Below are 140004 nucleotides of genomic sequence, written 5' to 3'. Positions count from 1 at the left end.
CAAGTAGAAAAAATAGGGACCACCTTTGGTGGGAAGGTAACAGTGTTCCGTGCACCTTTGGTGTTGAGTCATGCCGGCCACATGACCACAGAGACGTCTTCGGACAGTGCTGGCTCTTTGGCTTTGAAACGGAGATGAGCACCGCCCCCCCCTAGAGTTGGGAACGACTAGCATGTATGTGCGAGGGGAACCTTTACCTTTTTTTTAAGTTGGTTTCAGTATTGAAAACTTACAGAAATATTTAACTTGTTCACTTTAAAACCAAGAGACTGTAATAACATTTAGTTTTGACTGGATTGGGCCTGATAAATTAGACTGGAAAATTATGGCAAAGTATTTTAAAAATCCATATTGCACAGTACTTTATAATTATCAAAGAATATGCATATAGCTGTTAATAATAAATCTCCTTTTGGTAGAATTAGATTATTGCTAAGATTTCCAAACTGGTATGAAGTAAAACCCCAGTCCGTTCTGTAAATGCTGGCAAAGCAAAGCTGGCTGAGGAATTCTGGGAGTTGAAGTCCACAAGTCTTAAATTTGCCAAGGTTGGAGACCTCTGGTCCAGAGCATTTCATCACTGTGTAAGGAAAAAAAAGGGGGAGTGGTTACCTTTTGTTCAGTAAATGTATTACAACACATTGTATGAAGCAATAGGGTGATATAATTATGTATATTTTGCTGTCTGATATAGCCTTTATCAGATTATAAGATGGAAGGATACAGGTTTTCCTCATTTAGTGATAGCCTAATTTAGCAACCATTTGCAGTTTACAATGGTGATGAAAAAGTAACTTTGTAATCAGGTCTGTAAAGCAAAGGAAAGCTGAAGTAAAATAATAAGCACAATTACAGTTTCACTTAGCAACCAGTACACGTAACCAAGCTGTCCCAAATGTAGTCACTATATGAGGACTTTTATTTTATTTTTGCTTCACTGACTTGACAAAGCCAGTGCAGCAGACACAAAAGCATCTTAAATTCATTCTAATCATTCTCAGAAGCTCACTCTCCCCTGAACTGACAAACTACATTGCCTCTTAAAACCCACTCCAATTCATGCCAGGCTCGGTTAATACATGGATGAAGACCCCTAGTGAATTCCAAAACTGTAGGCTTAACTAGGAAATCACAAAAATTGTGCAGAAGAAATTATCAAAACACTTGTACTATTCCCAAGAAAATACTGCATGGACATGTCCACAAAGTCATCAAGAGCTGAGCTTACTTGAACAAGAGCTCAAGTGTTTTAATCACTCCCATAAAAATCTTATCCTCCGCTCTCACCTCTCTGCTCAACTCTCAATTAGCAGCTTGTCTGGTTTGGTGTCACAACGTTGCTTCATTTGGAAGATATTACAGTGTCCAGTTGTGCTATGTTTATGGACAGAAGAACCCTAAAAAATGTGAACGTGCTTGGTCAGTTAGTTGGCATACTCCTATAACTGACTCCATAGGCAGTCCTGCCAGTTACAATATTATGGATGGATGGACAAACAAATGATTTGATTACAACTCGCCAAGCTTATCAAAATAAAAGTACTGTATTTTTCAGAGTATAAGTCGCTCTGGTCTATAAGACACACTTACCTTTTTGGGGGCGGAAAACAAGAAAAAAAATCTGCCTCTGCCTCCCAGCAATTTGCCTCCTTGCAGCAAACAACCCATTCAGCAGAGTCTGATTAGCACAAGCAGCTGATCGTTGGTTGGATCCCGAAGATCAGTTGTTTCAGGCTGCAGGGATTGCCATGGCCAATTGCCTCTGCACGTCCCATTTTCCGATGGATGGGCAGGGCTAAATTTGGTGTATAAGATGCACCCAAATTTTCACCCTCTTACAAAGGAAAAAGTGGGTCTTATACTCTGAAAAATACAGTAGTAAGATAAAATACAGCACAGTAAAAAAGAAATAATGTAATAATATGAGAGCTATATAAGGCTCTAATATCTTGTCCAATACACCAGTGATCAATCCTCAATTTGACACTAGCAAAGCACAAGTTCTGCAGTCTATTAATGCAGATTTTGTGAGTTAGCATTTTAGGGTGTCTTCTTGAAGGAGTTTCTCATAAAATTTATCTAGTCTGGGGAAAGCCTAATGAGGGGTGTTAGAACCTAAGTATGAGTATCTTTATGCAGCAAAAGTTACCATGGAGTAACACAGTGAAAATATTCCATATGAAACAAAAAAAGGAATTATATTAAAAATTCTTCAATCCTTTCTGACACTCAGAGTGCAGCAATAAAATATGTTAACAACTGTATGGGGAAAAAATATGTCCTCTCTCCTGAAAGCTGGTAAAACATTAGAAATGGTATTATGTGGATTTCTAGGGGAATAGATGGCCTTTCCCTCAATATCCCAATATGAGTGGATTGGGTAAGTTGGTTCTATCTGAAAGAGATGGGCATTGAAGATACCTGGGCACCAAACTACCAAGCAACCAGCATTTTGATTTGTACTCAGAAGCTCTTAGATACCAATGCAATGGCTGCAAAATTGTTATGCTTATAGTAGCTGTCACCTACAGTAGGTGGGGGCTGCTTCATTTTGTACTAGTTTCAAAGACAGCCCCATCATGGGCCTCTTTCACCACTACACAAGGTATTATCTGAGTTAGAAATATGATCCAATGGAAATTATAACCAAGTCAGAAGGCATTAAAAGGAAAAAGGTATACGAAGTTGAAGCTGCCTAATCGAGAATAATAATTCATCCAACAGGTTTCCAGGGACGATTAACGCACTGATGAGCTAATTTGTGCATGTAAAATAATACAAAGTCTTTCTACGTGTTCAAAGTCCAGATGCTAGACTGGGGTTTCATGTTCCATTATAGCTCAGTTCTGTTCGTGTCAGATTTGACTGGGTAGTTATTTTGTCCCCAAACAGACGCTTCAGTGACACATCATTCTACAAAGCTCAAATGTTTTCCCTTGCTGTTAGCTTTGTTTTTCATACTGATTTTCATAACATCAAAAAGATCCATTGTTTTGTATGTACTAATTCAGCTGTTTGCATACTGCGGAGTGTCTGGGCTGTCTTAGACTAAGTTCTTACATGCTGGGTGAGGCCTAGGAGAGAGAGGAGTAGATCAGCCAATGTTATCAAGAGAGCGGAAAGTCAAGATTCATCAGGATCTCTAATGACCAGCATCCACCCTGCTTCTTGAATAATTTTTTCTGAATTGGTTCAAGTTTGATCAAACAGAAAGCCATATAGATGATATTAACTAATCAAAAGAAGGATGTTTAACGGCAAGAAGTATTGTGAAGGTCCAAATAGCAATAGCAATAGCACTAAGACTTATATACCGCTTTACAGTGCTTTACAGCCGTCTCTAGTGGTTTAAAGAGTCAGCTATTGCCCCCAACAATCTGTGTCCTCATTTTACCCACCTCGGAAGGATGGAAGGCTGAGTCAACCTTGAGCCTGGTGAGATATGAACTGCCAAATTGCAGGCAGCAAATAGCCAACAGAAGTAGCTTGCAGTACTGCACTCTAACCACTGCACCACTGTTGCTATAAACTTTGTGCCTACAGCTTCAGGTGGCATTAACAGATGCTTGGTGGTGTTGCAGTACACATTTTAGCACTGATATGACCCTAACATAATTCATCCTTCCATTCCAAATAATTTAAAAAATCTGTAAACTGAGGGCAATGAAAGGAAATACTTTGCCATCTTAATGTCATGTTTGAGATTCCTTGGCAATAGTATATTGTTTTTTAAGTGAGGATTTACTGTTAACATTATTTATTTTTTATTTCATTAAATTTATTATGACTGCCAATCCAGCATAGCTAAAACAATTAAAAACCTAAACAAGAGGCACCCTGAATTAAAAATAGCCACATTAATAGAAATCAATCTCTCTCTCTCCCTCTCTCCTCTCTCTCTCTCTCTCTCTCTCACTCTCTCTCCCTCACACACACACACACTAACCCTAGGTCTGGGAACAAAGGAAGGTTTAAGGGCTTGTCAAAACTCCAGAAGAGTAGATGCCAACCATAACTCTGTGGGGGGCAGTGTTCCAGAGGGTGAGGTCATGACAAAAAAAAGGCACTCTTTCTTGGTCCCATGAGATGGATTGTTTAATACTGGATTAGACTAGGAGCACACCTACTCTGCTTGAACATATCAGGCAGGCAGAAATAATTGGAGATAGTAATCAGGCCCTAAACCATTATGAGCTTTAAAGGTGATGATCAGAACCTTGAATTGCACCTGCAAGCCAGCTAGTTTTCTAACCAATGCAGCTTTTGTAGCCACAGTGACACATGGGCACAGTGAGAACTGCCCATTACTGCTTGTGCTGCTACATTTTAAACCAGCTGTAGCTTCCAGTTGGTCTTCAAGGCAGGTCCACCAGAGACTTAGGAGGGTTTTTGTCCCTGATCACAGAATCATAGGATGTAGATCCACCAGAGACTTAGGAGGGTTTTTTTCCCTGATCACAGAATCATAGGATGTAGAGATTTTAAGGAGCCTTCAAAATTATTTGGTCCAACTGCATTCAGTGCAGAAGTACCAAACTTTTGCATTTCTGAGACATTAGGTAAAGGCAAAGGTTCCTCTTGCACATACGTGCTAGTCATTCCCGACTCTAGGGGGCAGTGCTCATCTCCGTTTCAAAGCCGAAGAGCCAGCGCTGTCCGAAGACGTCTCTGTGGTCATGTGGTCATGAATCAACGCCAAAGGCACATGGAACACTGTTACCTTCTCACCAAAGATGGTCCCTATTTTTTCTACTTGCATTTTTACGTGCTTTCGAAACTGCTAGGTTGGCAGAAGCTGGGACAAGTAACGGGAGCTCACCCTGTTACACAGCAGCACTAGGGATTCGAACCGTGAGCTGCCGACCTTTCGATTGACAAGCTCAACATCCTAGCCCCTGAGCCATCTCTCTGAGATATTAGCCTCCAGTGAAAAGAGGCACTACCTCCCAAAACAATTTGCTCCACTGTTGAAAAATTCTTGCTGTCAGGATGTTTTTTTCTCTGATATCCAATTAAAATTTATTCTCTTGTAATTTAATCCCATTGTCTTTTGATCAGTCTTCTGAAATAAGTGAACAATTCTGCTTTATTTTTTCTATGTAGCAACCATTCAGATACTCAAATACTGATTAGATCTCTGCAATCTTCCCCAGCTTAAACAGAGTGCCTCAAATCATTCTTTTTTTCCCCCTTCCAAGTCATATGTTGATTGCTCTCCTCTCAGCATGCTCCAATGTCCTTCCTAAAATACAGTGCCAAAAACTAGCAGTAAAGTAGAAAGAAAATGACTTTTGATCTAAACATCACAGTTTTGTTGATACAATTTACAATTGCATTTCCTTTTTGGCAGTTGAGCACAACCTATTTCTGAGGTGCAGATATTAATTCTGTTTCAATCTAAACATGTGCCAGTATGTGGTTTTGGTGGGGCAATGTAAGCTAGAAAGTCTGTGGGAGGTGGGTGCTGGCCTAGAAACCAGGAAACTATGACTTCTGAGCCTTCCTTAGGCATGAAAAACAGCTGGATGACTCTGGGCCAGTCATTCACTGTCAGCTCAACCTACCTCACAGAGTTGCTGTTGTTGGGACCATACAAGGCAGGAGCATTATGTGTGTTCAATGCCTACACACACATACACACAACTTTTCTTTTCTGATAAATTGCAAGTATTATTAGAATATATATAAATTATGTACACACACACAAACACACACACATATAGAGAAGAATAGATTGGAATATTCTATATTGGCCAAATGTGATTGGACACACAAGGAATTTGTCTCTGGCGCATAAGCTCTCAGTGTATATGCAAATAATGAAGTGATAAATCATAAGATAGCAATAGAAGAAGGTAGTAGGAAAGATGAGAAGGATAGTAGCAATACAACTACATGAGTAAATATCATTAGGCATACATAACAAGTTAGTGCTGTGGGAATTGGAGAGTAATGGCATGGGGAAAAACTGTCTTTGTGTCTAGTTGTTTCAGCATGCAATGTCCTATAGCAGCATTCTGAGGGGAGGAGTTTAAAGAGTTTATATCCAAGATGTGAGGGGGTTTGTAGCAGGGGTGAAATACTACCAGTTCGGATTGGTTTGCCCGAACCGGTAGTGATAAATGCTAGTAAAAAAAATGCTGCCGGTTCAGATGAACCGGTAATTTCCAACGATCAGCTGTGCCGCGCGATTTATATTTGCTACAAAGCAGGAAATCCTGCTTTCTAGCAAATCTAAATCACAAGGCACAGCTGTTTCCCCCCCCCATTGTTCTACTTACCTTTGCAGATTCACAAAAGGGTTCTTAATCCTCCTTTTTCAGCGCTGTGGTGCGCATGCACGTGAAGCGCACATTTGGTGCGCACCTTGCATGTGTGCACGAAGCGAGCTGCTAGCGAAGCGAACTGTAGCAGACTTCAGAGCATTTCACCCCTGGTCTGTAGGTATTTTCTCAGCCCTTTTCCTGATTTGTGCAGTAGAGGTAGACCACAACTTACAACAGTTCATTGAATGACCATTTGAAGTTACAATGGCACTGAAAAAAGACATGACCATTTTTCACACAACCATTTCAGCATCCCCATGGCCATGTGATCAAATTCAGACAGTTGGCAACTGACTCCTATTTATGATGGCTGCAGTGTCCTAAGGTCATGTGATCCCCTTTTGCAACCTTCTGACAAGCAAATTCAATGGGAAAGCTAGATTCACTTAACAACCGTGTTGCTAACTTAACACCTGCAGAGGTTTACTTATCAACTGTGGCAAGAAAATCCGTAAAATGGAGCAAAACTCACTTAACAAATGTCTCACTTAGCAACAGAAAAATTGGGCTCAATTGTGGTCGTAAGTAGAGGACTACCTGTATACAGGTTTTCAATAGCAGATGTCTATGGAGATTCTCAGTCATCCAGGTCATGATTGTCGCAAAGATGCTTTTTCAATAGGCAACTGGACTTTCTGGTTTTTCTTTGAAGACGTTTCACTTCTCATCCAAGAAGTTTCTTCAGAGCTAAAGAAGCTTCTTGGGTGAGAAGCGAAACATCTTCAAGGAAAAAAACAGAAAGTCCAGTTGTCTCTTGAAAAAGCTCCTTTGGGACTTCAATGGAAGACTTTATATTAAAATATAATATTTATAATTTGCCACAAAAGAAAACATGTTTTTGCCAACAACAAAGACAGGCCAATTATATATTTACTTATTTTATTTGAGGCTGGTTTCCAGGTGCCAAGGCTTCTGTTCTCTCTTCCTTTTCTCCCCCTCCCTTTTGCAGCTGTACACTTATTCATACTTAATCTTCAAGGCTTCTCCCCTCTTGATAATTCTTTCTTTAGGAACGAGATGCTCTCAAGGGAAGTCAAAGTTTTGGCTTTACTAAATAAAGTACCTTATGCCAGGGAAAGGCAATTATAATCAAAATGAACTTTTAAAAAGGCTAAGAAACTGGTCATATGTTACTCCGTGTGTGTGTGTGTGTGTGTGTGTGTGTGTGTGTGTGTGTACATAGATGCTCCAACCCCCATTTTTTTTGCTCCCACCATTTTATTGTGATCAAGAGTATTTCTTACATGGATTGTTTGCACTTGGCCTGTTTGGCCTAGTAGTAAATTGTGGGTCTGCGGCTCCCCATTTATCACTTTGCCAGTTCCATGTTAGCATTCGATCTAGATTAGTGTTTTTCAACCTTAGCAACTTTAAGATCCGCACATGTTAAAGTTAAAGTTAAAGCTGAAAAAACACTGGTCTAGATAAAGGAATGGCTTTTATTTATTCCAAGAGTAGCCCACTGGAGTTCTAGTTAGAGAGTTAGATAAATAAAATCCTAATTGGGATAAATACAATCCTAGTAATTTAGGTAGGAAGTAAAGAATGATTGGCTGACTTTTGTGCCCTTTTGCTTTTCATCATCTCCATCTTACTTTTCAGTGATAGTACTAATAAAAATTTATTCTACCAAAATACTTGAATGTTAGTGTATCTTATAGCATGTAAGAAGAATTTTGCCTTACAGGGGATGCTTATGGCAGGGCATGAAGCCACTCAGCAACCTGACAGCTTTTGCTCCATGTACAATTAGCACAGGGCCCCCCCCCCAAGGCTGTGTGCTCTCCCCATTTCTCTTCTCTCTGTATACCAATGACTGCATCTTTAACAATCCATCTGTTAAACTACTGAAGTTCACAGATGACACAACAGGGATCGGTTTCATTCAAGACAATGATGAATCTGCATACAGACAGGAGGTTGAACGACTAGCCTCATGGTGCGACTAGAACAATCTGGAACTGAATACACTCAAAACCGTAGAAATGGTGGTAGACTTTAGGAGAAACCCTTCCATTATTCCACCTCTCACAATACTAGACAACCCAGTATCAACAGTAGAAACCTTTAAATTTCTAGGTTCTACCATATCGCAAGATCTAAAATGGACAGCTAACATAAAAAACATCATCAAAAAAGGACAACAAAGAATGTTCTTTCTGCGCCAACTCAGAAAGCTTAAACTGCTCAAGCAGCTGCTGATCCAGTTCTACAGAGGAATTATTGAGTCTGTCATCTGCACCTCTATAACTATCTGGTTTGGTTCTGCAACCCAACAAGACAGACACAGACTTCAGAGGTTAATTAGAACTGCAGAAAAAATAATTGCTACCAACCTGCCTTCCATTGAGGACCTGTATACTGCATGAATCAAAAAGAGGGCTGTGAAAATACTTACAGATCTCTCACATCCTGGACATAAAACTGTTTCAACTCCTACCCTCAAAAAGAGGCTGTAGAGCACTGCACACCAGAACAACTAGACACAAGAACAGTTTTTTCCCAAACACCATCACTCTGCTAAACAAATAATTCCCTCAACATTGTCACCCATCTCCTTCCACTTATGATTGTAACTCTGTTCTTGTATCCTTACGATTTATACTGATATTGTTCCTGATTGCTTATTTGTACCCTATGACTATCATTAAGTGTTGTAAGTGTTGTACCTTGATGAAGGTATCTTTTCTTTTATGTACACTGAGAGCATATGCACAAGACAAATTCCTTGTGTGTCCAATCACACTTGGCCAATAAAAATTCTATTCTATTTTATTCTATTCTATTCTATTCTATTCTATTCTATTCTATAAGTGGACTGCATTTCAATCTATTTCATGAATCGGAGTCAATTTTTTCCTGACATAAGCAGGGATTTCTAACAATGCTACGGAAATGAAAGTAAGCCACTCCAGACTGCCCTACATTTTGCCAGTGTACAGTTCAAACAGTTTAACAAAAATTGAGGTCTTTCTAATCAGCCTCTAACAAAATACATCTGTACTCACTGTCTTTGCTATGAAGAATAGAACCAGTTAGGTTCAGTAATCTGTCTTTTCAAAGATACTATAAAATTTGTATAGGTGACTGGTAAATTACCATCCTGGACTTTGTCAGAACAGTCTGAAATCTTCTTTAACATAAGCTCCTTATACAAACCCCAGGATTTAGATTTACATCTAACAGTGGTCTCAGGCAGTCTTTACCAAGTTCTCCTAAGAATGGCTGTCAGCCTTCAACCCAGGAAATCAGCTCGGGGAGGTTAATTCCAGGACCTTCTAAATCTTTCTGAGACACATCTTATCTCTCGGGTCTTCAGCTTTTGTCAGCATGACCAATACTGAGTCAAGATTACAATATCTAGAAACCACAATTATCAACATGCCACGGCTATTTCTTCTGAATGTATTAAAATAAACCGGAATATATTCATCGTTTAAAAAGGTACTTTGGGGAGGAATAAACAGACTATATAATACATATGGATTAAGCTAGATAAATCAGGCTATTTTTCCCCACTGGGCTGAGAATGAAAGACGCTTACAAATATATGATAATCTCTGCAATGCCATCTGAGAAAGTAAACAAATTGGAGAACTTTACAATCATATCCATGCCAGATCAGAAAAGTGACAGTAAGTAAATAAGTGGCATTCTACTTCTTGACTATATATCAACTGATAATAATCTAAAAATATACATAGAAATTGATAAGATGACACAGTTGCAAAAATATTAGTCTGGCACTCAAAAGGGGAGAAAGGAGATTGAAGAGATCAGAAATGCAGCTCTGAGTCCCCTGAATGGTTTTGATTTAATCACTCTGTCTCAAACCCAATTTACCTCACAAGATTGGTCTTATGATAAAAAGTGGGAATAGGGAAGGCCATGTACTGTATATCACTTAGAGGTTCTAAATGTGATATAACTGAAAGATGAACTATCAGGAAAACTTCAAAATATGCCCAAAGGAAAAAAAATGCCTCTGGATCAGGGGTGAAATGCAGCAGGTTCTGACAGGTTTTGGAGAACCGGTAGCAAAAATGTTGAGCAGTTCGGAGAACCAGCAAATACCACCTCTGGCTGGCCCCAGAGTGGGATGGGAATGGAGATTTTGCAATAGCCTTCCCCTGCCATGCCCACTAAGCCACATCCACCAAGCAACACTATGCCCCCCAAGCTACGCCCACAGAATCAGAAGCAAAAAAAATTGGATTTCAACACTGCTCTGGCTATCTTAGTTTTCTACCTAAAAGAACAAGAGCTGCTATTCCAAAGCAGCAGACTAAGGCATCTTTGATTTGGAAAACAAATCCAAATATTTTAAGATCTACCTCTAAGAATGTTTTAAGAAAGAAAAGAATTTGCATTTCTAACAGCTGTTTTAAGAGTCAAACAATGAAGATATAGGTGGAGAAATCTATTTGCACCAGAATTCTTCCTGGAAATTAAAAAGAGATAATTACAAAGAGAGCCTCAGAAACTTTCTATTTCTACAGAGAATGAACTATTAAGAATACTGTCAAAAGAAACAGCAGAAGGAGCTATTTAAATGTTAAGCCATTTAGATGTTAAGTTTATTAAAGCTCAGGATGTAACAGGGATAAGAAAAACAAACTTCTGTACTGCAAAAAATAATCATTCTTCCAGTTTATGTTGATGAGAATCCCAAAAGGTGATAGCATTCTGAGCATCTAGCAAGGCGAGTGTGGGGATGTGTGCACATACTATAAAAGCATTCCTCGCCAACTTCATGCTCTGCTAAATATGGATACTCCTTGATTTATGACCACAATTGAGCCCAAAATTATTGTTGCTAAGTGAGACACTTGTTAAATAAGTTTTGCCCTATTTTACAGTCTTTCTTGCCACAGTTGTTAAGTGAATCATTGCTTTTCCATTAATTTTATTTGTTAAAGGTAAAGGTAAAGGTTCCCCTCGCACATACGTGCTAGTCGTTCCCAACTGTAGGGGGTGGTGCTCATCTCCATTTCAAAGCCAAAGAGCCAGTGCTGTCCAAAGACATCTCCGTAGTCATGTGGCCGGCATGACTCAACGCCAAAGGCGCACAGAACACTGTTACCTTCCCACCAAAGGTGGTCCCTATTTTTTCTACTTGCATTTTTACGTACTTTCGAAACTGCTAGGTTGGCAGAAGCTGGGACAAGTAACGGCAGCACTAGGGATTTTATTTTATTTTATTTGTTATTTGTTATTTGTTATTTTTATTTATTTTTATTTTATTTATTTTATTTTATTTGTTTGAAGGTCCCAAAAGGTGACTACATAACCCTAGGACACCATCGTAAACATGAGTCAATTGCCAAGCATCTGAATTTAGATCACATGATCATGGGGATACTGCAACAGACATAAGTATAAAAAATGATCATGTCATATTTTCACTACTGTTGTAACTTCAAAGGGTCACTAAATGAACCGTTGCAAGTTGAGGACTATATGTATAAATCCTATGATCTACAGAAAGCAAAGTCTTTGAAGAGTTCCAGTCTGATGCAAGTAATGAAAGATTTTTCTAGAACAATAATGTAGAAAACTTTAGTAGTAACATCAGGGGAGCGGAGCATGCATAATGCAGGCGACAGCACTGCATGTTGGAGACTGAAGTATTCTAGAGAATAGGATTCATCTCCATTGAGTTAGTTCTTGAAGTGTAACATGCCTTACAAATTGGAATGGGTTTGGGGTAGATAGGAGGGACTAAACAGAATAAATGTTCATTTGGATACTGGCTTTTTGAATAATTTACTGGCAACCGGTTGCAACATTACTCTTAAGCCTGAAACTGCACTATAACAACAACAGTGATAACTCAAGTCCTAAGTGTTCCTGGCTACTTAATGACATGGCAAAAAGCATTTTCAGACATATTGAGAATGTCTTCTCTGCCTCTGTTTTGGCACAGCATAACTTTTTTTTGTACCTTTTCATGATTACCAACTTGCATTCACTTCTCATTCATTCATCTATCCTAGTAAAAATTCATTCTGAATATAGCAGATTTTCCCCCCCCCACAACTCCATTATCACCATTCATTGGATTGTAACAAGCTACTATCATCAGCCTGTGAATTCCTAGTTTCATATTATTATTATTATTATTATTATTATTATTATTATTATTATTATTATTATTATTATTATTATTATTATTATTTGAATTTTTATACCGCCCTTCTCCCGAAGGACTCAGGGCGGTGTACAGCCGGGGATAAAATACAAAATATGTACAATTAAAACAAATTAAAACATAGCAAAATTACAAAAACGGCTAATAATTAAAATTAAATTTAAAATATTTAAGAATATTAATAAAACCCCAATTTAAAATCAAACTATTATGCCAGTCCCGCTTGAATAAATAAGTATGTTTTTAGCTCACGACGGAAGGTCCGAAGATCAGGCACTTGATGTAGGCCAGGGGGGAGTTCATTCCAGAGCGTCTATGTTCCCACAGAGAAGGCCCTACCCCTGGGGGCCACCAGCCGACACTGTTTGGCGGACGGCACCCTGAGGAGACCCTCTCTATGAGAGCGTACGGGTTGGTGGGAGGCATAGGGTAACAGCAAGCGGTCTCGTAAGTACCCGGGTCCTAAGCCATGGAGCGCTTTAAAGGTGGTAACCAAAATCTTGAAGCGCACCCGAAAGACCACAGGAAGCCAGTGCAGACTACGGAGCAGTGGTGTTACGTGGGAGCCACGAGCGGCTCCCATTACTACTCACGCAGCCGCATTCTGGACTAACTGCAGCCTCCGGGTGTACCTCAAGGGCAGCCCCATGTAGAGAGCATTGCAGTAATCCAACCGAGACATAACCAGAGCATGAGTGACTGTGCATAAGGCATCCCGGTCAAGGAAGGGACGCAACTGGCGGACCAAACGGACTTGGTAAAAGGCCCTCCTGGAGACAGCCGCCAGATGTTCATCAAAGGACAGCCGTCCATCAAAGGACAGCCGTCCATCCAGGAGGACGCCCAAGTTGCAAACCACCTCCTTTGGGGCCACTAACTCGCCCCCAGGGTGCCGGCATCCACAGCCACTCCGTCTTGGAGGGATTGAGCTTGAGTCTGTTTCTCCTCATCCAGACCTGTACAGCTTCCAGGCACCGGGACAGCACTTCGACCGCTTCGTTGGGGTGGTCCGGGGTGGAAAAGTACAGCTGAGTATCATCAGCGTACAGATGATAACTCACCCCGAAACCACTGATGACCTCACCCAGCGGCTTCATATAGATGTTGAACAGGGTAGGCGAGAGAATCGACCCCTGAGGCACCCCACAAGTGAGGCGCCTCGCGGACGACCTCTGCCCCCCTGTCAACACCGTCTGCGACCGGTTGGAGAGATAGGAGAAGAACCACCGATAAACGGTGCCTCCCACTCCCAATCCCTCCAACCGGCGCAGCAAGATACCATGGTCGATGGTATCAAAAGCCACTGAGAGATCTAATAGGACCAAGGCAGAGGAACAACCCCTGTCCCTGGCCCTCCAGAGGTCATCCACCAACGCGACCAAAGCCGTCTCCGTGCTGTAACCGGGTCGGAAGCCGGACTGGAACGGGTCTAGATAGACAACTTCCTCCAGGTGCCGGGGGAGCTGCCACGCAACCACACTCTCACAACAATCTAGATATCATCAATTCATATTTTAATACACATTTTAGTCATTTCATTCATAATTAAACATACACTTTCATTTTCCCTCATGAATTAATCCATTCTATAAGAGCAGACCAGCTTCATTCAGACCTATTATAGCATCCTTCTCTGCCTCTTATTTTCCTAAACATGCAAAATATCAGTTTTTCTTTCATTCATTTCATTCTGGCTAATTTACACTCTTTATTTCTTCCATGTCAGGTTGCAGTCTTCCATATACTATGGTCATTACCAGATGAGCCCATAGATATTAACCTTCAGTGCCAATCTTGGTTTTGACCAATTGAGTTTCAACATTGTGCTTTTAAGTAAGTCACCGAAATGGACTGAGGTTGCCAACCTTAGCTGTACCTGTTAAGTTTGGGCAATGACGAGGCAGGAGACCATACGAGTGACAACAGCTCTTTAGTTTATTGTGACCCAGCGAAAGACCAACAGGCAAAACCCCTCTTTAAATACTATATTGGCTGAGGCAACAGCCAATCAGCAATGTGCTTGTTCCCGCCCAAACTTCCCTCCTAAAGTTTAAATACATAACAGTACCCACACTACATGTGACTTCCACACCATTGTTTTGGTCAGTATTAGTCAGTTCTGGCAGATTTTTGGCCAGTGGGCTACAAATGCAACCAAAGCCCCATTTTGCACCATGCTACAAATACTGGCCTAAAGACTACCTTGGAAACCAAATTAGTATTCCTCACATCCCATCAACTCCAAATATATGCCGTGTATTACGTAGGAAACAACAAAGATCTGTTCAGTAAAAGACTAGCCATATGAATTTTAATTTCTTTTTATGGAACTAAAAGAAAGCAGTTGCCTGTATGATGAATATTACATAAACTAAGTTGCCCTCATGAAGACTGTTAAAAAAAACAACTGCCCAGCTTTGTCTTAAAATCTTATGTCAGTTTCTTGGAATGCCAGTTGGATGTGTTAGAATAAATGACTTGTATTTTTCTAGTAACATGCATCTGATTTGGCAGTTCTTGTTGGCCCGAAGTTGCAGAAGCCAAAAAGAACAAGACACCTTGTACAGACCTTTGCTGGCTGGAGTCTATATTGCCTCAAGTTTGCTACTGATGACAGCTGAAATGGTATAAATTGCAACTCACTCAATTTGCTTGCTGGAGCAGAATAAAGTTGGCCATCCAAATATCACTTTTAGTTCACCAACAGAACACCTTATTAATTGCTGGTTTCATGATATGGAAGCTGTTTCATTTCCAGAGCAATGTATGTTCCTTACTCTCTGTTCTTTTCTGACCAAGTTAAAAGGCATTAAAATCAAATAGAACAGGGGTAGTCAACCTTTTTATACCTACCGCCCACCTTTTTTATCTCTGTTAGTAGTAAAATTTTCTAACCACTCACCGGTTCCACAGTAATGCGCCGTGTATCATCATCTGCGCATGCCTCTCGCGCATTGTGGATTGGGGTTGAGGGGGGCGCCGGCTACCAGCTCTGCTTGTCTGTTACAGCTGGGTGGTGTGGGGGAGATGCGCGAGCTATTCTGGGATGAGGCTCTTTTTTTTGCGGTTGCACTATAGTGCCATTTAGTTTCAGTTATGTAACATGAACTAAACTTATCTGCGGGTGATACAAATAGTATATTTTCAAAAATTTAAATTGTCACGGGGAATTTTATGAAAACCTAATGAAAATGTTTTTAAATAATGCTATGAAAATTTTTTAAAAAGTCAAATTAAAAAAAAGGAAAGTGCTTCAGTATCGGCCAAAACCCCTACCGCCCACCATGAAAGCTGGAATGCCCACTAGACTACCACTGGAATAGAATAAAAAAATATATACTGTTAAAATTGTTAGTACAACAGTTAGAACATGGGGAAAGTTTCACCAGGTTTCTGCATCTACAAGAGTATCTTCATCCCCTGGAAGGAATTTTTACCATGTTCAATTTAACCATTTCAGTTCCATGTGAAATTAGAATAGCCATAGCAACCACAAACAACATTTAACATCCTGGTGTTTGTTAGATGTAATTGTTTTCAGTCTCACTGTTCTCATTCGCCATTGTGATGGGGGAAGGATATCAAAAATGCAAAGGATTTCAGTACTCATTTGCCACTATGCCCATTACAAAACTTGGGCTACTAAGCTCTCAAAGTGCAGGCTTGCTACCATGACAACCACAAAGGGTTTTAAATGTATCTATTTACATATTCTACCAACAATCTTCCCTCACTACTGCACAACAGGGCAACCTTTCGGAAATAGTATTTTACCCATCCCTGAAAAAATGTAGACATTACACGCAGAATATGACATGGATGAGTCAGCAACAGTGATGGGAATTTAATTTAATTTATTTATTTATTTATAAATAAATGCAATATATATAAGTATCATACAAAAAGATTATATAGTATATAAACATATATATGAGTAAATATTAGGAGGTATAAGCATATATATATATATATATATATATATATATATATATATATATATATATATATATGTCTTTGGTTGTTCGGGTATATATATATATATATATATGAAGAAGAAAAAGAAAAACAATAGGACAGGAACGGTAGGCACATTTGTGCTCTTATGCACGCCCCTTATGGTCCTCTTAGGAATGGGGTGAGGTCAATATTAGGAAGTTTTTGGTTAAAGCTTTTGGGATTATGGAAAGAGACCACAGAGTCAGGTAAAGTGTTCCAAGCACTGATGATTCTGTTGCAGAAGTCATATTTTCTGCAATCTAGATTAAAGCGGTTAACATTAAGTTTAAATCTATTGGTTGCTCTTGTGTTTTTGCAATTAAAGCTGAAATAGTCATTAACAGGAAAGACATTACAATAGATGATTCTATAAGTTAAGCTTAGGTTTAACTCATAGAATCTTTTCCTTTTCTTTTGATAGTGTGAGTGAAAGTAGTTGTGTTGATTGATAGTCTCTGGAAGCTCATAGGGGGAGCACAGTTGTTAGCCAGATCGGAAGCAATGGAGATAGGTGCAGACTGGTTGACATTTTCTGCAAAAAATGGAGACTACCATTTTAGCAGGGGTGAAATCCAAAATTTTTCCCTTTCGGTTTTGTGGGCGTGGCTTGGTGGGGAAGGATATTGCAAAATCTCCATTCCCATCCCCCTCTGGGGCCAGCCAGAACTGGTATTTGCCAGTTCTCTGAACTACTCAAAATTTCTGCTACCAATTCTCCAGAACCGGTTAAAACCTGCTGGATTTCACCCCTGCATTATAACATTTGAAAAATGAAAGATAATTCAGAAGTTTTGCTCCTAAAGTCTAGAGAAAGAGGTTGGTAGTCAGAAAGGGTTTACTGAGACACTCTTAGATGTATGTATCCCCATTCTTACCACTCCTCATTTACTATATATTTTAGCGGTCAGTCAGTGACTCATGCTAAAGGTCCTTGAGTTAATCCTTGAGAGGAAGGAGATGGAAAGTAGTTGTCTCAGGAATATTTTTGTGGGTTTGTCTGTTATGCTAAGTTCTTGTTGCTGAATTCTTGTTTGCCAGAACAAATAAAAACAGTTGTTCCCACATAGTTAGTTGTTTAAACAAGTATAGAAGGCAACTCAGACTTCCAAACTGGAATCTCGGTTTTTCTGAAGTCTGAAATCAAATCATAATCTAAAAGAAGATCATATGAACCATCTCATGGTTCCTGGGTATGTGTGATGTTTTCAGATGATGAAATCACAGGGATGCAGAACTCATTGTTATATTACTAGATGCTACTCTAGGAAAAGACACAGAGAGAAAAGGATGTGTGTATTTTCTCCCCTCCCCTCTTGCTAAAAGCTGTCTCCTTCTGGCACAACATCTGCTTTCCATAGTGCTAACACCTAAACTGTGGACAGCAAGGAGACTGATTGCGTGTTCCCTTGACCCATGCTCCCTTCCAGCCTGTTTTTTTTTCCTCCTTTCCCCCTGGCAGTGGTTTAGATTCTGTCAACTTTGCCTGCTGTTGTGAGAGCAGCTAAACGAACCCTGGGAATTGGCTGACAACCACTCTCTCCTTCTCCAACTTCACAGATCCGTTAGTTTTGGAACAAGGAATAAATAGCATTCACAAGAATATACAGTACTTGTCCAGCCAGAACCTAGTAAAATTGTTTAAACTAATAATGAATAAAACCAAGAAGTGTATCATAAGAAAAAGGATCGCTTTGAGCTGGCACATTAGGAATTTGTCAGCATGCATGTAAAGTAGCTATTAGATTAGGCTTGCCTGCTCATAAAATGTTTACTAATGGAACACATTGCAAGTTACAAAGCATTGGTTTCCCATAGCCTCTAGCCCAGTGCTTCTCAAATGTTCTGTGATCATATTTACAACTATTAAGAAAATGACTGGAGAATGTGGGGACCATCCAGTTTAATACCTTCTATATGCTTGTATTTAAGAGCATGAGAATTTGTATTTTTCAGGAATAAGATTATGACTACTGTGCCTTTATGCATTCTACCCAATGGCGTGTTGGTTTAAGAATCAGCTCTCACAGCTCCATTGCCGGCAATATGCAACACAGCTAGAGATGGGTAAACCATGCAAACCAGCTCCAGCAGACCACTGGAATTATCTTTTTTTAAATAAAATTTTATATCAGAAAAAGTTGATTTCATATTAGATGCTTATTTGCTATTTCTTTTCTTTTATGCACCCCACTTCCCACTCCATAATGTGGAGAGACATGGAGATGGCCTTGAAGAGAATATTCAAAAGTTGTTACAGAAACAAGGGCAGATCATTTCTTAAAATCTGGGAATATGGCTTTGATCCTTGAATTACTTTTATCTTAAGTGGGTAAGAGCACACAGATCTGTAAGGGTTGCCAAATGTCTCATATATCTATCGGTCTCATCACCACTTGTATTGCATGAATTGTGGAATACGCTTGACTCTATTCCAAAGATTTGCCTTTGAGGTGACAGGAAAGGTTGACCTCAAAAAGCCCATTTACATATGCACATAATTGCTTGCTCCTATCATAGCATTTAGAAATGGGCCTAATGCTTCTTGAGAAAGCAGTCCTATCCATAAATATTCAACTTCTAGCTCATTTTTCTCCACAGAACAGTGGCCATTTTCTGTTTTGTAACAGCCATGACAGACAAAAGCTCAGTACTAGCTTCATGGCTAAGTAGAGATCTGAACTGAAGTGTAAATGTTTAATAATTATTCATAAAAATGGTTATTCTAATTTCTGAGTGTCTTTTAAAAAGCAGCAGTATATTCTCCTCCAGACAAAGCTCTTTCATTGAAACTAAACCAATCTGCTTCTGTTCAACATTCAAACTACTGAAACTGGATCAAGGTTCATAGAAAATAGTTGTGGCACAGCTGCCTTTTCTGCTCCTCAGAAATAACATAGCCTTCAAAATCCTCACTCGTGCCTTATATTTGTGAAAAAATACTGATTATTTGGACACAATCACTTTCTGAAATTCCATTGCCGCTGTGTGGAGGTCATGAAGACCTGGATAAGCATTTGCCACATATCAACAGAAAGAGATTGCAAGGTTTTTCAGCAGAATGCCCTTGTCTCCTATATAGCCAACAACACTTTCTGATTTTGCAATTCTGTTCCTCTGTGTTAGTTACAGATACAAATGCATGTTGTAAATATTAAAACCAAAGCTTAAACTCTGTTATTTATATTTCACTTTTAGCAAAGCTTAGTTTGTCCATCAAGCATTATCACTGGAGTGAAGCTTTGTGATCCTTTCTGCTTCCAATAGAAGACATTTCTTAAGAGTTGAAATTGTATACAAGACACACAGTTAGTTATCTCCAGAATGAAATATTTCTTAATGTTTACATTTCTCTTAATATAAAATGACATTCTGTTGCTCTAAGATTTGGTTTTCCTTGCCAAAGATTTTCCACCCCCTCCCAAGACCATTTGGTTTTATCTGGGGGCAGATTCCAGTGGAAATTTAAGAAAGAGGACTAAAGGGGAAATCGAGTATAAGTCCAGGATGGGTGTTCTCATTACAAGTTGATCATAATGCACGTTCTGAATATTTGCAGTCCCATACAATAGGAAATAGTGAGTGGGACAAAGTCAACAATTAAAAAAAAGCATGTCCAATGCAGAGAGGGAAAATGTGATAGAGGCAAAGAGACTTGTAAAGCACGATGACCTATGTTCCAAATCACGGAGAACAAAAACACAAAGCACATTTAAAAACAGCTTGCATTCAGAAGCTTTAACTTTCTCCAACTTGGCATTCTCTAGGCGTGCTGAGATTACAGTTCCAAGAATTCAGACTCAGGAAGCCTGGTACTGAGTTTGAAAGGATAGCTAAATTTAGCCCAAAGATGAAGAAGTCATCCCTCTAACAATGAAATTCAGGGAAATGGGTGTTAAATATCCGTTTGGACATTACATATTAAACAATGGGAATCGGAAACATCTGCCAGATTATATGTTGCATTCTTTAGCAATAGTGTAACTAGGATAAGGCAACAGAGGCACAATACCGCTGATATACATATGTGCATGTACACACATATACCTGCACAGAACTATATAGATACATATATATGTATTGTGTATATACACGTAGGACTGAAACTGATGAATGATATGAGTTAGAATTTTAATAGAATAGAATAGAATTTTTTTATTGGCCAAGTGTGATTGGACACACAAGGAATTTGTCTTGGTGCATATGCTCTCAGTGTACATAAAAGAAAAGATACGTTCATCAAGGTACAACATTTACAACACAATTGATGGTCAATATATCAATATAAATCATAAGGATTGCCAGCAACAAGTTATAGTCATACAGTCATAAATGGAAAGAGATTGGTGATGGGAACTATGAGAAGATTAATAGTAGTGCAAATTCAGTAAATAGTTTGACAGTGTTGAGGGAATTATTTGTTTAGCAGTGATGGCCTTCGGGGAAAAACTGTTCTTGTGTCTAGTTGTTCTGGTGTGCAGTGCTCTATAGCGTCGTTTTGAGGGTAGGAGTTGAAACAGTTTATGTCCAGGATGTGAGGGATCTGTAAATATTTTCATGGCCCTCTTCTTGATTCGTGCAGTATACAGGTCCTCAATGGAAGGCAGGTTGGTAGCAATTATTTTTTCTGCAGTTCTAATTATCCTCTGAAGTCTGTGTTTTTCTTGTTGGGTTGCAGAACCGAACCAGACAGTTATAGAGGTGCAAATGACAGACTCAATAATTCCTCTGTAGAACTGAATCAGCAGCTCCTTGGGCAGTTTGAGCTTACTGAGTTGGCGCAGAAAGAACATTCTTTGCTGTCCTTTTTTAATGATGTTTTTGATGTTAGCTGTCCATTTTAGATCTTGCGATATGATAGAACCTAGAAATTTGAAGGTTTCTACTGTTGATACTGTGTTGTCTAGTATTGTGAGAGGTGGAAGTATGGAAGGGTTTCTCCTAAAGTCTACCACCATTTCTACGGTTTTGAGTGTGTTCAGTTCCAGATTGTTTTGGTTGCACCACAAGGCTAGTCGTTTGACCTCTCGTCTATATGCAGATTCGTCATTGTCTCGAATGAGACCAATCACTGTTGTGTCATCTGCGAACTTCAGTAGCTTAACAGATGGATCATTGGAGATGCAGTCATTGGTATACAGAGAGAAGAGAAGTGGGGAGAGCACACAGCCTTGGGGGGCCCCTGTGCTAATTGTACAGGTATTTGATGTGATCTTGCTTAGCTTCACCTGCTGCTTCCTGTTTGTTAGGAAGCTTGTGATCCACTTACAAGTCTGTTCCGGTACCTGTAGCTGGTTTAGCTTAGTTAGAAGAATGTCTGGAATGATGGTATTGAATGCTGAACTAAAGTCTACAAAAAGGACCCTTGCATAGGTCTTTGGAGACTCAAGATGCTGTAGGATGTAGTGCAGAGCCATATTAACAGCATCATCTGTTGATCTGTTTGCTCGGTATGCAAATTGCAAGGGGTCTAACAGCGGATCGGTATGGTTTTCAAGTAGGAAAGCACTAGCCTTTCAAAGGTTTTCATGACTACAGATGTTAGAGCAACTGGTCTGTAGTCATTCAGTTCCTTGATGGAATAAACATCTATTTGTTTATTGTTTACTGCACTTACTTGTTTACTGCACTGGCTACCTGTTGTTTTCCGGGTGCGCTTCAAGGTATTGGTTACCACCTTTAAAGCGCTCCATGGCCTAGGACCGGGCTATCTACGGGACCGTCTACTGCCGGCCTCTATCTCCCATCGTCCGGTACGCTCCCACAGAGAGGGACTCCTCAGGGTGCCGTCAGCCAAACAGTGTCGACTGGCGGCCCCCAGGGAGAGGGCCTTCTCTGTGGGGGCTCCGACCCTGTGGAACGAACTTCCCCTCGGACTTCGACAACTACCTGACCTTAGGACCTTTCGCCGCGAACTTAAAACTTATTTATTTCGTATGGATGGACTAGCTTGATTTTTATCTTTAAATTTTAAGTGAATTTGATGGGTTTTTAAAGTTTTGTAATTTTATGGGGGAGTGTGTTATTTTAACATTTGGGCAAATTTAATTTAGTTTTTTAAGGGATGTTTTTAACTATTGTGTGTATCTGTATTTTATCTGCCTGTTCACCGCCCTGAGTCCTTCGGGAGAAGGGCGGTATACAAATTAAAATATTCATATTCATATTCATTCATATTTATTCAAGATATGAAGCAGACAAGCTTTGCATTGATCTGCAGATTAATGTAGCAAAGCCTTAGGTTGAGAAGAAATCTCATTTTTATTATACTTACCAGTAGCAAATGGGGACCACTCTAGGACTTGGTGGTTTTAAAAGAACTGCCTTCCCTGAGGGAAGGCAGCTATCAATCAAGCTATTAAAAATGGGGTGGGGGGTGTTTCACAGTCACTATCTATATAGAAAACACCTAGAAGATGTGATTATCTTATAACTTTACCAATCCCTTCCAAAGGCGTAATTTGTGAGCGATACTTCCTTGATGATAGTGCCTGCCAAAGTTATTTGCTTGATTGACGTAGGCCAAATGAGGTCTAAGAACTCATCTCCAGCTAGGCCAACAGTTGAAAAGCCTTAAATAATTTAAGCAGCAATTCTTGCCATTGTCTATCCTCTCCTTTCTTCACTTGCAGTGCTGCTTCAGAATGGTTGCTTCTCTATGTTGCATGGCAGGGTTGGATCTATGGCACTGTCCAGAATTAGGAGAAGCCAAAGTAAATCAGAGCCTTTTGGAAATGCCAGTACTTTCCAGTGGAATGGTCAGAGAGGTAGCTTCTTTATCTTTGAAAGTTAGGGTTAGGGCAGATTTTGGAATTTTAGTAACACAAATGACTTATTTGATCAACTTAAAAGAAATTGTGTCTTCTTTGTTGATGATATAAATTGTTTAATACTACAGAAAATTCACTTATTTTGCAAAATGACATTGACTATTCTTTTGGATGGTCATCTATTTGGTAAAGTTGTTTAAGAAATGCTTATTTTTACATATTGGTAAGCAAAACAAGAATTTAAAGTATAAATTAGAAGGTGTTGATCTAGCAGATGACCTTTATTTTGCTAAGGACCTAGACGTACTCATCTTCAATGACTTATGTTCTAATGTTCATTGCAACAGCATTGGTAAAAAGCACTAACAGTTGTAAATTTAATTTTATGAAGTTTCTTTTCTGGAAACATTGTATTGCTCACTAGAGCTTACAAAACATATCCTAGACTATTGTTTCACTATTTGAAATCCTTACCATATATTGGACATTAATATAATCAAGTGAGTTCAGAAGTACTTTACGAGAAAAGTTTTGCACTCTTCTGTCCAATACTCTATGCTATTAAGTTTGAAATTCTTGGCTCTTAGCTTAGAACTATGATGCTTGTAGTTGGACTTCAGTGTTGCATGCAAAATTGTACATAGTAATGTTTTGCGTGTAAATGACTTTTTTAGTATTAATTGTAAGGTAACACATGCAAATAATTGCTTTAATGTAAACCATTTTAAACTTGATTGTAAAAAATTGTTTTTGTAATAGTGTTGTCGAAGTTTGGAATATCCTACCTGATTCAGTTATCTTACTTTCTTGGTTTTAACTCCAATTTCTGTGGACCTCACCCCATATTTAAGAGATCCTTAAGGGGGCATGTGTAAGTGCACTAATGTGCCTATCATCCCTTCACAATTAAATTTTATTCATTTTGCTTATTTGAATTTGTAATTTTCCTTTGATGAATAAACATGAAACATTATTCTGACAAGACAGACAATTGCTCACTCCTGATACTGACACTGCTTACTTCATTTATTTTTAAACATAAAATAAAAAATACCTCATCAAATCAATTCCATTACGTGCTGTAAGGGTGTTAACATATCTTCCTGTGCATTCACAAAATAATTATCTCTTCCATACATATATCTTATACTCATTTTTCCTAACATATCTTTCCATTTAACCAATTATAGAATAAATCCCATATTTTATAATATTGTTTATTTCTTGTTCTCTAATTTCAAATGTTAATTTACTCATCTCTGCACATTCCAACATTTTTCTAATTATTTCATCTTGCAAAGGTAACTTTTCATTTTTCCAATTTTTTGCAAATACAATCCTAACTGCTGTAATAATATTCGAAATCAAATATTTTATATCTCTAGTATATATCTCCGGTATAATTTCCAACAGAAAGATTTCTGGCTTAAAGTCAATATGCTTTTTAATAATTTTTTCCAACCATGTGTGTATTTTAGTCCAATATCTTTCAGCTTCAATCCACCACATGTGGTAATATGATCCAGGTATCTGATGACATTTCCAACATTTTTCAGATTTGTCCTTAAACATTCTAGCAATTCTTGTCGGGGGTAGATGCCACCTGTAAAACATCTTATACAAATTCTCTTTAAATGCTGTCGACATCGTCATTTTATAATTATACATCTACAATTTCTGCCAGTTATCTAGATCTATCCCATGACCAAAATTCCTCCCCCAAGCAATCATTGTCTCTTTAACCTGTTCTTCCTCTAACGTCACCTCTAGTAAGTATCAGTAGTGGGTTGCTACCGGTTCTCCCCAGTTCGCAAGAACCGGTAGTAAACATTTTGAGTAGTTCGGAGAACCGGTAATAAAAATTCTGCCTGGCCCCACCCCCAATCTCTTGCTGCCTCCCGACTCCCAGCTGATCGACTAGAAGGAAAAAATCAAGACTCACATCCCTTTAAATTGAGAAGCCAAGAAGCCTCCCAACTGACTGGCTCGCTTCTCAGCCAGGAGATCGCTTGGCAAAGAAGAAGGTGGGGAGAAACGCTGTCGTTTTAAATTGACAGAGCGGCTAGAAGCTCCTTTCTGGGTCAGCTGAACAACAAATTGGATAAGAGGAGGAATTCTTATATGGTTCAATGTTTTTGAAGTTTTGAGGTTTGTGCAACATGGGCTTTGTGTTTCTAAAAAGGTTTGGGCGATTTCCATTATGAAGTATCCTGTCTTGAATGAGTTTTCTGCCTGCTTGCAAATGGAGCCGAACTTCCGGCTTCCACTTTCTATGATCTCTGCTTACAAAGTTTCCTTTATGCAGCTGGCAGGAATGTGGAATTCCAGGCAGGTTCCTTGCTAGCAGCTTGATTATTCCTTAATTATCTGGGATATTTTATTTGGGAAATGAATAGGGGGGAGTTTGATTCCTTCCCAGAACAGATTAGTGCGACCCGTGCACTCTCACAGGGAGGGACTCCTTGGGGTGCCGTCGGCCAGACAGTGCCGGCTGGTGACACCCAGGGAAAGGGCCTTCTCTGTGGGGGGCCCCACCCTCTGGAACGAGCTTCCCCCAGGACTCCGCCAACTTCCTGACCTTCGAACCTTTCGCCGCGAGCTTAAGACACATCTATTTATTTGCGCAGGACTGGACTAGATTTTAAATTCGAATTGGTTTTAATGGGGATTTTATTATTTATATTGTCATTTTTAATTATTCGGCCATTTGTAATAAGTTTTTTAATGGATGTTTTATGCTGTATTTATATGTATATTTTTATCTGGCTGTGAACCGCCCTGAGTCCTTAGGGAGATAGGGCAGTATAAAAATACGAAAAATAAATAAATAAATAAATAGTGGGGTGGGGAGGAAATGGGGATTTTGAAGTAACCTTCCCCTGGAGTGGGGAGGGAATGGGGATTTTAGGCTTGCTGTCAAACATCAGCCATAATACTAATGATTGTTTTGAACAATATGCAGGTTGTATTACATGAATGGCTATTTTGTATGTGAAATTATGACAGAAACCTATATAGGTTCACAATGTCAGAAAGTTTGTCCTTAATTTTAGGTTGCTTCTCTCTTTGTTGAATTTCCACTCATTGCTTCTTGTTTTGCCTTCTGGTGCTTTGGAAAATACTTTTCCCCACCCCCCTCTTTCTAGCAGCCCCTTAAAAGACTGTTGCCTATCACACTCTTGGGCAAAGCATGTGAGCCATTTCCTCCTTTCAGTGGTCCATGAAAGTGCATCTATAACAGAGGTCTCTAACCTTGGCCATTTTAAGATTTTAAGACAGCAAAGCTGGCTGAGGAATTCTGGGAGTTGAAGTCCATAAGTCTTAAAGTGACCAAGTTTGGAGACCCCTGATCTATAGTATGTAGATAATAAAGTTGAAAAAAGGTGAACAACATTTTTGCAGAACTATAGATACGTTGAGGCTGGGTATGACAAGGAATGGCTGGGAGGGGAGGGGCCAGGCGAGGTACCCCTTGACATGAGAGACATTGAGTTTGCCACGCCTACCCAGTCATATGACTACCAAGCCACACCCACTGTCATATGACCATCAAGCCACGCCCACAAAATAAGCCATGCCCACAGAACCGGCAGTAAAAAAAATGTAGAACCCACCCCTGGTAAGTATCCATACAGTTTCTTTATCAGGTTGTCATCTGAACCTGTTAAAATCTCATCAAAACTCGTTAGGTTATTATAAAAGCCTTCTGTTTTAACATCATTATCATATCTGGATCGTATTTGTAAGTTTGCAAACCAATTCATTGTTATACCCTCTGCCTCTAATTCTAATTTGGATTTTAACTCACCCTTTTCATTCAACAATTCATTATAACTAACAATATGTTCCTTTTAAAATATTATTGAGTAAGAGAATGCCTCAGTGGGTGAAACCCACATTGGAATTTTTAAGAAGTGACTTTTCTTAATCTTTTCCCAATTTAATAACGTTTCTCTGACTATATGTCTTCTAAAATAGCCCTGTGATTTAGCATGTCCATACCATAAAAAAGTGTGCCATCCCAACAACAAATCATGGCCTTCCAGAGTTAATATTCTATTATTTTTTAGGGTTATCCATTCTTTTTTTTTTAATTGAAAAAAATTTTACAAAAATTTTCACACCCCTCTTTCCCCCATCCCCCCTCCTCCCTCCCCCCCCAACTTCCCAAAGCAAACACAAGGTATAATTCAAAAGAAAAAAACAATCATATGCTAAATTTTCCCTAACACAAATTACTGGGATGCCAACTGTGGATACAGCATCCCAGTACAGCCAGCTGCAGCCGCGGCTGATTGTCAGGGGCGAATCATTGGCCCCAATGGAGAGGGTGCGCAACTTGGGCGTTCTCCTGGATGGGCGGTTGTCGTTTGAAGAACATCTGACGACTGTCTCCAGGAGAGCTTTTCATCAGGTACGCCTGATTCGCCAGTTGCGCCCCTTTCTAGACCGGGATTCCCTATGCACAGTCACTCATGCTCTCGTCACTTCTCACCTGGACTACTGCAATGCTCTCTACATCGGGCTCCCCTTGAAGAGCACCCGCAGGCTTCAGTTGGTCCAGAATGTGGCTGCGCGGGTGATTGAGGGAGCCACTCGTGGCTCCCATATAACACCTATCCTGCGCAAGCTGCACTGGCTGCCTGTGGTCTTCCGGGTGCACTTCAAGGTGTTGGTTACCACCTTTAAAGCGCTCCATGGCTTAGGACCGGATTATCTACGTGATCGCCTTCTGCCACCGTTTGCCTCCCACCGACCCGTGTGCTCCCATAGGGAGGGCCTCCTCAGGGTGCTGTCAGCCAGACAATGTTGGCTGGGGACCCCCAGGGGGAGGGCCTTCTCTGTGGGGGCCCCTACCCTCTGGAACGAGCTTCCCCCAGGACTTCATCAACTTCCTGATCTCCGGACCTTTCACCGCGAGCTGAAGACGTATTTATTCTTCTGCGCAGGACTGGCATAGAATTAGTATTTATATTTGTAATTTTAAATGGGGTTTTATGGTTTATGTATTTTAATTTAGGGGCCAAATTTAATAAGTTTTTTAGCGTTGTTTTTATTTGTACTGTATCCATGCATTGTTGATTTTATCTGGCTGTGCACTGCCCTGAGTCCTTCGGGAGAAGAGCGGTATAAAAATTAAATTATTATTATTATTATTATTATTATTATTATTATTATTATTATTATTATTATTATTATTATTATTATTATAGTCCTACCCTTCTTCTCATATCCTAACTTCCCCCATACAAATCAGAGATAAGTACATCCTAATCATTCAAAGGCAATCTGATATCTCTTGATCTGATATCTATTTTGCGTATATTCAATCCATTTTTTCCATTCAGTTAGATATTTTTCTTGCGTAGTGTCTTTTTCTTGTGTAGATTTTAGCCACCTCAGCCAAATTAGCAACTTTCAATATCCATTCTTCTATTGTAGGTAACTCTTTTTTCTTCCAGTATTGTCCAATCTATAGTCTTGCCGCTGTTATTAAGTTTAGAATCAGCTTAGTCTCAATTACTGTACAGTCCGTGATAATTCCCAATAAAAAAAATTGTGGTAGGAACTTTATCTTCTTTTTCAAGACATTTTCTATAATCCACCAGATCCTTATCCAGAAAGCCTTAATCTTCTTACAAGTCCACCATATATGAAAATATGTAGCATCATCACTATTACATCTCCAACATTTCGCTTGCATATCTAGATACATACATGATAATTTCTTAGGGTCTAAGTGCCACCTATAAAACATTTTATAAAAATTTCCCCTTAACTTCTGTGCTTGCGTAAATTTAACATTTCTAACCCAATTTTTTTCCCAAGTTTCCAAAAATATTGGTTCCTGAATATTTTGTGCCCATTTTATCATACAATCCTTTATTAAATCCCTTTCAGAATCTATTTCTATCAACACATTATACAATCTCTTTATATGCTCCTGGATTTGATTTATAATTTGTTTTACCAAGTTTTTTTCATTCTGTATGATACCAATCTTCTGATCTTCTTTCCACCTAGCTCGTAATTGCCCATATTGAAACCAAGTATGATTTCTCCCTTCTTCTTTTAATGTATGAAATTCTTTAATCCACATCATATTCACTGCTCGATAATATAGTTCCCAATTGGGTAGCCCAAAACCTCCTCTAACTCTCTTATCTTGTACTAATTTTATTTTTATCCTTGCTTTTAATACAGAATTCTAGGTAATATATTCATTTTTAATTGTTGATATTCTTCCCAACAAAGACAATTGTAGATGTTCCCACTTAGTCAAATCCACCACAATCTGCTGTTTGAGTTTACCATAGTTATTTTCTTTTAAAGTGCTACACCTTGGAGTAAGATATATCCCCAAATATTTAACTTTATTTGCAATCTGCATCCCAGAATATTCTACCAACTCATTTTTTTGCTTCATCAACATATTTTTGTCAAAATTTTTGTTTTATCTCTATTAATTTTCAAGCCTGCAACTTTTGCCAACTTCATTTATCTCCACTTGATCTTCATTTACCTGAAGCACGTATTTCCAAATCCTACTTTACAGGTAGTCCTTGATATACACCACAATTGTTCCCAAAATTTCCATGACTAAGCAAGACAGTTAAGTGAATTTTGCCCCATTTTACAACCTTTCTTGTCACAGTTATCAAGTAGATCGCTGCAGTTGTTAAGTTAGTAACATGGTTTTTAAGTGAATCTGGTTTCTCCATCAACTTTGCTTAACAACAGAAGGTTGCAAAAGGTGATCACATGTTCCTGGGACAGTGCAACTGTTACAAATACATGCCAGTAGCCAAATTACAATTGGCAACTGGCATGTATTTATGCTAAAATGGTGATTAAGTGTGAAAAATGATCGTAAATCACCTTTTTCAGAAATGTTATAACTTTCAACAGTCACTAAACAAATAGTTGTAAGTTGTGGGCTATATGTATTTATGGTCAGAGCTAGCTGTTAATTATACATTATGCCATCAAGAGAATAATAACAATTCTTAGAAATATAACCAGTAATGCTTGTAAAAGTCTTAGATCTTTGTAACTATAAAACTATGAGTTGTAGATCTGTGAGCAAATGTCTGATTAGTTTAACCTTAAAATTATTTATATAGGCATGAACTTAATGACTGCTTCTCCTAATATCAGAACGCAGAACAACATCAGAAATCTTGTGGGCCTGGTTAATAACAGATCTTGTAATTTGTTCCTTCTAACCAGCAAAAAATTGAACGGTAACTCCCAAATATCTGAATGCCTTAGTTTGCACCATGCAAGTGCCTTTAATCTTTCAGTGATTTCTGTACTTGAATCTGACCAATTTGACTTTGGGTTTTAATGACCTCAGATATCTGCTTTTTCAAGGAAAGAATGTGATACTTTAGAACATGGGTATCCAACCTTTTGACTTGCCTGGGCCACACTGAGAAAAGAAGAATTGTCTTGAGCTGCATATAAAATCATCAACACAGTTAATTTATATAAATCACATAATATAATGTTAATGGCTTACGATCTTATCTGGCTGCAATATTAGCTATCTAGTGTTACATGTGGTCCTTGGGCTGTGGCTCGGATTGCCTGCTTTAGAATAACTATCGAAGAGGTTTGTATAATGCAGGCAACCTTCCAACATTTGAATGGTTCTGCTTGTGATTCTCACTTTGTGAAGAGAGATTGCTTGGAGGAACACTGATCAACAGATACCATGTGCTCTCACACTTCAAGGCAAACTGACAGAATGTCTGAAGTTATAATATCAGAAACAAGCACCAGTAAACCAGCACAATTCTGTCCCCAATAAATATGAGGTTATGTAGTACTTGGAATATGCATACATGTTTCACATATTTGGCCTACTTCTCAGTTTTAATTAATAGCAAAAATATAAAAATACATATACATTTGGTTTTCATTTTTATACAATTTCCCCTATAATTTTATAACTTGTGAATTAAATGCCTCAATGGACTTTTTCTAACAAACTGATTGGCAAAATAATTACTTGATTCAGAAATTATTCTAAAAATAATTGCAGCATAGTCCAGTATAAACAGTAGCAAATAGTGATTCTTGTGTTTTGTGATATTTTAAAGGAATAAATTGGGTTTAATCATGACTTTGCAATGAATTATGATAACTATATATATGCATAATAAAAGCTTGGTTTCACTATATATATATTTACAGATACTGATGCAATTAAAATGTAAAAAAAAACCTAGTCGAGGATGATAAAAATATAACATTTTCCTTCCGAAAATTAACTTTAAATTGATTAAATAACATTCGTGATAATATTATTTGAACTTAATGAATAAATAAATACTGAACAATACCCTACTTTAAAAAAAAATACTCCCCCCAATTTTTACCAGAATAGCCTGCAAGGTGCTGTGTATTTCTCTTAAGGACCCTCATACAACATTACCATAAATAATTATATTAAATCATGGGCTTTTAATATCTTTAATGTCTTTTAAGGCTTCTAATAAAATAATCTACTTAATAAAGTGAAATTACTACTTATTGATTAAAGTTAAAATAAAACAAACCATAATAATTTATGGAACAGTTTCAAAACTGAAAAACAAATAATATTCCTAAAATAGTCTGTTTTAATTTAGAAAATATTGAGATCAGAAAAAAAATATCTAAACAAAGACTTTTTAACATTTATACTCCCAGAATGCTACACAAGAAACCTCTATCTTTTCATAATTTCTGATAGTTCGCAATTTCATTCTACAATTATATCAATATTTATTTCAGCAATACATAAAAATCTTCCAGAATATTTAGCTGGCTGTTCAACTTTACTAGAAGGAATGAAGTAATTTAAAACATATGCAAGCAAACCCAAACCCCAGAAAAATCACTGTTTGTTTTCTAATTTTAAACGTCCTTGACTGAATTATTGTATAAATGTTGTGCTGCCATGCAGTACAAAATATTGTAGGTCTGGGTTGGGTTTGCATGCGAAAGACAGAAAATTGAGAAAATTTGGTTGAAACTCTGCCAGCGACTACAGAACAGTGTTGGGCAATGCTTGTTCTCTAAATCTGAACTGTTCTCAGAAGTTCCAAGCAGCCTGACCATCTACAGGGAAACGTGGTTCAGCAACATTTGAAGGACATACAGATAGTCCTTGATTTACGACCACAAATGAGCCCCAAATATTTGTTGTTAAGTGAGACAATTATTAAGGAAACTTGTCCATTTTATGATCTTTCTTGTCACAGTTAAGTGAATTACTGCAGTTGTTCAGTTAACAACACGGGTGAATCTGGCTTGTCAGAAGGTCACAAAAGGTGTTCATATGATCCCGAGACATTGCATCCATCAAAAATACGAGTCAGTTGAATTTTGATCACATGACCACAGGAAAGAGTGAAATGGTCATAAATCATTTTTCTTAGTGCCGTTGCAACTTCAGGCACTAAATGAACCATTGTAAGACAAGGATTATCTATTATGTTCTTTGCCTTAGTGTAAAGTAGCTTTCTCAATATCATTTCCCCATACTTTTTTGACTCTCAGCCTAAAGTTATAATAAGGTAAAGGTGCCATCAATTACACTTATTTGGTGCCAGCTTTTAATCTGTGCTACCAGCGCTAATGGAAGACATTTTGCTGTCTCAGGTAAGTAATGCCTAGCATCTTAGGTCAGGAACTTATATGCACAAGGCACACAATCGTCTTTGAGAACCAGTCAACTCTAGTGGTTAAGGCATCAGGCTAGAAAGCAGGAGACTGTGGGTTCTAGTCCCATTTTAGACATGAAAACCAGCTAGGTGACCTTGGGCCAGTCACTTTCTCTCATCCCTTTACAACAGGGTTGTTGTTATTGTGGGAAAAATAGGAGGAGGAAGTTGTGTTTTATGTATTTGTCACTTTTAGTTATCTGTAAAATTAATAAAGATGGGATACAAATAAATAAATCTCCAATTTTCCTTTTGGTAGGCTACAAGGACCATCTTTCGTTGAAAGGGTAGTGAAGACCTTCCCTTTGCCCCCAGTGAAAACACTCTAAATCACTGAAGCAATGCTGAAAGTTTCATCTGTTTCACTGGAAGGAAAATGAAAGCCACATATACTGTATGCCTCTTTCTTCCAAATGAAAGAGGATGTGAGTTTGTGAGAGGAGACCATGTGTGGGTCTCCAGAGAGAAGCAATAATAAATGTAGACATTGTGCTTGTCTTTCTCTGTGCATTCTGATTTCCAAAGGTAAAATCTTTAAGCTAATTGACTGATGATTTAACTCCATGTAGTGTCTCTACACAGTACGGAAGTGATACAGTGCATGTATGTCATTTCTTTCCTGTAGGAATAAGAGGAATGATGAGAAAGCAAAGAAGGGGATGTGGGAACATTGGTCTAGATATTTTAAATACAGCAAAATGCTTGTGATTGTGATTCCGTTGATCTTATTGCCTAAAGCAGAAGCATCTAAATTTAGTTGGCTAAAAGTCTTAAAGGGGTTTTCTGTCCATTATTTAATCAATTTTAGAGGTTGCATTAAACTGATTTTAATATTTATTGAACATAAATTATTTTTCTTCTACTGCTGATAAAAATAATCTTAACCAAGACTTTTGATACAAAATTTTAGAATGGTGGGGGAACAGTATTAAAGGAATTTGTCAATAATAACTGTTAATGGAATTTGTCAACAGTTTCTTACTAAAACAATTTGGAAAGGAAATTATAAATATGGGTGGAACTCAATGTCTTGCCTGGTCTTCTAATATCATTCTTCGGGTATAAAAGAAAAACAATACCTAAGGAGTAAGTTATCTCCATCATTCCACCCAGGATCATAACTGATACAAAGCTGTACAGAATTACATGTTATGGGGATTTTCATTACATAAGAATAACAGCACAATCTGTATATAAAAAGAAATATTTTTTTTATTTCCAGCTAAGTATTAGATGTTACACATCATCATACAAAAGGAGACCCTCAAGTTGAACTTCTCCCTTGGTGATTGCACCAATGTGTTTTTGGGTTTTTTGCCATTGTTAAAGCAATAGTTAGCTTTCATCCAGCTCCCCAATGTACCTTAAAGGGCTAACATCATTAATTATAGAAATGTATTAAGTGAATGTTTATGCCCAGAAATCTAATCTTCATTGTCACAGACTGGCGTAAAAAGTTACAAGGTTCAAATTAAAAATTATAAACTTTTCTAGTATCAGTAAAAGGAAATTGTTCATTACAATGCAATTATAAAATTATAAAATACAAACTTAAGGACTCATTGATAAAACCTCCTTAAAAGTAAAGGTAAGAGCAGCGGTTAGAGTGCAGTACTGCAGGCTACCTCCATTGATCACTTTGGTAGATTGAATCTCACCAGGCTCAGGGTTGACTCAACCTTCCATCCTGTCGAGGTAGAAGATCCAGATTGTTAGGGGCAATATGCTGACTCTGTAAACTGCTTAGAGAAGGCTATAAAGCACTGTGAAGTGGTATATAAGTCTAAGTGCTATTGCTAAACAATGGAAACAAGGATTTTAAAATAACTTTTAGTAAGTTACTAAAAAGATTACTTAGTAACTTATTAAATGTTATGTCTAAGTAAGTATGAACACACAGTTATATGCTGTGTGTGTGTGTAGGAATCAACAATAGGTGTGGTATAAATTGAATTATAAAATGGTGGGATCCTAAGGGTTAAATTTTCTGCATAAATTTTTAGGCCTAAATTTTCTGTATAAAGCATTATGTTGAAAGAAATTTTCTAACTCTCTTAGAGAAGTCCAGTCCATCCACAGAAACATTAGGTAGTGAATGAAGTTGTCTTTGGAAGAAGTGATTAGCAAGCAGAGGTATGATAGGATACAGCCTCTGCTGGGGAAAGGAAGAAAACATGAACTGGAGTTTTCTAATTTCCATTAATTACAGTATTTCTCCAAAAATACGACCCTGTCTTGTGTTGTTGTTTTTTGAACCCTGAGATAAACGCTTGGCCTTGTTGCAATGCACTAAAAAACCCAATTGGGCTTATTATCAGGGGATGTCTTATTTGGGGGGAAACAGGTAATTCTATTAAGTTCAAAAAGTATTAACTAAAAATTTATTTATGAAACTTGCATGCTAATGACTCACATTGTAAATAAAAACAATTAAAAGGAAAAAAAAGACAAAGGATAAGAAGAATTGGAGAATAAATGGAAAAGAAGTAAGAGGTCTCATTTTCCCTCACCAAAGGCCTGGATGAAGAGGCAAATCTTCACAACTCTTCTGACCAACAGCAGAGTGGGGCATCTCACAGGGAATCTCATTCCAGAGAGGCACTATTACAGAGATACCATGCTTTTGGCATTCCGATAGATGACTTTGCTTAACTGAAGGAATCTGGACTGTGTCTACTCTGTGTGATTGAACTGCCAAGCAAATACTACTGGAGACAGGTGGTCCCTCAAATAATCAGACCTCACGCCACATAGGGCTTTATAGATAATGGCCAGCATTTTGAATCACAACCAGAAGCAAACTGGCAATCAGTGCAGTTCATGAAGCATTGTACACTGGCATACCAAGACATGCCTATCACTATTCATATCATGGTTTTCTGGTCCGTTTAAGAACTTCTGATTAGTCTTCAAAAACAGCCCCATTTAAAGTGCATTGCCGTAATGGAGCCACAAGGTGACCAGACCATGAATGAATGTCTAAAGGACCCATCTAATCTAAGAAATGGCACAACTGATGCACCAGATAAAGTTGTGCAAAAGCTTTCAGGGCCACAACTTCCATCCGCTCTTTCATTCACTAATTTTGATGTATTTGCTGTAAAAATTATATCCATGTTGTTCTCTAAACTGCCGAATATTCAACAGAATCATTACTTCAGAAACATGTTCTTCACAAACTAATTTTCTTACTAAATGGTCATCAATCCCATAAAGCCATATTAAATCAATAAAGTCCACTATAATTTCCATTCTAAAATTTTAATCACAAAACCTTATTTAGTTCAACCATCAGCAGGTACAGACAATATTTGAATACTTGAAAAAATGAGAAAATTTAATTAAAGATTCTGAGTTCAAAAACTGCATTTCTCAAACATGAAAAAAAATTGACTCCAGAGACAGAAAAGTTCTCTCAATTGCCAAGGAGAAATGTTTTTCTTTTACTCTCTGTTTCTCTCTTCCTCCAAAACCCTTGGTGATGGCTGGGACTACCATAGCAGGGATGTAGAGAGGAACTGGGCTGAGCAATGAAATAATAATAACAACAATAACAACAACAACAGAGTTGGAAGGTACCTTGGAGGCCTTCTAGTCCAACCCCCTGCCCAGGCAGGAAACCCTACACCATCTCAAACAGATGGTTATCCAACATTTTCTTAAAAATTTCCAGTGTTGGAGCATTCACAGCTTCTGCAGGCAAGTTGTTCCACTTATTAATTGTTCTAACTGTCAGGAAAAAACACTAAAAAAAACACTCAAAAAACAACAACACTCAAAAGCCTATCAATTTTGTCAGCAGATCTGAATCTGAAAACTCAAGTCACATGCACTATGGGCTCCTCTGCACATCCTGTCCTCCTTGTTCCTTCTTGAGGATAGCTCATTAGAGTAGATGTTTCTTGATGACAAGAATGCACAACACCTCAGCCTGCTCTGCAATTATTGTAAAGGCATCTTCCTATAGTCTTTTCTTGATCTGCATCAAAGGTAGCATTTTCCATCTTTTGTCAGCAAGAATGGGGCTAGGATCTGTCTGTTGGCTTCACTGTTCCAACTAAGGCATGCTTTTTTCCTTTCTCCCTCTTTTAAACCAAGTGAAATATTGACAATAATTCTAGTTTTTGCCCTCCAAGTCCATGTGACAGAAGGAATAGGAAAACTTTTTCTCCTCACTGTCTACTAGTGGATGAAGATGATGTCAAATAACAGAGGGAGTCAACAGAAAGGGATTTATACAAAATCATAAAAACCACAGGTCTTCAAAGATTTTTCGGTGGAAAAAAGTGATGCTTCTATGGGGCAGCAGCGAGGAAAGCAATAAAGAATAGAATAGAATAGAATAGAATAGAATAGAATAGAATAGAATAGAATAGAATAGAATAGAATAGAATAGAATAGAATAGAATTTTTTATTGGCCAAGTGTGATTGGACACACAAGGAATTTGTCTTGGTGCATATGCTCTCAGTGTACATAAAAGAAAAGATACTTTCATCAAAGTACAACATTTACAACACAATTGATGGTCAACGTATCAATATAAATCATAAGAAGCAACCTTGGGGGCACAGATAAACCCCCAAGTGGCTTCAACGGCTCCAAGAGACTGCTAAGAACCAGATGACTGCAAAAAATATAATCGTTCCATTTCCCTCTCCCGACTGCCCTCCCCCCCTCCCCCCCGTCAGAATTAATCCTTCAATTCCTCCCACCATCCACTCAGAACTGATGAAGCTTCTTGGGTGAGAAGTGAAATGACTTCTTCCACAATGCAAAAACATAGTCCAGTTGCCTTTTGGGGGAAAAAAACACACCACTTTTGATACAGTATTTACTAATAGGAAGTCTTGCTATTTTTAATTAGTTATACGCTGAATGACCATAGATTTTTTAAAAAACCACAAAATAGAAGTGAGACTGACATAAAGGTGGCAAGCTTTGTATCACAAGCAAACTCTGCTGAATATAAATCAAGGCCACCAAGTACAGGGAATGCCACAGCAAACAGGTTCTGCACGTACATTCATGGTTTACAAAAGCTGAGGAATAGTTTGAAACCCACACAACAATTTCTCAAGCTGGATTGCTTTCCAGGTCATTTCAGCAGAAGTAACTGAAGGTTGTTGTGTGGGACCCTATTTGGACCCTCAGCCATGAAAACTAAGGGCAGATATTCTGAAACCTCTCAACTGCTTATCATTCTTTTACAATTACATGTTAAAAACAAAACCCCTGCACTTTTGTTTTCTTGGGCTTTATCTTTCTTAACCATGGGAGCCGTCAGTCTTACCAGGTAGACCACACAGGCAACACAAGCAGATAAACCAATTATACTTTATTGTAAAGCAACACTAACAGAATCTTACAAATCTGAAAGTACAAGCCTCCCACCATCTCTTTTACAGTCTGAGAAACCACTGTAGGGACGGTCCTTTCTGAGCCTCTTGCTCTGCCCACCATCCAGTTGCAGGCTAGGTGCCCTCTCTTATTTGAAAGTTCCCTAGGCAGCATTCCCCCCACTTCACCCCCCATCTTTTCCATATGTCATAACAGACACTTGCCATCCTTTCTTTAGACTAATATTTTTCAGTCTCAGCAATTTTAAACACGTGCAGGTTTCAACTCCCAGAATTCCTTAGCCAGCATGCTGACAAGGGAATTCTGGGAGCTGAAATGCGCGTATCTTAAAAGGTATTGATAAACACTGCAAAAATCAAATGCAAAGCTTCCACCTCTGCTCACCTTTCTGAACCACAGTAATATTCTGATTATATATATCTCTCTCACTTATACCCTAAATAAAACAGACTGAGAAGGGCTTAATCCATAACACAGCTCGTTACAATAAATCGTTTAAAGCAAAGGTCTCCAACCTGGGCAACTTTCAGCCTGGCGAACTTCAACTCCCAGAATTCCCCAGCCAGCTTTGGCTGGGGAATTCTGGGAGTTGAAGTCCGCCAGGCTGAAAGTTGCCCAGGTTGGAGACCCCTGGTTTAAAGGGACTAAGGCTTTACTACTCCCGACGAATAAAAATGCGTCCAATTCGAGCGTTTATTTTATTTGCTGATTTTGGCTTGGCTAGCCCTAAAGCATTCCCAAGACCGATTCAGCAAATAAAGCAAAACACTGGGTACCAGCGGTCGGCAGGACAAGAAAGAAGCCAACGTTTCCTCGCCTCCTTCCCCGGCTCCCCCCCCCACCTCGCGCAGCTGGACTCGAGCCGCCGAACTAGCAATTCTTGGCAACATGGCGGCGCAGGAGGGGCGCAGAGAACCTTCTGCCGGGCCCCTCTTCTCCGGCTCTCCCGCAACTCCACAGGAAAGGCCTCGAGCGACGGCCCAGAGATTCGGCCGGCTGAGGGGGTCGGTCTAGCACGGCCAGGAGAGCCGTCTCTATGCTCGAGGCATCCAGAGGCTGCGTCGACCGGCGCGCGAAGGATCGGAGGGGTCCCGGGAAGGAAGGAAGGAAAGGAAGAAGGGCGAGTTCGAGCTCGGCAGACGGGTGGAGCGAAGGAGCAGCAGCAGGCTAGGGCGGGGCGGGGCTTCGCGGCGCCCACGGGCCAGGCGTTCAGACTGGCAGTTTAGCAGCTACTCCCCTTTGTGTCTGGACTGAGAAAAGGGGAGCCGCTGCCTGCCAGCCAGCCAGCCAGCCAAGCCAGCCAAGCCCAGCTGCCGGAGGCGGGGAGGCGACGCGACGTTGAGAATCCCCCTGCACGGAGCCTTCGTGGGCAGCCGACTGCCCGGTGGGGTGGAGGAAACAGGGCAGGGTCGTGAGTTGAGTGAAGGTGCATGAGGGCGAAAGGGTTTGGCCTCCGCGGGAGCGCTTGTCACGGGGTCCCTCCCGGCTTCGGGCAGTTGGCGAACCGGCCTCTTGCGAGGGAAGGGAAGAGGGTGGAAGAAGTGGCTCTCCTCTTCCCGCTGGGGCCCAGAAAGGAGGGAGGGGGCAGACGGGAAGAAAGTGCATTTTTCCAAGGGCTGCCTAAGAGGGAAAGGCCTTTTTGCCGCCGGGGCTGCTCGGAGTCAGGAACTGCGAAGCCCTGATTTGCTGCTGCTGCTTTTTCATAGACTTCCAGCCCTTTTCCTTGGTTGGAGTTATTTCCTTTTCCGCGGACTTGCGTGCGTGTGGGTGCGCGTGTAAAGCAAAGTGGACGCCGAGTGTGTTAAATTTAATTCGAGGCTGATGACACGTAATGGGGCAATGGGCCCTTAAAATTCCCTGTAAAGAGGATGACTTATTTCTAACTGACAGCAAATAGCCCTTAAGAAAGATACAGCACAAAAGATTTGGATCCTGTTTTCCGTATCTTAAATCTTGGCCTTTAAATCCGTCTACATCTGCCCTTTGGTGGTGACAATCGATTATTTGTGTGTGTGTGTGTGTCCTTTTCACCTCTGGATATGATTCATTTGAAACCTGAGTAGTGTGGTGACCCTCTGAAGAGACATGGGAATTAATTTCAATATTACAATAATGACCATCATCTTAAGAAAAAGAACATGCATGTCGGTTTGAGAAAAGCTCATCTTCTGAGGCCAAGCCTTGAACCATGAAGGCAGATTTGTTTAATGGAGTAAAAGCTCAAACAGCTCATCTTATTTACCAATTGCCCTTTCAGACTGGATTGTAAACTGAGAAATTAAGACTCTTGGAAGACAAGATTTCCTCCTGTCAGCATTTTTTTAAACTATACACAGCTGGATTCCTCCAAATATGACTGACTTGCTGCAGCACCTTTTACTGGTGCTCTTGTTCTCCAGTACCACCTTACAACTCAGCATTGCGGCTGGTAAGTAGCCAGTGGGTGTAACATGACAGCATGTTCTGGAAACAGATTAAATTGGATTACTTGGATTTAAACCAGTGGATTTCTGATAAAGTCCATAGGAATAACTGGTGGATTTGAATAATTTGATTCAGTTCTGTGGATCACATCCACATTCTGTTTTTTTGGCTAAAGGAATGGTGTATGGCTCAGGGCTTTCAAAAATGCCTTGGAAATTGTGTTCAAAGGTGTGTACTTGTCTTGCAGTATTTTAGATGAGCAGCCTGTATTCATTAAAAATATTTTTTTTAAAAATATTTATCAAGATACATATTTTCAAACAATGTTTCTAAACAAACAATGTGATTAAAAATAGATTAGTTGTGCATAAATCTTTGTTCATAGCCATTGGACATGATCAGTGATTTTTCAGGATATAAAAATGTAACAATATATACTCTAAGCATATTAAGTGAATCTGTCAATGTCTAGAATGAAATATCAAGAATGAATCTATGTTCTTATAGAAAAAAATATGTGCATTTTGGCCAATTTTTGTTGGCATGTGTTTTATTAATTGCTAATCATATTTTGGGCATTTTAAAAGAAATGGAAATTCTCTTCATATATACTTCAGGTGTAATTTTGATTTTGGCATAGGCTGGTCTAGGAGTGAGGATTTATACTCCAAAGTATTGTGTCTTCACTTTTTTTTATTTCAAGATTTCATTCCAGCTATTAAGATGCATTACATTATTACAAATATACATGTTTTTCATTACTAGAAATGACAGCCTCTTTTTATTTTCCCCTTACTATTTTAATGGCTATACAATTCTTGTATAGGACAAGAGATACTTCTTGGAAAATTTTGCAACAATATTAGAAGGATAATCTTAATTAACTGAAAATCAGGGACTTAGTAAAAATCATATTTTTAAAAATATTTTAATTCTATGTAAATATAAAATAAATATAGACAATTCTTAGCTATGCTCGGTATTGTAATATTAATTGTAATATTAAGCACAGTTGAAGTTCTACTTTCACTAGGTTTTTAAAAATTCTCTTTTTGAAATATATTGAGCTAAAATGATATGGAATATTTGCTTATGTCGAATGTTTTGTGTCATTGGCATTTAAAGTTGATGCCCACTACTCCTATCTCTTGCTAATTCTATACGCTTTTTCTGTAAAAACCAGATTTTCAAAACTTACATTTTTATTGAAGTGATATAAATAAAATACTTAACGTGGGAAAAATAGGTTTTTCCTGTCAAATTTGCACAGAATCAGCAAAATGGTAAGATTTGTTTTTGTGATTTCTGTAGTAAATGAACAGTTACAATATCCTTGATCTGTTACATATAATGGAGAACGGGGTATATCAACTTAGTTAATTGTTTATTGCCACCATCTACAGACATATATTATTAAGCTCAGAGTTGGGAAATTTCCAAGCAATTCTTACACAGATACAAGTACTTTCTTTTGAAACTCAGCCAAAACCACCATTCAGAATAATTATTGACTTTCTACAGAGTAGTTTTAATATATGTAACTTCACAATTTCTAATAGTGAATAATCAAAATCAAAATAATCAAAATCTGAAAATATTTACAGAAGCAATGTAAGCAAATTAATTTTTAATTTCAGAATATATTTTTAAAATCCTTCTGTGTTCTTTTTACTGTCAGATTGTTTCTAATTCTCAAATTTACCATATGATAAAAAAAGGAAAAAGGGATTGAGGATTTAAACAGATGTAAAGTTTAGGCAAAAGTTCTTAATTTTCTCAGATTTTTAATGTTCTAAGATGCTTAGAATGTTCAAATGTAATGCAGCCTGATGCTGGAATTTTGATAATCAACTGGAGTAGAAATAGGTCAAAAATACTGATCTTTCAGACAGCTAATTGAATGCTCACACTTCCTATCCTTTCTTTTTACTGCTTTGTTGAAATTCATAGAAGGAAAAGCCTGATGAAGTGGCCTTGTGATTTGACTAAACAATCTATTAAAAAAAAAACCTTTTAAAGTGAATGTGCTTTCATATATATTTACATGAATAACATCTGCTTTCCTCTGGCCTTACTCTCTTTTACCTGATGCATTTAATGGAAGGTTTTAGTTCTTTTGTTGAAATTTAGCTTTCTGTCTTATTGAATCACATAAATCAATGCAGTATGTTCTATATCAATCTTATTTAAGAAAAATGTATGTATTTAGACATTTAGGGTTAGATTTATAACCTATCTTCACAAATATTTCTACTTAGGATAACATAACATAAATGGATATTTTTAATTTGTTAATATATTTGCCAAATATAGATGGTTATATATTTTACGTTTGAGGAGCTAGAAAGAAAAAAACTAAAAAGTTATTAATTGAATTAAATCTTCAAACTAGAATTCTTACTTGCAAACTATTATTATTTCTCAACTCCTGGAAATCAGGGCAACTATAAACATGTACAGTACTATGTATTTCCTGCACTAGAGGGACATATTTTCATATTAATACATTTTGCATTTAAAGAATAACACTGGTTATTATTTTTTAAAATTGGGAATATGTACTGTCAAGAACATTTGTGGTTTATGTGGCATCTCTGATTTAGAAAAAAAGTGAAAAAGTATTTTTTTTTCCAACTCTGAAGTTGGAAACCAAGAAGTAGCTTTTGTATGAATACTAATTTAGCAATTTTTTCGTAATACGTACATTTAAAGTGATGTAACCTTTGTTTCTGATAGCTTATATTTTGAGTGGATGATATATATATTACAATGTAATGTATCCAGTGACCGAGTAAAATTTAAATTTCAGGTACTTCTCTAAGTATTTGAAAAAAGAAAAACCTTAAGTTTATATATTGAAATGAAAATCAGTGTGGGTCTGGAACATTCAGAATGGGTTTTATGTAGGGGGAGAGCAAATCAGATCTCTGAGTATTTTTTTCCCCAGAACAAATTTTGAAGTTTTGAATATTACGGTTACAGGACAAGAGTCAGGTTTTAAATACAGGTAGTTCTTGATATACGACTGGTCACTTAGTGATTGAAGTTATGACAGATTTCCCCAGAGGCTACTTTTGACTTGGTTTCAAAGTTACACACACACACACACACACACACACACACACACACACACACACTCAAGTACTGTGTCCACATTTTGGGTGATTGGCAACTGGACTGCATTTGCAGCTATTTGCAGGATCTCATGATCACATGACTACAATTTTCAGCATTTTTTGCCAGTTTCTGGTCTTCTATTTTTTGGCAAAAACGCAGATTGGTTGTAGTCGGCTCATTAACAACAGTCGCATTTGCTTAATGAATGCTGCTAAAATGGTTATAAAATCAGACAAAGTCACTTGGTAAACTACTTAACAACTGTCATCTTATTCCGAGCTCAATTGCAGTCACTAGTCGAGGACTACCTTGAAATGAAAGACCCATTGATTCTTCACTAAATTTGTATAGACACCATATATTTGATGCATATGCAAGTTTATCAAATATATGTAATTCTTCATGGATCTTGGGATCTTTAGACTGAGAGAGTAATTGGTCCAAGGACACTAAGCAGGATTGCCTATGATGGGACTAGAACCCACTATATCCCAGTTTCTAGCCTGACCCACACTGTACCAAAATGGCTCTCATATGATACATACCAATGGTTTATGGCAGTTCATTTTAGTTTTAAAATTTTATAATTATTTTCATAGTCATTGAATAGAATAGAATAGAATAGAATTTTTTATTGGCCAAGTGTGATTGGACACACAAGGAATTTGTCTTGGTGCATATGCTCTCAGTGTACATAAAAGAAAAGATACATTCATCAAGGTACAACATTTACAACACAATTGATGGTCAATATATCAATATAAATCATAAGGATAGCCAGCAACAAAGTTACAGTCATACAGTCATAAGTGGAAAGAGATTGGTGATGGGAACGATGAGAAGATTAATAGTAGTGCAGATTTAGTAAATAGTTTGACAGTGTTGATGGAATTATTTGTTTAGCAGAGTGATGGCCTTCGGGAAAAAACTGTTCTTGTGTCTAGTTGTTCTGGTGTGCAGTGCTCTATAGCGTCGTTTTGAGGGTAGGAGTTGAAACAGTTTATGTCCTGGATGTGAGGGATCTGTAAATATTTTCACAGCCCTCTTCTTGATTCGTGCAGTATACAGGTCCTCAATGGAAGGCAGGTTGGTAGCAATTATTTTTTCTGTAGTTCTAATTGGCTGACATTATGTAAATAACAAACCTAAGTGAGTTCACACCTCATTTAGATGTTGCTTAGGAAGCTTTGGTTTCTATTTCTGACTGCAGTTGTTTCATCTGAACTCTTTCATCTGAACATTAGCCAACTTCAAATGGTAGTCTATAATCTGTTTTGATTAGCCATAGTTAAGGTTAATCACAGCTGAGATGGATGTAGAAGCTTCTGGTTTCCTTGTGACTGCAATGTGGAAAACTGCTTCTTAATAATGGATTCTTCAAATGAAAGACCTGCATTGCTGCCATAATGAACTTTTTAGGGCATAGGAATAAAGCAGAATACAGGTAAATGAATTTACACATTTTGTATCCTATAAATTATATTGTGTATATTACCATAAATATAACTATATATTCCAATTCAGTTGTTAGTCTGCTGGAATTATTTGTATTTTAGTTGAGAATGGTTTTAATTACCATTTGATAAAGCATTTGTTAAGATTGTATAGCAAGAGTTGTTTTATCACATGCATCTAATCCTTAAAAATTCCATGTTATGTTTACTAAGTTGACAGTTTGAAGGGATCTTTCACTGTTTCCTAACGTCATTTCTCAGTGCTATGCACTGCTACTAGAAAGGCTGTTATTTTAATTTTTCTGAACCTTGTTGTCATAGAAATGACTAAGTTGTTATTGCCTTCCTGGGTATGATGAATTTCCTCTTTAATTTTTTAGCACATTGCCCATCTTTATCTGTACTTGAACTCAAGAAAATAGACTGATCATCACTTAATTTCTTACCATCACTTGTTAGTTCACTTCACTTAGTTGACATTAACATTATCTTTTCAAACTTTTAATATTAACTTAGAGTTTTCATTTCTGATCCTTCTTGCATAATGCATAATAAGCTTTCTTTACTTTCAGCTAATGAAATGTTACCTGAGTGTCTTAAATTATTACTGTTTCAGCCTCCTGTTTTGTTTCTATTATCTATTCTGTTATAAACAGTCTTATAACATTTGCTCTGTAAATTGAACAGATACACTACTGTTGTGTCTGCGCCCCCCGAGGCGGGCCCCCTGCCAGAAAGTGACTTGGAAAGTGAGGGGGAAGGGCCATCAGGACAACCAAGGGAGCACCGGCTTCCCTGGCTCAGCTCCAGGAGCCAGAGGCAGGCCAGATGGAAGAGATAACCAGGCCTCCATCCCCTGACACTTCCCCCCCAGGCCACACCTCTAGACCCAGCTGATGGCAATCACGCCTGGCTGGACCCTAGGTTTCGTAGGCAGGAGAGGCGGGAACAACAGAAGCAGGGGTGGGGCAGGCCTAGGAAGTGCTGAGTCATGGAGCCACACCCCACAGGATATAAAAGCAGCGAGGGCTGCTATGCCTCTTCGTAGCAGGTAAATCAACTGCTTGACTAGAGCTGAAGTACTGTTTGTTGACTCATCGGGATCAAGGGAGATAACAGAGACACTTGGCAGATGATCGCTAGTTTGCTACCAGAGCTGATAGTGCTGGCTAATTAAGTCATCGCTCGAACTGAGGCGAGGGGGATAGAACAACTACAATATAAATGGTCTCATTCCTTTTCTCTTTCTGAACCAGTCCATTTCCCCAAATTTGATTATTCTAGAGCTGTAATGGTTAACTTTTTCAGCACTGAGAGTGTGCACACCGGAGCACTGGAACCCGGAAGAGAGCAGCTGGCTGGTGTGCATGCCAGCTGGTCTTCTGGGTTACGTCGTATGCATGTGTGGCAGCCAGCTGGTCTTCCGGGTTGCGGTGCGCACATGCGTGCTGACCAGCGTGCCAGAACCTGGAAGAACAGCTGGCAACGGCACGCATGCCCACAGAGAGGGCTCTGCATGTCACCTTTGGCACATGTGCCATAGGTTCACCATCACAGCTCTAGAGCCTTATTCATTATAAATGTTAATTAGAAGAATATTCTGATATTCTAACAAACCCATTAGCTTTAATATAGTCTGCATTTAACATGGTAAATGTGAACTCTCCTCCTTATAATCTTTTGTTTTTTATTTCTGTCTTCTGTTAGTTATTTGATTCAATTTCCTTTGATTTTTTCCAAAAACTTCCCTATTCATTTGGAACTGTTATACCCTGTTTCCCCCAAAATAAAACATCCCTTGATAATAAGACCAATCAGGCTTTTAAGCAAATGGCAATAAGGCCAAGTGCTTATTTCAGGATTCAAAAAAATATAAGACAGGGACTTATTTCTGGGGAAACATGGTATATAAAATCTTACACAAAATGTGTGAGGAATCGAAATAGGGGTTCAGTAATTTGCAGATTCTCTTCAATCTCCCTTCTGTATCTGTCTACTGCTTTTTTTGAATTCATAGGTCACACAGTCTTCCATGTATGATGATACAGAACTGTGATGGTGAACCTATGGCACATGTGGCCAGAGTGGTATGCAAAGCCATGTCTCCTGGCACGCGTGGCATTGCCTGTTTGTCTTCAGGATTCCTGGAGTGCATGCAACAATCAGCTGTCCGTGCGCACGGCAATGCCAAAAACTGGTGTGTGCATGTGTGCCAGCCAGCTGATTGTCGGGCATTCATACGCACTAGAACCCAGAAGTTTGGCTTTTCCGGAGTGGAGCCCCAATGAGGGTGGGCATGCGCGACTTTTCCATGGTTCGCCATCACTGATATAGAACTTTAGCTTTTTAAATGCTTCTTCTGCAGTGTTAATGCTGTATGTAACACTTTTTTATTTGACAATAGTCTGTAATCTGTTGTAATGCAGTTCATTTCAAAGTATGTCTCTCTGTACAAATATTTCTCTTCTTTCCTAAAATTAAAGGCAGATTATACTGGTGGTTCTCTGATTATTATTTAGGAACCCTTCAAAATTAAAATGGTACTGAATGAGGGTGACTTATGATTGGTCCTTGAAGTTGCATCCACTGCAGCATCCCCGAGGTTACATGATCATTTGGGCATCTGGTTCATAGTTACAATGGTTACAGCATCCCATAGGCACGTGGTCACAATTTACAATCTTATTTACTGACTTTGCACAGAGTTAGTGGAGAATCCAAAAGGTGGTTGTATGTCATTCCTGCAAGTTGCTCCTGCCACTTTTTCTTTTGAGGATCCCCAAATATATGGGGATATTCATAGCATCCATCCATCTGCCTGTATTCTTTAGCACTTGCCTGCTGTTACTCCATTGCATTCGCTTGTGTGCTAGCCTGCTTATTTGGGACACTTTTCAGTGATGTGCTTCTGGATTCCTGCCATTTCCCATGTCTCAGTCATGTAGGTCCTCCTCGTTAATGATGGTACTCCTCATACACTCCTCGTTAATGATGGTAACAGAGACTGCTGGGTTTGCTGTTGCTAAGTCATCATGCTGTATGACTGCATTGCTTAACAATGGAAATTCCAGTAGCTGTCCTAACTTGAGGACTACTGCCATAAAAACTCCATTTGTAAAATGTTTCATATATTTTTTCCATTCTCCTTTATCTTAATTTGTAGATTTGGTTACTATAGCAATGAACACACAGTTGAGAGATCAAATGATAAAGTTGGGGATGGATCATCATGGAGAAAATCTGGAGAAAACCTATGTCACTTTTGTCAGCATTTTTCCCTGTTCATATATAGTTTTAAGCCAAATGCTCTAGTCTAGTATAACTTACTTATCCAGATAATATTTAGAGTAATTGTAGATATTCTAACATTGGTATTTTTGCTGCAAGCTAAGTAATATATATCTTGGAAGAGTTTGAAAGAATGTAATTTAGTATGCTTTTCATTTGAGTAGGCCTACTTTCTCATCTAATTAGAATTTTGTCTCTCCAACTAGATAATTTCTTTTAAACTCATAGAATTAAATAGTGACTTTCTTGTTTTTCCCCCTATTTTGTTGCCAGAAGAGCAAACAATAATAAACAACTATTGTTTCAGCCAAAAGCATAACTGGAATTACAGAACCTGCAAGGTAAAATAATATCACAGATTAGTTTCAATCAGTTGATTCTCTAGATTACTAGAGAGGTTGAAGTTGGAGTTGATTCTGTTTTGCCAGTTAAGAATATTAAATGGATCCTGAATTTTCGTTGTATTATTATGATCACCTCCTTCTCCTATTGCTGTACTATTCAGCATTTCTATTGCTTTAGATTACTCTTAAATGTATAATATTTGTGCTGATCAGTTCTGTCTTGCTCTGTTCCCATAATACAGTCATAGTAGTAGAGTCGGGTTTTAGCTGCTGGCCTGATTAACTCCTGACCAGAAATAAACATTGCAAGACAGTTCTGTAGCATTGACATTGGAGCTACAAAGTGGTATATTTCCCATGAGCAAAAATTCTCAGCTGGCCTCACTCCTATTTGAAATCAAGTCACCATGGTGTTTTAGCCATCAGTAGAGTGTGGTTTTTGAATTAAGTTGCCATTTCCCCCTGCCAATGTGAAAGCAAAGTAACAATGAGGGGGAGCAATTAGGCATTAACCACCGTGCAGAGAAAGGGCATTCAGGTAGGACCAATGGCCCCTCAGCTGTTGATTAGCTGGATGGAATGCTGGTTAGTTTGTTTCTGAATAGTACAAAAATAGGGCAGGGAGATGATCAAAATAAACAATGAAAATTCAGAATCCTTTTAGTAGTTCCTACCTGGCAAAACAGAGAAAAAAAATAGTAAATTTTATATTAAATAGAGATATCATAATAGGAATCAATAAGGAAGTTAATACAATGAAGATTAGTGAGCTGTATGAGATGAAACCAGTGAGAAAACTTGCAAGACAGCACAAAAATGTGTCAGAGGGTGGTTAGACAAAGTCAGTGGCTGTATGGAAATGCTTCGCAATTTAATTTTAAATGGATTCCCACAGTTGGGATACATTTTAAGGCCATATCCTCAATTCACACTTGAAAAGACCTCATTTTATCCATCTAGCAAAACCTGTGTTTTTATTACTTTGTACTTCTAAAATTCAACATTACTTTTAAAAATAGTGTGATATTAATATAGTTGGTGACAGATAACAAAAAAACTGAATAACCAAACAAATGAATAAATGCCGATAACTGGAAATACAGATGCATTCAAATACAGAATATTTAATCAATCTTTTCCAGTCTGTAAATTTGCCGTGTAATATTCATTTAAAATTATGAGAAATAACTTGGTAAATAGTTTTAATATGTGTCTTTGGATTGTAATCTCGCCGTATTTTTCTTCCTATGTTCAGGTTCCCATTCTCAGACTTTTGTATTAACTTCCTTATTGATTCCTATTATGATATCTCTATTTAATATAAAATTTACTATTTTTTTTCTCTGTTTTGCCAGGTAGGAACTACTAAAAGGATTCTGAATTTTCATTGTTTATTTTGATCATCTCCCTGCCCTATTTTTGTACTATTCAGAAACAAACACCGTATTTGTAAAGTATACCCATTCACTATTAATGATTATATTCACATTAAGTACAGGTAGTCCTAAACTTATGACCAGAATCGGGACTGGAACTTTCATTGCTATTCAGTGTGGTTGCTCAATGAGTCTCACTGATTTTACAATCTTTTTGCTGTGGTTGTTAAACAAATTATGTGGTCATTAAGTGAATCTACTTCCCCATTGACTTGGAAGTCCCCTGGGAAAGTCGCAAATGGAGATAGTGTGTCCCTGGAACAGTGCAACCATCATAAATACATGTCAGTTGCCAAGCACCTGAATTTTTATCACGTGATCACAAGGACGCTGTGACAATTATAAGTATGAGGACCTGCTGTAAATCACTTTTTCAGTACCATCCTAACTTCAATCAGTTGCTAAATAAATGATAATGAGTCTGTGCTTGACATTTACAGTATCAGAGATACATTGACAATAGATTTACATTGAGCATGCATACAGTACTAACGCTGATTAATTCTTTCAATGGAATTCCAAACAGGTGATCCAGAATACATTACGGGGTAGGGCTGAATAGCTGCCATTTTTAAAGCAAACACAGCTTTTTTCTTGAATCATGTGGCTGCCCTTTCCTCCTTTATATTCCCAGATACCTTTTCCAAATTATTTTTTCAATTTTGTGCCACTACTTAGTATCTTAGACATCCTTCTAAATCAGATATAGACAACATGACCCAATCGGATATTTTGAATAGCACTTCCTACAATATAAGCCTCAATGAATCTAGAAAATAACCTTAACTGCAGTTATAAAATTGTAAAAAGTGAAATGTAAATTGAAAGTTAAATTTCATATCTCAAATGTGATTTTTTTTTTAAGCATTGGACTAAACTGAAATCCTACAGAATGTTTCTGTTTTGATTTTTGCACTGGGATCATATACGAATCTGAAATAGATTTTTATTCAAAAATGTGTTATAATAGTTAATGAATAAAATAATTGAAACTAGTTGCTAGTACTTCTGGAACAACTTTTCTATTTCTAAAATAGAAAACTGTAAATATATTTAAACTTTACTTAATGCACACACACACACACACACATAATTGTTGAAAATGGCATAAGTGCATTCTAATTTAAATTGAATTTATGGAAATAAGTTTGATACCATGTTCTCAGTATTTACCTCTTGATACCAGGAAAGGATATGTTTACTGGAATTCTAAGAACAAAATATTGTTGCCAGAATCTTAAACTTTGCATCATCTTCTCTCTTCATGTTTCATTTTTGGCTGTTATTCATGCACTCTGTGCCCTTTTCTTATTTGTTACCAGAACGAAAACATCATTCGAAAACAATCATTTTGTTTTTTTTAATGTCAATATCAACAAAACCAGAAATAAGTAATTTACATTTATGCAGTGATAATCACTATTTCACATGTCTTTTATTGCTAGTTGAATCCTAGTCCTTCCTTTCCTAGTTGCTGCATGGAGTAAGGAAGATATACATGGAAATATGCAGGAACCACTACCTAGGCAAGAGAGGCTGAATCATTTTTAAAGTTCAGAACAAGAAGGTAATATTGGCTCAAACACCTCCCTACTTCATTAGAATAGGAGGTGGGGGAGAGGGAGGAGATTTGGTACAATCCAACTCACTTTTTATAGCCAATCTCAAAAACAGTAGTTTTACCCTTCCCTGTATCTGGACTTGATTTCCTGGTCTCGTCTATCTAGTGGGGTTGACCTCATTTGTGCAACTTCTTCTAAATGTTATCCTGTTGTTCTGGACTTTAAAAATGTTTCAGCCCATTTTGCCTAGTTAATGGTTCTGTATCTCTTCTATTCATGCCCTTTTAACGTCATTGCATAGGAATTAACTTTTTGAGATGTCATCTGGATTGCCATCTTGTCATTATCATATACATAGACAGCAGCACCACCAGATGGATTTGTAACTGGCTGACCAACCGCACTCAACATGTAATCCTCAATGGAACTACATCCACATGGAGGGAAGTATGCAGTGGAGTACCCCAAGGCTCTGTTTTAGGCCCAGTACTCTTCAACATCTTCATCAATGACTTGGACAAGGGGATAGATGGGGAACTCATCAAATTTGCAGATGACACCAAACTGGCAGGAATAGCCAACACTCCAGAAGATAGCCTCAGGATACAGAAGGATCTTGACAGACTTGAACATTGGGCGCTAACTAACAAAATGAAATTCAACAGTGAAAAAAGTAAGGTTCTACATTTAGGCAAAAAAAAATGCACAGGTACTGTATATGTGGTATCTTGCTCAATAGTAGTAACTGTGAGAGGGATCTTGGAGTCATAGTGGACAACCATTTAGATATGAGCCAGCAGTGTGCAGCAGCTGCCAAAAAAGCCAACACAGTTCTGGGCTGCATAAACAGGGATAGAATCAAAATCACGTGAAGTGTTAATACCACTTTATAATGCCTTAGTAAGGCCACACTTGGAATATTGCATTCAATTTTGGTCGCCACGATGTAAAAAAGATGTTGAGACTCTAGAAAGAGTACAGAGAAGAGCAACAAAGATGATTAGGAGACTGGAAGCTAAAACATGAAGAACGGTTGCAGGAACTCGATATGTCTAGTTTAATGAAAAGAAGGACTAGGGGAGACATGATAGCAGTGTTCCAATATCTCAGGGGTTGCCACAAAGAAGAGGGAGTCAAACTATTCTCCAAAGCACCTGAGGGTAGAACAAGAAGCAATGGGTGGAAACTAATCAAGGAGAGAAGCAACTTAGAACTAAGGAGAAATTTCCTGACAGTTAGAACAATCAATAAGTGGAACAACTTGCCTGCAGAAGTTGTGAATGCACCAACACTGGAAATTTTTAAGAAAATGTTGGATAGCCATTTGTCTGAAATGGTGTAGGGTTTCCTGCCTCGGCAGGGGGCTGGACCAGAAGACCTCCAAGGTCCCTTCCAACTCTGTTATTATTGTTATGTTATACGATCCTTTTTTTAAAAATTAATTTTCATTATATTCCCATTTACTGATTTTTCTGTTCTTTATTTGGTAAGCCACGAGTTGGCTGGAATTAGGCAGCATCAAAATGAAATAAATAAGTATAATAATTATTTTATTAAATAATAAATAAATACTACAGTAGAAAAAAATTGTTACTTTTCAAATGAAAAAATAAGCATTTTCAGATAATTTTATATTTTTGTCTTATTAAAAGAAGTCTAATAATGGGACATAATGGGGTCTATTTGTCAAGTTTCATTTCTTTTCTTTTATTTATTTACCTAATTTATATGGCCACCATTTCAACAAGTGATTCTCAGCAGCAAACAAAAATAAAAATAATATCATAAATATTTTTCCTAGTCATTGTGTATATAAAGTACTGAAGATTGGTTACTAGCAAAGTAGCAGCAGGATTGCTTTAGTCTACAGCAAATATCTTTATTTTGATGTTATTTTGACATCCCTGTAGTGTTGTCTTCCTTGAAAAGATTATACTGTATATCCATATTTTTAAAACCTTTCTATGCCTTTCAATGGCAGGTAAAGGATAATTGACTACAGTGTGATATTAGGCAGCTTAAAGAGAGAACATTTATTTACATGAGATTGATTAGTTTTGCACATTAGAGGCTTGGGTTTTAAAAAGTGGCTTGGGCTGAAAAGATAAATGAATTGAATTATGAGCCAAATTGTAATTTCAGAATAGTTTGGTTGATTTGATTTATACTGCTGCTGAAGTCACAAAACAACTGTAGACATCTTATATTTGGTTAGAAGCATAGAATAAAACCCAAAACAGAATAACTTTGTAACCAAGGATAGCCACTGTATTAATGATCTTCCATTCTGGATAGGCTCATCCTATGCTCTGGGCAAATGCCTTTTAGAAGAACCAGATCCTTAGTCGGGGCTCCCTAATTCTGGGGTGTGTGGGAATGCTGTTCTAAAGGACAGTCACTGCAACAGAAAACTCATGCCTCCTGGATCTTATCAGTTATTATTTCAAGGTCCGGGGGCATGCTCACTCTGCCCCATGAGATAACCAGAAATAATTGAAGACAGACAGTCCTGCAGATAACCCGGCTTTGTGCCATGAAAGTCCAAATATGCAATCACTTAAATTAACACAAGTGTTCCTCTGACCCTTCTTGCCCCAGGAGAGTGACTCCAAACAAGGTCACTGGATGGCTAGTTGAAACAGTTGTTTTTAAATATAATTGCAATGACTGAGAGACACATTTTTTTTAAAAAAAATAGTGATTAAAGATTTTCGCCATAAAAAAATGGGTGTAAATAATAAGTAAAGGCTTGATGCACTCAATATCTAAGAATTGATTTTATATTTACTTATGATAAAATTCATGAGTTCTCTTTCTCATTCTGGTCATGAGTTGCTGTTTTCTATAATTTTATTTATTTATATTTTTAAATGTATTTAACCATTTAGATTTTATGGGGGACACGGTGGCTCAGGGGCTAGGATGTTGAGCTTGTTGATCGAAAGGTTGGCAGCTCAGCGATTCGAATCCCTAGTGCTACCGTGTAATGGGGTGCGCTCCTGTTACTTGTCCCAGCTTCTGCCAACCTAGCAGTTTCGAAAACACGTAAAAATGCAAGTAGAAAAAATAGGGACCACCTCTGGTGAGAAGGTAACAGCATTCTGTGCACCTTTGATGTTGAGTCATGCCGGCCACATGACCACGGAGACGTCTTCGGACAGCGCTGGCTCTTCGGCTTTGAAACGGAGATGAGCACCGCCCCCTAGAGTCGGCAGCGACTAGCATGTATGTGCAAGGGGAACTTTACCTTTACCTTTACCTTTAACCATTTAGAATCATTAGATCTGTAAAATATAATTTGTGCCTTTAACACCATAAAAATTAAGATGGGATAAAAGTATCTCTGTTCAAATTTATTGTATTCTAATTGGATATAAACTAGTGAAAATAAACTCATAAGAGCAGTGTGTTGATAAACAATGTTGGCTTTTGTACAGCAGCTGATGGGTTACTGCTACTGTGGAAGAGCTGAAGCAGAACAGAAGCTTCTCTGTATTCCAACCAATGAACTTTGTTCTTGTTACTTAGAATAAGTTCTTATTGAGTTTATTTTAATACTATCAAGTTAATACTATGAAGATACTGAATTTTATTTGAATAGAGTCATTTGAGTTAGCAAGTCCTTTATATGCATTTTGTATGTTTTTATATCTTTCTATTCAAAACTTTCTTTAATGAATAAAAGTAATAAAATGTAATAAATGGAGATAGCTTTAAGACCTATAACATTAATATAATAATGCTGAAGAAAATTCTAAAATAATAGTAGGCTTAGCTTATTTTGGTAGCATTTATTTTAAATCAGATAAACAATTTATTTTGGTCCTAAATCATTTTAGCTTTTAGGATACCAGGCAATTGGCTAAATAACCTGTCCAACTTTAGAATATCTAATAACAATAAAAGTGAGGCTTTCTTGAGACAGACAGACATATGGGCACATGGAAAGACATCTTGTTACCTCTCTTTATGTTAAGCTACCATGTTCAGAAGCACCTCCTGCTTATTTCTTTTCACTATAACATTTTAGAGACATTTCCTGCATGTATTTGAATGTGCCACTATTCAAATAATTATTCATCTTTCACAGTGCCCCCCGGTACCGATATGTACACAGAATGACCTGCTGCTCAGAAATAACTCTGCCATCAACGTAGCCTGGCATTAGGCTAGAATTATATAAATTTCTGTTTTTATTAAAGTTTTTAAAGTTTTTACATTTAAATTAATAATTTTCTCCTTTCCAGTTCCTGCATTTCTGGCATGAGACTAGACGAGAAACATCTCAGAGTTGGCACAAGTTTAGATTGCTGCCTTGCCTGTGTTATAATGCCTGATCAAAATCTTATGTTCTAGTTTATGCCAGAATTGAAGATTACAAATTCCAGTTGAGACATTTTGCTGTTAACACAACGTTCCTATGTGGGCAATTTTGTGTTCTCAATTGCATAAGATACTCAGAGCCCTTCCAAATTGTCTTGGTGAATTCTCCATTACTGCTTTTGGCTATTGTTGGCAAGTGGCAATTCATCTTCCCTGCTCGAAGAGAGAGGAAGAGGGAGAGAGGGAGTTCTGCCCTTATTTCTCGAAGATGAACCAGGATGCTTATGCCTGTGGAAATTGGCTTACAACTTTACATAAAAGTATATATGTATAGGAAAAATAATGATTGAATAATAGCAATGAAGAAAAGTATCTGCCAGTTTTGAATTAAGTCCTGGCCATCTAGTCTCTATTTTCTTTTGAGGTAATAGAAGCAGCAGCTGCATTTAAAGTTCAGCACAGAAATATTGACAGACCTTTTTTCTTTTCGAAAGTTCCCAGGAACTCATAAGATTTGGGGATATTAGAAATATAGTTGGTGCTTAAAATAGATCTGATTTTCTGCTTATATGGCAAGCTCCCTTGTTTAACTATATAATACTGGTTTTTCACATAAACTACATTATCATATAGAGTTATGAAAGCATTACTACATTTATGTAGGCTAGTATCATCTTTTGATACAATCATATTTGGGGTATAATGTGTAGTAAATCTGTACTACTATTCTTCTCATCATTCCCATCACCCATTTCCTTCCACTTATGGCTGTATGGCTGTAGCTTTGTTGCTGTATCCTTACAATTTATATTGATATTGATTGTTTCCTGATTGCTGATTTGTACCTTATAACTATCATTAAGTGTTGTACCTTAGAATTCTTGATGAACGTATCTTTTTTTTTTTATGTACACTGAGAGCATATGCACCAAGACAAATTCCTTGTGTGTCCAATCACACTTGGCCAATAAAAAATTCTATTCTATTCTATTCTATTCTATTCTATTCTACAGGTAGTTGTCAACATATAACCATAATTGAGTCCAAAATTTCTGTTACTAAGCAAGACAGTTGTTAAGTAAATTTTGCCCCATTTTATGACCTTAAAATTGTTGTTAAGTGAATCATTGCAGTTATTAAATTAGTAACATGGTTGTTAAGTGAATCCAGCTTCCCCATTGACTTTGCTTCTCAGAAAGTTGCAAAAAGTGATCAAATGACTGCAGGACACTGCAACGGTCATAAATACATACCAGTTGACAAGCAACCAGATTTTGGTCACGGGATGCTGCAATGGCTTTAAGTGTGAGAAACGTTCATAAGTCACGGTTTTCAGTGCTATTGTCACTTACTAAATATTACTAAATGAACTGTTGTAACTTGAGAAGTACCTGTACCTTTGGGTGCAGCTTGTCTGAATTGTAGTTATCCAGTATAAATTTTACAACATTCCTTGCCAATCAATTGAATTTCTTTGCTCATTCCAAGACTGTGGCAAAGCTGAAATGCAGCCATTTGTAATGAACCAGTTGTGAATTACTGTCTGATGCAGTTATTATCTAAATATACTTAGCTGTGTTAGGTATAGAAAAGACATTGTAGTACTAATATAGTGGCAGCAGCATCCTGAGAATAATTGTATTAGTTTTCTGGGCATATCTAATTAAAATGATTTCTGTGCAGTAATTTACTCTCATAGTATGGAAACTGAGGGTGCATGATTTCCTGCAACTTAATATATTCTTTAAATAAAAAGAATATATTAAGTTGCAGGAAATCATGCACCCTCAGTGTTAATTATAAAGAAAATATTATTATCTTCCTTGCATTACAAGAGACATTGGCAGCACTTTTAGATATAATGCTAGTTACAAAATGTCCATTTTAGCTGAGAGAAAATGGTTAAGCTTGTTTCATAGCAGACCATATAACTTCCCAGCATGTTATATATCTCCTCAATATTCCTTTTTTCTTTCTTTCTTTTTCTGTGGACGTGAGCACACATTCAAACAAGATTAGAGCTGTCCATTCTTTTTATTTTCTAAGGATGTTTGTCCCTAGTGTCTAGTGATTAACTTTGCAGATGCTTACCTGTTAAATTAATTACAGGTAGTCCTCGACTTACATCAGTTCATTTAGTAACCATTTGAAGTTACAATGGCACTAAAAAAAGTAATTTATGACCGTTTTTCTCACAACCGTTGCAGCATCTCCATGATCAAGTGATCAAAAGCCATATGATTGGCAACTGAGCCATATTTTCTTCCCTTTAATGCCTTGTGGAACCAAATCTAATTTTAGGGTCCCTCAAAATTCTGTCTGAAAAAAAATTGTACTAGAACAGGGGTGTCAAACTCGATTACATTGAGGGCTGCATCAGGGTTGTGTTTGACCTCGAGGGGCCAGGGTGGGCATGGCCAGCTCAATATCACTCGTGTCAGGGGTGCCCTCCTTCGCTAGCAGAAGCACCACGTGCCAGTCCTTCGCTGTTTCCAGGGCACCCCACGGGCCAGATCTGGTCCTCGGGCCTTGAGTTTGACACCCCTGGTCTAGAACAACCAAAGTCATTTTTCATTGATGCTTCAGGTCCATCTGTTGTGGTCCTTGGAGGGAGAGAGTCTTAGTAAATCTATGTTCTGGGATTGTACTGCTTTTGACTAACCTTACAAGTCTCAGGCAATAGTACAATGGCCAAGTCTGATATTTTTTTGTTGGCATAGTGGGTTCTTTATCTTGTACTTCTGCTATACTGGGGATATGACAATTGTAAACTCTAATGTTAATCCCTTGTATACTCTGATGTTAGCCCCTGTTCATATGCATATATGAGCACAAAAACTGCATTTTTAAAATATATTTTAATTAGTTTTCAAAAGTAGAAAGTTGAAATACTAAAACTACAACAAAAAGGGAAAACAGGGAAAGGGGACATAGGGAAAGCTAAAAAAAATGATACAACAAAGAAAAAACAAACAAAAATGACATGAAATAGTTACTTCCAACCCTGTTTGATACAGGTACAATTATAAAATGATATATTATCTTGTTTCTGTTCAGCAAAAGCAGATAGAAAACTAAAATATAAAAGATGTACCTTTCAAACAGTTGAATAATAACACCAATATATAATATAATTTCTTTAAATAAAGCGTATGTCCCATCCTTCTGAGATGAGTACAATGAGGACCCAAATTGTTGGGGGCAATATGCTGATTCTGTAAACCGCTTAGAGAGGGCTGTAAAGCAGTATATAAGCCTAAGTGCTATTGCTATAATAACAATTTCACAAATACATGTAGTAGTGTAAAATATTTCTATAATCCAATATGTATAATAAATCTTATATAAGTATAATCTTCTGCTTTAAGTTTAAGCAAGTAGATAAAATAAAATATAGTCTATTAAACTCCAACAATGCACAATATTTTTGCATTCATAGCAGATGTAAACATTAAATCCCCAAATCAAAACTTCACTTTTTTCTTTATCAAGCAAAAAAATCCCAAAGTGGATTTGGAATATGGAAAGAAAAATAGTCAATTTTTAAATCTTTAATCAAAATTTTTTTCCATTTCAGCCAGATCAATTAATTTCACAATACATTCTTTCCTTGTGGGAATTCATATATCCTTCCATCTCTGTGCTTAACAAAGCCTTGTGGCAGATATCATTTATAAAAGCCAAGTCCCCTAGTTATCCATCAGACCAAAAAGAAAAGCTTCTGGTTTCTGTACATGAACTTTAAGAATCTTCAGGATCAAGCAAGTAAACCGCATTTAATGAAGAACCAAGCCGTTCTACTTAGCTGTACATTTTTATTTCAACTGTAATAACATGCATCTACAGATGAACTGATTATATCCCATTTTCTGTCACGCTGAGCTGAGAATTATTGTTTTCAGTCTACAACCTTGTGGCTAAGAAAAAAACAGTATGATTTCTACAATTGGATTGTGCTGCTGAAGTTACTCTGAGCATAGCTGATATCCCATATAAGGAAGCCTATTTTTTCTTTTTCTCTTAAAGTAACCCTGAGAAAGGGATTGAAAAATCACCCTAATTGGGAAATAATCAGAGATGGTCTGAACATTATGTTTTCCAGGTGATTCTTCCATTAGTCTGTAAATTTAAAATTGAATGAGCCTCAAAGGTGAATACTGTATACTTGCTTATACAGTTGTTCCTACAGGGACAGAAGAAAGGTAAATAAGTCATTCCTGCTTTTAACGTATTGAAGGGATATCATGAATGAGCTGTGTTCCATTCCTGCTTTGAACTTGGAGCTGAACTTGGAAGAAGATACAGTAGAAGAGTATATATATTTTTTTTTTTTAAATTTTCATTTTTCTTATACATGATAAGAATTTTACTCAAAATTTTAAACACATACAACAGCCATATGGCAAACAGGTAATACGGAGTAGCTAAGTTTACCAATCTTACATACGCAATAAAGAAGGGTCAAGAATAATCAGAATATCATACGAAAGAGAATAAGTAAAACCAACACAATACCAAATATCTTTGTCACCTCCTAGTTTTGGATCTCAGAACTCTGGGTTCAGCCTGACCCAACTCCAGGGCCGCAACAGCGGCAGCTGCCTCCGCCCCATGGTCTATAACCTCCCCTTCTTCAATTCCTGGGTCATCTAATTCCAGGAGGGCTTTGTGTTCCTCCACGTAGGCCGCGGCCTCCGCAATTGTACTAATTTTTTTCGTAATGCCCTCCCGGAAAATCATCAATCCCTCTGGCATCAGCCATCTGAAGCCTACTCCTTCTGGTACAATTTGCTTGACAAAAGTAATATTTCTTTCTCATTTCACGACCTGTCTGGGAATCTGCCTCAGAATGGCTATCTCCTGCCCCTATAAGTCAGTGCCCCACTCCTATGTTTTCTAAGAATTTCATCTCTCGCCTCTTTTCACAAATTTGACATGAACCTCTAGGAACTGCATGCGTGCGTGCATATTGTGAATTAACTCTATAAACTCGATCCACATCCCAATTCATAAAATCAACACCTCTCCCAAGAAATTCTCCCAACAGTTTAGTCACAACATCTCTCAAATCTTCTTGGTCCACTTCTTCCAAATTTTGAAACCTAAGGAAATAAGACATTTTATCCATCTGTAGTCCAAGCACAGCATTGCTTGTCATCTCCCCTCTTTTCTGCACTGCCCGCATCTCACCCTCCAGACCTTCCACTTTCTGCTTATTTTCTGCTGAGACTTGTTGAGTATCCTTTAAATCCTTTTGGATAGTCACAATTTCTGCTCTTATTTCATCCAGTTTCTTGTCCATATTAGATAACTTTTCCAAAATTCTCTCCATTTCTCCAGCAGTTGGTCTCTGACCTTTTGCCATTTAAAAAAAAAATTTTCAAAGTCCTCAGGCAAGCACAGTATCCTTATAATTTCCTCTGGATCCACCAGGGGGCACTCACAGGAGCAACGAGTCCAGAGTACAGTTAGTCAACCAGGAAACCGAAGGGAAGTGATGACGACTTCCGGTATCCGGTGGCAACGGACGTCTGGAAGGCTTCTCCTGCCTCCAGTGTCCGAATCCGGCCACCGCTGAGGCCCTCAGGGGCCAGGTGTTCCGAAAAGGACACCTGCCGCACGGACGGCTCGCCAGGGGTCTCCCAGCCGATATATAGGACTGGGGGGACCGATGCTGGCCCTAGGCTCGGCGGGTTCGGAGGCCACAGGCCGCGGCCATTATTTTGGTCGTCGCCTAGGCCGCTGTGCCCAGTGACACCGGGGCTTTGGATTTATAATTGCAGCAGCCTGGTGGTGAACAGGGAACGGAGAAGAATTGAGGAATGAAGAAGGGAAGGGGATATCGGCAAACGTGAGTGGAGTACCCTGGAGTGCGGGGGGGTTTTCCTCCCCTGCGACTGGAAGGAGTACGAATCACTTTGGAGAGAGGAGAACTTAAAATAACAAGATTACCGGTTTTGTGGAGCTCTGGAGAGAAGAGGTGATGGAGAAATTTAGGAGGGAGGGTTTGAGGCCCCCCCTCCCTCTGGGGAACAATGGTGGCGTCCAGCTTCCGCCTTCACTATGAGAATCTTAGTAGAAGAGTATATTAAGTAGTAAATTTAATGTCTTAAACATTAGACAGGACATTAGCTCCTGAGGGATTGCTGTTTATTGGCGGAAAATTTTGGTTTTTCAGTTTATTTCTAGCCAAATTATTGAGTTGTGCAAACTTATCGTGTTGAAATAGAGTCCTTAGAGACGAGGTAGCTTTATCAAACTTAAAATTTACTTGTGAGAGTTTACTCAAATGTTGCTTAAATACCATGTTGGCTTTTTTATATGTAAGTGCAAAGCAGAAAAATGTTTTATTAAGCACCTCTTATTCTTTTGTGTGAGGTTGAATTGCTGAGCTGATTTTGATCCTGTGGACCAGTGATATTTTGCCTACCTTGAAGTAGCAAACCATAATGAATCTATCTGAAGGCATATTAGAGCAAGAAAAAGAAATGGATATCAAAGTAATTTATACATTAATATTTTTTTCTCAAAAAAGTGGGGCAAAGATCCTCTTTATTGATAGGTATGAAACTGATATACTTTGCTTCTTTGATAAAAAATATTCTTAAAATAGAAAAAATGAAATGCAGTTGTTAACCATGTTTGACAAGATTCTATCTTACAGTATTGCTCAGGACTACAAGTAGATGTGTAGCATGATATAAAATTCTGATTTGAAAATAGTAATGACTGTGGTTTGATTTAAAACTAAAGGAAACAGAACAGAAACAGAATAACACAGTTGGAGAGCTCTTCAGTCAGGAAACCCTATACCAGGGGTGTCAAACACAATGTCATTGAGGCCCGCATCAGGCTTGTGTTTGACCTCAGGGGGACAGGGTGGGTATGGCCAGCTCGACATCACCCATGTCAGGGTGCCTGTGGTGGCCTGAGTGCTCTGCCAGAAAAAATGGGTTCCTGAGCTCCTCCTCTTGCAACCTTCTGCCAGCAAAAATGGAGCTTGGGTGGGCCGCCCGCAGCCCTTCTGAGCTCCGTTTTTGCTGGCAGAGCCACCGTAGGCCGGTCCTTTGCTGTTTCCAGGGGGCCCCATGGGCCAGATCTAAGCATCCAGCGGGCAATAAGCAATAAGAGGTCAAGAAAAAAGATAGCCTTCTCCGCAATTCAGACATTGTCCTGAAGAAGTTGAGCACAAATCAAGAATGTGCTATTTTAGATTGCATTCTTTTCAAGAGTCAGGAAATGAGGGTGGTGCTGTTTTGACTCTACGGTAATAAAAATCTAGGTCTCTACCCAGTTTTAATGGTTCAAGGCTTGATTGCTAGAAAAAGTGTATAAAGAATTGTATATATCAGAAAAGTATGAAGCTGAGAGAATTCTATTTTTTAGTAAAATAAGTTTTAGTAACACACTGCCGTTTTCATATATTTTAATGTTGAGAGACACTGATGTCCATCCTCTGACAAAATAGATTTGCCAGAGGATCCCCATTTCTGCTAAATATTAGCTGGAAGCTTGATGAAAATTTCAGATTTGAAAACATATATGGGGGCTACATAGAAAAAAAGAGGATGCAAAACATTGTTACTGAATATAACCAAAATGACTGATAGAAAAAGTATAATATTTGCTTACATTACCTTATGAAAACCATGCAAAATATGAAACAAAACAATCAATTTCTTCAGCTTTAGTATGCCAGTAGAATAAGCAGACGTGTTGAATTTGCTAAAGGTAGACCAGTATTTGTCCAAGTACATCTGATCATTTGTTTGTGATTATTTGTTTGACAAAAATGGCAAGGAAGAAACATACAAAGCCAAAGTTATAAAACTTTCATTATAATTCAAAGTGATTATGAAAGTCTGGGATCAGTTCACATGGTCATTTTCTCAATGTGACATATCTTAACAGATCAGTAATTAATTGTGCAGGAGTTAATATTTGATGAGGTTTATTTATAGATGCAATCTCTCAGAAGAATATTCCACATGATGATGAAGTAAATCCAATTGCTATTACAGGAAGAACTTCCAAGAGATCATTAAGATTACAATATTAAAGGTAACGGTAAAGGTTCCCCTCACACATACGTGCTAGTCGTCCCCGACTCTAGGGGGCGGTGCTCATTTCTGTTTCTAAGCCAAAGAGCCAGCGCTTTCTGCTGGCAGTTCCATGGTCATGTGGCCAGCATGACTAAACACCAAGGCACATGGAAAGCTGTTACCTTCCCACCAAGGTAGTCCCTATTTTTCTACTTGCATTTTTTACATGCTTTCAAACTGCTAGGTTGGCAGAAGCAATATTAATGTTACACATTTGTTCCGTTCTTTCTGTTTTAAAAATTCTGAAACTCTGAATTGGCCTTTGTAAATATCAGCTTACAGTTTATATTTTGTGGGTATATATAATGGATTTCCATACTATTTATTACAATCTAACATATATCATGACCTATAGCATGTTTATCTGAATTTGAATAGCAATATTGTGGTTTTAATTTTGTAAGTTCAAAGGTAGTATATAACTAGTAAGGATTTGTAGGGATAAGAATTTGCAGGGGACACAAGCACTTAACAAGAATATATAAATCCTCACTTTTCCTTTGAGTCACATCAGTTATATTTATGTTTAGATTCAAGAAATGAATAGCTCTTTGCCATGTGAGATTGAAATATCCTGTTTTTGTTTTTTTTTGGTGTTGTTTTTTTTTTTGGTTATCTTGCCAAGAACCAGAAAATACAAGGGGGCTAAGTGTTCCAGGAAAAAAAATATATGTTTTTGAGAATAAAACTGTATATGCAACTCACAAATGTTAATCAGATGAACACATGCTAGCTCCTTTGTCTTCAGAGATGTCTGAAAAATTCTCACATAATATTGTCTATCCTGCTTGTGCTGCAAATAAACTAATAAAGTGCATGGTGTTCATTGACCATTGGATTGAGATTTACGTCATGGTGCTCATGAGACAAAACAAGTTTTTCCCCCCATAGGCATGAAACAACTTTATAAATACTTTTAACTCCCTCCCCACTTTTTTAAAAAAAGTTGTGAATAATTGCAATTCAGTTTATTCAATTTATATCCAAACTATGTTTTAAGAAAATTGTATGAAAAGTAATGAGTTATTTATAAAAATAATAAAGATGGCATAAAAAAATCTTTAAAAAACTATACATTGTGGTTTAGTGACTTCTACCAAAGTAGAAGTCCTTTAAAAACACAAATTTATTACCACAGTGTAGAATTAGGTAAATCCTATTAGAATAAGATGGCAACCATTTTCACTTAGACAGGATGATTGTGCTTTGAGAAATGATTGTTAAAACTTTCAGTTGATCTCTTATTTCTCAAGGCTTCTTTCTTTGTAATGAAACTATTCCAGTAATCTATAATAATCTCCTCTGAGTCCCCACAGCCCTTGGGCCTGCTTTCCCCCCCACCCCACCCATGGTCCTTGCAGGCCTTTCTCTCTGTCCCATCCCTGCAGTTGATCACAAAAGGCTCTTGATTCTCTCTGAGCTTGGTGGTTTTCTTACAAATGTTTCATTTGTAATTAGGTAACATTTCAGTGCTAGTAGGGAGTTGGAGTTAGGTTTTGTTCACAGTTTACAGCCCAACCAAAGAACCACTAAGACCACTCCCACTAACACTGACAAATATAATTGAGAGCAAATATCACTCCCCACTAGCACTGATGATGTTACCATATTTTTAGGAGTATAAGACACACCTTTTCCCCCCCCTAAAAGGAGGTGAAAATTTGGATGCGTTTTATACACCTAATGTAGCCCCCATCCTTTGGCCTCTGCCTCCCAGCAATTTACCTCCTTGCAGCAGGCAGCAAGAAGAAACAGCCCATTTCAACTTCAGCACAGCCTGATTAGCACAAGTTGATTGTCGTTGGATCGGCCTCCTGACTTTCAGCTGTTTCAGGCTGCAGGGATTGCCATTGCCTATTGCTGCGCAGGCCTCTGCTGCTTGCTGCAAAGAGGTAAATTGCTGGGAGCAGAGTTTTTTTTTCTTGTGCTAATCAAGCTATGCTGAAAACGAAAGTAAAGCAGTCTGTTTGCTGTAATGAGGCAAAATTGCTGGGAGGCAGAGGTAGATTTCTTTTTCTTGTTTTTCTCACCAAAAAAGGTCTTATAGTCCGGAATGTCTTATACTCTGAAAAATACGGTAGTTTGGATAGTGAAATGTCGCAAGAAAACAATGAAGCTCAGAGAGCATCAAAGACCCCTCATTTCAACCCTGAGCTACTGATATTTTCTATCAGTTGGTCGTAAGGGTGAGCACTGGGACACTGGGGCATAAGTATCTTTGGGAGAAGGGTCTGCCACAACTTCAGATGGTCACTAAGCTATCGATTATTAAGGGAGGACTACTTGTATACTAGGCTCATAAGCACAAAATAAACATACATTTATGAGCCAGGATTGTAAATTTGAGGTTGCACTCCTTTTCTGACACTGAAGTATAATCTTGCTACCTTCTCTCTATTCCTCATATCATAACATCCATAATTCTTAAACTTTATAATTTAATATTCTTTAAGCCATTGTTTTATTAATACAGCACGTTCCAACTCATTTGTGTCTGGACCATTATGAAATCAAAAGTTGTTTTAATGGAATATACTGCCACTTTGGATTTTAAGCAATCCAGATTCCTCTTGCAGTCATTCAAATGCTTTAAAAACATAATTGGCAGTGAGCTGATCTAAACCTTCAATAACACTAATTGACTGTGTTGGAAGAAATATCCATCTGGTTCAGTTCCAAGCTGGGAGAAAGACTCTGGCAACATGGAGGTTGATTGGAAAGATGGTTTAATAATGAAGCAGAACCACATGTTTATGATTCTGGTGCAGCTGAACAAAAGAGAGTTGAGGGGGGGGGAGTTATACCTTCTCTGGGCTTTGTATTTGAGTTTCCTGTTCCTGTGCAAGAACATGTCCTTTAATATTCTATTGGCTGTTGTCAGATTCCTGTGGGGTCATGTAGGGGTTATGTAGGAGTCATAGTTGGCTATAAAGGGAAAAGAGGAAGTCCAAATCCTGGGTGCTTGTCACAGCTAATTTGGTTGATGTTTGGACTGCTCTTGGGTGATATAATGAAGAGGCTTGTGTTCTGAAAGGGTGTTGGGCAATTCCTATTGTGGCTTAATGGCTTTGTCCTGGTTTGGATCTTGAGTGAGGGGCTAATCTTACCATTCTGCCTTTATTTATTTATTTATTTGATTTTTATACCGCCCTTCTCCCGAAGGACTCAGGGCGGTGTACAGGCAGAATAAAACGAAACAATACAAAATACAATTAAAACGGAATTTAAAAAACTTATTTAAATTAGCCTGAAAATTTAAAAATTTACCATAACTAAAAAAAAACCTTTTAAAATTAATAAAATTTAACATTTAAAATTCAATTTAAGCCAGCCCCGCGCGGATAAAAAGGTGTGTCTTCAGTTCGCGGCGGAAAGTCCGAAGGTCAGGTATTTGGCGTAAACCTGGGGGAAGCTCGTTCCAGAGTGTGGGAGCCCCCACAGAGAAGGCCCTTCCCCTTTGTTTAGACTTTGCTGCAGGGAGTTTCAAAATTTCCTATCTTGAATAGATTACCAAATCTGCATTTCTAAAAAGTGCCTCCTCAGTTTCTGCTTGGGGCCAAGGAGTTTGGAACTGCTTCATGTTTCTAAAAAAATAGGTTTCTCCATTTCTCATCTGCCTTTTTTTAATATTCCTCAAAATATTCATTCTTCCAGGAGGCAGCTTCCCATAACTGATACAACTTGAAAAACAAATTGTCTGCAGTTTTCAAATTGGGATTACTCCAGAATGTGTCATATCAATAAGTATCTAAATTATATATTTTGTCTTAACATCTTCCAAATGCTGATTGGAGTTTTAATGCAGAGGATATAATAGAACTTAGAAATGGAGCTGTGTGATCTAGTTTTCCTTTATTGTTTGACAAATGAATCAGTATAATAGAAAGGAAAAATTGAAGGCTTGTTATTTTAGTAGTTTGGTATCTATGCATCTGTCTATATGTCTATTTTAAATGGATTTTTTATTCATAGTAAATAAAAGATTGTTTAAGTTACTAAACATTTAAAATAAAAAACACTTAGTTCATTGTAAGATTATTTTTCATTTTGGGGGGGTTCTGTTTTGTTTGGGATAGTTTAATATAGTATTTTTTTTTCCATCACCATATTTCCCGTTCTGTGTTCATGTACTGTGCCACTGGCAAATACTTTATATAATTTTTGTTTATCACTTTTTCAGTAAAGCAATCAAAAGCTTAAGGGATTTCATCATTTAGCTGAGTAGTGATCCAAAGTGGTAATTCCACATCATTTGAAACTGGAAATTAAGCTTGATCCTTTTTATCGTATTCACAATTTAATATGCTTCAAAACATTGCCTTTTGGGGAATAATATAATGTTTATAAATAAAAAGGAATTGCACATAGTGTAATCATGTACATACACCAATTTTCAAGGAAAATTATTTTATGCACACTCAAATGGATTGTACTGATATTCATTAGAATCCCATTATTTTCCTTTTGCAGATAAATTCTGAAGTATCAAAATTGCTCTTCTGTTTTGTCAACTATGTTTAGTTTTAAACCTTGGCATAATCTTAATAATAGTTTTAATTTTCTTCTTTAGCTGCGCAAGGTGAAGAGACAAAATGTGCTTTTAGAGACTCCTACCAAAATGAACATGGAATTAGTGAAAGTCAGATTTCTCAAGAGAATGGTACAGTTTTATGTATGAAAGGAAGTACCTGCTATGGTCTCTGGGAGAAAACCCGAGAAGGAGAAATACGTCTTGTAAAACAAGGTAATTTCAACCATCGTGGTGCTGTTTTATTTTTTTCTACTATGGTTTGATGTAATGTTTTTAATGAAGTAATGTAATCCTGCTAAGGATTACTAACCTTTTTGGCACAGGAGGTATTTGGAAAATGTAGAGTTTATTATGGGAAATTCCCCAGAAATGGCTGCTGTTGAATGTTAGCTTATCCCAAAACATCTTTTTATCAGAAACGTATAACCTCTAGCCTCCTGGGAAATTTTCTGCTTATATTCTTTTTCCTGAGCAGATGTATAGCTTCCAAACTCTAAGATTTTATATCCAGGTGAGATATAAAAGGAACAACAACACAGTATTTATAACAACTAAGAATACATAGATTATACAGTACATGGATTGTCTCATCTATTGTTACATTAAAGGCTACAGTCTCTGGACTTTTGAGAATTTTTACTCAGACCCATATTGCTCATAGTTTTAGCTCTTGTTCAAGAATCACTGTTCAATTTGTAATAATCATAAGCCAGGAGCTGATTTATTGAAGTATATAATGAGTGTTATGCCTAGCGATTCCATTTACTCTTGTTTTTCACAAAGGGATAAACATACCAAGCAGGGAATAAGGATCTTGGATTATATCAGAATCAGTAGAAATGAGTTCAGTATTCAGAATCATAATCCCAAACTCTGTGTTCTTTAATATGTGCTTTCTAACAAGCTTATATGCTTGTACAAAGGGTGGAACTACATTATATATGTTCCTTGTTCATATTATAGTTTAGTAAATTAAGATTCCTGGTTTATTACAAGCTAATAAGGCTGCAAATGGAACACTATACTGCTGATGTATATACAATATAATTGTTATTTTATATTTATTTGATTTACTGTTGTGAAGTGGTAAATAAAATAAAAAATATCTGATTGTACCAGTGGATTACTTTTTAACTTTTTAAAATTTGGTTTGGTTAGTTAGTTTTGTAAGGGACTAAAGGATAAATTTTCAATTCTGCTTGATCTAAAAGGGCCGCTCGTACATGCGTGGGGGCGGGGCGCATGCATGGGGGATGAACGTGCATTGCATTTTGGGGGTTCAGGTACCCCCCGAAGGGTAGGAAGGTAGGAAGTCTTATCTTGAATATATCACCTTTAATTACGCAGCCTTTTCTCTCACCTTGGGAAAGATGATTCACAATATAAACTGAATGAAACTGATGTACTATTTTATGTGCCATTTATTTCAGGATGTTGGACTCATATAGGAGACCCCCAAGAGTGTCATGCTGAAGAATGTATAGTAACAAACACTCCTTCCTTGATTCAGAATGGGACATACCGTTTCTGCTGCTGTAGTACCAACCTGTGCAATGTCAACTTCACAGAGAACTTTCCACCACCAGTTCCTATAGATCCAACACCTTCTGGTGAGTTACCCCAGACTGAATTACAATTAGTAGTGAACAGCAATTGTGATTTAAGGAAGAGTATGGAGTTGAGTCTGAGACGCTCCAAAAAATCCTATTGTTTTTTTGTTGATGTGTAAATGATCCCATATTTATTTTATCCAGAAAAGCACTGAGACTTTCTGGTTTCATTTAATGCTCTTTATAAAATTCCATGATACTGTGCTACAATGATGTAAGATTATCACTTTAAATATAGGCTTCAATAAATCTATTTCACAGACATGTGCAAGAGTTCATATCAGAATAGAATTTTACTAGTGGGGTTGGAATTGTATTTTAAACTTTAAATTTTAGTTTTGAATATTCTTTATTAGATATAAGTATTTGTTACCCTAGGATGTAATCCTGAAATGCTTAGACACATCCCGTTATAAAACTAGGATCTTTGTGTTTTAATAGTTTGTTAAAACATTACTACAAACCTGAATTATGGCTTGCCTAACTGCACACCAAATAACTCTTGGGATCTGAGCAAAGGAGTCATCAATTTAGTTTTAGCTGCAGTATTTTGTTTCTTCTCAGAACTTTGTTTGTGATAAATAGCTTAGAAGAAGGGATTTAATCAGATGGCTTCTGGATAAGAAATGGCACAATCAACATATTTTTGTTAACTTTCAAAATTGCAGGAAACATTCTGTACACACTCTACAAACACATACTATGTTGTGTTAGATAAATATATATTTTTCATAGGTTATATTGAGATGTCAGACTCTTCAGACATGTTCTGAATTGAAAAAAATCTGTTTATAACTATTAAAATGAAATAAATACTTTTAACTAACATTGAATATTAGCTGTTAAAAGATAAAATATTACTCTTCAATGAAATATTGTTAGAAGGACATAGAAGCAATTTAAATCTTTTCTATAGTTTTCAATATAGGATTAAGTCATAAACCAGAATCTAATAGCAAGAGAATAATATTATTTAATATCTATATGCCCAGTTAGGTGTCCTTCAACTCATATTCGAAAGAATTAAAATTCCTGCTTTCTCCATACCTATAGAATTGTACTAGGAGATTGCCTTGTTCTGTAAACAGTGAAATTCAATGCAGGTAATCCTCGAGTTAGGAATGTAATAGAGCTAACCAATTACATTCGTAACTCGAGGATTTGTTGGAGTCAATCACGTCAAATGAATGTGATCACTCCCTGCTTTCACCCACAGATTTGCTAATCGAATGCACAGCTTGTTAAGTGCACATGAGGTATCTCAGGGTGGGGAAGGCCATGGGGGGGAGGGAAGGAGGCTAGCTGCTAAAGACCATCCAAGGCTTCCCCTGACCCACTGAGATACCTTATACTCCTTCCCCTGGGGTCTCTACAATTGCTCCCCCACATCCTGCTGCGTTAGATCACTTACCTTGAAGATCTAGCAAGCTTTTTCCTCTCCAGCCTCTCTGCCGCAGTTTCATTGCCTGCTTGTGGTCTTGGTGCAAAAAGCATCTTCCTGTGGTGGGGTTGTGGGTGGTAAATAGGCAGGGCAATGTTGCAATGCCTCTGTGGTGTCATTCATAAGTGTGAACGACTGCTGTGGTGATGCAACATTCGTAACTTCGGGACTGTGTCATAAATACTTGGGGTGGGGGTTATTTTGTAATTTTGAAAGCAGTTAAGTGAACTGTCATAAATCGAGGATTACATGTACTTTACCACAAGGTTGCTTATTTTCAAGGCATATTCTCACTGGCCATTGTTTGTGTCATTCTTTTTAAAATTACAAATCAACATTTTTCTTCATACCTTTCAGAGCATGCTAAGGAATCATCCCAGGACTATCAAATTAATTATTGGTAGAAATGTAATAAAAGTGCTGGCATTGGCCTGAGGATAATGAAGGCTGTAGTACTGTACATGAAGTTTGTGATAGGAAGAGAAATTGTCTTCCCTGTATTCTTATTCCTTATTGTCTTTTATTTTAATATTTACATTATTAATGATAGTGGAAGAAACTGACAGTAAATGATATTGACCAGTACTATGGGATAATTCAAGTTTCAGCTGAAAAAAATCTAAATCAATATTCTTACTGTTCCCTCTTGGAAACATAAAGATGACTTTGTGAGTGAATAATAAGAAAATAACAGAGTATATGCCCCTTGCACATTGATTTAAAATACATTAATGTATTTGAGGATTGAGTTCTCAGATATGCTTCCTGCATTGTTAATCTTAATCCTAAAAGCCCTTGGCAGACACATCCTGAATACTAATATGGCCTATTTCTTATATGCCACACTGTAGGAGAGTATTATCAGTATATGAGTAAAAAAAGGCATTAGTGTTAAATAAGTGTTGTTCTTAACCAGATAAAGAATTCGTATTTTGAAAATCCAAGTTAATTATTATATTGTCTATAATTCTTATTCATTTTTATGAAATTTGGTAGTTACAATTGAGGGAATGGTAGTGGAAGTGAATGTATTTATTTCTAGTTCTGCTTAGTTCTTCCTTAAGGTCAGAAGAGAGACAGTCTGCTACAGCATGAAATGCTTCAAATATGATTATCCAAAAGGTGCTTTGGAGCACACAGAAGCACCTGTTTTCATCTTACAGCAACTACGTATGTCTTTAAAATGTCACAGATAAGTGTGCTCAGTTGCCTATTTAGAGATCAAATCCAAAATGCTACTACAGCATTGAGATGTATTGCATTAATTAGAGGAGTAGAGTGTTCCTTCATTGTCTGCCAGTTTTTTTCTTTGTCTGCAGCTCTGAATGTGTCTGGCAGTGACCCTGGTTCCTCTGGCTAGAGAAAAATGGTGGTGTGGCAGCTCATAATCTCATGTGAAATACTTCAAATATAACACCACAGTTCATTGAATGGAAAAATAGTATCAGGAGTTATTTTGACTTTTCACCAAAGAGCAATTGCTGTTGAAACAGAATACAGATTATATGGTGGAATACTTTGCTTCCCTAAAATTATTTTTTTCAAGCTTTTCACATTCCTGTGCAATAAAAATTAAGTGACATGAGTAGATTATGAAATGCAAAGTGTTTAAAGTGTAACTAGTTGCAAAGTTACCTCTAAAGGAAGAAAAACATTTCATAGTATAACTAATCTAAAACATTTACACATTTGATTGCCAACATAAGGCATAAATATTTGCCATTAATGTAAAAATAATCAAATATACTTATTAAATTTAGCATCTCTTTACAGCCGAGACTAATAATCTCCATTTTATGAGATGGCATTACATAGGAAAGGTCAGCAGCATAATTTTCATGGATGCCAATTACCAACACTGCTAAGTGGTATTCAGAGATGTCATACGTTAGAAAATATATTAAAACTTTCAAAACTCAGCAGATTGTGCAATTTCAGGCAAGATGATAAGAGATCAATATATTTGATCAATCAATCTAGAGATAGCCACCTACAGCAGAAAAGATTGATGTTCTAATCAATACCGAGTTTCATGCAGATTGCAGTTCAGCCTTTCACTGCCAACTCAAAGCATTTACATATTCATTTGGCAACTCTGACAGGCAAAAAAAAAAAGCCCATTGGCAGTACAGGAGGATCTAAGTTCATTTAGAAATGTATTTGATGTTCATGAAGAACAATAGAAATGACAGATTTGAAGTGGTAGATAGCAGTTGAGCAGATTATAATTTGTCAACTCATTACAGAATGGCTAAACTGTGCTGTTTGGCTAGCTAAAGATAATCCCCAAATGGTAAATCAGTCACATTCATGTTGGTTTAATTCTGAAACATTCTGAATTGTCATAGAAAAAAAAGAGAGCTCTAGTCTTCTGAACCAATCTACAAGTTTAGGATATTTAACATTCTGTCCCCACTATCCCCTTATTTTCCTAATTGTTGGAAAACAAGCTTCCTGTTGCATCACAGCCACATGGAGAAGACGCTGGATTTTTCCTGTCCTTCTCTGTTCTCATGTATTTGTTGGTCCAGTCACTAGAAGCAGATTATTTTGCAGAGGTGGGACCAGGCAAGAATTAGTTTTGGGGAAGGAGAAAGATGACAATATGATCAGTTAAACTGGATATTATTTTCTGTTGCAAGATTTAATCTTGTGTAAAATTACACAAAGAGTGTGTAATTTTAAAAGGTCCCTATAATTTAAAGTAGTTAGTTTTGGAATTCAGGCTAAAATGTTCACTGACATCTCTTCTTAAAAAAAGAGGAATAAGTGTTAATTTAATGTATTATAATGGCCACTCAGCAATTAAGTATGTAAATTGGAAATAATTGATGCATTATAATTGATATTCTTTATTTATTCAAATGGTCCCCTGTAGTTCATTATACATTAAGAAGGAGTACTTTGCTTTAGCATAAAGTGTTTTTTGTTTTTTGTGTCTTACCTATGTTTTAATCTTATTTATATACTACTAAAACTCTCATGTCTGTAACCTTTAACTGGGCAAAATGGTCCATTTTAGGGCAAAACTTTTCAATCAAAATAACTCAAATTTACAGAATATGTCCAAATTGCAGGACATATTCTGCATTCCCTAGAAATATGTATGAAATAAGTGCCTACTTGTTTGAAATGTTTTAAACTGATTCCACTTGGATATCTAATGAAACCTAATAGTGAAAGAATCAAGAATGGACTAACATTCTAGTCTTATGTATGCAGGCTTTAACTTGCATCTGAGAGTGTTTCTCTGGATTCCTATCAGTTCCATAAACTCCTGAAATAAATTTGGGGATTTTTTTTAATTTGCATTTATATCCCGCCCTTCTCCGAAGACTCAGGGCGGCTTACACTATGTCAAGCAATAGTCTTCATCCATTTGTATATTATATACAAAGTGAACTTATTGCCCCCAACAATCTGGGTCCTCATATGCAAGGTTTCCAAAGGAAACAAGAAATCCATTCCATCAATATTCAATCCATTTAGTTAATAGCAAGTAATAAGAGAAGTATTTGTCCTTAAAAACTCCCAAGATGATGGATACATATACTTTTTAAAAAAGAACTAGATCTAATGATCACTATTAATTTGAGTATTTTTTTAATTTTTGTTTGGTGTCTTGAAGATTATTTGTATTTAATATTAGGATGTACTCTTCTTTGGTAGATTATTATTGCTTGCTTGCACATTGGCAAATAATATTTTAAAAGTGTAAATAAAAGGAACATGGTTCAGTTGCTATAGAAACTGTTATCATTTTAGCAGTGAATGGGCCATTTTGTGTGCTGCATTTTAGTAAGTGCTAGTTCAGTGACAAGTCTAATATTAATTATAATGTATTTTTGTATAAATAGTATTCAGAACAGAATAAATTTGAATGTGTTAGATTAAGAAGAGATGGATGTTTCTTTTTCAGCTATTGAAAAATAGAAATCCTTGGATTGACTCACATATATGCATTCCTGTATTTAGTGAGTCAATATGTGATAGTATGTGGATTTGTTCAATGTTCTTTGGGTTGTTATTGAGATGGAAAAATCATTCAAGGCTACCCTGAGATTTTGCAAAATAGATAGCTTCCACATTTCAACAAAAAGTGTTTTTAGAGCATGATCTAATTCTTTTTAATAAGAGATTGAGGTAAAATAAGGAATAGTGTCTGTGAGACAACATTGTTAGGTTAGGTTCTGAGCATTGGCTCTTGCTGATACTGAGAAGCACCTGAATGACTTGCTTCCAATGGAATTAGTAAGGGAGAAAACTGATAGGTACAGTTAGAAGTAGTAAGAATTTTGAGAAGCGGTTTGGAAATAGTATTTAAGGCATCAAGCTAGAAACTAGAAGATTGGGAGTTTCACACAGATATAATCTGAAATCTGCAGGGATTTGAGTCTTTTTGGTTTTGTTTTGCTTTTGCTCCATAACAGAAATTAGAATAATAGAATAACAGAGTTGGAAGGGACCTTTGAGGTCTTCTAGTTCAACCCCTTTCTCAAGCAGGAAACCTATACCATTTCAGACAAATGGTCATCCAATCTCTTCTTAAAAACCCTCCAGGGTTGGAGCAACATAATTTCTGGAGGCAAGGCATCCCACTGATTAATTATTCTAACTGTCAGGAAATTTATCCTTAGTTCTAAGTTGGTTCCATTGATCATCCATTGATGCCCGATTTTGTCAGTTAAACAGAAGCATCTTTCCTTATGGAAAAATATAAAATGTTGACAAACTTGAATAGGAATGCTTTTTTTAAAAAATCTGGCTATAATCCTTGTGGCAAGTGCCAATACCTATTTGCTGTTGGCACCTATGAACAAATGTATAGAAAAAATACACATTTCCTCAAGTTGTGAGAAAAATGTTAATGAAAAGCAAGTTGGGTTTTCCAGTGGATTGTTGCTATTATGATTACAAAAATGATATCTCGTGGCTAAGGAGATGGAATTTGAAGACACATTTAATGACTATTTGAAATTGCAATGGCACTGAAAAAAGTGACTGATGACTGTTTTTCACACTTAAGATTGTTGCTGCATCCCCATAGTCACTTGATCAAAATTCAGGTGCTCTGACAAGCAAAGTTAATATGGAAGCCAGATTCACTTAACAAACGTGTTACTAATTTAACAACTGCAGTGATTTACTTAACAGCTGTGGCAAAAAAGATTGTAAAACGGGGTAAAATTCACTTAACAACTGTCTCACTCAGCAACAGAAATTTTGAGTTTAATTGTAGTCTTATGTTGAGGATACCTGTATATGCAATGGTGCACAGCTCAAAAGATTCCTTGAAGTAAATTAATTACCTAAGGTGGGTATTTAATGCAAGGTAGTATACTAAATTAATTAATTCAGCAGCATATTTTCCTGAGCACCCAGCTACTACATAAGCCCAGAAAAATAAAATACTCCTTTATGGAGCAGCTGACAGATACAAAAGCAGTGCCCTTGCTGGTTGTGACGTTCCTTTGTCCAGATCTGAATATTGTACACTTTTTAATAAAAAGCAGAAGTAAAAGACTGTTAAATCTGTGCCAGATTACAAACCAGTTGTAGTACAAAAGATAAATTGAAAACATTTCTGCCAAAATTAATAACAAAGACATGAAATTATTGAAATTGAATGTTCTACACACACACACACACACACACATAATTCTGTACAGGAGGCACTACGTTTTTTAAAAAAAACACAGTATATTTTGGATAGTGGAGGAAGAAATGTAATTGTTCTGTCTAAAAAATGTGAGGATTTTGGATCAATTCCGCAAAAGAGTAAAATAATTTTGGCTGGAAGCCTTTTAGGTCTTGCCTCTGAGGAAAATATAAATACTGTAATCCTTAAATTATCTTTTAGAATAAAATTGGTGAGGGACCAGGGAAAGGGAACCCAGGATAACCACTATAGGAAAACTCTGCTTTGCTGCTTGCATATGCAGAGTTGTACATTCTTGGAACAGCAGTAGTAGACAAAGGCTGAGTGTAAGCAAGGAAGCAGACGGCCCGCCTCCAGCCAATGCCCCGGTCTGGCTCCAGGATTTGTAAACAGAAACAGGCCAGGCTCCAATAAGGCAGACAGAGGGTGGCTCTCCCTCCCTCTGATCTGCATGGAGGAAATGCCTACTTGTACAAGCTTTTTTATTACATAAAAGTATCTATGAGCTATTTAAATTTGCCAGAACTGCCTTTCTGTGAATGCTGAAAAAGCATGTAGCATTTAACTGCTTAAAGGATCAAAGTATGTTTCCTGAACAATGCTATGAAATGCAGGACATGGTGTCTGTTAATATCTATAGTTATAAGTATACCCACCTATCCCCTGCCCCAGAATATAAGAATCTTACTATTCTTATATTCTATTTTCTTTCAAAGAAAGTGATGTATTGCCATCAGGCAAATGAAGCATTCCTACAACAAACTCCAGGGCATATCTTGGAAAATCCTAGTCCTTGGTGTAGGTTTAAAACTTGCCTACAGCAATGGTTTCCTTCTGACTGCCCTTGGGCATATATGTCCAGAAGGAGGATTGTAACAGCTAAAACAAATACTTTTGTCTTCATGGATTTCCTGCCTCCAAGTTCTCTTCTCATGGCCAGCCTTGTATTTCCTCTCAAAATGAGGTTTCCTTTTGCCTGAGCATGTAGGCAGTACATTTTAACCTTCTTAGGACTCCAGATTGGCTAGCAGACAAATCTTGTTATGGAGGAAAAAGATAGTTGTTGTATAAAAGGGTGGATGGGCTGTTTACTTCTTTCTAGGAAGTTAGTGATATAGATTTATCATTTATCATGTATTCTGAACTAAAACTCATAGCATAGAGTTCTCATAGTAGTAAGCCAATTTGAATAGAAAGATAATACATTATATAATACACTTATTTTACTCTAGCACTTGTGAAAAATAACTCAGAAACTGATATTATTGCTTAGTCCCATTGTCATTGGGTTCATCTTGCTTTCTGTGCTAGACAGCATTTTAATAAGAATGACTAGAAAAGGTGATCTGGGAATGTAAGCCGCCCTGAGTCTTCGGAGAAGGGCGGGGTATAAATGTAAACAAAAAAAAAAAAAAAAAAAAAAATGTGGAATGACTGGCATGCTAATGACATACCAGTGATTCCAGCGTGTCAGTATAAAATCTCTGTTATTTCACAATACAAACTAAGGTACAAATGATAATGATTCATTTCAGGAAGAATGGTAACCACAGGCTTAAAGTGATAGTTAGATGCTTTCTAACTTTATTAAGTAATTATCAAAGCAATAATAAGTGTTAATGGAGTTTGAAAGCTTCTGGAATTTATTAGAAGCATGCCTGTTTCAGTTTTTGTTCAAAAAAAAAGCTATCATTTCAATTACTAGCTCGTTTTGCAGAGACAACCTTATATTTAGATAAACAAAAATATTTCTTTATTGTACATATATATATTTATTTTATCTTTTCTCTATTATGTTTTATTATTCCTTTATTAGGAATAATAATTAAGGCTTATTTTTTAAAATCCATGTCAAAGGAAATACTATAAAATACTGAGTAAAAAGATTACCAACATCTGCACTGCCACATTCATTGTTTTCTTATTTTGAATCTGTAAACATCCCAAAGAAATAGTAAGTACAAATTCACATTTGCAGAAATATACCATGCTCAATTTTTTACAGTGTATAATTGTTCTGTCTTCAGGTGCTTGGGAAAATAGGTTGACCCTCCCTTATTTATGGCATCCCCTCAAATATTGGAACACTGCTGTCATCTCTAGACTTTCTTTTCACTTTTCATATCCCTAGACTTCACTGCTTTTCATATGGTTTAGCCTCCAGCCCCCTAATCATCTTTATTGCTCTTCTCTGAACTCTTTCTAGAATCTAAACATTTTTTTATATTGTAACAACCAAAACTGGATCCAGTATTCTCCGTATTGGTGGAGACATCAGCCAGGAATGGGTTGTACTCATTTGTTCAGACTGATGGACTGAGTCTGTCAAAGTTGTTAAGTCCCGCCTCTGTTGCTAGGGGATCCAGCTTTTGACTCAGTCCGCCAGACTAGACAGACGTGTCAAGAGTTTCTCCTCCATTCCTGGACTTGCTATTCTCTTTGTAGTGGACTTATCTTTCCTAATTTATTCCTGGACTTTCGAATTTCTGGATTTGTGAGTTTTAACAACAGACTTTTCATTGTTGGATTCAAAGTCCCCGCAGGTTAGAGCTTTGGCTCTAGTCATTGACAGGGGTCTCTCAGCTGCCTGCTGATCTCCTTTAGAGCTCGGTTAGTGTCCTGTTGATTAGAAAGTGATCCGGAACTCCTCGGTGGAGTCAAGTGCTCCCGAAGGCACTGAGAGTCGGATAGTGGAGCTTCGCACTCCCGAGACCAGCAGGAAGTTGGAGATTAGCGTTTCAGCGAACCAAGACCTTATAAAGCAGTAGTAACATTTCACATGATCTTGATTCAATCCTTCTGTTAATGCAGCCTAGAACTGGATCAGTTTTTTGGTAGCTGGAGCATACTGCTGGCTCATATTAAAGTGGTTATCTACTAGGACTTCTAGATCTCTCTCACAGTTAACTTCTGGTGAGCCAAGTTCTACCTATTGTATACCTGTACATTTTTTTTTCTTGCCTAAGTGTAAAAACTTAGTTTTCTCACCATTTTGTTATATAGGACCCAGTGTTTGAGTCTATCAAGATTGTTCTGGATCTTGAGCCTATATTCTGAGGTGTTGGCTATTCCTGCCAGCTGGGTCATCTGCAAATTTGATGAATTTCCCATCTATCCCATCATCTAAAATCATTTATAAAGATGTTGAAGAGTACTGGGGCTAAGACAGAATCTCAGGGTACCCCAATGCATACTTTCCTCCCTGTACATGTAGCTCCATTAAGGACAGCTAGTTGGTCAGCTAGTTACAAATCCATCTGGTGGGGATGCTGTCTATCTCACATTTTTCTAAGTTACCAAGAAGTAGGTTGTGGTCCACTTTATCAAATATAGCAATAGCACTAAGACTTATATACTCCTTCACAGTGGTTTATAGCCTTCTCTAAGTTTAGAGAGTCAGCATATTGCCCCCAACAATTTGGGTCCTCATTTTACCCACCTTGGAAGGATGGAAAGCTGAGTCAAACTTGAGCCAGTGAGATTTGAACTGCCAAATTGCAGTCAACTGGCAGTCAGAAGTAGCCTGCAGTACTGCACTCTAACCATTGTGCCACCATGGTTCATTTTACTGAAATATCTTACTGAAATCCAAGTATACTATGTCCATAACATTTCACTGGTCCACTAATTTAGTCACTTTGTCAAAGAATGAAATAAGATTTGTTTGTCATGATGTTTTTGACAAACCCATGTTGGCTTCTGGTTATAACATTTATTGCTTCTAGGTGTTTGCAGATCTGTGGCTTGATTATCTTTTCCAGAATCTTCCCACGTATTGAAGTCATGCTGATTGGGATCTGTAGTTTCCTGACCCATTTTCCTCCCTTTTTTGAAAAGTAACTACGTCAGCTCTTTCCCAATCTTTTGGTAGTTCTCCGGTGCTCCAGGATCTTTGAAAGATAAAGTTCAGTGGGTCCAAGATCATGTGTGCCAGCTCCTTCAGAACTCTGGGATGTAATCCATCTAGTCCTGATGATTTGAATTCATCTAGGGTAGACAGGTGTTGTCTTACCATTTTCCTGCCTATTTTAACTGGTATTTCTAGTCTCTCTTTTACAGTTCTGTTTCGATAGGTTGGGCTATTTTTTTTTCCTTTTGTGTGAAAAAGATACAAATAATGCATTAAAAACACCTCTGCTTTCTCCTTGCTACCCATCACTTCCTTGCCATCTTCTCCCTTTAGTGTTCATTGTTTCCTTGACTTTTTTCTTGTTTTTTACATGTTGAAAGAAACTTTTTAAAATTATTTTTGACATTTATTGCAAGTCTTAGTTCATTCTGAGACTTAACTTTCTTGACTTCATCTGCAGGCTATATGGTGGTATTCTGCCTCAGTTATGTGTCTCTTTTTCCATTTTTTATACTAATCCTTTTTGTCTTTCAGTTGATCAGAGAGAGTTCTTTTGTACAACCATGATGGTTTTTTTCTTGGATTTCTTGTTTTTCTTTTTCAGTAGCTGACTTGGTTTTTATAATCTTATTTTTCAGAGTTTCTCAAGAAAATTGCCTGTTTTCCAGCTTGATTTGCCTTGTTACCACTCAGTTTGCTAAGTCTCTCCCTCTCTCTCTCTCTCCCTCCCTCCCTCCCCCCCCCACACATCATTGCATTGCAGCTGTTCATCTGAATGGGATCAGTTTCTGTAGCTTAAGTCAGCTATTTTGTGAGGCAGTATACTTCACTCAATATTAGCATAAGCCATGTCCTCCTTCCCTCAGCCTTTACAAATCTCTATGGCAAGAGTTCTTCAAACTACAAGCCATTAAGTGAGTCTGGTTTTCCCCATTGACTTTGCTTGTTGGAAGTTGCCTGGGAATGTCACACATGGAGATCATGGGACCCTGAGATTCTGCAACTGTCATAAATACATATGTGCTGCCAAGCCCCCAAAGTCTGATACCTGACCGTGGGGTTGCTGCAAGTTATAAGTGAGAAGATGGGTTGTAAATCACTTTTTTCAGTGCCATTCTAACTTTGAATGGTGGCTAAATGAATGGTTGTAAGCAAGGACTACCTGTACAGGATTATTAGATAGTTAGAGCACTGCACACCAGAACAACTAGACACAAGAACAGTTTTTTCCCGAAGGCCATCACTCTGCTAAACAAATAATTCCCTCAACACTGTCAAACTATTTCCTAAATCTGCACTACTATTAATCTTCTCATAGTTCCCATCACCAATCTCTTTCCACTTATGACTGTATGACTGTAACTTGTTGCTGGCAATCCTTATGATTTATATTGATATACTGACCATCAATTGTGTTGTAAATGTTGTACCTTGATGAATATATATTTTCTTTTATGTACACTGAGAGCATATGCACCAAGACAAATTCCTTGTGTGTCCAATCACACTTGACCAATAAAATTCAATTCAATTCAATTCAATTCTATTCTATTCTATTCTATTCTATTCTATTCTATTCTATTCTATTCTATTCTATTCTATTCTAATGGGAAGCACTTAAAGACATACCATGTTTTCCTGAAAAATAGACATGACCCGATAATAAACCCAATTGGGCTTTCAAGCACCCTGGAAGTTGGCAAATGGGCCTATTTTCAGCCTCCAGAGGACCTCCAGGGGGTTGGGAAAGGCCGTTTTGGCCCCCACGACTCCTAGAAAAGCTCTGGAATGAGAGAGAAAAATAGGCCTTCCCCACCCCCACCCCCCCAAGGCCCTCCAGAGGCAGGAAACAGCCTGTTTCCCTACTTCTGGTGGACCCAGAAGGCCCGAAAATCAGCTGGCCGGCACGCACATGAGTTCCAGAGCTGAGCTCGCATGCCCACTAATATGGCTACGCGTGCCACCTGTATACAGTTGTTATAGTATGTAGATGATTTATTATCAGGAGAAAAGAAGTCAGAGGTAGAGGACAGTACAAATGAATTGTTGAATTTCTTGGATAGTTACAGTTTGAGAGTGTCAAAAAGGAAATTGCAGCATGTGGAACCTGAGGTGAAGTATTTAGGACATTTGATAAGTCAAGGAAGTAAGAAAATAAATCCAACATCTTCTTAAAAATTTCCAGTGTTGGAACATGCACAACTTCTGGAGGCAAGTTGTTCCACTGATTAATTGTTCTAACTGTCAGGAAATTTCTTCTTATTTCTAGGTTGCTATTTTGTTCCAGGTTAGGTCCAGATAGATGAAAGATATAATAGAGGCAATATTTCATATTATCTCGGAATTTTTTGCATCTATAGATCACGTCAGTGAATAGAGCCCTTTGGAATGTGAGATCTACTTATGAACTTAATTTTTGTACCACCAGGCTAGTTAAAGTTTGGGGTCAGTGGGGAGCTGACTAAAAGTTTATTCTGATTGTAATCAACTCCTCATTGGGGGAGGGAGACAATCTAGTTGTTGTGAAAGTATGCTGCTCTGTGCTGCTCCTCAAGTTGCTTGCTCCAGATTCAACAATATTTGACAGTTGTAGTCCTATATTTAACCTGTGTTGATACATTGTATGTAATTCACTTTGAACACAATGAAACAACTATTAATACCACTATGTGTTTTTCATGTTCTTTTGCCTATAGCATTTTGTAGAAAATATGTAGTATTTGAAGCAGTTGAGAAATTACTAATGCAAATTCTAATACTAGCTAGTACAGATTCATACGAGAACATGATCATATGCGAAGAAAACCCATGCCTTTATCAATGAAATATACTGTTTGTATCTCTCTGTTCATAAATTCTTTTGGCATAGTACAGTGATGGCTAACCTTTTTGCCATCGTGTGCCAGAAAGGGGTGGCACGCATGTGCGTGCCCCCCCAACGTGCCCATAATTCTATGTGACCTCCCCCCGACAGGCAATGGCCCAGTAGGCCTGTTTTTCTCTCCTACCTGTTTCCAGAGCCTCTCTATAAGTCTGGGAGGATGGAAAATGACTTTCCCCATTTACCTGGAGGCTCTCCAGAGGCCAGAAATGGCCCGTTTACCAACTTCCGTTTAGACAGGAAGTGACTTTTTTGCTGTCTCCAGCCTCCAGACTCCTAGAGAGGCTCTGGGGGGGCTGGGGACAGCAAAAAAGCCATTTCCTGTCCAACTGGAAGTTGGTAAACGGGCTGTTTCTGGCCTCTGGAGGGCCTGGGGAGGGGTGGGAAAGGCAGTTTTCCATTCCCCCAGACTCCTAGAGAGGCTCTGGAGCCAGGTAAGAGAGAAAAATGGGCCTTCCCCACCACCACCCAGGCCCTCTGGAGGCAGGAAACAGCCTGTTCCCTACTTCTGATGGGCCCAGAAGGCCTGAAAATCAGCTGGCCAGTGTGCACATTTGCACCGGAGCTGAGCTCGCCTGCCCACTGATAGGGCTACACGTGCAACCTTTGGCACGCATGCCATAGGTTCGCCATCACGGATATAGTTCTTTGTCTATACAAGTACAGAACTATGGGTTTTAGACAACCAATTTTCAAGATTTGCTTTGAATCCAGTTTGCTCCTTAAGATTTCTACTGGTAGTAAATGGAAATAACTTCTCAGAATAGAGAAGTTTGGGCATAATTTTTTCTCATCCCCGCCTCCCCATGGTTAATCACAAGTAGAACTAGTTAGAAGTGCAAGAATCTTTCTTGACTATATAAAATCATACCTTGTTATTTTCTGAATCAGTTATTTATTTGGTTCTGTAAAAATACTGCACCTCTAGCCTGTATATGGAAATTACTACAATTTTCATATACAGACTAGAGGTGCAATATATATACATCAGGAAGTCACCATTAGAGAAAGTTGATAAATTTTAATGATTTCTTCTGCTTGTTTTATTGCACAATAAAACAGAATCACAAAAAATGATGGTCTTGAATTCCGACCCAACTTTTATTACTTCCCATTCTAGTGTGATCATGAATTGGCTCAAACTTTTTGGTTAAAAAAAGGCAAAGTCTTCTCTGAACTGATCCCAACAAGTTTCCTTGTTGGTAGAGTGACAGTGATGTACTATTGCCTTTTTCAGGATGGATAAATAGATGGCTAGATAAATTCCCAATCTATCCGACAGCCCTAGAATTTCCTGATGGTCTCCCATGCAAGAATTATCGCACAATTTGTGGATTTGGAAAGTGATGTTTCTCCACTTTTTTTTTTTTGCTAGGGTATGTTGTACTCTAGCACACTGCCCAGAGGGCAAATACTGGATAAAGCAAGATTCTGAAGATTTTTTTAAAATTCTAATCTCCCTTTTCTTTTCACCAATACAACACTTTGAAAATGAATTTCTAAGTAGGTTCATCTTTCTAAATGAAAAACTCTTACATTACAGATCCTTATGGAATCAAAACATCCTCCAGCATTCTATAGCCTTCTCAAGCTAGTTTTCTAATTTAGATTTGGGTATATTAGAAGACAAAAATGTCATGATAGGAATTAGCTATAACTTTCCACTACCCAATAAACTCTTGCATTCATCTATTCAAATGACTTTGAGATTTTTCGTAACCATTTCTTCTCAATGTGGAGATTACCCTGTTTTCCCCAAAATAAGACATCCCGTGATAATAAGACCAATCGGGCTTTTAAGTGAATTGCAATAAGGCCAAGTGCTTATTTCAGGGTTCAAAAAAATATAAGACAGGGTCTTATTTTCAGGGAAACACAGTACAACACATGGCTAACATTCCAGTTAAAACGACAACATTCTAAAACATCAAAACATTAAATTACAAAATGAAAGAGAGCAAGAAAATAAATCATATTGAAGGCATGATGGCAAAGGTTGGCTTTGGTAGCATGCTGAAATGTCAGTAAAGGAATAACCAATTTGACTTTTCAGACAAGAAAGTTTCTCAGCCTACATGTTAAAAGGTTCATGGTGTTTTAGGTGTTTTAGACTTGATAGGCAACGAGTAGCAGTTTCAGTTGCACAGAGAAATAAATTAGCTATGAAGACAGCTTTTTGGCCAGTGGAATTTTCTATCATCTCTCGAAGCAAAAACACTCTTTAATCCTTTGGAATGTCTTGTTAAGTCAATTTATGTCTATAATAATATATGATGGAACACCTGGGTGAAAAAGCAAAAGTTTAGAAAAAAATAAAGCAGCACTGGCAATTCAGCTAGTTGATTCATTCTTGACATTTGTTACATATTTATTAGTAGTCAAGCTTATTTTCATAGATTGCTGAACTGTATTTAATTACTCATTGAAATACATGAAATTTGCCCGTGAGAATTAAAGTCACTATCATGTACTGAGTTGAAGGTTGAGACAGCAATGACAAAATGTTATATATGTGAAGAGAAAGATTTTAATGGCCCCCATGTATAGAAAAGAGAGGGTAATTGATGGGAGTAAGGCAAGTTGCCTAGAAGGTTGTACCTGCCAAGAACTTGTCAGAACTTATATATTCTTATTATGATCTGGACTATAAGAGAAGATAAGGGGAAAAGATACACGTCAGTTTGTGATCAAAGTATTAGGAAATTACACTCTTTTCAGATTCAAAATCAGATTCTACTTGCATAGGCCAAACTGCCCAACGTTCTTAACCCTTAACAGTTAAGTATTGTAGTTTGTAGCATGCACCTGCAAAGTGGGGGGTGGGGAAATCTACATACAAACCAGTCATGATTGGGTACATTACAGGTTTTCTGCTGCTTCTGACAATAGATGGTTTGCATGACTGAACCTTTTACTGGTTATCTGAGCTTGGTGGGACCATGGCATTCCCCATTCTTGTTTCATGATGGACCATGGGGTTCTTCTTGATGTTTCTGGCCACAGGGAAAGAACTAGACTCACTCCTGTTACTGCCATTCCCTTACAAGAGTGAAATTCTTTCCTTATGGACTTTTCCTTCACTCCTTCATTCTGTGCTCTTCCTATATACCTGCAACTTGTCAATTGGTAGTTTTGGATATAGGTTTAGCATTCTTTCAGAAGGCATGGCCATAGACACAGAGACCTCTTTATGTTTGTAAGCTAGTAATTCGACAGACGTACCAATTGTGATCTTTAACTGAGGACTACCTATAGGATCCATATATAGAAAACCTAAATATTTATAATTCTCTTTCAAGATATTTTTTAAATTAACAGAACAAGAAATTTATAGACATTTAAAAACTCCATATTATTTACAGTTTTATATTATGTTAACAAATTATAACATTGTTAAATTAATTTTACAGTACTGACTTTTATACTTGAGTATTCTGTCTTATTACATTGTTTAATGCTTTTTTGCAGAATACATTCTCGAAGCAAAATTCTTTTGGATGGAGGGAATGTAGTCAGTTGTAGGACAAAATCAATTAGTATTAAATCTGAGAAGCCAAAGCGTTTAATAGTAATGATTTTTTCTCAGTTGATTGACTCTAAACCAGAAATACAGTAATTACAACAAGAAGTCAGTTAAAATTTTTGGTTACAGAGTAGATTTAACTAGCCTTTCTTTGCAATGGATTTATGATTTATCCTTTATTTTGTAGATTCTTACAGAATGTTAGAATTATAATGAAATCTAAGCTTAATTTTGGCTTTAAATATACTGAATTTGTTCTAATTATGAAATAATCTTATTAAACCCAATAGTGTATCACAATTCCCTGCTTCTTTGAGATTGTTTCAATGTTATATAAGAACATGAAGTCAAAATGAATTTAATTTGTCTAATCCCATAGAGTGCCAATTTAGTATTGGAGCAGGTTTGATACCTGAAGATCATAAGTTCTAGTCCTGCCTTAAACACAAAGCCAGCTGAATGAGTCAGATTTATTCAGTGTTTTACAGCCCGAGGAAGAAGGCAATAGCAAACCACCTCCAAAAATCTTGCCTAAAAACTGTGTGGTCTTGTTCTGGCAGTTGTCAGGACTGACTTAAATACACATAAACACACCCAAACAGTCCCAATATAATTCAAAGTAATTTGGTAAACGTGGGAACACGTTTCTTTACCGAGCAATTCTGCCAACATCATTTTAAAATTAATGGTAGATGTGCAATTTCAAAGTACCATCTGTCCTGTTTTCTGAGGGGGTGGGGGATTGAACTTAATTCTCCATCACCATCTTTTTAGATTTAAAGCTGAAAAAAACTTTAGATAAGAACTGTCTCCTCTTTAAATTAAAAAACAAATTAAAAATTGTAGTTGGCATTGAAATGTCTCTACAGAAGTTAAATTGGTTCCAAATTCAAAAATGCTAATATATTTTGGAAGCCATGCATTTAAAAGGAGAAAAACAGGAAAATGGTAAAGACTGGCAAATAGATTTGTCCATTTATTTATTAAATTTCTATCTACCTTTCCTCCAGAAGACTGAAATATAAGGGCAAGAAGACACATAGTTTAATCTGGCCAGAATAATTTAGTAGTCTCCAAAGGGGTGATTCTATGAAGACTATTTATTGAGGTTAGTTATTATTAATGCAGTTCATAGAGGTAAAGATGGGAACAGAAGCTAGAGCCTTCTAGAAACAAATTCTTACAATCTGGGCCTGTTTGGAGGGAAGGCAAAAAAGGGTGGAACTGCTTATGGCTGTGATGGCAAACCTATGGCACACATGCTGGAAGTGGCATGCAGACCCATCTCTCTGGGAATGCCATCTGTTGCCTGTTGCTCTTCTGAGTTCCAGTGCTGGCCAGCTAGTCTTCGTGCATGTGGGAGTGGCGGAAACCAGAAAAGCAGCTCCCTGGGACACTTGTGTTCCGCCAGCAGCCTGTGGATCTGGCAGTGGAGTCGGATAGTGATGAGGCTGAGGTGGGGCCAGGGCCATCGGGGAGTGAGATGCGGACTCCAGAGCCTCCAGAGACTGAGGCAGAGGAACAGGAGGAGCCTGTTCCTAATGCATGCATGAGAAGAGCTGCCAAAAAGCAAGAGCAGCTCAAGCAAAGAGGACAACTCGGGAGTAGGGCCAAGAGATGATTGGCCCCTCCCATAAGGCTTAAAAAAGACTAGCAACGGCGTTTGGGCTTTGCCGGAAAACAAAGTTGGTAGCTTCGTCTTCTTCTTCGTCTATGTCTTGCATTTATTTCTGTATCTGTGACTTCTGAACATTTGCCAAGAAAGGCCTTTGGCAGTTTGCCTAATTGGACCAAGGTTTGCGATAGGACTGAGGAATTTGTGTTGGAGGAATTTGCTTTAATTTAGTTGAACTACGCTGAGAATGAAGTAATTCTCAGCTGTTCGAATAAAGTTTGTTTGGTTTTTCACTGACTGAGTTTCCTACTACCTACTTGGCCCTGGGTCACAACACGCGCATGCTTGGAAGCTGAGCTTCTGGTTTTTAGTGCACACATGTGCACCAGCTAGCTGGTCTTTGCGCGTGCATGTATGCCAGAAACCGGAAGACCAAGTGACCGGTGAGTGCATGCGCGCCAGGGAACTGTTCTTCCGGCTTCCAGTGCTCCCCAGCACCCGTGCTCCCGTTTCAGCACATGGTGCCCAAAAGGTTCACCTTTGGCTTATGGAGAAGGGAAGAATGAACCTAGTTTGCCTAGTTTGAGCTTCCCTTCACATCCTTAAAAAGTTTAATCCCTCTGAAAAATGTCAAAAAGAAATCAATCCTAGCCCTTCCTGTAATGTCAGTGCCTACACAATAACATCAGCTGCAGCCCCTCCCATTGCGGGGAGAGAGAGTTGTATCCCTCCAGCTTTGGGAATGTTGTATGTCCTTATCCAAAGTACTATAGGAACATTTCTTTCACACAGAACATTTTGCAACCTGTCTAGACTAGTAATTCAGTTCAGCCCCAGTACCTGCAATGGTAAAAAAATGACTTTCAGTGCTTCTTTGTTTTGTTACACTATAAGCTGATCCATAACTAGAAATTGAACATTGATTTGTAGTTTCTTGTAATTGTATCATTTGTTGACTTTCATTTTGATTCAATTTAGTTGGCTTTTGTGACACCTGTTGTTTATGTAGTTTGTGTAGTCCAAAGAAATAATATTCCTCTTATAATACTCCATTGTATAACTTGGAAAGGGTGAAGTGACTAACAACTATAATTAGTATTTGTAATTAAGGTGAGATCTGGAATTTGTGGAAGAAAGGGTGCTGTTTTCATTAACAGAATGCCTCTGATAGTGATAAAATGATTGTTGAACCATTTTCATTTATTTTCCCTTTCCCATACAAGTGAGTTGCCCCTGAAGAATTGAGGGAATGTCTCTAGTCTAGCGGGAGAAGGAAAATAAGGAAAAATGGTCTCCCTCCTTCTTTCTCCTGATAAGAGAGTTTTCTGTGGACTCTACTTACTGTATTTCAGTCTGTGCATTTTGAAAGTTACTTTCCTGCAACCCCTCCCATCAAAAGGAGGGAGAAATGACAAGATAATTGATAGCAGGTCAGAATATTAATTTAATCTGCCCTGAAAAATTGATTATATATGAAGAGACAATCATATACATTTTGATTTCTTTCAGATCCTCCTCAACGTGATGACACAATTGTAATAATTCTGGCATCGGTATCTCTACTGGCTGTTTTGACGGCTCTTTTTTTCTTTGGATACAGGATGATAGGAGGTAAACTTTGATAAATAAATTTCTATTATAATATTTTGCTTCTATTTTTCCTGAGATAATGTTCACGTTCCTATTATATTTGTTTTCTTTTGTTACTTACTCAGTTTTGCTATTAAATATTTTAAATATTCAACCTGCCAATTCCTCAGTATATTACTATCTACTAGGCAGCAATTTGTATCTGTTCTATTATTAGACATTCACAGAAGAATACACAGAAAAAAACTTTTTGTCTTTAGGCATTACACTTAAACTGGAGCCCCTTACATTCCAGAGGATTTTGTAACAAATTGCTGTAGATATCAGAACAAAGGCATTGAGTACAGGACCTGAAAAAGTAAAAGTCTGGACCCTAATAATATTATCATTGCTACATATTCTTAGCATAATTTAATCCTTATTAATGCTGTCTGGCATTTCTCAATCTTGGGTTCCAAATGTTGCACTATAATTGTCAACATCCTCATCATCATAGACAGTAATAACATTGTGGAAATTAGTTACATTTTATTGCTATCATAAACCTGAAGGATTGTGGAACTTTATTCAGCAACATGTGAGACACAGTGTAGACAGCAACATTTTGAAAGAAGTTTCCTGGCTAAGTTAAATCTAGCCATCATCATCCTCATTTTTTAGCCATTGTCTATCCACTGCAAGATAAAGGCCTCTTCTGCATGTTTCCAACCTATATGGTCCTGAGCTTTCTTTTGCCAATTGGGCCCGCAGGTACTTGCATTGTATTACTTCTGCTTTGCTCTTTTCTCTTCATATGAGCTTTGAAACAAAAGGAATAGGAGAAGCTCACAGACTCAAAATTATAGTTTCTTGTGTTCAAACAAATCAAGTTTTGTCAATCAACAACAGATATGATTTTAAACCACCTTATAGTTTTAACTAATATGTATGCACTTAATTATAATTCTGGATTCAGACATCACACCAAGTCTCCTGTGCAGTTTACTTATTCTGCCATGGAAAATAAAGAGCAAAAAAACTGTAGATAGCCTGAGTGAGTTGACCTATATATCTCATTCACTGTGTGGTTTATAAGAATTGCAGGACTACTGAAATAAATCAAGACGTCTGATCAGTTTGAAGGGCAATACAATTCATATCTTCATCTTTCCTCAGGGATCCGTAAAAAAGGCCTGCATACTATGAATATGATGGAAGCAGCAGCTTTAGAACCCTCATTAGATCTGGATAGTTTGAAACTACTGGAGGTGAGTTTATCATTTACAATTTCCAGCTCTGTGTCTTTATAATTCAGATGATTTATTAATAACATTATGTAATGCAAAATCTTCATACTAAGAATTTAGGGTGATTTAGTGAGAACAAGAAATCTGAAGAAGATATAATTCCATCTCAGTTAACATTTGAATTAGAAAATGCATTCTTTGGGGGTTAAATTCAGTGTGCAAAAGAAAGGCTTCAAACCATGAACATATAAAATACTGAAGGTCATTAAAATCAATAGATTGAGTGTCTTGAACTTTAAAATCTAACTCTTTCTTTTTTTAAAAAAATTCACAGCTTATTGGACGAGGGCGATATGGAGCTGTATACAAAGGATCTTTAGATGAGCGTCCAGTGGCTGTAAAAGTATTTTCTTTTGCTAATCGCCAGAATTTTATAAATGAGAGAAATATTTATAGAATACCACTGATGGAACATGACAATATTGCTCACTTCATTGTGGGGGATGAGAGATGCACTGCAGATGGACGAATGGAATATTTATTAGTAATGGAATATTATCCCAATGTAAGTAATTTCTATTATTTCAGACAGCTATAAGAAAATAAAGATAAGAGATACAATTAATTTAAAAAGGATTATTTGAATTGCCTTTTCAATAATCTTTGGGTGCTATTCATATGTTAAACTTTTCTTAGAAAGACATAAACAGTATTTTTTGTCTTGGTGAAAGTCACAACAGATTCATCTAAATATCGCCATTCATTTAGTGAACACACCCATCATAGTTTCTAGTTTGCAAATCAATCTTTGGGAGCGAGCGCTAAGAAGAGTAAATGCAAAGCTACCATAGCTTTTTTTGTCTTCCTCCAAGTTTTCTGTCATCTACAAGAAGTTCCGTCTTCATCTGTAAGGTAGACTGAATTATCCACTATCTGCCCAGGATCCTCAGGACTCTTCTATCCTAGTGTTAGCTTGGGAAATAGCCATTATTAAGGTTTGGCCCACCCAAATCTAACCACAGCTTAAGAAGGAGAAAAAAACCCCAGTGTCATTGCATTCCTGACCTTAGTTCTGGCAACCATTCCACAATGGCCATCTCATTTCTACTGCCTTTTCAGTTCCCATGGTACAGCCCTCACTGACTCTTATTTAGGCACAGAAGTTGATCTCAGAAAAAGATTCGTGACAGATTCTCCTTCAGATTTATTATTCCATTCTGTCCTCTTATCTGTCTCTCTTATCTGTCTTGGAGAACTGTCAAAATATGGCTGTTCAGGAAAGTATTTGTAGATAATGAAGATTAACTTGTCCCCATTGGATGGTGCAACTGGTGCATGTTTAATATAATCTGACTATTATTGTTTCTAACCTTGTTATTCTAACAAAGTCATGTTGATTGGGAGTTACCCTCCTAACACATTAATCAACTGGCAACAGCCAATAGAACATGTCCAGTAGCATCTTATCACAAAATAGCAGCATAGATACAGATGTCAAATACAGAATTGGTAAAACCTCAGCAGTATTCCAGCATTTACCACCTATTTGGTCAGCCCCAACAATAGATAACAAGAGCAAGTTATAGCTTTATAAAAATTTATCAACATTATTTATCAACAATATACGCCAGTGAAACATGGACAATAACAGCATGCATAGCAAAAAAGCTCAATGTGTTCCACTAATGTTAACTATGGAGAATTCTGGATGTCACTTGTCACAACCGTGTCACCAATGAAGACATTTTCCAGCAGAGTGGATCTTGGAAGTTGTAGTTGTGATGGAACCACGAATGTGCCTAGTTGGCCATATTCTTCGCTTGCCAGAACATCAATGCCTGAAAAACATTGTACGATAGGAGCTGCCAGAGGGAAAGGGGAGGCGAGGTATCCATGCAAAATTTGGTGACAGACATTACGGACAGTGGGCATCAAATGGAAAGATGCCGAGGATGCCACCATGTATAAGATTCACTGAAAGAAGCTTGCTTCCCTATGTGCGTTGTGCAAAAGGAAGCAATGATGATGACAACCTTGTTATTTATGGATGTAATATCCTTGGGGAACTGAGCAGCATATAAACCATATTAAATATCTATCAGGATAATCAAAGTTAAGAATATCCCCTTGCAGTTGACACCAGATCACTGGAACTGTAGTTGGTCGCATCATGTCCACTCTGGATCCTGGAAATCTTACCAAATGGGGTAGTTTTTAGCTGCAATTGGACAACTTTATAATAAGGACAGGGTAGCAAAATGTGGATTAATGTTTCAGGAACTTCTTCAGAGGCAGAATCTTTGAATAGGATACACTATCATTTCCCATCAAAACAGCTATCCAACTGATAGTTTGGAGCATCTGGTAGAGTTACTTTCTTACTACATTCTGTTACCTTCTTGGAAGTCTTCCACAAAGGTTTTTCCATGCCGCTAAACAGAAAGTTTTTGAACATCTTTGACTGGAAAAACCGATTTTAATCCTGCTTGGACCTCTTGCTTTTGTTAAACCAGTGAGATCTTCCCCTCTCCGCAACTTTTTGCAACTATATTGTCCTTCCCCGCTCACCCTTTTGTAGGAAGTAGTTTTTTTCCTACCTGCTGAAAAAAACTTTTATGAAAAGGCTTTCACAACTCCATTCTCCTATACCCACTCCTATTAGCCTGTAGCATTCCTCTTATTCTCTGTGGTAACAGTAAAGCAGAAACTCTTAATAACATTGAAAATATTTATTTTCTCTTTGGATATTCATCATGCTTTCACATTTTACCTGGACTGTATAGCACTGTTTCACTAAGGACAGTGTTTATTTCTTGTTTTCCAAGACCAAAGCAAACAGTAACCACAAGTTCATTATTCTTGTTGACTATCACTACCATCATCCTCTATGCTTTCAAATGGCATCTTAGAAACACAGAATATGTAAACACATGTAAAAGATAAACACTAAGTGCCTTCATATTTTTCCAGGGTTCTTTGTGCAGATATTTGACTCTCCAGGCTAGTGATTGGGTGAACTCTTGCCGAATGGCGCATTCTGTAACTAGAGGCTTGGCATATCTTCATACAGAATTACCACGAGGAGGTAAGATAATAGGTGTTTCGATTCTGAATTCTTCCTTTAAGTTATGTTAAGCTATAGTACCTAGCTATTGTTAAACAAAGTATTTCATGTAGAAATGAAAAATAATACAAAAACCTAATAGAAATGACCACACCACATATATTATTAAAAATATAATATTAGAATCATGGAGTTTAAAGGGGTAATTTGGACCATGAAATTCAACTCTTTGCTTACTGTAGAACAGGTGCACTGAACAGTCCAGTTTAGAGGAGCAATCTAATATGGCAGTTGAAACAGGAGCTTTGAGTCTTGGAGAATTTCCAAACTACATCCTAGTTCTGTATGTGGAAATGCCACCCCATTCAGAACCAAAGGTGAAGAAATTGTGGCACTGAAAGAGCCATGCATTCATAGCCATTCAGTCTTGTCAGAATTGAATGTAAGATGGTTTCTCCCCATCCAGATGCAGTAGCTTGTCCACAAGGACATCATGATTAGTGTTATCCAAAATTACTGAGACATTAAGATGAACCAGGATAGTCATACCTTGACAGGTATGACCTCATCAACCAATATCTATGGAGTTTTTCAATCATTCAGGTTGTGGTTGTCCCGAAAGTGCTTTTTCAAAAAACCAACTGAGCTTTCTTGGGCTTTTTTCCTTTGAAAATGTTTTGCTTCTTATCCAAAAGGCTTCGGCAGCTTCTTAGATGAGAAGTGAAACATTTTCAAAGAAAAAAATAAACCAAGAAAGTCCAGTTGCCTTTTGGAAAAAGCACCTTTGGGACAATCATCAACAAATATTATTGGTCCTTTCTCTACACTAAACCCAACTGTTGTGTGTGTAGTGTTCAGTTAAAACCCAACTAAAATAAGCCCAGATCACCCTCTTCTTTTATTTAAGTGTCATATTTATTATTAATCAGAGCTAAATTAACTATGATTAAAAAAAACTGAATCAGACCATCTTATAATTGGTTGAAGATGAAAACCAGATGTAGTGTGTGATAATTGGTGTGTGTCAGGCTCTCAGTAACTTGAGCTCATGTCCATGGTTGCACATAAATATAAACAAATACCAAAACCCTTATGTTCCTCTTCTTTGTTGGACCTTTGTCAGCCTCCTATCATTACTTGTTTGGCTGTATTTCCTCTGCAGATATGGATGTTAGTTTTAGTTTTTTCTTACTTGAACCAGAAATACCTGGTACACTGCTTCTCTTGGGGCTAGCTAGCTATATTATGTCGAAATGATTTCTATATTTAAAGATGGTTAATATATAACTATTCTTTGTAACAGTGCTTTATAGTGTATAGAATTCCTTTTCTTTTTTTTAAAGGTAGGTGTAATATTCCCATTCATGCAGCATAACAGGGGGTCAAGTAGTGGAATTATTAAGTGATTTTGCATGATGATACAGGCATCAAAATAAAAATATTTTTTTTTAAATAATCCAAATTGTGTAAGAACACTAAAGCTTTCACAGAGATCTTATGATGTCATGATATATTGAAAGTCTCATAAGATTTCTGGCAAAAAAAAATCTAAAATCTCACAAAAACCTAGCAATTTGGCGTTTAAATTTGGTCACTTAGTTTTATTCTTAATTTGCATAAGTTTCTGCAGATGCTGTTTGGGAAGTTGCAAGAAGTTCATGAAAGTTTTATAGTAATTTGTCTGCGCATCCTATCGGTAGTCCTTGTACATTTGAAAAATTAATAGATTTGTCACAAATTTTAAATGTATTTTGTTATGAAATATTAATTGTTGAGTGACAGCATAGAAAGATGAAAATAAATGTATAAATAATAAATAATATTTAAAGAGATAAATAAGAAAAGCAGTGGTTGTATTAAAAAAGCTGAGTGAAGACAGAAGTGTGTTACCAGCAATTTTGGAAACAAAAGCAAATAATGAGCAAGCTAATTTAAATAGAACATAAAGTTAAAATGCAGCCATTGCTGTTCCAATAATGTTTTAAAGAGCAAGGGTACATAAATCTAATTTATAATTGAGCAGAAAATAGCATATCATTTTTAATAATAATAATTTATTAAAGCTGTATGCTGTGAAACTTCCAATGATTCTAGGTAGTTAGATATAATGTATACCCTAACTCTAATCAAAACTAGATTTTGAAGTAGTAACTTTTGTAACAATGAATCTTTAATTAATTAAGAAACATATGTTCAAGTCTTTCTTTTTAGATTTAAGATTATAAATCTTAATTTGTGGGGCAGCTAATAAAAATGAAAGAAAGCTTTATTAATGGTAGAGTTATATTTCATATTATTAGCTAAGTAATTTATGTATCAAACTGCTTGGAAGTTAGATGACTTTTTAAGGCTTAAAATTTTAACAGATATCATATTAACGTATTCAGGAAGTATAGTTCTATGATATATAGAAGGATTTTGATATTTCATGCATTCCTAATTGATATGTAACTATGGCATTCTTTAACAATTGTCCCTAACAATTCCCACTTAATTGCATTAATATACCTGAATTGTCATCACAAGAGGATCATAAAACTGATACCATAAAAGAGTTTCATCTCCTCAAAGTGTTATCAGTTTTTTTGAAGTGCCCATGCTCTGTTTTATATTATGTGAAAAGAAGCCAGTAGGAATGGTAAAACAATGTATTTATATATTCAAACAGATCATTATAAGCCTGCCATTTCCCATCGTGATTTGAACAGCCGCAATGTATTAGTAAAGAATGATGGAACATGTGTCATTAGTGATTTTGGCCTTTCCATGAAGCTAACAGGGAATAGACTGGTGCGCCCAGGTGAAGAGGATAATGCTGCAATTAGTGAGGTGAGTAAGACAGAAAAATACGTTTTGGAAGTCTCCTCATGAACCTTAGAAATGTTGACACCAAAACTTTTAAGGTTTACGCATCTGTTTTAAGAATAGTGGATTTAAACACTGAAAAATCTTTACCATATCCACTTTCAAATAAAAAGAACAATGAGCTTCAAACATATTTTTCTTATTTCAATTTTCAGAGGCAAAAGTAATTTTCTTCCTTTAATATATTCTGAAGTGAGAAAGCCAACTTGAAACACTTTTAGTTGCTCATACTTTACACAACAAATGTATCTTACTAGTCTGCATCAGAGCACTGTAGGTATTTTTGTCAGCTTCAGGTTGCCTGACTACTAATCAGATCTGAAGTTTAAGAGAGAAGATTTTTTTCTATTTCAAATCACAAAAGGGATTGACATGAGGAACATGGAAAATATGGCATGATCAATAGATTAGTGAGTGAGGTACATTTCCTAAGGATCAACAAATATAGGTTAGTACTTTGCGTAGGCTAATAGGTTTTTTAGCATTTGCAGGGAGTTTAATTTGAAAGATGATGAGTGTTATAACTTTATTCAGATGATTAAGAAAATCTGTAGCTGAATGGGAAAAATCAGGAAAAGAATAATTTATTCTTTATTCTTTCTTGTTCCCAATTCAATAGTCTAAGGATACTCCTAAAAATTAAGAATGCTGCACAGGACTACAATTTTAAAATTGTAATTTACATTATGTATTTTTTCCAATTTAGATTATGCAAAGATTAAGATTTTTTTTAAAAATTGTTGATTAGTGAGGGGCAGTGGTGGGTTTCAAAAATTTTCAGTATCGGTTCTGTGGGCGTGGCTTGCTTGGTGGGCGTGGCTTGGTGGCCATGCGACTGCGGGGGTGGCTTGGTGATCATGCGACTGTGGGGGTGGCTTGGTCATGTGACTGGGTCGGGGGTGGCCAACTTGATGTCACTCACGTCAAGGGTTAGGGTTAGGGTGCCTGGCCTCTCCTTGCTTCAAAGGCCTCAACAAGATACACTTTCCCTGTCTATTTATTTACTACTACTGAACATCCAAAATATACTATTTAATCCTATGTATATATGTCATATGTATACATACATTACATAGTATAGAATGTGCACAAAAATATACATTATCTACTATATATACTGTATGTGTATGTACACACACACACACAAACACACACACACGCATGCACACACAACTCTTCTAAAACTATACACATTCAACCTCACTACATTTGGAAAAACACAGCCAGAGTCCACTTTCTGCCACACATTTAACCATAACTTCTGTACATTAGAACATTACACATGCCTTCAGATGTTCTTCCCTAGCTTGCACAGACTGTTAGAGCCAGGAGAGGTCATGGATTCAGTAAAATGTGGTGAAACTCACTTAACAACACTCTTGCTTAGCAACCAAAATTTTGGGCTCAATTGTGGTCATAAGTCAAGGACTATCTCTGCCTTCCTCTGCGTGGCAGCCTTGTCCTAGTAAATGCCTCCTCCTTTATGGCAATTTTGCTCTCTGTTAGAGGCACCAAAATAATCCAGACAATGTAAGGTTTCCTGCTGCAGCAGGGGGTTGGACTAGATGACCTTCGAGATCCCTTCCAGCCCTAGATTGCTATGCTGTTTCAAAGCGTCTTCTGAAGCCACATCGAGTGCCAGTCTCCTTTTTCTCTTTCTTTCTTTCTTTCTTTCTTTCTTTCTTTCTTTCTTTCTTTCTTTCTTTCTTTCTTTCTTTTTTTCCCCTCTCACTTCCTTTCTTCCTTTTTCTTTCTTTCTTTCTTTCTCTCTCTCTCTCGCTCTCTTTCTTGTCTTTCCCTCCCTCCCTAGACTCTACCCACCACAAATGGATGGCTTCAGATTTTAAAATACTTTTTTAAAAAAATACAATAACCTGGTCAGTATCTTCATTTTGACAAATTTATCCTACCAGGAAAATTTAAGCATTTATGAGCTTCAAGTTAATCATTTTTTTAAAAAAAAAATAGTTTTAACTTGTCAGTTAAGAGCATTCTATAATATGATAGATTTAATCAGCTATATACTTTTGTTTTGTTTGTATTTAATGTTTTGCCTTTCTTTTTTTAGATTTAAACATTTGCTTTTTAAAATGTTAAAACCTCACAGTCTGCGTCATAAGACTTCCAACAGCTTGAATCATAAGACTTTGCTTTGCAGATCAAAAGCTTCACTTATATTTAAATATTGAATATAGTCTGCTCTTTATATCTCTGAAGATGTTTCACTTCTCATCCAAGCTTCTTCAGTTCTGAAGAAGCTTCTTGGATGAGAAACGAAAGGTGTTCAAAAAGCAAAACAAAACCAGAAAGTCCAGTTGCCTCTTGAAAAAGCACTTTTGGGACAACCATGACCTGGAAGACCAACAATCTCCATAGATACTCTGTTCTTTATACATATATTTTATTTTATCCTGAAACGATCATAATTTTTTTTGCTACCTTCATCTAATTATCTTACTTTACCTTTTATTGTTGGCATATTATGAAACACTATTACCACTTTTTTTTTTAGACCCTACAAACTAGTAGTGTGCAGTTATTTGGCCCAATTCCTCTATCTCGAGTTTTCCAAAATTTAAAACCTTCAGTAAGAGCATCTTGGAGGTAGCACTGCTGAATATGAAATGCGAGCAAAACCCACCATTTTGTGGCAATTTGCTGACACTTTGCTCCTAAAGTGGTCTAGGGCAGGGATCTCCAACCTTGGCAACTTTAAGACTTGTGGACTTCAACTTCCAGAGTTCTTCAGCCAGCAAAGCGGCAGGAGAGGGAAAAGACAAAAAAAAGGCTCAGCTTCTGAAGCCTCTTGAAGGAGACCTCCTTGTGCGTGTGTATGGCAGCTCTGTGAGGCGAGCCAGGTGAAGGGAGCCCAGGTAACCACGCCGGCTGCGATCAGCCCCTTTCCTGTCACTGCCTCAGCCTCTTCCTTCTGTCTACTAACAGAAGTTGGAGAGGAAAAGGCAGTTGCTTCATCAGGCATTTCTCAGCGTTTCCATCCCAAGCCTTCCCAACAGCAGATGGGAGGTGGCAGCTGCGGCTGACTTGGGATGGAAATGCAGAGAAATGCCTGGCAAAACAACTGCCTTATCCTCTCTGACTTTTGTTAGCAGAGAGAAGGAAAAGGCAGCGGAAGGAAAGGGGCCAATTGCAGCTGACGTGGTTATCCGGGCTCCCTTTGCCTGGCTCGCCTCACAGCACCGCCACACACACACAAAAGGAGGACTCCTTCAAGAGGCTTCAGAGGCCAAGCCTTTTTTTTTTCTTTTCCCCCTCCTGCTGCCGCCTCGAGGGCTTTGCGGGAGGCCTCTTCCTCCACAGGCCATGATGATAGGAGCAGCCACGTCCCGAGGTTTGGGGGGGAAGTGGGCGCATTAAAGAAAGATAAAAGGAAAGCGGGGTGGGGGGGTTGCAAGCTGGCCCCGGGGACACCTGGAAGGCCGCATGGAAGGCAGGCAAGCATGGCAGGGCCACAGGGAAGGGAGTAGGCTGCTAACTCCCTTCCCCACAGCCGGGCGGCCCTGCCATACTTGCCTGCCTTCCCAGTGGTCCCCATGGCCAGGCCCACTTGCCTGCTTTCGCAAGCTGGTCATGGGACACTGGGAAGGCCGCAGAGAAGGTAGGCAAGCTTGTTGGGGCCACACGGCTGCGGGCTGTGGGGGAGTAGGGAAGGCCTTTGCAAGTGGGCCTGGCCATGGGGACTGCCAGGAAGGCTGCGTGGAAGGCAGGGAAGTATGGCAGTGCTACGGGCCACAGGGAAGGGAGTAGGGGAGGTAGGCTGGGACAGTGGAGGGGCAGGGGCTGGTAGGTAAGCTGCAACTCGCAGGCTTACCTGGCAGGAAGATCAGGGCTGCTCAGTTGGGGCACTAGTGCTTCAGACAGGCAAGCTGCAAGCGAGGATGCACACACTAGAAGTGAGGAGTGACCCGGGGGGGGGAGGGCGACTGAGCATCGGGTGGCAGGGCAAGCAAGTGGGGGACTGGTTTGGGGGCATGGCCAGCCAGCAGTCGCTACCAGTTCAGCAACCCAGCCCAAATTATCGCTACCAGTTCACGCGAACCGGTAGAAACCCACAACTGGTGAGGGGGTAGATAAGCATAGGATTTTAACATTATTTTTTTGATTAATATTTTATTTATTTATTTAACATGCAACTGTCACCTCTTTTTACTGGTCTTTCGGGTAAAGAATTCTTCAGTTTCACCAGGTTTTTATTATGAGAGTATGTTTACTAAATAACAAAGTCAAATGTGTTGGAAAGAACAGACATTACTTTAAATGCAAATAATAAGATTGGGATTCCACAGAATGGGTCTCAAGAAAGCTTTATGTTTTCATGTTAATGCTGTCTTGTGGATGAAAGTAAATGTAGCTAAAAAAAATTCCTGTTGAATTACCTGAAGAACAGTGAACAGTATTTCATAAATACCAAGCCAATGTAACAATGCAACAACATGTCTTTACAGGTTGGGACAATTCGCTATATGGCCCCTGAAGTGCTGGAAGGAGCAGTAAATTTAAGGGACTGTGAATCAGCTTTGAAGCAAGTCGATATGTATGCACTTGGTCTAATCTACTGGGAGATTTTTATGAGATGTACAGACCTCTTCCCAGGTAATAGAAGAATTGGGATGCTGCATGCTTTTTCACTTACAACAGCTGTTCTATTTGTTTATTGTTATTACTTATTATTATTATAAGAGCCTATAATTCCTTAGTGCAAAGAATTTTTAGGTGTGTTGGTTGTCAGATTTTTCTTTTAACTCATTTTTGCTTTGCTTGTCAAATTAGTTCAGTGCCATCTAGTGTTACAGGGTGGTATCCACCTTCCTGCTTTATAATAAGCATTATTCTTGCCAATAAGCATTAGGTATTGAGGAAAGGCATGCTTTCAAGAATAGTTGTTGTTGTTGGTGAACATTGGCATATCACCCAAAATGTCATGGTGATACATATGTCATAGTTTAGTTCTGGTAATGAAAATCAGTTCTGGGGATGGTGTATGATTGGAAGCACCACATATCCTTTTTAATTCTAACTACAGCCTTTGAGACACCAGTTGGGTTCAAAGAACATGCTTAACTGTTCAGTTATGAGACCTAATGGCTGCTGCCATGCACAGTACGTTCAGCTGTTATGTTTTGATTTTTCCTGGGTGAGGAAGTGGCTCAGTTTATTCTGTCAACTTAACCACTTGCCAAGTGGTGTACTGTATATAAGACAGGATGGGCAACCTCTTTGCTGGTAGTTTCTTCTTTTTATTACTTTTTTTAGAAAGGGGAAATTTAACCCACTGATTCAATTTGTCAGTTAGACTTGGCCCTGCAATTTGCTATGGTAGGGGAAAAAAGTGGGGTGCGGGGAGGAACCAGAGACTTTATGCAGTTTACTGGCCACATACTGCCTTCCTCTGATCAGCGAGATCTAATGAAAAATCAAAGTACCGTATATGTTTCAGATCCGAAGTCTGCCTACCACGTAGCATTTTCCCCTCTAAAAGATTTCAGTTTGTTTTTCAATTGAATTGTAAAGCTTATATGTTATAATTAAAGGTAGAAAGAATTCTGAACTGATTTATTTATTTATTTACAACTCAAAAATCTGGCATTTTAACAGGGCTGTGTAGACTCCCTAATAGCTACTGTATTTAAACTTGTAGTTTCTTTTTAAAAACCCAGAACTGTTCCTTCTTTTTTACAATTCAAAAGGTATTCCAAAATCAGCATTCTAAATAATATAAGTAGGGGGGACAGAAATATGCCACCAGAAGGCTTTTCAAATGTTTATAGAATAATTAAAAATTTTGTTTAATTATTAGCTTTAGTTAAAACTTTCAGAATATTTTCAACTGTTTATATACTGTTTCCTTATTTATTAACAAATCCAATCTTGTCTGTGAAGAAAAAACAACATAATAAATATATTTTTGCTAGACTCCAACATTTCAACATCAACTCTATTTTGTTTTATTTTTTCTGCTTCCTGATAACATTGACGTACGCTTTTCTGCAAGCAGGAGAATCTGTGCCAGAGTTCCAAACAGCATTCCAAGTAGAAGTTGGAAACCACCCCACTTTTGAAGATATGCAAGTCCTTGTTTCTAGAGAAAAGCAAAGACCAAAATTCCCAGAGGCCTGGAAAGAGAACAGCTTGGTAAGAAAAGCAAAAAAAATAAGTTATGCTCAGTGGTGAAATCTGAACCGGTTTACTACCGGTTCGCTGATTGCGCAGTGCGCACCACGCACCAAATGCGAGGTGTGTGCGCGCAGTGCATGCCAAAAGGAGGAATGCCGTAAGTAGAACAGCGCGTGGGTGTGTGTGTGATCAGCTGTAACACGCAATCTTTTTTTTTTACTTTTAAAAGCATTTTTTACAACCTATTTGGCCAAAGAGGTTGTAAAAAAATGTTTTTAAAAGTAAAAAAAAAAAGGCTCTGACGATCAGGCAACTCAGCTGGGATCGTCAGAGCCTTTTAAAAGCATTTTTTACCTCTTCAACCGAAAAGGTTGTAGAAAAAATGCTTTTAAAAGTAAAAGAAAAAGCCTCTGATGAATGTGCGGCTCAGCTGGGCAAGGGCGGGGCGGGGTGAGATTTTTGCTACCGGTTCTCCGAACCACCCGCCGCCATTGCTACCAGATCAGCTGATCCAGTCCGAACTGGGAGCATTTCACCCATGGTTATGCTGCAATTGTCACGGGGAATTTTATGAAAACCTAATGAAAATGTTTTTAAATAATGCTATGAATTTTTTTTAAAAAGTCAATTAAATTAAAAAAAAGGAAAGTGCTTCAGTATTGGACAAAACCCCTACTGCCCACCATGAAAGCTGGAACGCCCACTAGTGGGCGGTAGGGACCAGGTTGACTACCACTGGAGTAAAGTATGCTATAATGACTTATATTTTTGTAATGTAAAATGCTAGCTATACATAGATCACTAATAGGTTATAGGCACAGAATTACAGTTTTCCACTATACTTACTATTTGAGGTTGTGAGAGTTTTGTCACATTAGTGACAACTAGTTATGATTTATGAAATCTTCATGATCAGTGGTAGCATACTTTTGAATGTCAATGTCAAGGAAACAATATTTGAAGAAAACAGTTTTTTGTCCAACGTCCAGATTTTTCTTAAATATCTAGTGAACTGTTTGGGGAAACAATGTTAGAATGGATAAGTCTTTGGTCTTATGTAATACTACTCTTCCTAGATTTGCCTGTTTTTAATAATAATACATAATACAACTGTTGATCATTAGCAGTAGTATTGAAGAAAAAAGGTTAAAAAAAAGTTTGAAAAAATATCCTGTTTTCTTTGGTAGGCTGTAAGGTCACTGAAAGAGACAATCGAAGACTGCTGGGATCAAGATGCTGAAGCTCGGCTGACAGCCCAGTGTGCTGAAGAAAGGATGGCTGAACTCATGATGATTTGGGAGAGGAATAAATCTGTCAGCCCAACTGTTAACCCTATGTCTACAGCTATGCAAAATGAACGGTATATAGTTCTGTCTGTCTGTCTGTCTGTCTCCATGCATCCAAGGTCCACATTTGTTGCACATGCTTTTCTTGAAAATTTGGTTTCATTGCAAGAACATCACATTTCTCCAGCACTTAATTTTACATATATAGAAAAAGCTGTTTTTCCAATAAGTAATACCTTCCTCTCGTGCTGATTATTCATGAGTCACAGGCTGTAATTATTGTTTGTTTCTGAAGTAATTCCTTAAGAATTGTTATCACGTATACAGTACCTGCATATTAGTTACATATCTGAAAAAAAAGAACCTGAACTCACTCAGTATCGCAATATTGAAATCATGGTGCTCTTTAGGTAAACATAGAAAAATACCTTCAATTGCACCAATGTTCCTTTTATAGGCTGTCTCAGTATGAAACTGAAAATAAATCCAGGAAAGCATTTCAAAGACAGTTATATACAGTTACAGTTGTGGTTACTCTGAAAGATACCTAGTGACATACATAGCATCCTTTCAGTTGGAAATATCCTTAATTTGGTATAAAAATGAATCCAACAAAGATTTTTTTCTATTGCTCAGGAAGGCAGGAATTACATTTGTAGATTTTTCTTCCTAAATTTGGTTCTGCTGTACTCTGCCCCAGTTCATTTCCCCTGCTTTGCCTAAGCATGAATTTTTATATTTCAACCTCTTATCTTAGAATCTTCTCTGTTTTTTTAGTAGCTTTTATTGAGTGATCAGATATATGGTTCATAAAGAAGGAATAATTTTCTGTAGTGATTCCCTCTGTCATATCAGAAGTAAATAGTGTCATTCATTCATTTCAGGAATATGTGCAACCTTTATTCTTCTCTGAAATCTTACTGAAGTTTTTAAGAACCAACAGCTTGCCTGTTCAGGATAACAGCCCCATCCAGAACTTCTCCTCTAAAGTATCCTTACAGAAGTATGTAGCACTCTCATCTAAACCATATCTGGCATCTTCATTAAATGCTACAGATTTTGAAAGAGTGCTTCAGAAGGTTTTCTTCTTTCAGAAGATGGCAACTGCAACTGAAGATGCAACTGCCATCTTCTCCGATGATTAAATTAACTAGCCCAAACAAAGAATGAAACAGAGAACATTTACAATATACCCTTCTCATATCTTAAAAAACTGTGTTTTTTAAAAAAAAAACATAGGCATGCTACTTCTAAAGAGAAAGGGAGAAATATCGAGCAGCTTGTATGGAAAGCAGTGAAACATCAGCAGTATAGCAATGCTCCAATTTGTTCTGTCATTATACTTCTTGGTTAAAATATCCTTTTTTGCATTGAAATACTTTTAAGTACTCTTAATCCTATTGTCTTTTTGTTTTCCTAAAGAAACCTGTCACACCATAGACGAATGGCAAAGACCAGACCATATCAAGAATATTCTTCCTCATCTTTCATTGAGGATTCAATTAATCACAGTGATAGTAAAGTGAAGAACATTTCATCTGAACTTTCAGTGTCCAGTACACCACTGACAGTTGGGGAGAAGAACAGAAATTCCATTAACTATGAGCGGCAGCAAGCACAAGCTCGTATTCCAAGCCCTGAGACAAGCGTTACCAGCTTGTCAGCCAACACTACCACCACCAACACAACTGGCCTTACTCCAAGCACTGGCATGACTACCATATCTGAAATGCCTTATTCAGGTGAAACAAACATTTGTGCTGCAAATGGCATGCAATCATGTGGGCCAACTCCTGTTTGTCTGCAACTAACAGAGGAGGACTTGGAAACTAACAAGCTGGATCCAAAAGAAGTAGATAAAAACTTAAAGGAAAGCTCTGATGAAAACCTGATGGAGCATTCTCTGAAGCAGTTCAGTGGGCCAGATCCACTTAGCAGCACTAGTTCCAGTTTGCTGTACCCACTGATAAAATTGGCAGTAGAAGCAAATGGACAACAGGACTTCATGCAAGTTGGAAATGGCCAAGCATGCCTAATTTCAGATGTTCAGTCTGCTCAGGTCTACCCTCTTCCCAAACAGCAGAACCTCCCAAAGAGGCCTACTAGCCTACCCTTAAACACCAAAAATTCAACAAAGGAGTCTCGGCTGAAATTTGGAGGGAAGCACAAATCAAACTTGAAGCAAGTAGAAACTGGAGTTGCCAAGATGAATACTATAAATGCTGCAGAACCTCACTTAGTAACGGTTACCACAAATGAAGTGGCAGGGAGGAGCCATACAACAAACTCTCATACTGTGTCAACACAGTATGCCAATGGGACAGTGCCATCAGGCCAAACAAGTAGCTCAGGAACACACAGAGCCCAAGAGATGTTGCAACATCAGTTCAGTGGAGAAGATAGTCGTCTGAATATCAATTCAAGTCCTGATGAACATGAGCCATTATTAAGAAGGGAGCAGCAAGTGAGCCATGATGAGGGCATCCTCGATCGACTGGTAGATAGAAGAGAACGGTCACTGGATAACGGCCGGACAAATACAAACAACAACAACAGTAACCTGCCTCTAGAGCAAGGTGTTTCTACCCAAAGCACTGAGAGAACAGCGCCAACTTCTGGACCGACCCACATTAAAAGAGCACAGAGGCCTAACTCTCTGGATCTTTCTGCCACAAATATTTTGGATGGGTATAATATTCAGTGTGAGTTCTGCGGGATACATGAGTGAATCTTGGCAAATTATTTTCAGAATTAAGCATGATGATTTTAAATGATGAAAGTTGTGTGCACCCTTTCCCCCTCGAAACAAAGTGTCTGTCCATTTCTGTATTTGTTCCATTGCTGCCTGCCTCATACCTCAGTTAAATTATCTCTGTTCTTTCCAGTGAAGTGTATCCTTTCATCTTGTAAGCATAAATACGTTGCTTATGCTTATGGGATCTAAAAATAATTTGTGCAGGCTTTCTTTTTTCTAAGAAAGCTGTGGCTTCAAGAATGTGCTTTACCAAAACTGATTTTTTCCAAACATTTGATCTTTGGCTTGTTATACATTCCCAATGTTATAATAGAGTCCTTTGAAAGGCAAAGAATTAGCAAGGGAAATCTTGTATCAGTGTTTTCAAGTTGCATGAAAACAAGAGTGCTTTCAAGGCTTGAGTAAACCTTCCGTTGCTTGATAGATGGCTCATTACCAATTCATTATGTTATTACGGTATATTCTAAATCACTCTGAGAAGAAATTCTTTTATATTTTAGAAAGCTTCTTATCCTGTAGTAAGCTACATAATAGAAGAACAGATATCTTGCACATATCTTCAGTTTTAGTTGAATGCCACCAGAATAATCTTTTTTTATCTACATAAAATAACAAGCTTCTTATCTTGTATCAAATTATCAAGTATCAGATTTGTATAAAACATTGCATTATTTAGTTTAAGTAGTTTAATTAAAGAAGGACCCTTCTTCCCAATATAGTTCAGTAGGATCTGAGCAGTTTCTTTGTCATCCTACAGATAGTCCTCGTTTAGCAACCACAATTGGAATAAATAACTCAGTCATTAAGTGAAGCAGTCACTAAGTGAAATACTGGTGGTGCTTATGAGTTTACTTCAGCTTTCCTTTGCTTTGCAGACATATGAGGTTGTAAACATGGGCATTGATCACAAAGTTGTTATTACATCACTGTCATAACTGAAAACAGTCATTGTACAAGGCAGTTGTTAATGAGCACTATCTGTAGTTCAGTGAAGCATTGATACCAACTATGCATTAAATATATTTTAGAACTTTATGCTTTGAATTTCAAACATAAAAGAAAACCCCTGATTTGGAACATTTTTGTGTACTTTAGTTTTTTCACAGCATATCAGTCTCCTTAGTGGTAGTTTTCCCATGCAGAGCTAAGAGTTTAACTAGTCAGTTTAGACATGCAGCAATAAATATTTCAGAAAAAAACTCCATAGATTATACTATTTTTAGAGCAAAATAACAACATAATTTTTGGTGCTTTTCAAAAAAAAATTAGTAATTGAATGTTTGATGCTTCTCCATTTAAAACAATTCCTACACAAAACAAATTACCGTATTTTTCAGGCAATAAGATGCACTGGACTATAAGACGCACCTAGATTTACAGGAGGAAAACAAGGGGGGAAAAAGTTTTTGGCCTCCCTGCGTCACATTTTCGCCCTCCCCAGCCCCCAAAAGCACTCTGCAGACCAAAGCCAGGTGTTTTTGGCAAAAACATGATGTGTGGAGCACTGCAGAGTGCTTCTGGAGGCCGGGGAGAGTGAAAACGTGACACACAGAGGGTTCAGGAGGCCAAAAACAGGCCCGTATTCGGTCTGTAAGACGCACTGAAATTTTCACCCACTTTGGGGGGGGGGAGTGCATCTTATACTCTGAACAATACAGTACATCCTTGGAAGTTATGGCCAAAGTATTTGATATTCTTTTGTATTCCGTTGTTTTCATAGTAATAGTGCATTCTCATTTGCAGTCTAGCATAAACTATACTTTAAATGTCCTGTTTAGTCTGCTGAGATCTGCCATTCAAGAATAAATCCAAAACAATGCCTTAGTTGTGACAATAATGCAAAAATAATAATAATAATAATAATAATAATAATAATAATAATAATAATAATAATAATAATAATAATAATAATAATAATTTGTATATTTTAAGAAGATACTTGGTTGATACCTAGGATGCTGGCAGCACCCTGTATCAGGTTAATTTTAAGGAAGAGAGCATCACAGGATTTTGCTCTTTTTATTGTATTTATGTTTTCCAACTGTGTGATAACATTGTCTATTCTTCCTTTTTAGTGGGTGAATCATCTCTTGAGGGGAAATCTGGCTCAGGCGAAAAGATCAAGAAACGTGTGAAAACGCCTTATTCCCTAAAGAGATGGCGCCCTTCAACATGGGTCATCTCCACAGAACCTCTGGATTGTGAGATTAACAACAATGGGGGTGACAGGGTGGTTAGTTCTAAGTCCAGCACAGCTGTTTACCTTGGAGAAGGAGGTACTGCAACAACTATGGTGTCTAAAGATGCAGGAGTGAACTGTCTGTGAATTGTTTAAAAGCTTACACAACTGACATTATTGCATTCTGTTAATGAACATGCAGAAGACATTTTATATTAAAAAAAACTTCCTGCTTTCTTCTGTCAGTACTCCTTACCAAGGACTTGCTTTAAATAGATTTCAGCTATGCAGACAATTTTTAGCTTATGCTTCCATAATTTTAATTTTGTTCTTTTTTTTTTACATTTTGCACTTTTTATTTAGAATTGCAAAACTACATCTGTTCATCCTTGACCACGGAATTATATATGTATGTATCAAATACTGTGGTCTCAAAATATTTTTTTTTTTAAATCAAAAACAAGAAAATGTATTGCTGATAATCAGTCTGGACCAGTTTCTAAAGGTCACTAAACAGCTAAGCCAGTGGACTATGGTGGCGTCCACTGTTCATGATTTGAATTGTGTGCACAAATCATTTGTATGTTTCTGTGTAACAAGAGTGTATTACTTTCATACTTTCTATTTTACACCTATATTATGTTGAAATGTGCAATAGTCTGTAGTTCATAATATACTTTGTGTTTCCATTCCTACAATACATTCTTCTTTTTGGAGTTAAAAATGTCAATAGCTGTGTTTAATTTGGTAATTTGGCAGCCAGTGGTTTCTAACCATGAACTCTGCAAGCATAATCACCTTGAAGTAACTGCTTTTATCTACCAGTATATGTGCTCTAAAATTAGAGTTAATGCATGATTTTTCTCCCTCCCTTGACTCTTTTTTTTTTAAAAAATGAAAAGAACGAATCTTTTATCTTTCATACTTCCAAATTAGAAATTTAATTTTTCTTCATAATGACTGACACAGGTTGGGAAAATTTTAATCAAGAAAGTGTTTAAGAAATGTAAGAAATCAACAGTTATCTTCCTGATTAGTGTGATACTAATTAAATGTATTTTCAATTAGGAAATTTACAGGGTAAAGAAAATTCTACCTTGGATAGGTGATTTATGGTTTATTTTCACCAAGACAAGATGCATGTGAGAATTAGAAGTACAAAAACAGAGCAGAACTGTATGGCATGGAAGGAAGAGAGCAAAGATAAAATCTCTTGCATATGCTTATGGGTGGTTGGATGTAGCCCCTTATGTGTGCATTTGTGTGGCTGGCTGTCATTCTTATTGTATAGTTTATGCAATTTGTCAGTTAAATATAGTATTTATGTATATTTTTCCTTAATGGATGCTTTTGATGCTTGCTGGAAATACATTTTTGTCTCATCTTTGTAATTTACCTTAAACACATTGTGTACAGATTGTTTAGGCATATTTTTAAGTAGAAAAGCTAAAACCTGGATTAATTTGCTCGCTTTCTATGCCTTGGTTATCGTCACAACCAAAATGATCTACCTTAGTATTGACATTAGGTTGCCTGCTATATCTGATTGGCCCTATAAGAGTTTAATGAAAGGATCCAGTTCTTCTTTCATTAGTTATTCTTCTAGAATATGATTTATGCTTATCTCAAAAGCCTATAAATCTTTGGTTGTTCTGACCAGGAATTTTAGAAGCTGCTTCTGGAAATCACCCAATAAAGTCATATTGGGTCATATAAAAGTCAGATAGAACAAGCATGTCCAACCTGCAGCTTTGGACAGCTAGTAATGAGCCCCACAAGATATAATAAAAATATTAAAAATAAAGGAAGTTTGTTATTTATATACATTAATTACATTATATATTTACATTACATTATTATATTTTTTCACCTTTTTAAGGCCCACTTTAAATAATTTTAAAAGTCACCTTTTTCGTTGAATTCTATTATTTACTGTCTTTCTAGAAGTATGTTGCCTTTATTCTTACAGTCATAGCATACCTACACCTTGGCTGCCGGTTTTCTTAGGACTTTGTCCTAGATTCATGCAATAACACATTTACAAAAAGTTGTAGTCCTACCATATTTCATTCAAGCTCGCTTTTTATTGTACAACTATTCATAGAATTAGATTTTCTTATCAACATTTACCATTTGAGTTACACTGAACTGTTCTGGGGAAAAGAGGGGCAAAGTCAGCTTTCATGGTGAGCAGTTTTACATGCTTGAATTTGTGGCTTGCTTAAATCAAGCTTTTCAAGGCAAGTTTTGAGATATCCACCTAAATTGCTGTGCAATCCCTAAATCAGCTTTAAAGAACAAGTTTAGATATTTTTTTGGTGGAAAAAACATTGTAGGAGCTCCTACACTGATCAAACTGATTTCTCCAGGTAGCAATATTCAGGCCAAGAGGAAATTTGATTAGTGGGACTTAAATACCCTTCCAGCTGCCCCAGAGTGCTGTACTCCAAAAGGGTATTATCAGAAAAGGAAGCTTTATTTTGAAAAGTGAATTGCCTAGATGTCCTGAATGGGCCCAATCCTTTTATACTTCAAATATCCAAAGGGTCAGGGAAGAGGTTTATTTCTAAATTTTCTAAATTTTCTTTGGGCAGATGCCTCTCCCTACATCCCAAAAACAGGAAGCATGAGGTGTTTTCTTAAATATTTTCTAGAGTTTATTTAAATGTAAAAAACTGCTAATTAAAAAGAAAGCAGAAGGAAATATTGGTGCAAAGAAAAGTCTCTAAAAGTAATTCGGTTCCATTTTAGATCTGTTTGGTATTAAGTGTATCAGAATATATTGACAATGATTGTAGAATGTGGCTATTATTTCACCATGTGTCATATCGATATAGTTCAATGGCCTAAGTTTAAAAGTTAAAAAATATAATTTATAATATGTTTCCAAAATATGATGTATCATAGACATTTTGCTCTTAGTTAATTTTGCACAGTTATAGATGTGATTCCTTAAAATTATACTGCTAGCAAATGATCAGTTGCAAGTGTTTATTGAAAACATACCTCCCTTTATCAATATTTTGAATTAGAAAATGATGAGGTACATTATTTGCCATTTTGTAAGAACAAATTTCCAAAAATGAATAAAATGGTGCCAGAATTCCATTACTTAGCAAATCAAAGACAATTTATTTTTCTAATGTGGCAGGCTCATTGTTTCACTATAATTTCACCTCCACCCCACCCATAATATGATGCAGGGGAAGGAAAATAGTGCGCAAGTTAAACAATTGCACTCTTATTGTATAAATTGTATAATAAGTGAAGAATTTTTAAAAAAATTAAAGATATGTTAATTGCATTTTAATTCATGGAGAACAATATTAAAAGCATGTATTTTGTGTTAGATATAACAGACAGGATAATTCAGGCTACCTTTGTTATCATTTGAAAGTAGAAAGTTGTTCTGCTCAGTAGTCACATTTATTTGAGTTGAATGAACAACATAAAATGCATAAATGCAAAATTCTGCATTGTTCCTCAAAAGCTGTTGTAATCATGAATACCCACACATTGTTGGGAGGAACTCAAATTAGATTCGTGCTTGAGATAGGAATTTTTCATCCACATTATTTGCAATATTCTAGCAGTAAGTCCTTGCACATCTGCTGCATCTCTAAGCACTATTCCTTATGATGTATTTTTCCCCATGATTGTTTTTTAACAAAACAGATTAATATAAAGGTTATAGAGCCTATTTCATCAAAGGATTTTAATGAAGAACAATTTTTTCATTTTTACCATACTTGTCTTTTATTACTTTTTCCAGTTAATAGCATTCAGTTTTCTATTGCAATTTTTAAAATATTAATTTTATTAGGAAAATATGTGATATAAAGAATAGTCTAAATACTTTTTATTTTTCCTTGGTAATTTGAAAATATCTGATAAACTTACAATTAATTTTGAACCATATATGATCATCTAGCCTAGACTAAGTCAGTAATTTCATTTAATTTCTTTTTTGCAGAGGAACTTCATATGTGGCTTTCATCTCTTTCCCCTAGGATGTCAAACTCAATCGCGTGACATATTTTGATGTTTTTCCCCTTTGCTGGAGTGGGTGTGGCCTGCACATGACACATCTGGCTTGTGGGCCACCAGTTTGACACCCCTGCCCTAGAGTAACAAAAGGAATTTGAGAAAGCAATTTTGAGATAAAAAGTATTGAGCAATCAAGTTTAGATACCCTTGTTATTGTTTTATTTTGTTCTTCTACCCTAAGTCCATTCAAACATCAGAGTTAAGATCGTAGCTTGTGGAATCTCAATTGAGAAGACCTTGGGAAATAAGTGAAACCATATCTTGCATTTGGAGTCCATGTTGAACTGTGACCAGTTTTTAAAAAAGTTTTCTTGGGGGAATTGGCTAGATTCTCTGCAATGAGCCATACTTGCTATAACTGCTGCTTTAGCAGCATCTGGAGGAGGCAGCAGTTGTTTTATATTTTTCATTAATTGGGTAAGCATGTGTCATTTAAGCTGAAAAGGGTTGAACTTAGAGGGTACAGTTTAAATGCTTGAAAAAGCTGAAGGTTTTTTTGTGAGTTCCAGAGAGCTTCCATTGTAGCCAAAGTATTGGGTGCTTCTTGACCAACACAAAATGATGTACTTTGAAGCCAAAGGCAAGAGAAAATAAAAGTATGAACTCTAGTAGCCCTCAGTGAATCTTTTCAACAGATGTCATTGCTTATTCCAGTTTCATCCATGTCATTATTTTGCCAGGACTACTGAATGCCTATTGGCTGAAGTGTGTACTTCATTTCAGGATGCACTTTTGAGTGGTAGAGGGAAAATACCTCAAACTTGAGATAGGCAGTGGTCCTGTATGCAGATTTAAACTGAAGCATTTGCTTTTTCAAGCATGTCATTCAAAGTCTTGAAGTGTCCCTGCCCATTGTGTGCTTGCTTCTGATGTTTAAGTTCAAATCTAAAATTACAAACACAGATTCAGATAGAAAGATTGGCTTTCCTTTGTCCAACATTGTTACATTTTAAAGGGGATCACTTAAAAAGACAAGTGGTTAAAATGCCATCTTAATCAATCTGGTTCTTATTTTGTTTTATAGAATTTATTTGGTGATATAATAGTTGGCACTGTTAAAAATTCTGGTCTCTTATTTCTCAAAAAGTAAGAATATTCTCCTTCCTTTATATAAGTTATGCAGTTATTAGATACTTGATTATTCCTTTGCAATAGGGCTTACAATGCAGGGGTTCTTTGAGAATCTATTTACAAAGCTATTAGACTATTAGAAGTGAAGCAAAGATTCTGGGGAGTACTTTAAAAACTACCAAATTTATTATGGCATGAATTCATGGACATATGCTACATAAAGAAGACGACTAGCCTCATTGCAGGTAGTGCTTAACTTACAACCATTTGCTTAGCAACCATTCAAAGTTACTATGGTACTAAAAAAAAAAGGGACTTGCAACCAGTCTTTGCACTTATGACTGTCACAATATCCCCATGATCACATGATCAGAATTCATGTGCTTGGAAACCAGCATGAATTTATGACAGTTGCATCATCCCCGAATCATTTGATTGCCCTTTGCAATCTTCCCTGCCAGCTTCCAACGAACAGAGTCAATGGGGGAAGTTGGATTTGCTTAATGACAATATGTTTCACTTAACTGTGGCAAAAAAGGTGGTAAAATCACCAGTTTTACAACCTTTACAACTAAAAGTCAGTTAATCACCACTTTCCTTAGCAACAGAAATTCTGGTTCCAGTTGTGGCCATAAGTCGTACAGAGAAATTAGAAGTAGAGAACTACTTGTTCACATCCAAAATGGGAATGTCTCAGGCTCTACCATGTAAATAAATAAATATATATAAAATGCAGTTATAAATCAGAAAGTGCCCTCTTCTGACTTTGTCAAGAAAATGTTTTTTTTTCCAGATTTTTTTAGAGCACTTAGTTCAGAGTGTTTATTTTAATTTTGGGGGATTTGGCAAAATTATATATTATATAACATTTGTCTAGTACTAATATTATGGTTATGGTTTTTCTTTTAGCTATATCCCTGGAATTTACAGCGCTTAGATTTATCCATGAAAAAATCCAAATTAAATGGGAAAGGCAACTAGAAATTCAAAAAAAAAAAAGAATGATTCCATATCTAATTTTTGTCTATCTTAGTTTGTGTTGGTTACTCAAGATCAAATTATATCAGTGCTGCATATTTGTTTTCTTATACTGAAGGAAATGTACTGACCAGCATGCAAGATTGAAACACACCTTTCTTTGCTTCAGATTAAATGTTTTCTAAAAAATGTATTCGGACAATAGCCAGATACAAGACAACATTCACTGAAGCTGAAATGTGAACCTATATATACCGGTAATTACAAAAATACTACTGTACAGTTTTCAATAACCAAGCACCCAAATATTTCTAGAAAGTAAGCTGAAGAATGCTAGTTGTCATATTGTAGTCCTATTGTACTGTCTCCCACATTACTGCTGAAATAGCCAGTTTATAACAATTAGTTTTATTATTTTTGTATAAACTACTCCATATTTTGCTATGCTATTTAAGTTGTGTATTACAGGATGTGACTTAATTACATTTATTGGTTTTTTTTAATGTTTTATGGAGGCCACTGAGAAAGCTGACATTACTGAAAGCCACTTTAGAGTTTTCTATGAATTCTTGTAACAAAATGCCTTGTGATATATGAATCTGAATAAACAGACTGTTTTAATGAAAAGAATGGATCAGAACATTTAAAAACTATCCTTTAGGGGGTTTGTGGAGAGGGGAAAGACTTGCTGTAAAATTATGCATTAATCCATTTAATAAATATCACTTCATGAAAGTATGAAGTTTGTACATGTGTGTCACTTAAACATCTCTAAATTGACCAATAGGTGTCACTCTTACATGTAAAAATATTTTTATACTGACCTGTTATCTTTTATGATGTTTTTCAGTTTAGGGAGTTTTCAATTTTTCAGTTTATCCCTATAATTGCATAATAGAGAAGAATGCTAAAAAAATGTGATCAGGAATAGGTCACCCTTATATATTATTTGCCAATCCTTGCCTTTATGCTTACATGTTCTTGTAAATAAAACATATGAATAATAGCTACTTGGATATTCCAGCCGTGAAAACTGCTTCCAGACAATGGAGTTGAGAAACTTTTAGAAAAAGAGAAATCTTTAAAATTTTAAAGAGAAAATCTTTCACTGTTCATAGAACACTGTGGAATAATGCAGATATGTGTATGGGATGAGCACTGACTATTTTTGAAAGATTTGCCATAAATTAGCCTAAAATGGTAATTCTGTCATAATGTATACAGAATTCTGAAGTAAAAATGTAATTTGAAGGTATATTTTATGAAACAAACCTGCCTAACTCAGAGCTTAGTACAAGACTGAAGGAGGAGCACATACAGTTGTCATATTGAGTCATTTTAAATCTACTGCAATAATTTAAAATGTTTAGGCAATTGCATAATTTGTTTTACAGTAAATGCAATTTGACAATTAAACTTTCAAAATCAATGCTGGTCTTTATCAAAGGTAAAAGATGGATTGAAACGTTACTGCTTTTTAACAACTGAAGTTTATTACGTAGATCAGCTCCTTTACCTCCCTAAACTGGGGAACCAATCATAATTTATCCTGGCTAGAATGTACAGGCTAGATCAATTTTAATGGGAGAAGGCAGTCCTGCAAATAACTTGGTGTTGAGCCATGTAGAGCTTTATTGGCCAGCACCATTTAAATTATATTCAGAAGTCTACTGTTAAGCAATGTAGGGCCTGGAGCACTGGTGTAATATATTTTCACCAGGAAATGCCAGTTAGCATGTGGGTTGCACCATTCTGAGCCAACTGCAATCACCAAGTAACCTTTAAAAGCAACCCAAGGAATACAGGTAGTCCTCAACTTGACAATAGTTCATTTAGTAACCGTTCAAAGTTACAGTGGCATTGAAAAAAGTGACTGATGACCATTTTTCTCATTTATGACGCAGCATCCTCATGGTCACATGATCAAAATTCAGATGCTTGGAACTGACTCATATTTACGATGGCTGCAGTATCCCAAGGTCATGTGATCATCTTTTGCGACCTTTTGACAAGCAAAGCGAAGTGAATGGGGAAGATATTCAATTAAAGCAGTCTTACTAATTTAGCAACTGCAGTGATTCACTTAACAACTGTGGCAAGAAAGGTCATTAAATGGGGAAAAACTCACTTAACTAAATTAGTAACATAGTTGTTAAATGAATCTGTCTTCCCTACTGACTTTGCTTGTCAGAAGGTTGCAAAAGGTGATCACATGACCTCGGGATACTTAACAAATATCTCACTTAGCCACAGAAATTTTGGGCTCAATTATGGTTGTAAGTTGAGGACTTCCTGTATGTTGCAGTAGTCTAAATGGATGGTGACAAGGGCATGAATCATTGTAGCAAGCCCTTCTCAACCCAGAGGGGGCCACAGTTGGTACCAGTAGTCCTCAACTTACAACCACAAGTCCAGAAGGAGTCCCAAGTCACAGACCTCCTCCTTGAAGAGTAATGTCACTCCATCAAAAAAGAAAGAAAACATCAGTCATGCAGACACAGAGCCCTGATGGACATACTGTAACAATTTAAGTCTGTTCTCTCCCATCCAGCCCCCACCCCACCCCAAAATATATTAGGATAGGAGTTCAGTGGCATCACCATCTAGCCTGGGAATTATCAGCATAATATGATACTGGACCTCAAACTACTAACTAGATGACTTCTGGTAGCTTCTGTAAACATAAAACGGGGGAAGATGCCAGCCATGTAGGGTAGACAAGATTAAAGAGATCAATGCCATATAGGTTTAAAACTACTTTTACTAAAACATTCAGAATCTTGCAAGTCTGAATGTGCTTCTCCCTCCCTCCCTTTATCTCCATGTGACTTAGGGATAGGTCTCTCTGAGGTATTTCCTCAAGTTAGTTTCTTGCAATGGGCTTAAGTTACTCGCCTGATTGTTGGTATGGTAATGAATCTTACTGCTGTCCTTCAATGCCATTCCCTATGCCTCTACAGAAAGAACTGACCTCTGTGGCACTTCACAAGGGAATAGCCACTGGACAACTCTCACATCCCACATTGACTGGAGCCACCTACTGAAGTAGAACCACTATAACAGTGTGCCTCCAACCCTTCACAGGCAGCCCTGAAGGATACTATTCTCAATGGTGTAAAGGGTAACTAAAAGATGTAAATAGACAAGGGTGGGCATACTTCTCTCAGCCAGGTCCAGACAAAGATCATCCATTAGCACAGCCAATGCAATCTCCATTCCATTCCAAGCCTGAACCCTCACCGAAAATAATCTGCTTCTTCTAGGAGGCACCATAGCTGACTTCTCACCAATATCTCAACAACCTTTCCTTAAAAAGGATGGTGACTTCCCACCAATAGCTCATTAACCTTCCCTTAAAAAGACAATAGTTATCTAGCAATTCTGGATTTAGAGAGGGCTTCTTAAGGAGTGGACATAGCAAGCCGCCTTCAAAACTGCCAGCAGTGTTCCTTCCAAAGTAATCCCCCAAGCACCTGCTGGAAACCCTCTGAATCCAGGAGGCATTGGGAACTTAATGCAATAAGGGGAAATGGTTAAATCTAAATCTAAATCTAAAAAATTGGTCTTTTTGTTTTTTGTGGTTTAGGTTGGTAATCCTGAGAGTCAAACCAATTATTAATACTGTACATAAATTCACCCAAACATGCTACAGCCTGATAATTACTGAAGCTTTTACTGCAGAAGCAAGTTCACTAATTAGCTGTGATTAGTTCACATCAACCATGGCTAACTTTGAAATAAAACTGGAATTTCCTGGTATAGTGCAATTATTTTATTTTCAAGTCTTTATTTACAGAATTATAGGTTTTTATCCTAAATTTCCCTAGTATTTATATTGCTACAGCTACATTTATATAATAATAAACCAGCATTTTTAATCATGGTTGGTGGTCTATTTCACAAATAATTGTAAAATACTATATGATTAATTCATCACACTAAGCCAAAATCTTCCTATCAAATTATATCTTATCATGATGCGGCAACCAGATCATTGGATTTTATTTGCTTTTAAAATTGAGTCTGCTAGATAGTCAAACAAAAAGAAATACTCTCTGGATGGATGAAATGGAGCATAATAAATCCTTACTAAGTAGCAAGTACCATCTGCAACAAAATGTTGAAGTCCTCACCCAGTTTAAAGAACATTCTTAATCACAGCTTCTATCAGCCTGGTAATGCAATGCAGGCTTCACAATGGTTTGCATGGGAGTACCTACAAGAAAGTATATAAAAAATAGGAAAAAATAATATAACAAAGAAAAATAAAATACATAAATAAATTATTTTCCCCTTTATCACAAGGATAAACAATTTTAGTAACTTACTACCTTCTCTTAAAACAATATATTCTTCCCATATCCCATCCTATCTCATCTATAAACAAAGTTTTATTGTTCAGTCCTGATCAGCAAAGCTCATTGAGGGCAACCAGAGATAGTCATAAATCTGTTTTAACCTTGATCAAGTAAAGCAATTTTTAACGATCTTTAGTCCCTTCAATAATATCTGAGAACTTTAAAAAAAAAAAATTCTTTGCTCCTTTTCAGAAAATTCTTCAAAGTTTTAACAATCCCCTCTTGGTTTATTACTTGTATATCCCTTTTAATTATTAAGACATAGGGTAGGTTATTAATTATTGAGACATCAACTAGCTTCTTTTATATGTCCTGTGTACCATTTTTTTCCATATCATTCTGTGGCCTGTCATTTTTAAATCTACTTTCAAATCAGACTCAATCCTGTCAGGTGAAACTCTTTCATAACATCTTTAAAACACAATCTGTCTGTAAAGGGATTATAAAATTTAAAAAAGTTAACATTAACTCTTAAAATTAACTTCCTGGTCCATTAAAAATATTCTTCAATATGTTCAATGTTAAAATATTTTGCTTCATTTTGTATTAGTCAAATTTAACTGTTCTTCTCCTTTAATTGTAATCTTTAGTTCTTTCTGGTTCCCTCTAATGTCCAACATTCAATTTCTGATCCTAACATTTTTTTAAGAGAATTCAAAAGAAAAGTGGAAAGGATTCTTATAATTCATTCCAAAATCTTATTTCAAATCCACCTGGACCCTTAGTCCATGTGTAATTTTTCAAAATCAAAGTTTGAATTGACCTTTGCTATTTATTCCAAAAGAAAAAAAATTAAATCCTTAAACTTGTATTTAATCTATTTTTTGAAGAATTGAAGGAAACTCACCTGGTGTTGTCAAACCTATGGATCCAAAGGTTCCTAATAACTGCTAAGCAGTTAACAAGCAATTTTTGAAAGTGATTGGAAAAGGAAGAATGCCAACCCAGTCCTTTTGAAAGTCAAGAGGAGTAACTCTGTGGAGGACTTGTGAGTAATCTCAAATCCCCTGCTTGTCCAGAAGGAATTAAAAAGAGCCAAATCTACTTACTAGCTCTTCATTTTACTACAGGTAACTGACTCTGCTTTTAGCTGAGTTTCTTCAGATCACCATTTCTCCCCCAGAAGTTAGACACCTGATGACTTCCACATATATTGAACCTCTCTTGCTATAATTTCTAAGTCAACACAGAAAGTGTCCTTTTTTTTTAAAGGCAGCATTCAAATATATCATCATTAATGGATTCACTTTTTACAAAACAATGAAAAGATCTTTGGAAGGTTTTATCTAAATAAGACAATCTGCACAATTAATACCTGCTTGGGATGTTTTTAAGGTATTTGTAGTTGCAATACTGCTTATACTTCATGGAAAAGAAGAATAAAACATCTAAAAGAATAGAAACATTCAAGTACATATGTAAGACAACCTACATAAAAACTACATAAAGCTGTTAGTAAATTGGAACTGAATTCACTTGAAAAAATTGATTCAATTTGAAAATATGGAAATTGAACTGTCTTTTAAAAATAGACTTTCATCTTCTGTTTGATTTTAGATATTTTTATTAGCATGCATTTTTTGTGAATTTTTTCTTGATTTTGCTCTTCAGTTTTCCTTTTTTAAAGCCAAGTTGTAAAAATAAACAACTTTTTTTATGAACCTCTTTCAGATTTGTTCCTTTTTCAGGATTGTCCTTTGTTTATTTTCCAAGAAAAAATGGTTACCATACTTTTATTAGAAAATTTCCTGTGAACTTTATCCAGGTTGTATAGACATTCTTAGAAAATAAAGGCGGTGGAATGCTGCAAAATGCCATCTGTTCAAGGAAAAATAAATAAAGATAAATTGGAGTGATAACTTCTTTATCGCTCTATGGATAGGGTTTTATATGACTTTGGAGGAGGGGATGGCATAATGTAACATCTGCATTGCTGTGCTCTGAGACCTTAAGGGAAGATGAACCATTCTGATACAGGTTTTAGGTATCACTTCCTGCAACCACTTGGCACCAAGTCCTGAATAGTTCCTAAAGATAATACACTGTATATATTTGTCTGAACTATGACGGTCTATGTCAGGGGTCCCTAACCCCTAGTCCATGGACTGGCACTGGGCCACATCGTGCCAGAAACCAGATCGCACAAACAAACAAAGCCCCATCCGCGAGATGCAGGCAGCCTGCAAAACCATGTCCGCTCCAGTCTGCTGAAAAATTTGTATCCACAGAACCAGTCCCTGGTGCACAAAAGGTTGGAGGCCACTGGTCTATGTGTTCAATTTCTAGTAGAGTTTTTGAACCTCACAGAATAACACCTAGCTACCAATATATGAAGAGTCCCTATAAAGGATGAAAATGGATATGTGCGACCTGGGGTCAATGAAATCACTTTTAGAAAGAGGGTAGCAGGGAGCAATTTATGTGTTGTTTTCTGGCAAATAGGGTTTGCTTTTTACTAACATCATCTGCAATGGCAGCCATTTTATGACAATACTTACAACACTTTCTCTAAATTTTAAATATGCCCACCAACTTAAAAAGGTTTTCTACCCTTGCCTAATATTTTGTATTGGCATTAAGTCAAAGAATATTATACAAGTTCCATCGGAAACTGATTGACTGAATCCTGACTCAAACGCAAGCATGATGCAAAAACTGAAAGAACTAAGAACAGAACACCTGTGCTGTTTCCCTGGCCAATAATTGGAGCCAGGTAACCTTTGCTTACCAAGACCTTCCTGAGGGATCTGAAATACAGTTTCCCAGCGCTCTTGTGTGCTTGTTGCTGGACAGAAGCTTCAGCTCTGTACACAAAGCAATCATGGCTGCCTCCTCATTGAGTGACTCTGCAGGTAAACAGGGTTAAGAGTGATCAACAATAACTCCTTGAAGAAATCTTGACCCATGCATATTTCTCGGCTCTTTGTTGTGTTCTGTTTTCATTTATGTGTTCTATTTTATCCATTTATTTAAAGTCAGTTTATATTGCAGTCTAATGTTTCAAAATATCTCAAAGCAATGTACATGTTTGGGTAAAATATTAAAACACAACAAGTATGAATTTTACTCATACTAGAAATTAATGTAAAACATTGAGAAATGGTGGCTTGGGTTCAGGAAGCCCATGAAACCAAGGTTTGTTCAAACCAAGGTTTCAAAGCTTATAAAACACCCAGTTCCAATACAGTATTAAATGCTTTCAATGACTGAAGAAATATCTAAACCAAAGAGTGACGTCAAGGCAAGATTTAACCTAGTCATATGGCAGCCTTTGTATTATAGCAGTTTTTTAAATGGGATAATTGCAATTTGATTTTACAAGAATTCCTGTTTAACTCTTGCTACCATTTTAGAATATGGTCAAGAAATAAACAAAACGACAAAGGACTACATTAACTTCTATAGGAGATTGGGTAACTCCAATGAGATTTCTGGTTGATTTCCTTACCCTATTGACATAATTGAGTTTAAAATAGAAATCATGAAATTGTTTATATGACTTCAATTTGCCACTGAAAATTGCAGCAATGCTAGACTCAAAATAATTCTTGATGACTCATACTCTAAATAAAGGAACCAAAGGGGAACACTTAAATAAAAATTAACCCACGTTTTTAATTTGCAAGCCACATTAGATTTCCTCCCTTGATCCCTCATCTCAAATTAAAGTTGTGAAGAACTGACTCCAAGTATTGCAACATAAACATCAGTTCCTGAGATCTAAACATTTTTATACTGCTACTATTGATGCACAAACAATGGGAAAATTATGCTCTTGTATAGCAGGATCTAGTGAGGATGAAAAGATTGGATGCCAATTTTTTCTTTGGATGCCAAACTGAAAAGTTTCCTTCATTCACCCACCCCATGTGATTGCCTCACTTAATGACTCCCACCACTACTCTCCCCAATGCAACTGTTAAATGACTGCATGGGTCATTAAGCAGAACACAGGGTGCCTCAGGAATGGGGAAGGCCCTGGAAGGCCTAGGACAGATCCAAACCTGATTCGCCCCAAGCCTCCCCCACTCCCCGAGCCACTCATGTTCTGCTTCCCACCCATCAGATACTCACAGGTCTTGGGTCTACTTCCTCTTCCACTAGGCCCCAACCCTTGTCCCCACACTGGTCACTGATTGCGTACTTAGCTTTGGAAGATCTCTGGAACTCATGTTGTGGGAGAAAGGCAGGTTGCTCCGTCACTCAGCAATCCTAGGTCAAAATTGCTCATTAACTACTTCTTAGGTTTAAAAACATTTGAATAGACAAGTCTGAAAACACTGGATCAGTCTACCTTCAATTCTTTTTTTTTTTTTTTGCAAAAATTTTTTATTTTTCCATAATAATTCCCACAATTTGACCAGTGTACAATACAATCACTTATCCAACAATCAGTCCTATACTCAAATTATACTCAGTCAGGGCTGCTCGACTGCCACTCCCCCCTTTAATCCTTTCTTCCCTTCTCATCCTTCTTAAACTTCCCCCACCACCTTCTCCTCGCTTTCCTACTTCCCCTCCTCTTTCCCACTTCTCACTACCATCCTTTCTAACCCTCTATCTTCTCCTTCTTCTCCTCCTCCTATCCTTTCTTCTCCCCCTTCTTTCCTCCCTACCCACCTACCTACCTACTTTCTTCCTTCTTTACTCCTCTTTCCTTACCCTTTCCCTTCGGGAGTGTTTGCCGAGCAGTCCCGACATTACACCATTCCAACTTGTTTAATTCTACCATTATTCCTGTACAATGGCAACCAATCAATTTATAGTCTTCCCCTTCCCCGCCTCCTTCCCCCCCCCCCCGAGACTTCCCAGAACAGAATACAGGGTATTGTAACTAACAAACATAATCTAAAATATAACATAAAACATATTCCATTTCACACCATCACACTATCAATTCCCTTCTTTCTTAAACTAATACATAATAATTCCTAACTTCACTCAAAACTAATTGATATTTTTTAATCTGATACTTATTTTGAATATAATCAATCCACTTCCTCCATTCCAATATATATTTGTCTTGTGTACAGTCTTTCAAGTAGGCAGAAATTTTTGCCATTTCTGCTAAATTTGATACTTTACTAATCCATTCTCCAATTGTAGGTAAGTCTTCTTTTCTTCCAATATTGTGCAATCAATAATCTTGCAGCAGTTATTAAATTCAGAATCAGTTTTGTCTCTATAACAGTGCAATCTGAAATTATTCCTAATATAAAGAACTGTGGAACAAACTTGATCTTCTTTTTCAAAATGTTCTGCATAATCCACCATATTTTAATCCAAAAGGCTTTAACTTTTTTGCAAGTCCACCATATATGATAATAGGTAGCATCCTCACAATCACATCTCCAACATTTTGCTTTCACATTTGGATACATACATGACAGTTTTTTAGGATCTAAATGCCATCTATAAAACATTTTATAAAAATTTTCTCTTAAATTTTGTGCTTGCGTGAATTTAACATTCCTCACCCAAATTTTTTCCCATGTTTCTAACATTATAGGTTGTTGAAAATTTTGTGCCCATTTTATCATACAATCTTTAACCAACTCCATTTCTGAATCAATTTATATGCTGTTGACCTTGATCTTTTATTTGTTTTACCAGATTATCATCACTTTGCCTTATACCAATTTTCTGATCTATTTTCCATCTAGATTGCAATTGTCCATACTGGAACCATGTATAATTTCTTCCTTCATCCCTCAATTTCTCCCTAGATTTCAATTGTAATTTCCCTTTTTCCATAGTCAAAAGCTCTTTGTAAGTGATAACTTCCATTTTTTGTAATATATTTATATTCTCTATCATATGTCTGGGGATGGTCCATATTGGTATCTTTCCATCTAACTTATATTGATATTTTTTCCAAATCCTCAACAACGCACTTCTGACCATATTATTCTTAAATGTCTTATCAATTTTCTTGTCATATATTACATATATGCCATCCATATAACAAACCATAACCTTCTATATTCAAAATCCTTTCCTCTGTTAAATTAATCCAATCAGAAATTAAAGTTAAAACAACTGCATCATAGTACAATTTCAAATTAGGCATTTTAAACCCCTCTTTCCTAACGTCTTGCATTATTTTAACTTTATCCTCGGTTTTTACCCTTCCATACAAATTTATTAATCCCTTTTGCCATTCTTGTAAATTTGCATCTTTCTTCAAAATTGGAATCATTTGAAACAAAAATAAAAATCTAGGCAAAACATTCATTTTATAGCTGCCACTCTTCCCAACAATGATAATTGTAACTTCTTCCATTTCTCCATTTCTTTAATTACTTTTCCCCACAATACCTCATAATTGTTTTATATAATTTTACATTCGATGCTGTAATGTATACTCCTAAGTATTTAACCTTTTTAACTACTTCATATCCAGTTATTCTTTCTAATTCTTCCCTCTGATGTGTATTCATATTTTTAATTATCATTTTTGTCTTCTGTTGATTCACTTTAAACCCAGATACCTTACTATACTGATCAATTGTCTCCATCAAATATACAGCTGAATGTATTGGTTGAGATAAAGAAACAACCAAATCATCTGCAAACGCTCTTAATTTATAATCTTGATTTTTAATTCTAATTCCTTTTATTCGATCTAAACCACGTATCTTACTCAATAATATTTCCAAAGTTAGAATGAATAATAATGGTGACAAGGGACATCCTTGTCTAGTCCCTTTCTACCTTCAATTCTTAATGAAATAAAAAAATTAACTACAAGTTTAAGAACTTCCCAAAAATTAAAAAAATAGACAGCAAAAGGTTAATTAAAATTTTGATTTTGGAAAGCTACAAATGGACAGATAAATTAGAAATAAGATTTGGGAATTAGTAACAATCCTATCTGTGGGAAGATTCTTTGTTTTGAATGTTGAAAAAAAAAAGGTAAAAATTTTAAGAATTGTACACAAAGATAAGCTAAAGATTTCAATTAAAGTTGTGATGGAAGGTAGTCCAGATACCCAGGAGAACATGACAGCTCCTCTCTAGGACTTCTCAGAATGTCATTATATCTTTAATAGTGCAAGTAGCTTGCTTTAATTTAGCAAGATTTCTGACTATAGGTTAGGAACAATAAAGGAAATTGTTTTGAAGTTATTCAGCATGTCTTTCTTGATTTTTGGTGTCTGACGAAAAGCCTGACATAAAACTTGATAACAGTTATAGAATGATGCAAAATATTCTAACACTGAAAATACTGAGGGTTATATTCAAAAAATGGAGTCAGACATTAATACGAACAATGTCAACAATGAAATGCATAGACTGCATTTAAAAGATATTATAGAAAAAGAAAAAGTTTTATCAGACAAGAGTGGACTTACAAAGAACACAAGAACGACAAGGAAAAGATGCTATACTGTACATACAAAGAAAATCAAAATAATCATACAAACAACAAACCAAGAGAGTGACTTGAATAATTTTTATATTTACAAAAGAGATTGGTTAAAACTTTTAAGAATCTCATGAGAAGGGACAAAAAACAAATGAAAGGACATCAAGTTCTATGAAATTATTTCAATGAGTTTAAGATAAGATTGTTAGTGTCAGTTTTGGAAGGGAATTTTCTTTTTTGCTTCTTAACTGCCACATATTTTTGCTGGGGAAGTTGGGAGGGGGTTGTTGTTGGAGCGGTAGAAAGTTAGTCATAACAACATTCCATATTCAAGGACATCCTGCGTCTGATGGAGACTGCCTGAAGATTGTATCCAATTGAGTGTGAAGAGTTGGTTGGACAATGTGATGAACTTGTGGGTTTGGGGCAGGGCTGTGAATTGTCAACTGGGTATGGAAAACCTGGAAGCTTTCAGTTTTGGATTTTCCCAACTGTGCCAACATGACCCTTCTAATAAATTGGAACTTTGAGGAACCTCAGGCCTCAGAGCTTTATTTTGTTGGGGGTGTTCCTTGGAACCCTGACAGTTAGAAGTAAAGGAATATACAGCTGATTTATTTGATCAAGGTTAAAATAGATAAGTTGTTTTTAATAACACTTACTGGATTTTTATACATACCAGCACCAAAATGGCAGCGCTTTGTAGATTTGTTTACAGATAAGAGGTAGGATAAGGGAATTAAAAATCATTTGTTGTAATTTAAGAGGAAAAATGTTATTTCTTTTCTTCTTACTATATTATCATTTTTCTCTCTTTTCCTTTTTCTTTCTATTTTGTATGTCTTTACTATTTTTCCTTTTGCACTTTTTATTTTTTTCTATTTTTCTTTCTTTTAGTTTATATTAGTTTTTTGCTATTGTAATTACAATCTTTAAAAATGCACTTGATATATTGTGCTTAAAACATTGTAAGCTGCCCAGACCCACTTGATAGTGATATGGGAGAAATAAAAATTTAATAAATAAATATATTTGCATAAAATATAATTTAAAACAAATGTCCCAGTAATATACAGATAGTCCTCGACTTACTATCACAACTGTTATGTATTAACAGTTGTGCCTTTAAATATTTGAGCGGGAAATCAGCACGTTGCTGATTGGACGAAGCCTCCAGCAGAACTGTATAAAAGGAGAGGTTTTGGCCCCAGCCTGCTGCTGGGTTCACCCTATATTAAAGAGCTGTTGTCACTACCCTGGTCTCCAGCCTCGTTACTTCCCGAACTTAACATTGGCGACGAGGATGGGATTTCGAGGCTAAAGGAGAACCAGAACCGAGCTGAAGCACGCTAGTTCCGAACCCAGCAAACTCAGGGCAGAAACGCGGAAATGGCAAACACGCCACCCGCACCGCATTAACCCGGCAAGGAGAAATGGGAACATATATGACCCGTTTGAAAGCTTTCTAAAGCCAACGAACTACAGGATCCCTGATAACCGCAAGCGGGCTTACTTCCTAAGCCATTGCGGGCGAGGTCGAGATTGGAAGCCCTGGCAGAGCCAACGCCCGTACAATCGGTATCGTGGCCGACTCTGCAGACTTTGCTGAAGAACCATTTCGCACCGCGCCGTCCAAAATCGTGCAGCGGTTTGAATTCGAGAACGTAGACAGATGGAGGCGAGTCCGCCGGTGACTACATGGCCGCTTTAAGGCGTCCAGGACTGCGGATACCGAGACTTAGGCGAAGTGCTACTCGAGCAACTCATCCGAGGTCAGGACATCCGCCCTGGCGACGACTGCTAGCCAGGAGCAACCTGACACTAGCCACCGCTCTGGGCGAAGGCCAGAGCACACAAAATGTCTACTAAAGCAGCAGAGACTCTGCAAAAGCCTCTTCAATCCAAGACGGCGCAAGGCCAACGCCAGTACACCAGGAGGAGATTCAGTCCGAATCAAGGTGAGGCGAGGATGAGGAAGGGGTCTGCCGGATCGAGAAACGCCGACACGGAGGACCGTGACGAAAAGCGGAAGCTGTGAGGGCAGCATCAGCGCCAACGCTGCAGGTTTAAAGACGCAACATGCCAGCGTGTGGGAAGAAAGGACACTTAGCTCAGGTTTGCAGAGCGCCCAACCTTCCGCCGAAAATTCAAATCGCCAATCAAAACGCTGGAACCGGAAAGGCGGCCCGCGATTGGTTCTAACAAGAAAGGCGCCAAGTCTAACCAAACGACTGTCATTATAGGTCACCAACCAAAGTGGAAAAGAAGATTTTCACAAAGCCCAAGATCGAGGGAGTACGGTGCAGGCTTGAAGTGGACACGGGATCAGCGATCACCATCATGTCCTGGGACACCCTGGCGAAGTCGCTGCCGTCCGTCGCGAGCGCCATCTGCAAGCACAGCGGCCACGAGTGCACGACTACCAAGGGAATCGCATCCCTGTTCGAGGGACCACCGTCCGAGTCCTAGTAATGCCTCATAAAAAGACCCTGCCCATCACGATCGCCGAGGAACTCTGCCCAGTCTGTTGGGACTAGACTGGTTTCTGCGGCCCTGGGCATGGGAGTGACTGGCATCTACAGAAGTGACTGCAATTTGAAAGACATTCTCTTTAACGAGTTCAAGATGTCTTCAAGGACTGCCTGGGCAAGTACAAGGGACCCCTATTTCCTTCAACTTAGACCCCCAGGTAGCCCCCATTAGGCTTAAGGCGAGGAGAGTCCCTTTTGCCCTAAAACCAAAAATTGATAAGGAGCTGGACAAGCTCATAAATCAGGGGGTCTTGGTGCCAGTCGATCACGCAAAGTGGGAGACGCCAATCGTCACCCCCATCAAATCGGACGGGTCAATTAGAATTTGCGCTGACTACAAGGCAACGCTTAACAAAGCCTTACAGAAAAGCGTGCACGTTCCGTGGTGCAACATTTATTGCACTCTTGGGGCAAGGGCAAGTCTTTGCAAAGTTAGACTTGGCCCAAGCCTACCAACAACTGCCAGTAGACGCCCGCACAGCCAAGCCCAAACGATTAGACGCAGGGGGCATTCAAGTGCACCGATTACAATTTGGGGTTAGTGTGGCACCAGGGCTGTTCCAAAACCTGATGGAACGACTACTGCAAGGGCTCCAGGGGTAGTTCCTACTGATGATGTCCTAATTTCAGGGAAAACATGGAGGAATTGGGGAGCGGTTAAGAAAGGTCTTGAGCATTTTCCGGACAGCCGGATTAAAAGTCAAGACAAATAAATGTCAGATAGGGTCGAATCGGTCGATTTCTTGGGCTACCGGATAGACAAGAAAGGAATTCACCCTACTGAGAGCAAGTTAAGGCAATTAGGAAGGCTCCAGCGCCCAAAAACAAAGCAGAGCTGCAGGCATTCCTGGATTGGTTAATTTTACGCGGTCTTTTAAAGAACAAAGCAACCGCTATGGAACCGCTGCATAGGCTCTTAGGGAAAAATACTGTTTGGTCTTGGGGAAAGTCAGAAAATAGGGCTTTTGAAGCAGTAAACAACCTGCTCTCAAGTGATAGCCTGCTCATCCAATATCACCACTCACTACCCCTAGTGCTGGGTTGCGATGCGTCCCTTATGGGGTGGGGCTGTACTCAGCCATAGACTTCAAACGGCACAGAAGCCCCTATAGCTCTACTCTAGAACGATGTCCTCCCCAGAGAGGAACTACAGCCAATTAGACAAAGAAGCATTAGCCATTGTATCAGGGGTCAAAAATTCCATGAGTATGTCTTTGGGGAATTTTGAAATCGTGACTGACCACAGACCGTTACTGGGATTACTGGCTGGCGATCGCCAACGCCTGTGGCACTTTCGCCACGCTTGACTCGATGGACTATATTTTTAGCCGCTTACTCACAAGCTGCAGCATCGACCGGGAAAGAAGTGGGGCATGCAGACGCATTGAGCCGATGCCCACTGCCAGGCGATCAAGACCCCACCGGGGACACCCATCCTCCTTATTGACTCGTTGGACTCTGGCCCAGTCACATCAAAGGAAGTGGCTCGGGCATCATACCGACATTGTGTTAAGGACTGTACGGTTGGGTACAGAGAGGGTGGCCGCGGGCGAACGGTTCAAAGAATTTGTTAAGAAACGTGATGAGCTCTCGGCTCAAGGGGTGCCTGTTATGGGGTGATCGTAATAATTCCTGAAGTTAAGGGCAAGGTATTGGACCTCCTCCACGAGGGTCACCCAGGCATCGTAAGGATGAAGGGGTTAGCTAGAAGCTATGTATGGTGGCCTTTAATTTAGCAAGATTTCTGACTATAGGTTAGGAACAATAAAGGAAATTGTTTTGAAGTTATTCAGCATGTCTTTCTTGATTTTTGGTGTCTGACGAAAAGCCTGACATAAAACTTGATAACAGTTATAGAATGATGCAAAATATTCTAACACTGAAAATACTGAGGGTTATATTCAAAAAATGGAGTCAGACATTAATACGAACAATGTCAACAATGAAATGCATAGACTGCATTTAAAAGATATTATAGAAAAAGAAAAAGTTTTATCAGACAAGAGTGGACTTACAAAGAACACAAGAACGACAAGGAAAAGATGCTATACTGTACATACAAAGAAAATCAAAATAATCATACAAACAACAAACCAAGAGAGTGACTTGAATAATTTTTATATTTACAAAAGAGATTGGTTAAAACTTTTAAGAATCTCATGAGAAGGGACAAAAAACAAATGAAAGGACATCAAGTTCTATGAAATTATTTCGATGAGTTTAAGATAAGATTGTTAGTGTCAGTTTTGGAAGGGAATTTTCTTTTTTGCTTCTTAACTGCCACATATTTTAGCTGGGGAAGTTGGGAGGGGGTTGTTGTTGGAGCGGTAGAAAGTTAGTCATAACAACATTCCATATTCAAGGACATCCTGCGTCTGATGGAGACTGCCTGAAGATTGTATCCAATTGAGTGTGAAGAGTTGGTTGGACAATGTGATGAACTTGTGGGTTTGGGGCAGGGCTGTGAATTGTCAACTGGGTATGGAAAACCTGGAAGCTTTCAGTTTTGGATTTTCCCAACTGTGCCAACATGACCCTTCTAATAAATTGGAACTTTGAGGAACCTCAGGCCTCAGAGCTTTATTTTGTTGGGGGTGTTCCTTGGAACCCTGACAGTTAGAAGTAAAGGAATATACAGCTGATTTATTTGATCAAGGTTAAAATAGATAAGTTGTTTTTAATAACACTTACTGGATTTTTATACATACCAGCACCAAAATGGCAGCGCTTTGTAGATTTGTTTACAGATAAGAGGTAGGATAGGGAATTAGAAATCATTTGTTGTAATTTAAGAGGAAAAATGTTATTTCTTTTCTTCTTACTATATTATCATTTTTCTCTCTTTTCTTTTTTCTTTCTATTTTGTATGTCTTTACTATTTTTCCTTTTGCACTTTTTATTTTTTTCTATTTTTCTTTCTTTTAGTTTATATTAGTTTTTTGCTATTGTAATTACAATCTTTAAAAATGCACTTGATATATTGTGCTTAAAACATTGTAAGCTGCCCAGACCCACTTGATAGTGATATGGGAGAAATAAAAATTTAATAAATAAATATATTTGCATAAAATATAATTTAAAACAAATGTCCCAGTAATATACAGATAGTCCTCGACTTACTATCACAACTGAGCCCAATTCCTGTTGCTAAGTGAGACATTTGTTAAATGAGTTTTGCCTCATTTTACGACCTTTCTTGCCTCAGTTATAAAGTGAATAACAACTGTTAAGTGAATTTGGCTGCCCCATTGACTTTGCTTGTCACAAGGTTAAAAAAGATGATCACCTGACCCGGGCCCGGATACTGCATCCATCATAAATATGAGGCAGTTGCCAAACATCTGAATTTTCATCATGTGACCACAGGGATGCTACAACAGTTGTAAGTGTAAAAAATGATCATAAGTGACTTTTTCAGTTTTGTTGTAACTAAATAAACTGTTGAAAGTCGAGGACTACCTGTATTATAAAAAACTGCTATACCACTATCTTCCCTGTTCTTCATTATACTTAATAGATGGTTGGGAATTTGTAATTTCTTCTGTTCTCTTTGTTGTTATTTTCTATGAGTGGGTGAGACATGCAGTACAAATTGAAAGAGAAGATAGCCAAGCGCCCATTAAATTGTGGCAGGATATAAATGAATAATAATGAGTAAATAATAAAAATATTTTATAGATTTTCTGTTTTTGATTTTTTGCTAACTGCATTTTCTGATAACTTTTCTTACTCTCATGAGAGCAGAAAAATAACTTATGGTGCCTAATTATATTTTTTATTTTTCAAGGAAGAATGCATTGAGCCAGGCTGGATGTCTGCAACCTGTGGCTCCAGAGCCGTATGCAATTCTTTTGTCCCCCTGCTGTGGCTCCCTCTCTGATGAACCTACCATTGGCTGGCCCCGCCCCTTGACCTCCCCTCCCAGTCACTCCTCACCTGGCCTGAGAAGGTAAGGGCGGCGGTGAGGGATGGAGACTCACTCCATATTCCAGAGTGGGAGCGAAGCACCCCTGTACTTGGCATATCTCGCAGGTGCTGCTTCTGGCCCTTGTTGGTGCTGCCCGCACTTTGGTCACTCAGGGAGATGTGCGACTTGCTCTCCATCCCGAGACACTTGCCCGGCCTGGTTGCAGCTGATGATCTATATTGTAATGGGCTCCAGGAGGAGGAAGGGACACCTTCTCCCCCATTGTGAAGCACACTAAATTTAACTGTGCTGCGCAAGGCACTGTGAGAGAAGTGGGCAGGCTATAGAGGTGGCAACAGCAGTGGCGTCAGCTGCAGCCAGGCCAAGCTAGTGTCTCGGGTGGAGAGGAAGTCGTGTGTCTCTCCAAGTGACTAAGGTGTGCGCAGCACCAACAAGTGCCGGAGGAAGCGCCTGCAAGATATGGCAAGTACAGGGGTGCTCTGGATTATGGAGCGAGTCTCCCTTGCCTGCCATCACCCTTACCTTCTCAGGCCAGGCGAGGAGTGACTGAGAGGGGAGGATGAGGGGCAGGGCCAGCCAGTGGTGGGTTCAGTCGACAGGGAGCCACAGCAGGGGGATGGAAGAGCTTCGTTTATCTGGGAACCTGAAATGACTCCTGATTTAAATATGGTAAAAAGTACTCAAAGAAGAAGAAAGAATATCAGCAAAAAAAAACCACCAACTCTCACCTGTTTTTGGAATATAAAGCCTGTTTAAGAGCTTTCATCTAAAGCTATCAGAAAATGGTACAAGAAAGATTTCCGAGGCATAGGTGGCCCATTTCCTAATTAGGCTGATATTTTTTATTAGGTCAACTCGAAATTATCTCCTTCCCCAAAATGCAAATTTCCAAGTCCCAAACTTTAATTTGTCTGCCAGAGAGACCTGGAAATCTCAGAAATATAAATATTATTGGGAAGTTAATAAAAATATTGACTCTATATAAATTTCAGAATTAGTGTTATTAAATAGCTACATTTGTTTTTCTACTATGATAGCAATGTGTTTATAGATATAAAATACATTATAAATGTGTTTATAATGATATAAAGATATATTTTCAGAATGTTTTTCAGTTCAACTAAGGCTACTTGGTTAATCTTTGTGATTGATGCAAGTACTGAATCATAATTTGATATATCATCAGAATATAGAATGCATACTAGTTCTAGCTGGCACAACAACAACATAACAACTTTTTTGGGCTATTTTCAGGCAGATGTTGCCCAAGTCTTTCATTTTGGATGACACACAGCTTCAATAAATAAATAGATAGATATTATGTTAACCACACTGCTTATGGATAAGTGGCGAATAGTCAACTTTATGCTAATAAAGTCTTATGGCTTGCTGTATCATGTGAATTTTATATTTTGTTCAGGCAGTAAAACCTTTATTGGAAGGCAGTTGGATTGGTTTGGTCTTACTCACCAGGCAAATTAACTGCACACCCAGAAGTTGAAGCTAGAATTTCTAATCTATTCTTGGACTCAGTTTTGCTTTCCTTTTCCCTTCCCCCAATTTATCATGAAGCAATTAAAGAAACAAACACTGGCACACTGCCATAAATAATAGTTTGAAGTTCTTCCAATTTCTGTGTCACAAGATTGCTATTGCTCTAGGAAAGTCACTGAATTGTCTTGGCTGCCAGAACTGCATTGTAAATGAAATAATCTATAGTAATTGCATCTGTTACCTTGCTTCCCACATCTTTTGTAAAAAAACAGTCAGGCCTAAACTGGCTTAGTTCTAAAAACAGCCTAGTTTCACACCCATTTTCAATGTATCTTACTGGCTCAAACTGATCTTCTATAGATCTAGGCCACATTCTTAAATATACCTCAGGGGTTAACACCATCTCTAATTCCATTCAGTATTCTCTGCATATGGCAACAACAACTACAACAAAAAATAAACCAACAATTCACAACTTTAAATGAGTTAAGCCTCTGGACATAGCAACAGCAATTCTTAATGACATCAGTCAAAACACTAACATGTATAGTCATATGTATGTTCCTAAGAAGAAAAGAGTATGAATATTCTATTATCAATTGCTGAATAAATAGATTTCTTTATGATTGGCAAATAAGCGATTAATATTGCTTTACTTCCATCCCAAAAAATATACTTCTAGAAATAATTATTTTTGGTTTTGTATGATGTCCTAAAATACGGGTATCTGTTTGCATCCTTACAGCAGTCTCCCTAGGCTATCAGCTCATAATTTTTATGGAAAGCTGACAGAATGGCATTGAGGTGTATATAAATCAGTGACATGTGTTACAGCATGTGGTATAGAGAGGGCAACCAAGATGGTCCATAAGAACCATCATTCTCTGGGCATGCAGAGAATGATGGTTCTATGGACATTTTCTGGAAGCAGGCAATAGCAAGATGGTTTGGAGTACTTGAAGGTAAATAAATAAACCCAAGTTCAACTTGAACAAGATTTTTACTATTTTATGTGGAAATTATTATCTATTTACTACTAAAACCCTCCTGTTTGTAACTTGTAACCTTTAACTAGGCATAATGGTGCAATATTTTTCCAATTAAGGTACTTTAAGCTGGCTAATTTATAGAATGCACCCAAAATTCAGGAGCCATGACTCTTGTGGAGTTGAAATTTGGAAAAAAATTATAAAACTTTTTATGACAAATATAATCATAAAACATTTACTATAATAAAAATGTTATCAAACATTTTCCTGTGGTCAACTCTTAAAAGTTTAACCCTGCTATTTTCAAGGCAGATTCATCTCTGAATATCACCTTAATTTTTTAGGAACTTTTCCAGTGAAGGCAGTAGATTAGAAGCTCTGCCATTGTGGAAGGCACTGAGGAATCTGGCAAAGAAATATCTCTGAAATGATGACTCAATAGTCATGGTTGTCTGTTGTTGTTATTTTACTAATGGAAGAGTATAACAATGCTGAACAGGTTTTACTGAAAAGCCATAATTAAAGAAATGACTGGGTTTAAAGTTACACTCAAGATCTGTGAATCTAGTCACTACGACTGCCACTCAAACAATGGTGAAAATAGACTATAGTTTCAAATGGTTGATAGCAGTGGTGAAAGTTCTGTGGGCAAGGCTTAGTGGGTGTGGTGTGGCTTAGTGGGCGTGGCAGGGGAAGGATACTGTAAAATCTCCATTCCCACCCCACTCTGGGACCAGCCAGAGGTGGTATTTGCTACTGGCTCTCCAGAACCTATCAGAACCTGCTGGATTTCATCCCTGGTTGATGGATCTAACTGCTGATTAGATTGATAAGGCAGCTTTGGACATAATATTTACTATTGTACAGGAAAAAAGTGCTGGTAAGCTTAGTTCAAGATACTAGCACTATGTAAGTTCTGGATTCAATTCCAAAAAGGTGCCTTGGAGCACACATGAAATGCAAATCTAATATCTATGTACAAATCCCTAGTCTTTTCCAAGAATTATATAGCAGCTTGCAAGGAGGTCGTTGTGTGATTTTAGGAAAAAGATACAACTTTTAAAGAGTTGCTGTGAAGTGCTAGGTTGCACTCTTGCAGACTCCAAAATGCCTTTTTCTAATTACCACTGAAGCACTGCACAGCCCTAGTAGAAACTACCTTTGCTTGGCTCTGAAATTTACACTATCTTAATCTCTACATCACATGATTACTGCATAGCTAAAATATTGCTCTTTGCTAGGAAGAATGGGAAACAAAAACAATAAATAAATATTTTGGTTGAAGCTGCAGCAGTAGCAGATGGACAGGTTTTCCTTTTTTCATGCAGCAATAAGATGTACAGTGGGTTACACAAGGTGTGGAAAATGGATATTATTTCTTAATCAGGTTTAAACCTGTTCATTTGATTCCTCAAGTAGCCCCACACCCTTTTCTCAGACTCAGTAGATATTTAATATGGAACAAGGTTACAGCTCCAGGCATTCAAAGAACTGCTGTAGCATGAGGTGGGGAATTTGGTTTTGTTTGCAATATAGCAGGAATCGGGTGAAGCCAATCTGGTGCCACCAGAAATCTTGGATTAGGATCCTTATCAGCCAGAGACCAGTATGACTGATGACTGGGAGTTACAGAACAAAAACAGTGAAGGTTGAAAGGAATCATAAGATAATACAAAACTATTATATATTCAAGTCTGCCTTCCATTGAGGACCTGTATACTGCACAAATCAAGAAGAGGGCCGTGAAAATATTTACAGATCCCTCACATCCAGGACATAAACTGTTTCAACTCCTACCCTCAAAACGACGCTATAGAGCACTGCACAACAGAACAACTAGACACAAGAACAGTTTTTTCCCGAAGGCCATCACTCTGCTAAACAAATAATTCCCTCAACACTGTCAAACTATTTACTAAATCTGCACTACTATTAATCTTCTCATAGTTCTCATCACCAATCTCTTTCCACTTATGACTGTATGACTGTAACTTTGTTGCTGGCAATCCTTATGATTTATATTGATATATTGACCATCAATTGTGTTGTAAATGTTGTACCTTGATGAACGTATCTTTTCTTTTATGTACACTGAGAGCATATGCACCAAGACAAATTCCTTGTGTGTCCAATCACACTTGGCCAATAAAAATTCTATTCTATTCTATTCTATATGTGTATGTAAAAACATGCTGTTAGAAAAAATGGCTACGTTCACACTATGTGCTTAATCATGCTGAAATAAGCTGTAGTTTTCTGGATCCACATAACATACTACAGTATACATTTGATCATAAATTTGGATTCATAAAACACTAGATGTCTGTTACCTGATTTGTGCTTCAGTGGAGCATGCCATCACAGTACATTGCTTGATGACAATCTGGCTACCACATGTTAATCTCTACTAGTGCTTTCTTCAAAGATAGGAAGTGCTGAGCCAGTTGGCAAGCTGCAGAGAATTAATTTAGATCCATCATTGGTTCATTCCTAAATAAGATGATTACCTGGGAGTTTAGAGCAGGAATCCTGATTGTAATACTCAGTTGTTTGCTAATTAAACCAATAATTCAACGTATTTCTATAGTTGCTGGCTTTGATAACATTTGGATCCTGTCAGAAGAAGGAACGTTAGAGTATCTGATGTTCCATCTCTCTTTTTGGAACAC

General features: G+C 37.4%; 1 protein-coding gene across 2 annotated transcripts; it reads left to right on the top strand.

The window, feature by feature from the left end:
* Positions 1-39510: 39510 nt before the first annotated feature.
* On the top strand, positions 39511-117404 carry BMPR2 (bone morphogenetic protein receptor type 2). Of its 2 annotated transcripts, XM_058187002.1 has the most exons (15): positions 39511-39739; positions 40571-40741; positions 52297-52611; positions 68934-69107; positions 70325-70504; positions 90983-91084; positions 92219-92310; positions 92624-92854; positions 95260-95374; positions 98022-98182; positions 102682-102829; positions 104232-104368; positions 105538-105710; positions 107059-108338; positions 110467-117404. In XM_058187002.1, the coding sequence occupies exons 2-15, from the start codon at positions 40666-40668 to the stop codon at positions 110715-110717; spliced, it is 3435 nt and encodes a 1144-aa protein (XP_058042985.1). In that variant the 5' UTR covers positions 39511-39739; positions 40571-40665; the 3' UTR covers positions 110718-117404. The 2 variants fall into 2 exon arrangements, with proteins under 2 accessions (XP_058042985.1, XP_058042994.1); XM_058187011.1 differs by lacking the exon at positions 52297-52611 and having other exon boundaries at positions 39530-40741.
* The last annotated feature ends 22600 nt before the right edge of the window (positions 117405-140004 follow it).

Source organism: Ahaetulla prasina, chromosome 1 (assembly GCF_028640845.1).
Source record: "Ahaetulla prasina isolate Xishuangbanna chromosome 1, ASM2864084v1, whole genome shotgun sequence".
Classification (NCBI taxonomy): domain Eukaryota; kingdom Metazoa; phylum Chordata; class Lepidosauria; order Squamata; family Colubridae; genus Ahaetulla; species Ahaetulla prasina.
The sequence above is the reverse complement of the archived record's forward strand: the minus strand, read 5'-3'. Positions and strand labels throughout refer to the sequence as shown.

Bases quoted from the DNA above. Each gene is read 5' to 3' on its own strand.
- BMPR2 (XM_058187002.1), top strand. From the start codon at position 40,666: ATGACTGACTTGCTGCAGCACCTTTTACTGGTGCTCTTGTTCTCCAGT. The intron at 69,108-70,324 runs GTAATTTCAACC...CATTTATTTCAG, and splicing joins AATACGTCTTGTAAAACAAG to GATGTTGGACTCATATAGGA. The intron at 108,339-110,466 runs GTGAGTTCTGCG...CTTCCTTTTTAG, and splicing joins GGATGGGTATAATATTCAGT to TGGGTGAATCATCTCTTGAG.